The 115,400-nt window shown below is 33.5% G+C and overlaps 10 protein-coding genes and 5 non-coding genes across 20 annotated transcripts; 7 read left to right on the forward strand and 8 right to left on the reverse strand.

Annotated features, from left to right (window-relative positions):
- Positions 1-2,500: 2,500 nt before the first annotated feature.
- LOC136974656 (C-reactive protein 1.1-like) lies at positions 2,501-2,998 on the reverse strand. Its single transcript, XM_067269595.1, has one exon. It carries the CDS (start codon positions 2,996-2,998, stop codon positions 2,501-2,503), a length of 498 nt encoding a protein of 165 aa, XP_067125696.1.
- Positions 2,999-5,438: 2,440 nt separating this feature from the next.
- On the reverse strand, positions 5,439-6,110 carry LOC136974663 (C-reactive protein 1.1-like). The gene has a single exon (XM_067269608.1). The coding sequence runs from the start codon at positions 6,108-6,110 to the stop codon at positions 5,439-5,441; it is 672 nt and encodes a 223-aa protein (XP_067125709.1).
- Positions 6,111-16,956: 10,846 nt separating this feature from the next.
- On the forward strand, positions 16,957-52,964 carry LOC136974672 (clotting factor B-like). Its single transcript, XM_067269617.1, has 13 exons — positions 16,957-17,194; positions 17,895-18,001; positions 27,838-27,947; positions 28,017-28,255; positions 28,341-28,504; positions 42,977-43,127; positions 46,203-46,361; positions 46,897-47,112; positions 51,804-51,910; positions 52,033-52,142; positions 52,212-52,450; positions 52,529-52,692; positions 52,762-52,964. Exons 1-13 carry the CDS (start codon positions 17,140-17,142, stop codon positions 52,915-52,917), a joined length of 1,977 nt encoding a protein of 658 aa, XP_067125718.1. The 5' UTR covers positions 16,957-17,139; the 3' UTR covers positions 52,918-52,964.
- On the forward strand, positions 18,073-19,032 carry LOC136974370 (clotting factor B-like). The gene is made up of 4 exons (XM_067269223.1): positions 18,073-18,203; positions 18,279-18,523; positions 18,605-18,768; positions 18,847-19,032. Exons 1-4 carry the CDS (start codon positions 18,073-18,075, stop codon positions 19,003-19,005), a joined length of 699 nt encoding a protein of 232 aa, XP_067125324.1. The 3' UTR covers positions 19,006-19,032.
- Positions 20,690-22,848, reverse strand: LOC136974521 (clotting factor B-like). The gene is made up of 6 exons (XM_067269426.1): positions 22,689-22,848; positions 21,687-21,781; positions 21,466-21,575; positions 21,157-21,395; positions 20,918-21,081; positions 20,690-20,845 (listed from the first exon to the last, which is right to left on the reverse strand). Exons 1-6 carry the CDS (start codon positions 22,747-22,749, stop codon positions 20,690-20,692), a joined length of 825 nt encoding a protein of 274 aa, XP_067125527.1. The 5' UTR covers positions 22,750-22,848.
- A 970-nt stretch (positions 52,965-53,934) lies between the features above and the next one.
- Positions 53,935-56,290, forward strand: LOC136974434 (proteoglycan 4-like). 6 transcript variants are annotated; one of them, XM_067269355.1, is made up of 4 exons: positions 53,935-54,066; positions 54,505-55,326; positions 55,377-55,592; positions 55,641-56,290. In XM_067269355.1, exons 1-4 carry the CDS (start codon positions 53,985-53,987, stop codon positions 55,919-55,921), a joined length of 1,401 nt encoding a protein of 466 aa, XP_067125456.1. In that variant the 5' UTR covers positions 53,935-53,984; the 3' UTR covers positions 55,922-56,290. The 6 variants fall into 6 exon arrangements, with proteins under 6 accessions (XP_067125456.1, XP_067125446.1, XP_067125437.1 ...); XM_067269345.1 differs by having other exon boundaries at positions 55,377-55,544; positions 55,593-56,290; XM_067269336.1 differs by having other exon boundaries at positions 54,505-55,110; positions 55,159-55,326; positions 55,377-56,290.
- Positions 56,291-62,261: 5,971 nt separating this feature from the next.
- LOC136974682 (clotting factor B-like) lies at positions 62,262-63,214 on the forward strand. Its single transcript, XM_067269628.1, has 3 exons — positions 62,262-62,538; positions 62,601-62,743; positions 62,821-63,214. Exons 1-3 carry the CDS (start codon positions 62,262-62,264, stop codon positions 63,001-63,003), a joined length of 603 nt encoding a protein of 200 aa, XP_067125729.1. The 3' UTR covers positions 63,004-63,214.
- Positions 63,215-67,890: 4,676 nt separating this feature from the next.
- Positions 67,891-67,963, forward strand: TRNAA-AGC (transfer RNA alanine (anticodon AGC)). The gene has a single exon. It is a non-coding gene; the product is annotated as a tRNA-Ala (tRNA).
- A 3,335-nt stretch (positions 67,964-71,298) lies between these two features.
- TRNAA-AGC (transfer RNA alanine (anticodon AGC)) lies at positions 71,299-71,371 on the forward strand. The gene has a single exon. It is a non-coding gene; the product is annotated as a tRNA-Ala (tRNA).
- Positions 71,372-76,931: 5,560 nt separating this feature from the next.
- On the reverse strand, positions 76,932-81,705 carry LOC136974501 (venom protease-like). Its single transcript, XM_067269414.1, has 8 exons — positions 81,602-81,705; positions 81,065-81,132; positions 79,848-80,057; positions 78,348-78,487; positions 78,148-78,284; positions 77,821-78,068; positions 77,606-77,748; positions 76,932-77,529 (listed from the first exon to the last, which is right to left on the reverse strand). Exons 2-8 carry the CDS (start codon positions 81,126-81,128, stop codon positions 77,371-77,373), a joined length of 1,101 nt encoding a protein of 366 aa, XP_067125515.1. The 5' UTR covers positions 81,129-81,132; positions 81,602-81,705; the 3' UTR covers positions 76,932-77,370.
- A 1,960-nt stretch (positions 81,706-83,665) lies between these two features.
- On the reverse strand, positions 83,666-83,738 carry TRNAA-AGC (transfer RNA alanine (anticodon AGC)). The gene has a single exon. It is a non-coding gene; the product is annotated as a tRNA-Ala (tRNA).
- A 1,557-nt stretch (positions 83,739-85,295) lies between these two features.
- TRNAA-AGC (transfer RNA alanine (anticodon AGC)) lies at positions 85,296-85,368 on the reverse strand. Its single transcript has one exon. It is a non-coding gene; the product is annotated as a tRNA-Ala (tRNA).
- Positions 85,369-91,697: 6,329 nt separating this feature from the next.
- LOC136974693 (lactosylceramide 4-alpha-galactosyltransferase-like) lies at positions 91,698-92,702 on the forward strand. The gene is made up of 2 exons (XM_067269637.1): positions 91,698-91,776; positions 91,855-92,702. Exons 1-2 carry the CDS (start codon positions 91,698-91,700, stop codon positions 92,700-92,702), a joined length of 927 nt encoding a protein of 308 aa, XP_067125738.1.
- Positions 92,703-98,344: 5,642 nt separating this feature from the next.
- TRNAA-AGC (transfer RNA alanine (anticodon AGC)) lies at positions 98,345-98,417 on the reverse strand. Its single transcript has one exon. It is a non-coding gene; the product is annotated as a tRNA-Ala (tRNA).
- Positions 98,418-102,591: 4,174 nt separating this feature from the next.
- LOC136974350 (lactosylceramide 4-alpha-galactosyltransferase-like) lies at positions 102,592-103,717 on the reverse strand. The gene is made up of 2 exons (XM_067269206.1): positions 103,632-103,717; positions 102,592-103,553 (listed from the first exon to the last, which is right to left on the reverse strand). The coding sequence occupies exons 1-2, from the start codon at positions 103,708-103,710 to the stop codon at positions 102,706-102,708; spliced, it is 927 nt and encodes a 308-aa protein (XP_067125307.1). The 5' UTR covers positions 103,711-103,717; the 3' UTR covers positions 102,592-102,705.
- Between the last annotated feature and the right edge of the window lie 11,683 nt (positions 103,718-115,400).

The raw sequence follows: 115,400 nt of genomic DNA on the forward strand, positions 1-115,400 counted from the left end.
ATGCGGCGAGCGTCAGTCGCCAGAGTTCGTATTCGCGGAGGGAGAGTTTACATAAATTCGGGTCATACCTCGTGATCCGGGTCGATCTTCGTAGTCGCCAATATTTCGTTGGCTATCGGCGGGTCCCCTCGATTTCGTCCGCACGCGCACAGGCCAAACGACAAACGTAACCGACCCCCCTTTTCTCCGTCGTCGCCCTTTTATTCTCTCGGTCACGAGTTCCAGATTCGCCAACCCGCGTTTTTCGACTCTGGTTCCTCCTGATTCATTTTTTCTTTCTTTTGACTCATATCCCTTTTCCTTCTACTCGCGCGGAAAGGGATGTATCATTACCGGCTAAATTCCGGTGGGTCCGAATTCTCACATATATTACTAGAATAATTGGCATGTCTTGTTCACGTGCATTGTTAGTGATATAATTATAAATATTTTAATTATATTTAGATAGAATATATGTTTCTTTTGGACTATACATACAAATGAGTCCTACTCCTTCTGTCCTTTCACACGCTTTTGTAGAGGCAATAACAAATTTACGGCGAAACCGACCTTTTATTTGAGTCTGCCGTCCAATGTAATTAAGTTAAAAAAGGTCCTCTAGCGGTGGCAAACACAATTATAAAAATTAATAGTTACATTAAAAATTGCCAGGACGAATGTATGTGTAGTCCAAAAGAAATATATATTTCTTCTAAACGTGAATTCGTCCTGGTAATTTTTAATGTAATTAGAATTTTATCTTGAGAAAACCGTGTTTTATGTTTTCTTTCTTACGAACACACAACGCAGTGACAGTTGATTAAAATTTGCCCAGTGTTTTAAATCAACTGTCACTGCATTGTGTCTTCGCATGAAAGTAATTATAATTATAATTTACAGTACAAGCAGTCGTTTGCGAATTCAATTTGCAGAAAATAAATTGCAATTGAATATCATGTGACGTGACATAATCAAGATTGTTTCTTAAGAACGTATAATCTTTGAGAAACAATAACAGCTTAGAGAAAAATCATTAAAGCAGAAGCCGGAGTTTTCACGGGAAGACGTTTTGTGGGAAAATGCCTCCATTTATGTGTTTAACACGTAAAGAAACCCCTAAAACTTCACCTTGCTAGCCTCAACTATCAGCAGTGTTCGTTGGTATTAGACATTTGTCTATGCTGGGCTCCCACAATAATAGACAGGCACCTTGACTACTGTCTGAGAACACGTGATGTCAATGGCATTCTTTGCAATTGCTTAAATTTGTAGATATTCTCCAATACTACCAGCAGTATTATCATGGTTTAAATAACACAAATGTTTAGATTAACGTAGAATCAAGATAAAAACTCTCGCGTTATCGTATATCGTGGTCTTCTTTATATCAGTCAAAGAACTAAAAAATTTTGCCATATAACGCTTGTATAATGCAATATTCATACTTTTTAATTCAAGATTGTATCTAAAATCACATATGAATTTAAATTTAGAAGGTTGCTTCTTATATACTGTGATACATTACATTCCTTTTGTTTTGAGTAATTAATAGTAATCTACTGTTAGTATTAATTAACACGTCACTACTCCATTGTTACTTGAAAATTATGATGTACAGGAGCAAGCCACTACTAATGTGAAGATGGAGAGCATATATTTTAAATTAAACAAGTTATAAATCTGATTAAAAATTGTAGCCCGGGATTCTGACCATGTCACAATAAATGATTTCTTGTTTATATATATATAAATTTTTATCATTATTTTTACTTTTCTGGCTGTTATATATATAACAGAAGGAAAGTATGGCGATCGATCGAAGACTGAACCCATCAAGATCATTACATATTTGATTTCTGGAGACCTTGATACGTGAAGAAATGCATAAGATATCCCCCCACACACGCTAACATCCATGATAGCATGGATGTTAGCGTGTGTATGGGGTGAGTGACGATTTCATTCACCCAATTTAAAGCTTAATAACTCCTGTTTCTTTTGTCGAAAATTAAAAAAAATTGTACTAGAGGGATTAATTCTAGTCAATTTTGGTGATGAAAGTTCGAGAGGTGTTTAGATAGAAGTGTGTCGTATGTCATATCTCGACTGTGGTCGGACCCAAAGAAGATTTTACTCGTTATTAACATTTATAATTTTTTTTTTTTATTATTACAAAACTCATTTCTACCCTCAAAATTACGCTTTTTCCATTTTATAATAATTAATTACATAAATGTTTTTTTTTTAAATAAAATATCATAACAGATGGCACCCGAAGCAGTTTTAAGTCTTGTTTCCGTTAAAATTACACCACTCTTTGCTGGATTTTTTCAATATACATTTTATCGATAATATAATAAAACTAATAACAACTTACACTTAAAATCACAAAAATTATTTATTTATTATTTTATTACGAAATTAACATAAAAATACAAGCTTAGTATTAAATTTAATATCTTTATAACATAATTTTACATGTTACACTTGACTTTTTTAAACTTTATCATGTTTTATAAATCTATTTCAAGTCACATAATTTTGTTTCAGATAAAATGACACCATCAAATGCCGTCATAGGAGTTTTCATCATGGAAATTACGTTTCCATCTCCATTCTTACCATTGCATTTTCCAGCTTCCACCGTCTGCTCGTACGAAAGTACTTCGTTCCAAACACGCAGATTAGCAATTTCTCCTTCCCAGGAATGATTAGAATGGAAATTCGAATCTGGTTCATCACGATATTGCCCAATAATAAATTCTTTTCCACCTGGAATAATTTTGCCAGCAGTTAGAAATGTTTTATAATAATCGTTACAACTTCGATGATTTGCATAAATATTCGCATATCCAGTAGGTCCAAACCACGTTACACATAGATAATTCCAAGTTTCAGTATTTTGAAACCAACACGATGAATTTTTGGTTTCGTTTCCAATCATCAGTTTGATCCTTCCATTCCGTAGAGAAATATGAAATCCGTTAGTTTCAGAAGTGCCGTAGGAAATCAATGTCATGTTCTTGGAGGAATGTAGCCTTATCCACGTACATAACGTCAGTGCATTTAGCGTGGGGAATTTATTTCTTGAAACGAGTCGAGGATAATTAGAGTTATTCGATGGTAAAAAGTGAAATTTAGTCACTCCGCCCAAGCAATATCCAACCAAGATAATAGGGATTAACACCAGGCACAAAGACATCCTAAAAAATGATGATACGAAGTAAATTGTTGAGGTGTTTATGCTAGAAAAATAAACGGAAATTGGTATCCGGAGGAGATATAAATTTCCTTCACGAGAATTACAGACGAGCTTATTAATAAAAATAAAATAATATGTGTTTCTTTTGTTTTATGTGCATTAATCTATGTTATATTTCGGATTGCACATTGATAGTAAATTGGCATAGAACATTTACCTCCAAATTTAACTAGTTTTTACATTCCTGACTGTTATATATTACAGAGGCGATCGGTCAAAAAATCATCCCCTCCAAGATTTTTTTCAATTTTGGACTGAAAGCGCCTTGAATCGTCTAGAAATACAAAAAATTTGGGGGAGTTTGTATGTATGGATGTCAGTGTATGAAGAGTACGGTTTTGTTCATCCAATTTAAATCTTAGTAACTCCTCTGCTTTTTATCGAAAATTTCTGAAATTTTGCAGGGAGGTTTGTGTATTAAGAAGATTAATGCTGTTAAATTTCAGTGATTAAAAGTCAAGGGATTGGGAAAATAGAGAGGGGATCGTGTGACATATCACGAGTAGCAACGGACTTGATAACGATTTTACTCGTTATTAGCATTTACAATTTTTATACAACTCATCGCTACTCTCAAAATTAAACTTTTTTTTTCATTTTATAATAATTATTTATATAAAACGTTTACTTAAATAAAATACTATACAGCTGGCGCCATACTCAGTTTTAAATGTTACTGCCGGGAAAGTTATGCAACTCGTTGCTGGATTTTTTAGTTAATAAGAAATTTTGATTTCACATCTGTTTCCGCTCTGTGAGCACTAAGAGGTGTAGATTAATACGTTTTCACTAGCTCCCATAGTGTGGTCATAAAATTAATTTAGTACCTTCATAGGTTTCCTTGTCTTATGTTATCTGCAAGAAACTATTCTGTGTATTATGTAAGGAAAGAGCTATGTTACTAGCTTAAAGAGTTAGCTTACTTATTAACATATAGGGCTTATAGGCCTATATAAAAGATAGACAGGAAAAGGCAGTGAGTTACTCCCTAAAAGTTTAACTGCCAAGTTAGCTCAGTTTATAAGAATTAAAAGTATAAAACACTACTTAACTTATACAATAAAAAGTTCAGTGATACTTCAGTACTCGAACTTAATTCGTTCCAGAAATCTGTTCGAATAACGAACGATTTTTTTTTCATAAAGAATAATGTAAATCAGATTAATTCCAGGCTCCCAAAAGTATACTTACAGAAGCATTTTAACTAGAATTTAGCAAAAACTAACAAGTATACAAGACTAGAATCAGAGACGGATTATTCAATAGGTGCGCGCCTAAGGCCTCATCGTTTCGATGGGCCTCAAAAATTATACAGCAGAAAGCTGTAGACCATATCCACACAAGCAAAAAATATCAAAGGAACCGTGCCTCGCGAGATATGAGGCTACTTTCAGCTCGAGTGACTATGCAGGCTTTGAGTAATCTACATGACTGTTCGCAAACTACTTAATATTATATAATTTTAAGGAGGTGTGGAGACTGCTTCTCCTGCAACTGCATAAGGAGCATCGAGAATTTATAGGCAAATAGTACAGTGTCCAAAGTACCGTAAAAATGTTTGGTCGCCATTATGGAACCCAGTGCCGCATGCAAACATGCTGGGGACCGGAACTGCCGCCATTTTAAGGCGAATATCTCGCAATAAAATTATAAATTATCAATCATCTTTCTAAAGAAGATGCATAAAAGGTATTATTTAATAATTTCTACATAAAACCAAGCCTTCTGGCAAGACTTACAGAATAAGATTTATATATAATGACAGTAAAAAATAGTATAGAAATAAGCGTTAATTTTAATTGGGAAATTAAATAAGACAAAAGTTTTACAGCATTTACTATAATCAAATGAAATACTTTATTAAATTTTTATATGTCAAATAATACATACGGTATATATATATATGAGTAGAATACATATTAAGTGCTACAATATAACTATTGTAACTTAAATAATCTAACGTTATGACCAGTGGCGCGTTATAGCTTCACGGACGACCAGCCTTTATCTACTTGAATTAGAGGGCCCATATACAGTGTTGACTTCAGACACTGTACTTCGAGGTAATTTTTTTGGGAAAATATTTTTTTAACGAAAGATTAGTTTGGCTCCCTTGTTAATGGGGTCCCTAATTGCCCTTCTCGTCCATAGGATAAATCGCCTCTGGTTATGACACTAAATTATAAAGTTAAACGCATTATAATTCGCATAGATGTGTTTTCGAAAATATCACTCCATCCATTGCACTCATAGGAGTTTTCATCAGAGTAATTATATTTCCATCTTTTTGGTGTCCATTGCACTTGCCAGCTTTTACAATCTGTTCAAACGTTAACATCTCATCCCAAAGGCGAAGAACGGCGATATTACCAACCCAAGCTTGATCGGGGTCAAATTTCAGATCTTCATCATGTTGATATTGACCAATAACTAAAGTTCCACCTTCGTGAATACGTCCACCAGCCGCAATCTGAGGTCTACTCGCCACATCACATATCTTTTCGTTCATGAATATTTTCAGACGTCCATCTTGTCCGGTCCATGAGATGCAAAGATGATTCCAGTATCTTTCTTTATAATTCTCGCAGTTCAGCTTGATGGATTCTGATCCAATGGTTGTTTCTACATTTGCACCCGATATAGTTACGAGAAATCTATCAGAGGTAGATGTTCTGTACGAAATTAATGTTCCATTCTTTGGAGATTTTATCCAGGAACACAATGTAAATTCGGTCAAGGTAGGTAAAGTACCTAGTAAACGAAGTCGAGGATAATTTGAAAGATTGGGTGCTTCAAAATGCACCTTGGTGAATCTTGCGGTGCATAAACCATTCAATAAAATTATTAGTAGAATACGTAAATGCGACATGATGCTAACTAAACACAAGAGAAGGTTAACAATAGTAATGTATTTCTGAAAAATAACCTCGCGTACTTCCCCAGGAAATGTGCATATACGTTATCTAGGAAACCAGGTAAAATCTGTACGCCTATTTCCTGTAAATGTTTACGGCTTTGCGAAATTAAATCAAAAAATTATCATTTAAACTAATATAAAAATCCTAAATATACCGTAATTATTCATGTATAAAAGACCAGACGTAAAAGACCCCACGATTCGATAAAACCATTGAACACTGATGCTTTGTAGCGAGTTCACTGACTCCTAGCCAACTAGTGGAGTTTTCCTAGTTTTATTTACGTGTATAACACCTAAATAAAGACCATTTTCCCACAACTTCCCATAAAAAGTCCTCCCGAAACGCATTTACCTACGCCTCTTCCATAAACTTCAAATATACAGAGACTTTATTTAGCAGATAATATCACATTTCACATTGACTTCGAATGCATTTTGGGATTTTTATTGCCTTCTCAGCAAACTGTACATACCCTCCTTCAAATTCTGCGAATTGCAAACAGTACTTATATGTAGGGAATTGCAACAGATTATGATTACCTTATATGGCTCCCTCGGTTATTTATTCTTAATATAAGTATTGTACAAAGCAAACCATCTAAAAACAAAGTTTTTAAATAAAATTATACAATAAAACTGCCGAAAAATATCATAAAACTATTGTAACTGTAATATTTTTAAGAGATCGTTTTAATAAGAATTAAATGAATAATTATATTGTTATTTCTAACAGAGCGTGACATGACTTCCATTTTAATACCTTGCTTCTTCGCAAGAAACTCTCATATTAAATTAATTTCAAAGTAAAACAGATGATTGTATTTTAAAAGTTTAAATGTATTATTTGTATTTAATAAAAAATGATAATAATTTGCGCAGGAAATGCAGGAAACTGACACTTCCGCACAACGTAGCTAACTGATAATCTGATATATTCCAGAGGAAGAAACAGAGAGGGAGAGTATGCCATCGAGGATACTAATTAAGAAAGAAAACTAAGAACTATCTTAATAGTAAATAATATTTAAAAATTGGGTTTTTTTCCACATGTGTAACACCTAAATAGAGACTACTTTTCCACAGAAAGTCTTCCCGACAGATTAACTAAATGTTACCTTAAATCGCCTTATTTTCTCTTGCAGTGAATTAAGTTTTCAAGTAAAATAACGGCTAATCCGCAAGGAATTCGGTTGAGAAATTTTTAACTTTTATGTACCGGATACAGAACAGAAAGTTAATAGCCAATAAAAACAGAACGGCTGCCAAGCTGTGTGACATCATAACCGTTTTCATTTGATGCTTCTAATCCGTCTCATTTTCTGCAGACGTAACACAGGATATGTCCATTGTTATGTTGGAATGTAATTATCGTAACATTTTATAAAGATTGATGACGAGTGGAGGAGAAAGTAGAGGCATCGGCCTATAGAAAATTTGAGTTCGAGTTCGAATTAAAATTTTCGATGGACCCGGATATGTCAGGGCCTATCCCTCACAGCTTCACCTTCATTGTGGGCCGTGCTGAACTCATAATAGGCCTAAAACCTATTCCCTTAGCGCCTAGGAGAGGAAGCATTCAAAACCAGGGATAGAGAGTCGACGAAAAATACACGACTCTCGAGTCGGTATTTCTTAAATTTATTGAAGACTTATCTATAGCTCTATGGAAGACTTATCTCACACTATGACGCAGGCGGAGAAATCACACGGAAATGGGTGAACACTGTTTTACCTGTGTGATTTCTCCAGCTGTGCGTGTGATTTCTCTTTCAATAGCGTGTGATAAGTCTTTCATAGAGCCAAAACTTAGTGCTGACATATTCAATTATTGTATTATACTAGGGCTTCTTAAACTATGAGTCGCGACCCCATTTGGGGTCGCTTAGCGAAATCTTGGGGTCACGAGATTTTTATGCAAAATATTGAAAATAATATGTATGAGTTTGAAAATGGCATGCTTTGTGTCGTAGGTTTCGTGAGTTGCACTTTGTGTCACTTCTGGTGCAGCGAGACAACGATTCAGTAACACTGATTGTAGTGTGAACTAGTGTAGTGTTGTTGCTTTTCAGTGCATTCAGTTGTCTCTGTTCCATTGTGAACTATGGTAGTACACCATTATTGTTTTTGCAAAATTGTATATATCTTCAATATATATGTATATTTTCATTGTATTTCATATGTATATTGCAATATATTTATATATCTTTATTTTATATATATACAGCCAAACCTGTTTTTATGCGCTCTTTTTATGTGCGATTTTTATTTGTGCGATTTTTTTAATGCGAATTTTTAATTTGTGCGGTTTTTTTTGTGCGATTTTTTATTTGTGCGGTATAGTTGGCGACTAGTCTCGTGCGATTCGTCATGTCTCACGTTGACTTATTATAGCTAAATAAACTTATTATAGCATAAATGAAGTTATTGTAGTAATATTATTGCGTGAATATGCGAAAAATGAAATAATTTACTTTTTAAATCAACAAAACACCACTTGGACAAAAATATGTAAAACAGACGATAGACTAGACGATGCAGTCAAGTGCTGACATCTGTTGTCAATAAATTCTATTTCGTACGGTTTTGAGTTATTTTCTGTGAGACTTCTTTTATGCGGTCCCTATTGACCGCATAAAAAAATTTTTAAATTGTGTTGCGAAAACTATTCGTGAGGTTTCGTGCGATTTTTTTAATGCGTTTTTTTAATGCGGTCCCTATCCCCCGCTTAAAAACAGGTTTGACTGTATTTTTGGGGGGGCGAAAAAAATCACAATCATAAATGGGGTCGTGAATAAAAAAAGTTTAAGAAGCCCTGTATTATACGAACAATAAGCAAATCACTAACAACCATTCAGGTTAATGTTACCTATGGTTCCAAAATGGCGGCTCGTCTCTGATTCCAGCAAATAGAAGAAAGGAAACAGTGGAGACGCACGTCCTAACCTAACCTAACCTATTCTAATAAATAAATTCTAATAATTATTACGAACAAAATTATTAGAATAGGTTAGGTTAGGTTAGAACGTGCGTCCCCACTGTTTCCTTTCTTCTATTTGCTGGAATCAGAGGCGAGCCGCCATGTTGGAACCATAGGTAACATTAACTCCATTTATGCTTAGTTCCTATGAACTCAGCATAAAGATGATACTCTCAGGTTTCTAGTGCACCCACAGGAAAGCACTAGGAACCCAAAAGGGTGCCGAGAAAACAGGCTGTTTATGGGGGAGATGGGACTAGCGATGACACGAGCTGACTCAACACAAGTCATCAAATTTTTAAATTATCTAATCAAGACAGGAGGCGTTTGTGTCTTAGTTTTCTCCGGGTGACAAAGAGCATAGTTATACTCTTGGACATCCATATAGAAATTGAATAACCATGTGAGCAGCCAGTAAGAATACTTGAATTAGAGATTTCATAGAGGCTTCCTCCTCCATTTTCAGATGACCTCCCTTAATACATAAGCAGAAAGAATTATTAAACAATAAAAACAAAAGGTAAGATACAACCATTCAACAGTTAATTAACTAATAAATGATGCTGTTTAATAAAAGCTTATAAAACAACATCATAGCTTATTCAAATGTTTAATATATAAATATTATTATTATAAGCAATACACCTAAATTAATAACCTTTGTATAAATTTATTTATCTGTGTATAGGTTTGAATTATAAAAAGTAATCTTAAATATTCCTTCCAAAAGGAAAAACATTAAAAAGAAGTAATTAAGTGGTACAACGAACTATCAGATAATTAATACTATTAGGTGCGATTTTACTACTCTTATATGATGACCAAGGCGATTAACCCACTACAGAATACTCTAGGTTTCCTTCTGTCTGTCCTTCCTTAATCTCGAGAATGGAGTTAGATATATGACAAACGAGAAAAGATATGGACATCTTGGAAGCAGGAGGCCCCAATTAACTATATGCGAACTTCCGATGCTAACCAGAAGTCACGTTATTTCAATTTAAATATTTCTCCCTGAAAGATGTTAGATAGATGATCGCATGATTCTATTGTCAACAGGAAAAGTATGATTTACAGGTGCAAGATACTACTGAAATGAAGGCAGAGAGAGTATATTTTAAATTAAATAAATTAAAAATTGCGACGATATCACAATAAATAATTGCTTGTCTGTACATATTTTTGTTATTCTATACGATACTAAAGTTTACTACAGTCACTGTTATAAGAAAGATTAAAATCTGTAGTTGTGTGATATTAATCAAAATACAAGGTTAATAAATTAAAATATGTGCTCTCCACTTCAAATTAGTAGTGGCTTGCGCCTGTACATCATACTTTTCCTTTAATAATAGAGTCGTGCCGGTCATCTATCTAACACTTTTCGGGTGAAAAGTTTTGAATTGAAATAAGGAAACTTCCGGTCTGAATCGGAAGTTCATATACAGTTAATTTGGGCCTCATACGCCTACAATTTTACCTTGTTACTACTGTGCGGTTGTATATTGCTGTTTAAATTTTACTTTTTCAAAGTAATTTTTAAATTAAAATTGTTAAATTATATATATTTTTTTTCATCCCAAGCATCTGTCTCGCATGTAGCCAATCAAAGTAATTAATTTAAACTATTATTTGATTTATAAACACAGGGCTGCCCTAAATTACGTAACGCAATATGTGCATATAAATTAGTATGCAAATAATCGTTGTCATGCCTTACAAGTGGTAGGAGTGTTTACAAAACGTTTATATTTAAAATTCGCTTGTATATTCCCCAATTAAGAAGAGATCACCACCTGTGGCAGAGTGAATAAAACCATTGAACACTTGTCGCGAGTTCGCACCTGACCATAGACCTCCACGTGGAGTTTTCCTAGTTATTTTCATGTCAACATGTAAATAGGTGGTCAGTTTCCCATGGAAAATACTACCGGAGTCAGATCGCTCTTATATTAAGTTGCCGTCTTCCTCCAAACCACGTAAGAACTAGGCTCTGCGGTAAATTTAATCCTGGCACCACCCCTTGTTTCCTGAGGTTTGGAGCGCCATCCCCTTGTTTCTGGGGATTTGGGATCCTCTCCCGCTTACCTGGAACCCAGTTGGCTCTTACAAATAAGTAAGGGCCAACTGGGGGTATATTTAATTTTCATTAACATTTTAGATACGTGTTAATGAGAATAAATCCTTTCTCAAGACGTCGAATGGTAACGTATATTAAGAATTAATAAATCTGTACGATGAAATCTTAAGTATTCAAGTCTCGTGCTAACAATACTTTCCAGTATTTAAAAACTTTGAATTATATAAAGCCGTTTCACATACGTTAGCCATTAGTTAAGGGTTAATGATTCCCACTGATACGCCTATTACTGTGTACATTATCAGTTTCCTGTGTCGTTAGACTGGAAACAGGTTAACACAGGTGTGCTTAAAGAAAGGATAAGAGGGAGCGACTGAAATAGTTTATCATAAATACACTGGATGGAGTTTTACAATGTATAAATGCCCGCTATTTACATCACATGGTAAATTTTACTGGTGTATGCAGTATGTTAATGATTCTCCATTAAAATATCAACAGACTTAGACTTAAACTTTTCTGGTTTACTAGACACAGTTCAAGGTTATAAGGTAGCTTTCAAGTACGACTCATTCATGCACAACCCCTTTTTTCGATGGAGGGGACTGTTTATTTTTCATTTATTTATGAGGTTTTTTCTAATTATCTTACTAAAAATGATAATATAAAGCTTGATAATTCAGAATAAATCTGTTTATATGTTAATAATTATAAAGGATGGTAAGTGTCAATTGGAGATTAACAGCTTCCTGTTATTCCTTCCCATAAAAATATTATTTATTTGTTTTATGTCAAGGAATATAAAAAAATAAAGAGCCCTATTGAAAAATAGAGTGCCCAATAGAGTACTATTCGGCTCAATACGATTAGTATATAAACCGTAGTATACAACTAAGCTTAAATCGCACATTTCCTTATTTATTTTCAATAAAGTATTTTACTATAAACTTGATAAGAAATTAAATATTTTTTAAACTGGAATTTGAATTTAATAAACCCATTGTTGTCATTAGAAGGAGTGAAATTGCTAGAATGTCACGTGACCTTGACCTCGATAATCTTGACAATGAAATAAGTTATACGTGATATGCCTGATGGTATTATTTGGATTATTTTTATTATACTTATAAAGCACGTATTTATATAGTTATTATATAAAAACATTTCAGACAGTAGCAGACAGTAATTCGCTACTTTATCCAACGTTCTTTGCGCCTCAGAGCACATTCGATTCGCATGAATAACGTCTCTTGTGTACCGTACACCTACTACAAAAACAGAAAATCATTTAGTAATTAGCATATTAAATAGCTTTACACAAAAATAATGGCGTAACTAAAAATTTTAGCCCCTTAAACTAAATATGCCGAGAATGTAGCCCTTTCCAGGCATTTAAACAAAATTTTAAAATTAATTCTGTTCCGTAAATACAGTGTCTAGCGCCTATTCTGAGCCTTCTTATGTCACGAGCCTTTAAAATAGTAGTTATACAACTGGCATATACGAAAACCAAGTATTTACTTTTAATTTTAAAGGTAGAAAATTAATTATTGTAAGATAAATTTACCATATTTTCTCATATTATTTTTAAAAATTTATACTACTAATTATTATAAAATGGTAAAAAGATTAATTTTGAATATAGAGATGAGTTTTATATTTGGAAAAAAAAAAAAAAAAGTAAATGCTAATAACGAGTAAAGTCGTCATTAAGTCCGATCCCACTGGAGAGACGACACAAGTACCCCTTTATCTCTCCACCCATTCAACCTTTAACCACTAAAATTTAACAGCATCGGTGCCCCTAATACTCAAACATTCCTGCAAAATTTCATAAATTTTAGACAAAAGACACGGGAGTTATGTTATGACAAAAGGCGCGAGTTCGAAACTGGGTGAACGAAATCGATCCCCCCCACACATTAACATCCATACACACAGAAAAAAAACCCCAAAATTGTTGCATTTCTCGGCATTTCAAAGTCTCCTTTATATAAAAACGTGCGTGATTGTTGTAACATTTTGTAAATAAGGCTTTTACTCGTTTAAGAATAAAACTATTTTAATACTTTTGTGCACTTAAAAACTCTATGTTAAATGTTAAGCACGATAATATAGGCTATATAATAATATAATATGAATGTTTTCAGCGGCGTATCCAGGATTTTGTGAATATGGATGCCGTTCGAGGCAGATGCAGGGGGACCAAAACACGTACCCCTTATCATTTTCTGAAGAATGTTATCCAAATGCCTTAGAATTACTTTATTTACCCAATCTCACCTAACTCAAATAATGCGATGTTATATTTTTATTTTAATGTTTCAAAACTGATTGCTTTGTATTAAAAGGGTGTTACAGCATCTTGATCACCCCTCAATAGAAGCATCTACCTGGGTATTAATTATGTATTGAATAAATACCAAAGCGAATTTTATAATAACTCCTAGGTTATGCTGGAGATGGCATGTATAAACAATGGGGTTTTATTTGCTGCCATCTGTTGTCTATTTTAAGAAGTAATGTGAATATTTTAGCCTATTGTTTGATTCGATAAAATAAATGGTATTAAAACTATTGTTAGAAAGTACAAAAATTATGATCATAATTTTGTGAAGATTACTTAAATTTTAGAAAAAATAAATGTTTAAATAGAAGGTAAACATGTATTATATTAAAATAATTACATCTTATTAAAGCATGTATGTCTGTTTCTCGCTTGTGTGTGTGAGTGGGGAGTTAAGGATTAAGAAACGGCATTTAGCATGGTATTTTGTATATAAGAGACATTGATGTTATAAAATTGTGGAGTAAAGAACTCGTGGAAGTGGGGAGATAGACTGGTGCATGTGTCGAACTCGAGTGGGGTAGGACTTAATGAAAATTTACTTGACATTGTGCCTTTATTTAATGAGAAACACTTGTTTACATGAAAATAGTCGCCATTCTAAAAAAAGTCAAAATATTAAAAATCTAGCAACGAGTTGCTTAATATTTCCGGCCAAATTTAAAATTGTATGTGGCACCATCTGTTGTGAAATTTTATTTAAAAGTTTTTAAAAATTGTTAATTAATAAAAATGGCAAAAAGTTCAATTTTGAGGGTAGAGATGAAGTATATAAATAATTACAAATGCTGACTAATAGCGAATCAAATCTTAATTAAGTCCGACCCCACTCGAAATATGATGACGAGTGAACCCCTTATATTTCTCCACTTCCTTGACCTTTAACAACCAAAATTTAATAGAATTAATCCCCATAATACACAGATCACGTGAATTATTAACCTTATAAAGAGAGCGAACAAAAAAGTCCGTATATACAGACGAAACTCCTTCGAATTTTTTGAATTTCTGGACATTTCAAAGTCCCTTGAGTCCAAAAATGTAAAAATCTTGGAGGGTAATCTTTTTACCGATTGATATACTTTTCCTCTATTATATATAAGAACCAGTAAAGTAAAATCTATTATAATAATGGCTTATTTTACTAAAAATTTATATAAAGTTTCGTAGACAAAGGTCAATGACATACTTTAATAGTGTTATTTTTATTTTGCAACAGAGGTTCACTCTGTTGCAGCACCATTTGTAAAGTTTTTATTAAAAATTTACATTGCACGCAAATAATAATTATTTCATGTGAAATTTTATTATTTGTATGAAATTAATCTGTAAGTATCACTTTCCCGGTTGTTACGTTACGTACAGTGAGATATGACAGGAAATAAATGAGGTTGGATATGAGAATGAAAGAGGAAGTTGAGAGGCTGACGACCCGGAAGTGGTTCACTCAGAATCTAATTCAACATTAAAAAACAATCAAGTTTTATTTAACATAAAACTATCGATAAATACAAACAATAACCAATTGACAACTAAACTAAAGTCCTTTGCCACGGCAAATCGTCAATCTAGGGTCTTCAGATACGGCTCAAATGTAAATTTCGATATTCTTACTACAGTAATGAGTTTATAAATTATTAGTTTTGGACCCCTGTTGGTAGAGGCCCCATGCAATTGCCCTTTCTTTTTGCCCATAGGATAACGCTCCACTGGATCGATTCAAATACCTCTATTTGATAATGCGATCCATGGTGGCACAATCCTCATTGTTCCTTCTAAGTAATTCCCTAAGGTCGTTGTTCATTGTTTTGTAATTCTTAATGTCAGTTCACTTCGTTTGAGTAGTAAATTCTTATTCCAGTCACTGACATTGAAAAATCAGGTGAAAGATCAATATCAGAAGGAGAGGAACGTTCTTGAGAACATGCGATGACCTAACTCGAACTCTCCTCGCCGACATTTCACTTTATATTCGGTTCTTTTCCATTACATCTGTATGCCCAAATTTGGTAAAAGTCGTGCGGGCAGCTGAATCATTGTCCAATTCAAGATTTTCTGCGAAACTTCCCTCAATGAGTCCAACCCAATGGATGTTTGCGTTATATGGAATGAAAACGATGTCAAGATAAGATTTCATGAACTTCCCTGTAGACTTCCCAAAAAGTTTAGTTTAATTGCACTTTATAAAATCGTAACTATTTAGTGTTTGAATAAAATTAGCAAAAATTGCCCGGGTTCTTATGTATGTATAACGGGGAAGCGTGTCAAATTTGATCCCAGTGCTTTGCAAATGGCGGCTGTTTTCAGACACTCTGAACCCAGAGAAGTCAAAAATAGTGAGAAAATTTACTGGGTACGTGTGTGTTTGCTGCGTAGCAATCGAGACAATTAACACCTCAGTCCACCTCTCTGGAGAACCGCACCATATTTGGGCACTCGAAAAACCTCCAGTAAATTTTCCGTGGGTGATCTACTGATCTGTCTCTGTTATGTAGGGTCCCGTCCCTTACTTTTCGGTATTGTGAGCCTTAACAAACTCACTATGGGATTGAATAAAAAGGCTCTCTTTGCGTGTACAGGGCAAAATATGCAAAAAAAAAAAATTCTAAATCTTAGTTTTACATTTTCTCAAACAAATTCATGTGAAAATTTCAAATTCTAGGAGAATTTTATGTATATTTTATCAATACGTTGGTTTTCTTATCCAGCTGAATGAACAGGCAGCGTGCCCATTATTTTCGAAGAATTCCAAGTTACAAGGAATTTTATTTTAGATTTATTAATATAAAATTTAATTTATATTAATTACAACAATAAATCTATTGCTACTATCTCATCTGTATTGTGTAATAATTTCCTAAGCGCTCCTGCGGTCTAGTGATAAAACCACTAACTGCTTGGAGCGAACTCGTGCCAGTGGTTTTGTCATTCTGCCTGCCAAGCCTCATCTTTGATGAGGCCTGGCGACGTGGAGTTCACCGGGTCATCTTCCCGTGTGTTTAACACCCAAATAAAAGTTTCTTATGGACCAAGTTACCATAAAAGACTTCCCAGGAAGCATCTTTTACTTGAAAGAGTGCCCGTGATGCCTTGGGGGATTGATGCTATTAAATTTTGGAGATTAAAGGTCGAGGGAATGGGGAGATAAAGGAGATCGTGTGTTTCCCGAGTAGGGTCGAACTTAATGAAAACTTTACTTGTTATTAGCATTTAAAACGCATCTCTGTCCTCAAAATTAAGCTGTTTTCCATTTTATAATAGTCAAAAATATAAACATTTTTAAAATAAAATGTCGCCGGAAAAGTTAAGCAACTCGTTGCTAAATTTTTAAAATATGATCTGACGGAATTTCTGAAATTTCTAGAAACCTCTGAAAGAGGATTTAAAACGTTTCTTGTTATTAAAAAAAAAAAAAAAAACAAATTGGTTTTGCAATTCTTAATTCTTCTACGTAATACTCACATTTATAAAAAAGGGAATTGTCAAAACAGGTTTACAGACACGACAGATAGTTGATTGGAGACATCGACAATAATTGTATCATTGCTATCATCTAAATTATTTAAAATTTGTCATGAAATTGTTACTGATCCTACTGTTACTAACTGTGATAAATGTCGCGACAAAAGGTGAGTTTAACTGTTTTTTTCCACTTATTGTTGTAATTAAATTCTCATACACACTCAGACCAACAGACAAACTGTTCTTTGTCCTGCTGGCTGATTAATAGAACATTTATTTTTTTAACATATGTTTTCTGATTAAAATATTTCAGTAATAAAATTTATTTTAGTTTGATTTTTTAAGTAAATTTTACAGCAATTTGACGTGATTTATACGTACAGAAATATTTAAAATCTTTTCGCCTGAGGCACTACGAGCCGCATGAGTTCCTCTATTTGTTATATGATACTAGGAATAAATAGAAAAAATAATACCTCCCGGTCTTATCTTTATAAACAGTGAATCAAAAATTTCGTACAATTATTATCAAATTAATTAGTAGCGTAACAGGGAGAGCCAGGAGATCCTCGTCTCCTTACCTGTGTGAATAAATAAACAAAAATAAATCAAATAAGTACAGAAAAAATTTGAATGTGAGAAGACCCCTTTTACACATGGATGAAGTACAATACAAGTGTTCTTAGTGCACTAGTACATTCTAGTCTACTACCAGTATACACCAGTTTCACTACCAATGTGTCTTTTACAAATATACTTCAGTGAGGCTAATATTTTAATTAAATTTTTAATTAAAGTACAAAATAACTATATATATAAATTCATACGAAGGTATGTATCTGTATTGAATGTGTATACATTTTACAGGAAGTGAACGTAATATACGATATTCAAGACCTATATTAAAAAGAGAATTATCAATAACGGAAGTGGTTGGAGGGAAAACCGCAACTATATTTTCTTGGCCTTGGATGGTAAAAAATTTAAATTATTTTCATTACAATGTATTTGTATTTTAAAACTAATATTAAATATATTTTTGTACATGTTTAAATTAATTTCTAAGGTATCGCTACACAAAAGAAGTAGCAGAAGATTCAATTATATATGTGGTGCCTCCATCATTGCAGACAAATATATATTAACAGCTGCACATTGTTTTAATTCGTGGTCTAAGTAAGTTAAATACTGTATAAATTTAATCACGTTTAAACATTGAAAATAGATACTAAACCAGATTCTAACCTTTAGTATTAGAAGGCCTTCTGATTATATCGTCAGAGTTGGAAGCCATAGAAGAAACAAAGGAAAGAATTATGAAGTTTCAAAGATTACGATTCATCCTCACTTCAAAACTGGACAATATTATGATGACATTGCTATATTAAAGCTAAATTCGCCTATTCCCAACGTTACTCCCGTCTGCTTGCCTTCAAACAATGAACGTTACGATGGGAAAAGTGTAACTGTTATTGGTTGGGGAGATACCTCATACAGTAAGTCACTAAATTATATTAATTTTTCTTGAGATTTTTCAAGCATATGATAATTTGTAGTTAAGATTATAACTATTGCAGATGGACGTCCTGCTGATGCACTTCAGGAAGCTACAATCAATGTGATACCTAACCATCAATGTAATGCTTCTTACACCCGATTAAAGGACTCGTCAATACCCAGAGGAATAACGTCAGGATTTATATGTGCAGGAAACAGTTGGGGAGGAATAGATGCCTGCGTGGTACGTTAACATATTTTTATGTTCTTTAATTTAATGTCCAAAAATTTGTAGTGATGCAAATCATATGTTCTTTTATAGGGTGATTCTGGTGGTCCTCTTATGATGGATTCCCCTTCAGGTTGGAAAATCATCGGTATAGTTTCTTTCGGGTACCAATGTGCTAAGCCAGGATTTCCGGGTGTATATACAAGAGTATCAAACTATTTACAATGGATATATGATAACATTGAATCATAAATGTTTTTATTTAATTTAAAATAAATTATATATTTTATTAAGCCTGGTTTATTTCTTATTACAATAAATAAGTTATTTATCGTCATTAATTGATTTGTAATGATGACAGGGCGTACATATTAAGTATAAACTTTATTAGCCGTTAGGTGTTTCGACCGAGGTCGTGACGAACACGAGAATAGATTGATAATAGGATTCTTCTTACGGTACAGTTCATTCATAATTCACAATTACACAATCCTACACTTACTGTACTGTAGTGTACAATCATTTCGGAGCGATGTACAACTCTTTTCTCTCTTGAGTACTAATTCTAAACAAAAATCAGAAATTTTTACATTTGTTACAACTGCAATGTTGTATGGACATTAGGGAATCGGGTAAAAAATGCCGGTGGCAGAAATGACGATGCTTAAATTTAATTCATGAGCTCACGTTCGATAATAGAATTACGAATGAGCATATAAAAGTGAATAAAAGCAATAAACAGTAGCAGTTAGTCACGGGTTCACGCCGGGCTGGCCACGTGGAGATTTCCAGGTTTTCTTCATCCACATAGTCGTCAATTTCCCATAGAAGTTCTACCGAATTGATGGAGTAAGCTAACGCAACATACAAGCAATACGCTGAGAGGGAGTGCCCTGGCACTCCCTCTCAGCGTATTGCTCGTATGTTGCGTTGACCTTATCTTATCAATTCAATTATATTTAAAATGCCAATTTCATAATTTTTCGTCAAGATTCCACGTCAGGACTGACACCACTGTGACCTAGAGGGACACAGAAATCAAGGTAGCGGTTACGTTCGTTCACGCGCGAGCGGTCGTGTTTGTAGGCGGTCGGATTCGGGATGGAGGATGTCCTAGAGACAGTGCATCCGGAGGAATGCACTCAACTACAGATTTAACATAGACAACTACCCGTTTATTTATGTAAACTATTTACACGTATATACATAGGATAATACGTAGCTTTCAATTATAGCTCCTTTAGCGTAAAATAATCGATGAGTTTTATATAGCGTACAAGTACTATCGTAGCTAGCCTATAGGCACGAGAGAAAGAGTTACATTCAATCGTGCAGTAGGTCGAATCGGCTTGATGACGGGGTGGTGAGGTTTCAGCTGGTTTGGTAGGGTGGACTCCTTGATGATGCAGTTCGTTGTTAAGGGCGTCTAAGGTAAACGGAGGGCAGTCGAAGGGATCGGCAACAGAGCACGGTTAGAATACACTCACACGAAAGTGAGATCAGTCGATCGTCGAACTCCCGTTATCGTCATCGATCCTGATCTTTTATTTTTGGGGTTCCTCTCCTTTTTCCCATGCCCATCTTTGGAAATGTTAGGTTTTGCTACCAATAGATGAATTTCGGTAGTAAAGTTCCTGCTAGAAGTTGAAAGGAAGCGAATCCAGAGAAAGATGCAATCATACCCTTTAACATTTTTTTGTGTTGGGAAGAATTTTTAACGTTATTCTTTTGGGTTTTGTCACAATATTATAAAAGAAGACATGCTTTATTACATTTATTTATTTTTTGTATTATAGACTAAAATATAATTTAACATTTCGCAAATATCTCATCACTCGTATATACATTATACATCATTGTATAATTACAGATAATATTTACTTTAACAATAAATAAAATTGTATCGAAACAAGCTTAAACCATTATTTATACAAAGCTATTTAGTGTTTTGAGATATCCACTTCAAATAGTTTGATACTCTTGTATATACACCAGGAAATCCAGGTTTAGCACACTGATAACCGAAAGAAACTATACCGATGATTTTCCACCCAGAAGATGAAGACGTTACAAGAGGTCCACCAGAATCACCCTGTAAGATGATATAGCATTATGAAAATTTTGATTTATTACTATTTTAGAATATAGAAATTAGTCAAGATACCTGACAGGCATCTTTCCCTCCCGAACTCATCCCTGCACACACAAATCCTGATGTGATCCCTTTAGGTAATGAAGATATCTTTAATCGGGAGTAAGAAGTATTGCATTGATTATTTGGTATCACTCTTATCACAGCTTGCTGAAGTGATTCGGCAGGACGTCCCCCTACAATAATTGAAATTTATTTAAATTTTTATTGTTATACTCTTGAAAAATAACAAACATAATTCGATGACTTGCCGTATGAAGTATCTCCCCAACCAATAACAGTTGCAGTTTTTCCGTTGTATCGATTTTTTCTTGAAGGCATGAGAACGGGAGTAACGTTGGGAATAGATGAGTTTAACTTTAATATAGCTATGTCATTGTAATATTGCCCACTTCTATATCGAGGATGTATACTAATCCTCGAAATTCTGTAATTTCTACCTTCATTTCTTTTACGTCCTCCAACTTTGACAATATAGTCAGAATGTTTCCTGTAAACATTGGCACTGTTAGAGTTTATTTTCCAGATTTAAAATGTGAATAAATTTGTGTTTAACTTACTTTGATCCCGAATCGAAACAGTGTGCAGCTGTTAAGATATATCTGTCTTTAATGATGGAAGCACCACATTGATAATTGAAGCTTCTGCTACCTCCTTTGTGTAGTGATGCCTAAATTTTTTTTATTTATTTAAATTAAGTGTAATATATTTTTATATAGGAAGATACTATTTAATACTAGTTTGCGAAAAATATCAAATTATTGTAATTTGAATTGTTTACCATCCAAGGCCAAGAGAATAAATCTGCTGTTTCCCCTCCAACAACGGATGGAGCATTTGCTGGAATCGTTAAAAATCGTGTAAGATTTTTATTTTCTGTAAAATAAAAAGTTTTAATGTATTTTCTTTTTATTATATTTTTAAAATATTTGATATTGAGAGTTGGTAGTGACTCCCCACTAAGTACAAAATGACACTGACTGACTATAAGTCTATATACAGGAATCAGTTGTTGATTTTCGGGGTCGATTTCTTTGCCCCAAAACGTCTAAATATATTTCGAATATCTCGTTCGGAAGACAGTTGTTTTCTTAGGTAGCTTGCAAAATTTCAAAATTTTCTATAAAGCGGTTGCCGATATATAAGCAACTGAAAAGCGCAAAAATCGCCAAAAAAGCTGTATTTTCTTCTTCTCCTTCTGTTTGTTCATACGGCACTGCAGAAGTTCGTTGATTGGCAGCAAATATAATGGTCTTTTCCAAACAATTTACTTACCTAGGACGAGATACACGACATACTGTTCGTCAAAAAGCAGCAACCACCTACTCACGAACAACTCTTCTATCAGATCCATGAGATTATAGCACTCCGCACTACCGAGGACTACCGAGTTATATAGCAAATACAAATACTTCACTTTTCAAGGATGCTGAGCCTTAAATATTTGATCTATTTTCCTCTAAATCTGATTGATTTGTCGATTACCAATTGAATTCATCTGCAGAAACCAGCTAAATAATCATACTTTAATTCATCATTTAACCCTTTAACCCTATATATGCATACATCGTCTTAAATCTGTAACTCCTACTTACTATGCAGTTGTGTTATCCTACCCTACCCTAGTGGTCTATCATTTGATTGCTATAACTTCAGGTGGGGATAACCTACGGGTTATCTGTGTTAGGTCAATAGATCATTGTGAAAAGTATAGAAGACAAAGTGTGCTCTATAACGACCCATTAAACGTATTTAATGATAAAAACGAAACAAATAAACTCACCGTTCGTCTCAATACTCTTTGCCACCACTACTAAAATTACTACAGATAATAATTTCATCATCAATCGCTTCAACTTGTGTAATATTAACAATACAAACAAGACTTTAAGTAGACGATAGAAGTACAAATGAACACTTCAATCGAGTGACTCTCGACTCTAAACCTGTATTAGACGATTCCTATTTTATACACGTAGCTCATCTTTAATTGTCCGAATTAACTATTTCAAAATTTCATTTTTTTCAGAAACGGCCGAGTCGATAAAACCCCGAACACTGGTAGTTTGACGTAGGTTTGATCCTGACTAACGCACTGGCAGTGTGGAGTTCTCCTAATTTTCTTCCCCTATGTAACGTCTAAGTTTGCCATAGAAACTTCTCACGACAGGTAAATGGCCCATGTGTTGTCTTATCCCATTAATACTCGAATTCTTTATCGAATTTGTAAAATAGCTAAATATACTGTATAAATAAATAGGAATTAAGAAAATTTCTCAGAGAAAGCAAACAATGAAGTTAATTCATTAAATTAAAATTATTAAATTATTACAAATTATAATAAAGTATTGTAATTTTAGCTATTAAATTAGCAATACGTGTTGTAATTAGTATAAATTCGAGTTTATCAAATAAATGTAAGATAAAAATAGAAATTCTAATGTGATGAAATCCGCGAAAATGACGAGTAATATTTGCTCTAAGAATTTAATTCAGAACTTTAAATGCAGGTTAAAATAATAAATCACTAGCATCTGTGTTCGAGCCTAAAAGGCTGTGGACTCGGGATCGAATACCACCGGAAATACAACACCAGGATTTTTCATGGTGTTGTACTTCCGGATATTTGAGGCGGATATTTTGACAGACTTCATGATGAGTATTTCAAGAGAAAAGCCCTTCCTGGTGTTCAGAAAAGTCAAAAAGAAAGAACAAAGCACGTTCGTATTTATAAACAAGGATCGAGGGTTATAGTTAGAAGATAATTAGCAAGCATTCACTAGTGGTCGAGTGGATAAAACCACTGAAAACTGGTAGTCGGTTGTGGATTTGAGCCTGACCAACGTGGACTTTCCGGAGGTTTTTCGTCGTATCTAACGCCTAAAGGGGGCAAATTTCTCATAGAAAAGCATTCTTTCCTCCTGTCAGATCGCCTATGTATTAAGTTGCATTTGTCTATCCAATTCTGGATCCTTTTTTTATGTTAGAATGAATACGAACGTAGCAGTTTAATTGCGATAAACACTGCGTTATTGCAGCGATAGTGATGAATGTTTGTGTTTAATGACATTGAACTTACGAAATCGACACAAAAAACAACCGTTTTACCAATTAAACCAGTTTAATTGTGACACAATTATAAGCTTTGCGTGATTCTTTCAATATCTGTAGGTGTTTACTAGTAGAATTACTTACTTTTCACAGTAAAATAAATAAAAAAAAATAGTGATTTGTCTTGCCTACTTTTTCAATTTTCAAAGAAAATCTCTGTTACACAATTATAAATGAAATGAAAGAAATAGATTTCTTTACAATAAATGTCTACAAAATATTGCAAAATTAATAAATCGTTGACCAGTAGCGTAATTAGAACCGAAATTAGGGAGCCGAATTAAAACATGCAAATTACATTTAACCTGTCGTTGTACTGCACCTATAACCACTAGTGCTTTCAGATAAAGCCCATTTCAGGAGTTCCTATGTTATGCACGACTTTAGAGGGACCACGGTAACACTTTCTATACTGTTAATATTCTCGTCATTGCTGATTTCTTAACATTTATTCATAAAAAGTTAGAATTTTATACGAAATTTTATTCGTCTTCGTTCATTAAGGACACACCAGTGGCCAAGCGGTTCCGTTCCCTGAACACCGGGAGTTCGATCGTGGGTTCGCGCCTCGCCAGGACGTGGAGTTTTTCGGGTTTTCTCCACGTCCGTAACGCCTGAATAGGGGCCAGTTACCCTTAAAAAGACCTCCGGAAGGCATCTCCCTTAGGCAGATCGTCCAAGTGTCGCGTTGCCGTAACTTAATACAACTACCAACAATCGTTCATTAAGATAACAAAATTCTGTAAATTTTCAATAATGGCAGCGATAATAGGAATAAAAGAACACTCACACTACTCTGCATAGGAAGATTAGTTCTTCTTTCTCCATCTTTGAGAAAAGGAGAAAAAATCGTGCAGGTAACAAGGTCAGTTAATAACTTAGCTGATCAAGTAAGTGTTGCAAATAATAATAATAAGGAAAAACAGGTAGAGTGAATTATTCTTAGAATTCCTTCCTTTTTTTTAATTCCTAAATGTGGTTATTAAGGCGCCAGTCTGTTGTACCCGGGATCGATCCAGGCGGGTCGAATAATTCTAGAAATTTCGTGTCTCGTAACTAAGTTTTCCTATTGTGGGCCTGGACGAACCCACAATGGATCTGACAGAAAAGCCCTACAAGCGAAAAAAGTCTCCCAAAAAACCTTTCTAAATGATCTCTAGCAGAGACATATTTTAGTTGAGACCGTTTAGAAAATATATATTTAGCAAATAAACATACAAAAAATTGTAATCTATACAGAAACAAAGAAGAATGATAGATGAATGAGGTGCTTTGTTCCTTCGTTTTATGTCAATATACTTAAATGAATCATTGATCAACTTCTCATCAATGATTCACTAGACAGGCCTTATAAACTCTTATGCCTAATTATGAAACATGAGAAATTAATAAATTAGAAACAAAAACGTCGATTTGAATCACAATTTAGCATCTTATCGAACTTGTCGCTCACTCTCTCTTTAAACCAAGATCTTAAAGATTTCAGACCAAGTTCTAGTATAAGTTAAGAGCATGAGGACCAAATTCTCATATCATTTACTGAAGAATATTTGAAATTTTGTATAATTAATTGTATAAATTGTATATTTATCACGTAAAAGATTATCTGTAATTCGATAATTATTGTGAATGAGGTATCAGGTGATAAGCTATTGTATTTACTAAAACAAGCATCTTTTATAAGTTACACGACACATGCTTACAATACTCTAATGTGAAATAGAAATTGCAACCACTATTATAATATTTACACTAATTTACTAGCTACTTGTTGTTTAACTGTTGAAATAAAATTATAAATTAAATTCAAGAGGAAGTATTATTCATCATTACCAAGAATTTCATGGTACTGGTATTTCTACTTTTCTTAGATTTACTTGGATGAACTTGAGTTTTACAAATTACAATTGCAGATCTATTGCTGTTTTAACAAGGAAAACTTGCAATAATTCGTTAGAATTTATATTATCAATTTAATTTAATGACGTTTTCTTTGTTTCCTGTGTTAAATAATCTTACAATGAATTCCATACCCCACTATTAACTTCCCGTTTATTTTTTCCGAATATAAAAAATAATTAAAATATAATCTCATTTATTAATAACTTTACAAATTTAATAGTGATTTTATGACAGGAGAAAATTCTTGAAATGTTTCTTACTCGTGGAAAAAAGGTTTTGCTTAGTAAAAAATTAATTCTTCTACGTATATATTTATATTTATATTTATAAGAAGATTGTTAAAACAGGTTTAGAGGGCCGTCGGTTACTCAAATTGATGTGTTCTTTAATAGGGCCTAGCAGTTCATCCACCTAACATCTTTCCTTTGTTGTAAATATTATCTGAGTTATAGAAAATTTGTCATGGAGGTGTTATTTATATTATTATTCCTGGCTGTGATAAGGAATGTCGAGATGAACAGTAGTTCAATTGCTTTGTTTTCTTCTTTTTTTACTTTTTCAGGCTGTACTCAAGCTACTGATAGAGTACAGGTCGTTCTCGTGTACTCTGTAGGATGAGTCAGACTAGTCATTTCGTATTTATATGTAATTTTTATAACTTTAGTCTGTCAGCAAGGACAGGCATTATATATTACATATATAATCATTGTCTTTATTGACAGAAACTAGTCAGTAGGATAGAGTGCAGGTCATTAGCCTGTACTCTACAGGATAAGTCAGATATTCAAAGGTCAGAGGTCAAATTGTCAAAGTATATGCAGCACATATTACTAAAGTTAATATTTATGTACAGAATGTATTGTGTTTAATATGAATAACATAAAACAGATACTAAAATATCTTCATTTCCGTTCTTTCCAACACCTTCACAGGAAGTAACAGCTTCCTTAGCAGAGACATCCTTTTATTGTAGGTTACGACTCTGTTACAATATGCAAAACAGTTAAAAATCTTAATAATAAACCAAAAAAAAAACTTGTAAAAATTGTATACGTAATTTAAAATTTGCATATTGTAACAGAGTCGTAGCCTACAATTAAAGGTCGCCTTTGCTAAGGAAGATTGTTAGTTCCTGGTGTTGGAAAGAATAGAAATGAAAACATTTCAGTATCTTCTGTATTTTATATATATTGTAAATTTACCGTCTGCCATTTTTAAATCTTATTAATAGTTTATATACTTTATTCCTCTCCCTCATTGTCCCAAGTTTGTTCAAGTTTCCGTAACTCCTTTCTTCTTCGCACGTTCAACAAAACTAAACTCCCTTGAAAATCTTTATCACTTCATAAAGTAATAAAATGTATAAACTGTTTAAAGTTTAATGAAATAAAACAGACGTCCATTGAAGTTTTTGAAGAAAGGAAGAGAGACTTGTCGTAACTTTCTTCCTTCCTTCCACTACGGAAGTCATTTGTAGACAGCTGCATTTTTCCTTAAATGAGGTTTCTGTAAGGTTTTAATACAAAACAGTCCTGATTGATATTACGTAAAGTCTATAAAAAAATGAAATTTTAAGAAGCTAAATGGTATAAAACAGGAGAGAATTTAGGAGGTGAGGAGGGCGTAGCTTTACCCCACTTCCTGAGGATTTTCCCGGGTAAAGCCGGGTACCTCATGTAGTAAAATATTAAGTCTTACTTTATTGTTCAGGATGTGGTTGAGACCCTTTCACACAATCTTTAAGACCTGTTGGAGTTGTTGGAGGACAAACCACGACACCATTCTCTTGGCCTTGGATGGTGAGTAATCTATTTTACATTGATTTCAATATCATTTGTAAACTAATATTAAAGACTTTGTTCTACATGTTTACGAGCATTCATCAAAATATATTAACGCTAACTTCAATACATTTTCAGGTATCGCTTCACAAAAGAGGTAGCAGAAGCTTTAATTATCAATGTGGTGCATCCATTATTAAAGATAAATATATCTTAACAGCTGCTCATTGTTTCGATTCGGAATCTAAGTAAGATAAATACAAATTTATCCACGTTTAAGCTTTGAAAACAAGTACTAACAGAACCATTATTATTAGGAGGCCTCCTGATTATATTATTAAAGTTGGAGGTCATAAAAGAACAGAAGGAAAGAATTATGGAGTTTCAAAGATTACAATTCATCCTAGATATAGGAGTGGGCAACATTATAATGATATCGCTGTATTAAAGTTAAACTCGTCTATTCCCGACGTTACTCCAATCTGTATGCCTTCAAACAATGAACGTTACGATGGGGAAAGTGTAACAGTTATTGGTTGGGGAGATACTTCTTTCGGTACGTCACCAAATTATGTTAATTATTGTTTAAATTTATCAAGCGTATAAATAATAATTTATACCTAAAATTATAATTATCGTAGCTGGACGTCCTGCTGATGCACTTCAGGAAGCTGTAATAAATGTGATACCTAATCGTCAATGTAATACTTCGTACTCTCAGTTAAGGGTATCGTCATTACCTAGAGGAATTACATCAGAATTTGTGTGTGCAGGGATCAATTCCGGAGGGAAAGATTCGTGTCAGGTATCTTCACACACTTTTTACATTCAATAATTTAATTTAAAAAATTTCATAATGTTATGTTTTTTTATAGGGTGATTCTGGTGGTCCTCTTATGATGACTTCTCTTTTTACTTGGAAAATCATCGGTATAGTTTCTTTCGGTTACCAATGTGCTAAGCCAGGATTTCCGGGTGTATACACAAGAGTATCCAACTATTTACAATGGATATCTGATAACACTAAATAACGTATTCGTGAATGTTTTTATTTAAAATAAATTTTAAGTTTATATCTTATAAAATAAACGTTGTCTTCTCTAAAATTCATTGTAATAATATCAATACGTATAATAAGCGATAAGTATGTACTGTATTTGCTAAGGTTTTAATGTGTTTTTATATAAAATATGAAAAGATAAAAAATAAATATATGGTCTTTTATGGTTTTATACATTTTAGTTTTGCTATTTAATTTCTTATAAATGAATGATACTATAATACTATAGTCATATCTTTACGTTTATTTCATAGAAGGGGTAGGCAGTAGGCAAGTAGGATCGCATACCTACCCTCATTTATTTATCAGATTTCACCTTTTTATAACTCTTTCCTCCTCGTGGGCACTAAGAGGGCTTCTTTTTAGCAAGCCCATTATGGGTTTGACCAGGTCCACAATGGGGCAGCCGGGTGGTGAGGGACGTCCCGACATATTAACCAGATTCCACCAGACACTGGGAGATCATAGAATGGGCTTGTGTGCTGCTACGACTCAGCATGAGTAACGTTCTGGCAGCAAGCAGAATGTTACTGAAGATGGCCAGGACCAGGCCTAGAAACAGGTCCCAGGGGCGAAAAATCCGGAGGGCGCAATCAGCGAAGTGATTCTTAGTATTTCAATACATTTAGAAAGAATTTTTGAGGGCAACGCGACTTAAAGTGCTTGTAGCGCCATCTTTTATGACATTTCATTAAAAAACTTTTATATTATTAATTATTATAAAATAGAAAAAAACTTAATTCTGAGGATAGGGATGAATTTTATTTTTTAAAAAATTGTAAATGTTAATAACAAGTAAAATCGACATTAACTCCGTCCCTACTCGAGATATGACACACGACCCCATTTATTTCCCCACTCCCACGATCTTTAATCACCAAAATTTAATCGCATCAAACTCCCTAATACACAAACCCCCCTGCAAAATCTCAGAAATTTTCTACCAAAATCACAGCAGTTATTAAGCTTCAAACAGGGTGAACAAACTCGTGCCCCCATACACATAGAAAAAAAAAACCGAATTTTTTTGTATTAGTGATTGCTCTCAGGGCCGGATCATCGAATAGACAAATGAGGCAAATGTCTAGGGCCCGGTGTTTTGAAGGGCCCGGTCGAACTGTCTACTGTATTTTGAAAAGATTTGTAAATAAGATAGTTTACTTTTCTGTTGGACAACTGTATATAATAAACAAATAAATAAAAACATATTGCTTTTTATATCGTTATTATGAATTCTAAAATCTAAAGAAAATATGTTCTTATGTTTCTTCTTATTGAAAGTAATTCTTCCGATAATTTCGAATTTTTTTATAGCGATAAGAATAATATTAACTATACGTATTCTAACATCCTGCGAAATATTGTTAAACTAGCTGCCCGGGACGCCCCCTAGTGGGCATTTATAAATAATAAATTCCTATTGCAAATAAAAATAATAATATACTGAATTATACTGAATAAAAGCTGAAAATCATCGCTGGGGTGACCTTGTGGACGATTTTGGCAATGTCTGTAAATCTAGTAGCAGCAGAGTCATTCTGTAACAATAATATTTATATTGTTAATTTAAATAGTAGCTAGGAGCGCCCCTAGTATTGAACAGTGTGAAGTTCGTTGCAAGTGTGAATTTTGAATTCTTTACTTTTCTACTGTAAAGCAAGTTGAGGTTCAGAGGTAGGTCATTTACCATTATTATAATACAGTAGACAACCGTATAACACGGTAGATACGTTCCGTGTTATATGAATTCAGTGTTGTACGAGTCACTTAGATTTTACAAATTTATGAGCCGGGCACTCGTGCAGTTTAGTAGGTACGGCTGTTTGAAAGATTTTCTTCCATAAAATTAATCGATTCTAGACTAATTTGACTCGAACATTTCCAAACCACGTATAATTTTTTGGAAATAATCCATATAAACTATTTTATAAACAAAAAATTGTAGGAATACTTACCGAGTGCGCACCGTTTGAACACGCCCATGCTTAAGCTTGTTTTCGTCGCGGAGCGGCTTATCGAACGGCGGACGCGTGTTTCCCGATAAGTTATTCTGCGAAAAATTCACTGAACTTTGGAGACGTCATTAATAGAAATTTAATTTTTATGACTGTTGAATAATAAATGTTTTTTAGTAGGTCCGCCGCTTGTTTAAACTCAACGGTTTGTACAATGCCCACTATTGGTCCAGATTCGACCAATCCTGTTGAGACAGGAGTCGGCCATGACAATCTGACTCATTCTTTTACCGTGTTATACTGGTACGAGCCTCTTTTAGCGTGTTATACGAATCCGTCTTATATGAACCCGTGTTATAGGGGGTCTACTGTAATTTTATAATTTTTATTATTTGAGCTTGTTAAATTATAAATTTTAATATATTAGAGAAAATGAATTATCATCAAGCTTCGGGTTCTGAGAAAAGAAAGTGTAAGAAGAAGTTGGAGGAAGAAGCAAATAAACATAGAAACGCTCTGCTAAAATATTTTATTCATACAAAAGTAGACAATATCAATGTGGAAGTTGAGCCTGAAGAAAAGGACGTTGGTGAATATTCTGGAAACAGTGAAAATCAAGAAGTACAAATAGAAAAGATAGAAAACAATGAAAATATAATTGAAGTAGTTGAAATGAAAAATATAGAAGCCAAAAACATACCAGAGGTTGAGAAGAAAAACGAAAATGCAATTAATGAAGTAGAAATACAAAATATAGAAGGTAGATCAAATACCGTTAATAATATTTTAGTTTTTGACAATTTGGACATTTCATTATGGCCTTTAAATTTAACAACAGACATGCAACATTATTTGCTTAAAAATAAACCATCGTCAAATATTTCTCTTGTACACACCGCTAAAAAAGTAGTGACAGAAGGTGGAAAAACTGTAACTCGGACATTAAAGAAATATATTTTTACTCGTAACAAGGCAAACGGTGAAAAAATTAAGCGAGAATGGTTAGTGTATAGCCCAAGAAGTAAAGCAATTTACTGCTATGTTTGCAAGATATTTGCGATCAAAAGAACCATTTTTACAGAAGGCTTCTCGGACTGGAAAAATGTAAGTGTAAGAGTAAAAAAACATGAACGTTCTACTGATCATAGGCATTCTATTGAAATTTTGATAGGAAGAAATTCAGTTGAGGGACGTATAGATACTATAGTTGAAAAAAGGTATTTAGAAAAAAAAAATACTGGAGAAAAGTACTGCTGCGGGTGGTAGCAACAATAAAATTTTTAGCTAAAAATTCTCTGGCATTTCGTGGCTCTAATGAACTTTTTTCTGAATGTCAAAGCGGGAATTACATTGGAGCTCTAGAATATTTGGCAGAATTTGATGAGTTTTTAGCATCGCATATAAAACAATATGGATCAGCTGGAAAAGGCAACGTGAGTTATCTTTCTTCGACTATTTGTGATGAATTTATTGAAATATTGAACAAGAAAATGTTAGAAACATTTGTGACAGAAGTTAAAGCTGCCAAATATTTTTCTATAATAATTGACTCTACTCCTGATATAACACATGTAGACCAATTAACTTTTATATTGCGCTATTTATTAGAAGATGGAACCCCAATCGAGAAATTTTTTGGATTTATTCCCATTTATTCTCACTCGGGGGAATCATTAGAAAATGAACTTTTACAGAATATTGCAAAATTCGGACTTGATATTAGCAATTGTAAAGGACAAAGCTACGATAATGCAGCAAATATGTCCGGCAAATACAATGGGCTCCAAAATCGCATTAAAAGACATAGTGAAACAGCCCATTACGTTTCTTGTGCTTCGCATTCATTAAATCTAGTAATAAATAGTGCTAGTGAATCATGCTTGCAGGCAATAACATATTTTAATTTACTGGAAATCATTTATACCTTTTTTTCGGCTTCTACGTATAGGTGGAACATTTTAGAAAAAGCTTTTGCCACAAATAATAAACATTTCACAGTAAAAAAGTTATGTATTACGAGATGGTCTTGTAGAGCTGATGCAGTTAAGGCAATTCGCTTTGGGTTCGACCAAATAAAAAGGGCTCTTCTTGAAATATCTTTAGAGGAATCTCAGAAATGTTCTGTTAAAGAAGAATCACGAAAAATAGCAAACAAAATGAATACTTTAGAATTCATTTTGTTAACAGTTATTTGGGATAAAATTCTTTCCAGAATAAATGCAAGCAGTCAATCCTTACAAAATCCTACTTTGCCACTATCTTTTGCAGTAAATATTTTTGACAATTTATATGATTACGTTAATAGTTTAAGAAGTTCATTTCTGGAAATAGAAGCAGAGGCATTAAGCACGTCAGAAATAAAAGTGTATTGTGATTTTGGAATAAGGTCCCAAAAAAGAAAACGTTTCTTTGATGATGCTTATAATGATGAGGGAAATGTAAGTTTTTGTCAGAGCCAAGAAATGTTTAAGCGAAATTGTTTCTACGTAATTTGTGATAAAATATCTCTTGAATATGAAAGTTAGAAGCAAAAGTTACAAAGATATTGATGAAATTTTTAAAACTCTTCATACAAACATAGCTGACGACGAGGACGTATCAATTAATACCGCATTGCTAAAAAAATGGTACAGTGGCGACATTGATACTGAAGAATTGGACGAGGAATTGTTGCAATTTAAATTAATTTGCAAAAGCCAAAATTTAACGTTGCCATCTGATATGCTGCAATTTATAAAGAGCACAAAAATAGTGTCAACATTTCCAAATACAGAGATATTATTACGAATATATTTAACCTTGCCTATATCAAATGCATCTGGTGAAAGGTCATTCTCAGTATTAAAACGTGTAAAAAATTATTTACGAAACTCACTGAATGAATCAAAATTAAATTCTTTAGCTGTTTTATACATCGAACAAAATGCTTTGGATAATATTAATTATGATGAAATAATTGATAATTTTGCTGAATTAAAGACTAGAAAACAGAATTTTTAAATAAAGTTTATTTAAACAGTAATACCTCGGTTTTTGTTGACTTCGGTTATCGTCGATTTTTTCGCGAAAAATTTCTGTTTTCGTCGATTGCCTCGGATTTCGTCAGCGTGCTCAAGTGACCTCGCTGCTAATTTTGCGAATACAAAGGGCGACCCACGCGTTTTCCGGCGCAGTGTGGCGTTATTTCTCGTGTGAATATTACCCCGCGACGGCCCACCATTGGCCAACGGTTCCGTCTGCTGAACACTGGGAGTTCAGTCATGGGTTCGCGCTTTGCCAGGGCGGGCTGACCACGTGAAGTTTTCCGGGTTTTCTTCACGTCTGTAACGCCTGAATAGGGGCCAGTAACCCTTAAACAGAATTCCCGGAAGGCATTATTTCCTCGATAAGATCATCATAAGCGCATACAACTACTATTACATGACAATTACGTCACACTTTACTACAGGGCGATGTAGGCTAGAAGCTCGTGTTCAACTACCTTCTACAAGATAAGACCACGCGTGTCTAGCCGAACAATTCCATTGCTTTTATCTTTATGCTAATTATCTTATCTTTAATCTTAATGCTTTTATACAATAACAATATTACCTTAACATATCAGTTGTTTAATTTAACCTTTTTTGTTAATATTTAAATAATATAATATTTTACCCATGAGAGGTAAATTGAATAATGAAAAAAATAATTTAAATAAAAGCCAAGATAGTTTAAAAAAGTAAGTATATAAATACAGTGATACCTCGGTTTTCGTCGATAATCCGTCAGAAAACAATCGGCGAAATTCGAAACCAATGAAAACCGAGGCAATTATTTCCATATGAATCAATGTAAATCCAATTAATTCGTTCTAGACACTCCAAAATACATACCAAAAACACATTTTATAAAGAATTAATATAGCGTTAAATACTAAAAGCAATAAGAAATTAATATAAAAGACTAATTAGCATAAAGATAACTTTTGTTAGACATTTAATAAAATAATTTCAATTTTTATTAAATGTCTAAACAAATTGCTTTATCTTTATGCTAATTAGTATTCAATTTTTTTAAATTTATAAACAAACTGTTCAAACTTTTCTAGAAAACTAAAATTTTTTGCTTTATCTTTATGCTAATTAGTATTCAATTTTTTTAAATTTATAAACAAACTGTTCAAACTTTTCTAGAAAACTAAAATTTTTTGCTTTATCTTTATGCTAATTAGTATTCAATTTTTTTAAATTTATAAACAAACTGTTCAAACTTTTCTAGAAAACTAAAATTTTTTGCTTTATCTTTATGCTAATTAGTATTCAATTTTTTAAATTTATAAACAAACTGTTCAAACTTTTCTAGAAAACTAAAATTTTTTGCTTTATCTTTATGCTAATTAGTATTCAATTTTTTTAAATTTATAAACAAACTGTTCAAACTTTTCTAGAAAACTAAAATTTTTTGCTTTATCTTTATGCTAATTAGTATTCAATTTTTTAAATTTATAAACAAACTGTTCAAACTTTTCTAGAAAACTAAAATTTTTTGCTTTATCTTTATGCTAATTAGTATTCAATTTTTTTAAATTTATAAACAAACTGTTCAAACTTTTCTAGAAAACTAAAATTTTTTGCGTTATCTTTATGCTAATTAGTATTCAATTTTTTTAAATTTATAAACAAACTGTTCAAACTTTTCTAGAAAACTAAAATTTTTTGCTGTATATTAAATACTTTTTATTAATAAAAATTTTAATATTTGTTTTAGTTTTTCACATTACAGTAGTACCTCAGAATACGAAATTAATCCGTTCCTAAACTATCATGAAAATGTCATAAGGTGAATCATTTTTCCTCATATGATTACATGTAAAACCAAATAATCCGTTCCAACACGAAAAAAACACTCAAATTAATGCTAAGTAGTACATTGAAAAAATAACTTTAGTAAAGAAAACACTGAAAAATGCGTTTTGTAGTTGTAAATGTATAAATAACCATAATGGAATAACAATTGATGAAAAAAAAATGTAGCTTTATTTGCACTTTACCTTTGAGGATAGACGACGATGGAGGTGTAAACTGGTGGCGGAAAAGAGGGAGAAGGGAAATGATACTAAAACTTAACTTACATAACATAATGTATCAATAACTAAAAATAACTTAACACTAATTTTTTTTAATATTTTCTGTTTTATATATTTTTTAAATTTTTTATTCACCTCTTTTTGCTTTCTTTCCTTCACTAGATACAGGTCGCTTGGTAAAATATCTATCCAAAGAGGTTTGGCTTTGCCTACTTTTTAAAATGTTTCTAAAATGACTTAGGCAAATGTCATTAAACTGAGCAGCAATGCGGCCAGTGTGAACCTTTTCGGGATGTTTCTTTTCAATAAAATCAGTCACAGTCACAATCAGAAAGAACACGTGATCATGACAGTGGCGCTGCGAACTAATGTAACGTCGTATGGTGAGCTTTTGTTCGTACCGTGGAGCAAAAATATGTTCGAATTTCATGTCGTATACTGAAAATTTCGTATGCTGAAACGTTCGTATGTGAGGTATTACTGTATTTAGTTTTGTTTTATATTTTTTGTGTGCATTATTTCTTGTGGGAGAGGGAGGGGGCCCGGTAGGAAAAAATGTCTTAGGCCCCAAAGTGGGTTAATCCGGCCCTGATTGCTCTATAAGTATTGTTTACGATAAATGATTATATTTCGGTGTCATAAGCACAAATATTTATAATAATTTTAATGCTTTTAAAAATTAAATAATAATCATAAAAAACTCTTTTATTAGTCGTGTTTCTTCGAGATTGGGTGTGAGGATGTTGAGAATGGTTATGACCTCACACTTACAACTTCACGTGCATATTATACTACAGTGTATTTACACACATCAAGATTAAAATTCTACGTTTGGTTATGTTCATTGGCATTCCATTTGGAGTGGTGAAGTGAAGCCATCCCCTAAAGCCAGTGGTGCTTCATGGCGCCCTTTGAATTAGTGGGCCCCACGTACAGTGCATTTTAATACGGATTAATTTATTAATTATTTTATAATTAGTTTGTAAAAGAGGAAAACTTTTCAAATATTTCTCTCGCTTGTAAAAAACCCACTTGATTTGCAACAATTAAATATGCTACGTAAAGGTTATTTACATTTATAAGAAGGGAATTTTCAAAACAGGTTTTCTAGAGTCGTCAGTTACTCGACTCGATTCATTTTCAATAGTTCTGGTCTTTTTCCATTGTATATATTATAGAAAATCTGTCATGAAGTTGCTATTCGTGTTGTTATTTGTTACAGTAATAGAAAACGTTGAAAATGGTGAGTTTTTTCTTTTATTTTTAATTTTTTTCCGTGTGTGTTCACCATCTTTCTGTGCGTATTAAGCTACGATGAGCGAACATACGTTAATTGCATTGGGTGTTCTTTCAATAGAATACAAAGGGGGTCATGTAAAACTAGAAAAAAGCCCTTTCAAATAGCACTGTATGATGTTAATTACTGAAGATTGCGGAATTTCCATATTCGAATTTTTAGCAGACTTGCTTTATTTAATACTAACACTTCTATATCTTAGAGGAATTATACAAAAACTCATATTAATAAATGTAACAGTTGTATTGACAGTCGTGGGCTAAAGACCTTTCTGCAAGTCTCATCCTTTGTTCTGGAAGGTGGGGGTAGAGTTTGGTCTGATTTCATGAGATATACGCACGAGGGGTGATGCCGTCTGAGAGAAATTCTTTAGTACACTGACCCTTATTTAAGTGTGAACCCACATCTTGGGGCGTTTGTATCCAGCAGATATGTGGCTTTATGTTATTGAATTTTTCAAAAATAAATAACTAATTTTCATAAAAATTATTTTTCAGGTAATATAGCATTCGTTTTAGATGATAAAAAAGAAAATCGCACCTGTTCCATCTCACCTAACGTTCGTGGAATTTGCAAACAGATTACGGATTGTAAAACTATGGGAAATTTATCTAAATCTCATCCAAATATCTGTACCTGGAGAAACAAATTGCCAATCGTTTGTTGCCCAATTTTAAACAATCAAAATTCGAGTAGCTACGTTCTTCATACAGGTAACATTTCCTTATTATTAACATAACATAGTACACACAAGGCCGGATTATCCAGTAGACAAATTAGACAAATGTCTAGGGCCCGTAATTCGGAGGGGCCCAGCTTCAATGCAGAATCTTTCTCTGTTTTGAAACGAGTTAAAAATTATTTAAGGAATTCGACAGGATAGGAAAGGCTGTCTTTAACAATGCTTACTAAAGAAAGAGACACTCTGAAACGGCTAGATTGATCAATTTTCTGAAATGAAAGTCCAAAACGAAAAATTTATGTTTTGCTAACGATCGTACACCCGGGTTTGAATCCTATGGTGACCTGTACCTAAAAACAAAAAAAGAAAAAGAAAAAAAAGCTTAACGGCTCGCTTCACATGACAGTTTCTTCGCTATGAGGAGACGCCACGAGAGCTCGCACCAGCTGAAAATCTTACTATGATTTATTCTATAAATCTAAACTCATACGTCGCGACATCGCATATTCAATGTAGCGTTCAAGTTGCTCGAGTGCGAAGATATACAATCCAACAGTGTTTTATAAAAAAGTTAAAAAGGGTGACCACAATATCCGCACCGGGTGTCACCCATGCTAGCTACGCCACTGGTACAATTATTATTGTATTAGCGTTTGTATTCTCTATTATTAATAAAAATTTTAAGTGACATTATTTAAGATTTGTTTAGAAGCAACTTATTTAAATGGGGCCCCAATTTAAATTTTGTCTAAGGCCCGCTAAAGGCTTAATCCGACGCTGAGTACACAAATACAGGTTGGGTGCAAAGTAACTAGGCATGGAGAAATCTCTATAATTTCTATATTTCTAAAACAAACTGTAGGGTAGGGAATCGCCAAATCGCGCGATTTCCACCCTGTTTTGCTATAACGAACTCTCGTAACGGAAAAACCGTTAGAATCGGCCGTTAGAAACGACCGTTAGAAGAACCGTTGAGTTTCAAGTCGACGACAGACGGACGAATGGCTGGCGGAAAATGACCGTTGGCCAGACGTTGTGGAAACATTCAAATTTGATTGGCGGACGATTCAAACGCTGGACACTATTTAAGCAGTAGTTTCGGCGGGAACAGCAGTTCGTATCGGGAAGATTGGATCGGATCGGATTAGGATCGCTGTTACCGAAGTTCTAACTGTCTCGCTCGTTGGACGCTACGGAAATCTGGGAAAAGTAACTCCAGTAGTTTAGTACGAACTTGTTCCTGACTTGGAGGTTTTGTTTATTACAAGTCTGTTTGATCGTAAGGAGTTCTTTCGACGAATTTGTACGGGAATAGTCGGTTGTCGTTGGATTAGTGTTTGTGCATATTTAATTGTGACTCTAATTTGTAGTATTTTGTACATTTATATTGTAAATATAAAATTTGTGTTTCGTCAAACCGACTGAGTGGTTATTTTGAACATTACTCAAACGAATGAAAATTATTTATCATATACATTATTAAATGGAAGTACGGATGCATGTTTAAAATTCAATACCGGTACCGCTGTTATTCACCAACGATACGTTTTCTTCGAATCGTAATGTGGATAGATTGCCCGTCCGATACCAAACTTCTGGTGATTTTACTTTTGAATGACAATTCTTGATTGCTGGATTATGTCATGACGTTCATTCGCCGTACACCACTATCTCCGTTCAGCAACCACTGATTTCCATACATCATAACATGCAGCAATTTACACTCGCTCCTGAACAGACAAGCTGTCGGCCATCTTTCTTTCCACTGCAGGTGCAGCTTCTCCTGGTTAATATACGCGATAAAAGTGTTACTATTATAAAATTTTATTATCTGTTGTAAATGGAAATATAAATTTTATTACGATTGTATTAATATTACGAAAATTATATACAGTTTTTAATGCCCAGTTACTTTCCACCCGTCAAGTACAATAAGTTATAAAATTTTTACTGTAATTAAAAACACGGATACTAAAAAATTTTATTGTTTTTTAATTGATGCAATTTTAGTATTTTTGTCATTTATTTCGACTGAAGCAATACCTATTTATATTAAATAGTTTCTCTAAAAAATTTTTTTTTAAAAGTTACGTAACAACCAGTTGCCGAACATACCTCGCAGAAAGTTAAAATTGTGTGTGACATTATCTACGAAATTTTATTTTTAAAAGTTTTATATTATTAATTATTATAAAATAACAAAAAGCTTAATTTTGAGGGTAGAGATGAAAAAACTGTAAATGATAAAAGCTAGAAGAGCCTTCATTATGTCAGTTCCGCTCGAGATACGAAATTCGATACCCCTTATTTCCCCACCCTCTCAACCTTCAACTACCAAAATTTAACAGTATCAATCCTCCTAATATGCAAACCTCCCTGCATAATTTCAAAAATTTACGAAAAAAGACAAAGCTTTAAAATGTGTGAAAAATCATGCTAACCCACACACACAAACATCCATACATACAAAAAAAAAGTCCAATTTTTTGCATTCCTAGACGTTTCAAGGTTTTCCGAGTCCAAAAAATGTAAAAATTATGCGGTTCATCTTTTGACCTAACTGTAAAAAATTAAAGATCAACATCAATTGTGTGGCTCCAGATTTCGAGTACACCCTGTATTAATTAGATATAGAGTATACTGTAAGTCTTGTGTGACACCCGAATGTTCTACAGCAGGGGTGGCCAACTTTTGTGTACGTAAGATATACTTTTTATCTTAAAAATGTGTCGCGATCGACTTGTTGTCATAGGCCTAGTCTAAGTGAAAAGGGGGAGGTGTGAAATACATACTATGTTTATACACTGTGTTTCAGTACGAGGTGCACTGCTTATGAGTCGAGTCATAACTGCATGCATACTGTTGCGTTCGGTTAAAAATATACTACATTAAGTCACGACATCGCGAGCGATCGACCAAAATTGGCTTGGCGATCCGCGATCGACTTGTTGGCCACCCCTGTTCTAGAGGGTATTTTTCGCCTGAAATTGGTTGGTTCGTTGATGTTGCCGGAGCAAAGTACATCTTTACATTAACACTAACTCGTAAGATGGCGGACATGCACTTTGCTATGGAACATCGAACGGAAACGAGCAACCCCGGTGCGGTGTGAACGGTTCCCAAACAGATGCGTGCCCCAACGAAGTAAAAAATAGCCATTGTGGTCAGACCGAATGACGTGCCACGTGTCATAGAAGAAGCGGTCGTACACTAAATTCAATGAAATCCGTATACAAGTACACGTGCTATTTCTCAGCACATTCGTGTATCTCAAGTGGCACACTGGTGTGGTGTTTGCAGCTACATGTTTCTAGGTTAAAATGGTTTGTTTTTACTTTCCTGGCTCTGTTATATACGTGCATCAGAGGAAAGTATGGCAATCGGTCAAAAAATTACCCTCCCAAGGATTTTTTCAATTTTGGACTCAGGATTTTGCAAGGTCGAGAAATGCTAACATTTTGGGGGAGAAGGGTTCTGTATGTATGGATGTTTGAAACTTAATAACTCCTGTGCTTTTTGTTGAAAATTTCTGAAATTTTGCTGGGAGGTTGATAAATTAGGGGAATTGATGCTATTAAATTTTGGTGGTTAAAGGTCAAGGGGTTGGGAGATACAGAGAGGTCGTATGTCATATTTCGAGTAATGACAATTTTTATTCGTTATTAGCATTTACTGCTTTTTACAAAACCCGTCCCTCCCTCAAATTAAGCTATTTGTCGTTTTATAATGATACAAAAATATAAAAAGGATTTTTTATTATATTCCTGACCTATCTGTAAAGTTCGTCAAAGACCTTTTGAATCATCCTGAAGAGGAATAAACATTACATTCTGCATTTTAATTCCTAAAATTTTGTTTTATCAAATTAACAGTAGGCTAAACAAGTTTAATCTTTGATAAATCAAGTTTGATTTTGTCGAAATTTTTGTAAATCAATCTAAAATCTTAAATTAATAATGAAAATTAAAAGTTAAAGTTAAATCTTCAATCTCATCATATTGTTAATTAACAGTTGAATATATTTATTTTAAAATATTGCTAGCCTTTATTTATAATTATTATATTTAACAAAAGATGCAGCCCAACCCTGCCTTTTGCCGAATTGCTTAGTGATTATTTATCTTTGGTAGAACAAGAAATGAATCCACCTGTTAGTTTGGTATTGTATTTTAAATATGTATCACGTATACAAAGTATTTTTTTTTTTTTTAAATTACATAGAAATCTTAAATCTTACTTTACAGAATGTGGACGACAGCTTACACAATCTTCAAGACACCTGGTCAAAGGGGCCATAACCCTACTGTTGTTGGAGGGAAATTTGCAATACCATTCTCTTGGCCTTGGATGGTAAACAATTTACATGGCTTTATTTTCATGTGTTTGTTTATTTATATTTTAATTATATTAAACAATTTGAATATATGTTTAGGACATACAATCCTATAATATTAAAGCTGATTAATTATTTTTAGGTGTCGCTACATATGAGAGGCACCAATAATTTCAATTATCACTGTGGTGCTTCCATTATTAAAGATAAATATATCTTAACAGCTGCACATTGTTTCGATTCGGGATCTAAGTAAGTTAAATACAAATTTATCCACGTTTAATCTTTGAAAACAAGTACAAACAGAACCTTTATTATTAGGAGACCTCCTGATTATATTGTTAAAATTGGAAGCCATAAAAGAAACCAAGGAAGGAATTACGGAGTTTCAAATATTACAATTCATCCTAGATATAGAAGTGGGCAACATTATAATGATATCGCTGTATTAAAGTTAAACTCGTCTATTCCTAATGTTACTCCCATCTGCTTGCCTTCAGACAGAGAACTCTATGACGGAAAAAATGTCACTGTTCTTGGTTGGGGCCAAACTTCATACGGTTTGTATTATATTAACTATTGTGAGATTTATTAAAGATATACCTATTAAAAAGTTAATAAATTTTTAATTATTATAGCTGGACGTCCTTCCGAAACACTTCAGAAAGCTGTAATAAGTGTGATACCTAACCACCAATGTAATGCTTCTTACAGTCAATTAAGGGCATCTTCATTACCTAGAGGAATTACATCAGAATTTGTGTGTGCAGGAATCAGTTCCGGAGGGAAAGACTCCTGTCAGGTATCTTGACACTTTTTTTTATGTTCACTAATTTAATATATAGAATTTTATAATGGTTCAAATCATGTTATGTTCTTTTGTAGGGTGATTCTGGTGGTCCTCTTATGATGGCTTCTTCTTCAACTTGGAAAATCATCGGTATAGTTTCTTTCGGATACCAATGTGCTAAGCCAGGATTTCCGGGTGTATATACAAGAGTATCAAACTATTTACAATGGATATCTGATAACACTAAATAACGTATTCATAAATGTTTTTATTTAAAATAAATTTTAAGTTTATATCTTATAAAATAAACGTTGTCTTCTCTAACATTCATTGTAATAATATCAATACGTATAATAAGTGATATTTGCAAAAGTTTTAATGTTGCTTTATATAAAACATGAAAAGATAAATAATAAATATAAGGCCTGTTATGGTTTTATACATTTTAGTCTTGCTATTTAATTTCTTATAAATAAAAAATTTTAATTTTATATATCCCATCAAGTATATTATAATACTATAGTCATATTTGTACTCTCATTTCATAGAAGGGGTAGGCAGCAGGCAAGTAGGATCGCATACCTACCCTCATTTATTTATCAGATTCCAGCTTTTTTAAACTCTTTCCTCCTGTGGGTACTAAAGGACCTGTTTTTAGCAAGCCCATTATGGGTTTGCTAAAAAGAGCCCACAATGGGGCGAGAGACGCAGTGGCGTAGCGAACATAACTGGCGCCCGGGGCACGACACTTTATTGGGGCCCCTTCCCCCTTCCAGAAACACATATAGTTTGTCTTGGAGACCATTTGCGCGCCCTTTGCGAGTGGCTCCCGGAGCATGATACACCCCCTTGCGCCCCCTCGCTACGCTACTGGAGAGACGGGGCCCAATATATTAACCAGATTTTATCACACACTGGGTTGCCGTGGTGAATGGACTTGTGTGCTCTTATGACTCAGCATGGGTAACGTTCTGGCAGCAAGCAGAATGGCCAGGGGCAGGACACAGGGGCGCAAACTCCGGAAGGCGCAATCGGTATTTCAATATATCTAGAAAGAATTTTTGAGGGCGCGAGATCAGAATCGTGCCCTGGGCGCCAACAACTCTAGCTACCACACTGCATGCTGAACATGTTGCTGGAGAGAAGCCAGCCTGTAGAATCAACAAATCACTGCTTTAAAAAAAGCAGTAATTTGTTGATTCTACAAGTTAGAAATTTGGCACGGAGCCACACGCGTTAATTCGTTTGAGACATCGGGACATATCTCCCCCAATATTACTGAAATTAATCGATATTTATCAATATTCGCGACATCATGATGTGACACTTAATTAGAAAACACGGTTCTACATTATACAGGGTGGCCCACGGAAAAGTAGTCCGCTTCCTATATCCAGCAGGCGCCTCACTCTGAATTGGAGGATATGTAAATCCTTTTCCATCCCGTTTATATCATTTCTATATAAAAAATTCAGCAACGAGATGCTTATTTTTCCCTGCAACGAGACTTAAAGCTGCTTGTAGCACCATCTTTTATGACATTTCATTAAAAAATTTTTTATATTATTAATTATTATAAAATAGAAAAAAAACTTAATTCTGAGGATAGGAATGAATTATTTTTTTAAATTGTAAATGTTAATAAAAAGTAAAATTGTCATTAACTCCGTCCCTACTCGAGATATGACACACGACCCCATTTATCTCCCCACTCCCACGATTTTTAATTACCAAAATTTAATCGCATCAGGCCCTTTAATACACAAACCCCCCTGCAGAATCTCAGAAATTTTCTACCAAAATTACAGGAGTTATTAAGCTTCAAACAGGGTGAACAAACTCGTGCCCCCATACACATACCGAAAAAACCATTTTGTTTTTGTATTAGTGTTACTTTATAAGTATTGTTTATGATAAATTAGTACATTTCGGTGTCATAAGCACAAAGATCTATAATAATTTTAATGTTTTTAAGAATTAAATAACAAAAAAACTCTTTTATTAGTCGTGTTTCTTCGAGATTGAGTTTGAGGATGTTGAAGATGGTTACGACCTCACACTTACAACTTCAAGTGCATACTACACTACAGTGCATTTACACACATCGCGATCAAAATTCTACGTTTGGTTATGTTTATTGGCATTCCGTTTGGGGTGGTGAGGTAAAGCCATCCTCTAAAGCCAGTGGTGCTTCATGGCGCTCTTTGAATTAGTGGGCCCCACATACAGTGTTGACTTGAGGGTCCCTTGTTGTTGGAAGACCCTGGCAATTTCTCTTTTTGCCCGTAGGATAATGTACTGTACCACTGCCCTAAAACATTGTTAAAATGCAATTTCATTTGAGTTCGTTTCAACGTTTCGGCCTTCTATCTTAATTAGTTGTGTGGGAACGCCGGGAGGTAGGACGGTGTCGTACCTCCTTCTTGTCGGCGTTCAGGTCGGTAAGACCCACCCCACTGTCAAGGATGGCTAAATTTGTATGATATCCCGACTTGTCGGGATCGGGTAATTAATTGTCAGGTCGAGTGGAGGAAGTGTGTGGGATCGTCGATAAGAAAAGGCAATATCCGTAATAACAGGACAACACAGACAATGATTTATTTGAATAAAGAACCTACTACAGAGAAGCTACGCATCCCGTCCCTAATCGCGAGAGAGAGAGTTCACAACGGTTGGGGGAATCACACCTCGTCTTATGAAGTAGTGACAATAATCGTATGACGGATCGTCGCTGGGAAGGCGGATCGGTCGTTCTTCGGCTCTGGCGGTGGGCGGAAGGATCGGGCTTGGCGGCTTGTAATCGGCGGCTCCGGCGTCCTCGGGTTTGACCTTCGATACCGTTTCGGTTTCACCGAGACGTTCGTCCTCTTCGTACGTTCAGCCACCCCGTTCTTAGATATCTCCCCCCTATTTATACTCCCGGTCTCATCCGCTACGATCACCAATCGCGACGGAGGGTGATGAGTCGAGCTCCGTGACTCAGAGATGGGAAGCGTGTTTGACGGCGGAAGGCTGCACATCCTTTGAATCTTGATCGCTATCTCCGATTTTGATCGCTATCTCCCGAGGGGTTTGAACAATAAAATTTAAAACTGACTGGCCGGTTTTACCCGGTTGTCACATTTGGATGGAATTTGAATTGCACAGATAATATATTTTAATACTGATTAATTTATTAATTATTTTATAATTAGTTTGTAAAAGAGGAAAACTTTTCAAATATTTCTCTCGCTTGTAAAAAACCCACTTGATTTTGCAATAGTTGATTTTGCAATAGTTGATTTGCAATGCTAAGTAAAGGTTGTTTACATTTATAAGAAGGGAATTTTCAAAACAGGTTTTGTAGAGTCGTCAGTTACTCGACTCGATTCATTTTCAATAGTTCTGAAGTCTTTTTCCATTGTAAATATTATAGAAAATCTGTCATGAAGTTGTTATTCGTGTTGTTATTTGTTACAGTAATAGAAAACGTTGTAAATGGTGAGTTTTTTCTTTTATTTTTAATTGTGTTCTTCATCTTTCTGTGTAAATTAAGCCACGATGAGCGAACATACGTTAATTGCATTAAGTGTTCTTTCAATAAAATATAAAGGGGGTCATGTAAAGCTAGAAAAAAGCCCTTTCAAATAGCACTGTATGATGTTAATTACTGAAGATTGCAGAAATTTCCATATTCGAATTTTTAGCAGACTTGCTTTATTTAATACTAACACTTCTATATCTTAGAGGAATTATACAAAATCTCATATTAATAAGTTGTATTCATGGGCTAAAGACCTTTCTGCAAGTCTCATTCTTTGTTCTGGAAGGTGGGTTGGAGAGGGTAGAGTTTGGTCTGATTTCATGGGATATATGCACGAGGGGTAATGCCGTTTGAGAGAAATTCTTTGATACACTGGCCCCTATTTAAGTGTGAACCCGCATCTTGGGGCGTTTGTATCCAGCAGATACGTGGCTTTATTTTATTGAATTTTTCAAAAATAAATAACTAATTTACATGAAAATTATTTTTCAGATGGTATAGCATTCCTTTTAGATGATAAAAGAGAAAATCGCACCTGTTCCATCTCACCTAACGTTCGTGGAATTTGCAAACAGATTACAGATTGTAAAACTATGGAAAATTTATCTAAATTTCATCCAAATATCTGTACCTGGAGAAACAAATTACCAATCGTTTGTTGCCCAATTTTAAACAATCTAAATTTGAATAGTTTCGTTCTTCATACAGGTAACCTTTTCTTATTACTAACATATGGTACACATAAATACAGTTTGGGTGGAAAGTAACTAGTCAAGGAGAAATCTATATAATTTCTATACTTCTAAAACAAAAAAAGTAAAAATTATTATTTATCATATACATTATTAAATGGAAGTACGGATGCATGTTTAAAATTCAATACCGGTACCGCTGTTATTCACCAACGATACGTTTTCTTCGAATCGTAATGTGGATAGATTGCCCGTCCGATACCAAACTTCTGGTGATTTTACTTTTGAATAACAATTCTTGATAGCTGGATTATGTCATGACGTTCATTCGCCGTACGCCATTATTTCTGTTCAGCAACCACTAATTTCCACATTTCATAACATGCAGCAATTTACTCTCGCTCCTGAACAGACAAGCGGTCGGCCATCTTTCATTCCACTACAGTGGAAAGAAAGATCCTTGTTAATATACGCAATAAAAGTGTTGCTATTATAAAATTTTATTATCTGTTGTAAATGGAAATATAAATTTTATTACGATTGTATTAATATTACGAAAATTATATACAGTTTTTAATGCCCAGTTACTTTCCACCCGACAAGTACAATAAACGTTATAAAATTTTTACTATAATTAAAAACACAGATACTAAAAAATTTTATTGTTTTTTAATTGATGCAATTTTAGTATTTTTGTCATTTATTTCGACTGAAGCAATACCTATTTATATTAAATAGTTTCTCTAAAAAAATTTTTAAAAAGTTACGTAACAACCTGTTGTCGAACTTCCTCGCAGAAAGTTAAAATTGTGTGTGACATCATCTGTTACGTGATTTTATTTTTAAAAGTTTTATATTATTAATTATTATAAAATGGCAAAAAGCTTAATTTTGAGGGTAGAAATGAAAAAACTGTAAATGATAATAGCTAGAAAAACCTTCATTATGTCCGTTCCAGATACGAAATACGATACCCCTTATTTCCCCACCTTCTCGGCCTTCAACTACCAAAATTTAACAGTATCAGCCCTCCTCACATGCAAGCCTCCCTGCGAAATTTCAAAAATTTTCGACAAAAGACAAAGCTTTAAAATTGGTGCGAACCGTGCTAACCCGCACACACACAAATATCTATAGATACAGAAAAAAGGTCCAATTTTTTGCATTTCTCGACGTTTCAAAGTCCCCCGAGTCCGAAAAATGTAAAAATTATGGGGTTCATCTTTTGATCTAACAGTAAAGAATTAAAGATCAACATAAATCCTGTGGCTCCAGTCGAGAACACCCTGTATTAATTAGATACAGGGTATACTACGTCTGGAGTGACACCCGAGTGTTCTAGAGAGCATTTTTCGCCTGAAATTGGGTGGTTACAGGAGTAAAGTACATCTTTACAGTAACACTAACTCGTAAGATGGCGGACATTTACTTTGCTCATGGGACATCGAACGGAAACGGGCAACCTCAGTGAGGTGTGAATGGTTCCCAAACAGATGCGTGCCCCATCTGGACAGCCATCGTAGTCAGACCGACCGACGTGCCACGTGTCATACAAAAAACGGTCGTACACTAAATTCAACGCAAGCACACCAATGTGCTGCGAAATAGCACATTGGTGTACTTGGATTGAATTTAGTGTACGACCGTTTTTTGTATGGCACGTGGCACGTCGGTCGGTCCGACCACGATGGCTGTCCAGATGAAGCACGCATCTGTTTGGGAACCATTCACACCTCACTGGGGTTGCCTGTTTCCGTTCGATATCCCCCTTAGAATCATGCAGCCGCAAACACCACAACAGTGTGTTTTGTTGTGATGTTTGCGGCTGCAGGATTCTAAGTTAAAATGGTTTGTTTTTACTTTTCCGGCTCTGTTATATATATCAGAGGAAAAGTACGACAATCGGTCAAAAAATTACTCCCCACGATTTTTTCAATTTTGGACTCGGGATTTTGAAACGTTGAGAAATGCTAAAATATTGGGGAGGAGGTTTCTGTGTGTATGGACGTTTGAAGCTTAATAACTCCTGTGCTTTTCATCGAAAAATTCTGAAATTTTGCTGGGAGGTTGATGAATTAGGGTAATTGATGCTATTAAATTTTGACGGTTAAAGGTCAAGGGGTCGGGAGATACAGAGAGGTCGTGTGTCATATCTCGAGTAATGACAATTTTACTCGTTATTAGCATTTACTGCTTTGTAAAAAACAGTAAATACTAATAAAGGGCCGTCCATAAATTACTTAAGGTATTTTGGAGTCGGTGGGGGTCAAGGATTTCTTACGATTTCTTACTCAGGGGTAAGGGGTAATAGATCTCGTCTTAAGTAATATTCTTGTTTTTATTTTTTGATCCGTTGACTGGCGGAGTTTTTAATTTGGCTTCGATTTGGCAGTTTTTATTAAGAACTCTCGTAGTACTAAAGCCATCTCGTGTGACGTGATAGAATAATATCGCTAGCAGAATCGCGCTCTACACGTTTTTTATCGTGGGAGAAAGGACGTTTAGGGGTTTCTCTCTGTTTTTTATATTAGAATAAGTGCACCACTCCTATGGGTGTATAACACTAAGAATACATAAACCAAAATACATGATACAAAGTAAACATAAAATTAGTATTCGGTTTTAGTAAAAACTAAAATGAAAAACTAGAAATTATAAATTATAAATAGTCTTTTCTTTTATACTTTTTGAACATAATTGTAAAAAGCATCAAACAGTGGCTTTTGAACAAGCTTATCGAGTGGCCATGACCACCTGAAACCTAGCGTAAAGATTTCCAATTTCAGAACAAGTCTATCTTGATCGTAAATTGGACAATGATTTATCATATGGCCGACGGTGTCTAGGTTTTCTGTACAGCAAAAGCAAGCGGCAGTTTCTGCCTGGTTATACTAAAATTACCATGCACAGTAAGTAGTTGAGCAGTAGCAAACGATAAAACTCTAAGTGGTGATGAGAACCTGCATTCAACACTAGGAAAATAAAGTCTTGTTATTCTACCAGTTTTACTGCTCAACTATTGTTGATTCCACTTTTGCATAGCGTTGTCACGAATATAATTTTTGAGGCTGCTGCGTGAGAGAGGGATGTGAGTGTAGTCCAAGTCAGTGTCCTTTGCAGCTGACTTAGCCTCAATGTCGGCTTTTTCATTTCCTAGGATGCCAGTATGGCCACGAACAAACAAAAGATATCTTATTTACAAGATTTTCAATATGGTGCTGGATATATGCAATTTTATTGCTATTGCAATTGGGATTTAATACAGCTTTTAGAACAGACTAAAAATCATTGTAAATGTTGATAGACAGAGTTTTGTTTGGAAGTAAAGTGGCCCACTGAACAGCTTGATAAACAGCATCTTCAGCTTCATAGATGAGGGTATCTGTACCTTCTAACATACTTTGGGCAAAATATGTCAGTTTGGAGGAAGATACAGATACACGAGCCGACATAAAGGGGGCTTTTGGACCCATCTGTGTAGAAATTAATGTCCGCATGGTTATCCATGGAGGAAGCAGATGACACCAAATGTACCCTGGAGATAACCTTGTTTACAGAGTGATGATCGAGATAGTAGGGTAATTGCATATGAACAGCCGTAGATAGGAGTGAAGACTTGTTGAGCCTTGATTTTTGTAGTTCTGATGTAGTAGTTTAGAATCTTTTCTACAATACATAGTGGCAAAGGAAGGAGCTCTGCTAGAATCAGAGGCATTAGTAGAAACAGTTCGCAGCACTTTGAAATTCTGATGGCAAACTGTTTTTCAGAACAGAGTAATTTACTTGCTACTGAATTTTTACTAGTTACGTGGCCCCTGCTAGAGGCCGCGTAAAGTAGCATTAGTTGTATTACTCCATTATATAGAGTTTTATAAGCTTTATGATTTAGTCTCCAGGTGCATCTAGCACATTTTATTAGCATGTAGTTTATTTTTTTTTGGCTTTAGCCAATATGTAATCAATATGGCAACGGAATGTGGTTTTTCTCTATTCTGTCTTGTTTTATTTTGTATGGCGTTTCTGTTTAAACGTGCACTAGCTAGTCGATCTGTCAAAGTTTTTTGCGTTCTTTTGTGAAAATTAAAATTAATATAAAAATGAATATTATGACGTTGATTAATGATAATAATAATAATAATAATAAAAAGTTTGTTAATAATTAAAAAATAAAGTTCTTAAAATAAATTGTTGATTTGAATTCATTGAACTTTTATTTTTTTTATTTGTTCACATAGCCTTTTGTAAATAATAGTACACATTAATAAACTAATTAATAATTATATATTTTGGATCTAAGATTTTTAGTTTTTCATAAAAACAAGTTTTTTGTTAAAAGTCTTTTTTTATAAAATCATGCTTAAATATTACGAAAGACAGGGAAGGGGAAGGGGAAGGGGGATCAAAGAAAATATTACGGTTTCTTGCACAAGGGTGGGTGGAAGTCTAGAATGGCTGAAATCGCCTTTAAGTAATTTATGGACGGCCCCTAACGAGTAACTTTTTGCTAGCCTTTATTTATAATTATTATATTTAACAAGAGATGACGACCCGACCCTGCCTTTTGCCGAATTGCTTAGTAATTATTTATCTTTGATAGCCCAAGAAATGAATCCGGCTGTTGGATTGGTATTGTATTTTAAATATGTATCACGTATACAAAATATTTTTTTAAAAAATTACGTAGCAATCTTAAATCTTACTTTGCAGAATGTGGACGACAGCCTACACAATCTTCAAGACATCTGGTCAAGAGGGACTTTAAAATTTCAGTTGCTGGAGGGGAAGATGCAGAACCATTCTCTTGGCCATGGATGGTAAACAATTTACATGGCTTCATTTTCATGTGTTTATTTATTTATATTTTAATTATACTAAACAATTTGAATATACGTTTAGGACATACAATACTATAATATTAAAGCTGATTAATTTTTAGGTGTCTCTACATATGAGAGGCACCAATAGTTTCAATTATCATTGTGGTGCATCCATTATTAAAGATAAATATATCTTAACAGCTGCACATTGTTTCGATTCGGGATCTAAGTAAGTTAAATACAAATTTATCCACGTTAAAGTTTTGAAAACAGATACTAACAGAACCTTTATTATTAGGAGACATTCTGATTATATTGTTAAAGGAGGAGGCAATAAAAGAAACGAAGGAAGGAATTATGGAGTTTCAAAGATTACAATTCATCCTAGATATAGAAGTGGGCAACATTATAATGATATTGCTGTATTAAAGTTAAACTCGTCTATTCCCGGCCTTACTCCCATCTGCTTGCCTTCAGACAGAGAACTCTATGACGGAAAAAATGTCACTGTTCTTGGTTGGGGCCAAACTTCATACGGTTTGTATTATATTAACTATTGTGGGATTTATTAAGGATATACCTATTAAAAAGTTAATAAAATTTTAATTATTATAGCTGGACGTCCTTCCGAAACACTTCAGAAAGCTGTAATAAGTGTGATACCTAACCACCAATGTAATGCTTCTTACAGTCAATTAAGGGCATCTTCATTACCTAGAGGAATTACATCAGGATTTGTGTGTGCAGGAATCAGTTCGGGAGGGAAAGATGCGTGTCAGGTATCTTCACACACTTTTTACATTTAATAATTTAATATAAAAATTTCATAATGTTATATTCTTTTATAGGGTGATTCTGGTGGTCCTCTTATGATGGCTTCTTCTTCAACTTGGAAAATCATCGGAATAGTTTCTTTCGGGTACCAATGTGCTAGGCAAGGATTTCCGGGTGTATACACAAGAGTATCCAACTATTTGCAATGGATATCTGATAACACTAAATAATGTTATTGTAATTGTCTTTTCTTAAATTAAAGCTTATGTTTATATCAGTTTTAGCTTTTTTTCTTATTAAAATAAATGTTATTATTAGTATTTAAATAACTTATAAGAATGTATATAGACATTTCTTTTGACACGAAAAAAGTATATATGAAGTACAACCTTTGCGAATTCGCACACAGCAGTAGCTTTGTTAAGAATAAGTTTAAGTACAGTACATGATTGATAAATTTTCTACAACGTTAATTTGTATAAAATTAACCAATTCAATTTCCAAAATTCTGAACCGTACGTTAAGTTAAAGAGAATTAATAGAAGAATTAAAAAATCCAGCAACGAGTTGCGTAACTTTCCCGGTAACATTTAAAACCGCTTATGGCGCCATCTGTTATGAAATTTTATTTAAAACTTTTTATATTATTAATTATTATAAAATGTCAAAAAACTTAATTTTCGGTTTGTGGCCAAGTGGTTCCGTTTCCTGAACACTGATCGATCGGTCGTGGGTTCGACCCTTTCCTGGACAAGCTAACCACATGAAATTTTCCGGGTTTTCTCTACGTCTGTAACGCCTGAATAGGGTCCAGTTACCTTTAAAAATACCTCCCGGAAGGCATTTCCTTAGGCAGATTGTCGTTGCGTTGCCGTAATTTAACAAAACAAAAAGACAGAGGAGTTAAGCTTCAAAGTGGGTGAACAAAATTGTGTTCTCACCCATACTAACATTTATACATACAGAAAAAATCCCCAACTTTTATTTGCATGCGTCAAGGTCCTCTGAGTTCAAATGTTTTATGTTGGGGGGGGGGTCATTTTTTGACCTTTCGCCATGCTTTTCCTCTGTTACAGCCGGGATAGTAAAATACAGTACTTTAAAAACTATTATTTTATATTCTAAATGTTTATAAAACTTATTTCTGAAGTGAATTCCGAAAATTTAACTTTATATTTAATGATTTAGTTCCAGCTGAATAGTGAGTCACAAGTACGATGTATTGACAGATGTAATAAAGCCACATTTTAACTTCTTTATATTAATCAAATAGAAATCGGGTGGAGCTGATTAAAAAATGAATAAAAAATATTTTTTACTTTCTGTGCCAGTTTTATTAATTGCAGCTATTGGTATAAAGTTATCTTTATCTCCAACCAGTAAGTACTTTTAAATTTTCCATAGATAATGGTTTGGTTTGATGAAATCACTGCAATCAGCCAAAGGGGAATACTTTCCAAAAGGAGTTTTTAAGGTAAACTGTCCCCATTTAGGTTTTAAACACATGAAGAAAACCCGAAAAACTCCGTGTGGCTAGTCCATTAAGGAGGTACGAACCCACGAGCAAATACTAGTGTTTAGTGATCTTATCCACTCGGCAACTGTTGTGCTTGTGGATGATGTCATGAGATAGAATTGTTTTTTTATTATTTTTAATTTTTTGAAATTTATTTTATCGCTTCATTTTTTGATAATTATTTTGTTTCGCTTGTAGGATATTATGTTACACATAAAATAACAATATATCATAAAAATTAAAGACATTTTCTTTCTGAATTTATTGTTTAACGTATTGAAAATTTATTTTTCAAAATTAGACGGAGCTTTCAAGTATTTCTTGTTTCTGAAAGACGAAAAGAGTATTGATGAAGCGGCTAACACGACTCAGAGTAATTTTTCGACAGAAAATGGAAGTGTTACAATTACTCCATCTACTAAGGAACCAACCGAAACAACTAACACATCAGTTGAGATAACTAACACGAGTGTTGAACCTACTTTAACTACTAAACATACCACAACTATCACGAGTGCTGAACCTACAACTATCGCGACTACTGAACCAACAACTATTACGACTGCTGAACCTACAACTACCACGACTGCTGAACCTACAACTATCGCGACTACTGAACCAACAACTATTACGACTGCTGAACCTACAACTACCACGACTGCTGAACCTACAACTATCGCGACTACTGAACCAACAACTATTACGACTGCTGAACCTACAACTACCACGACTGCTGAACCTACAACTATCGCGACTACTGAACCAACAACTATTACGACTGCTGAACCTACAACTACCACGACTGCTGAACCTACAACTATCGCGACTACTGAACCAACAACTATTACGACTGCTGAACCTACAACTATCGCGACTACTGAACCAACAACTATTACGACTGCTGAACCTACAACTACCACGACTGCTGAACCTACAACTACCACGACTGCTGAACCTACAACTACCACGACTGCTGAACCTACAACTATCGCGACTACTGAACCAACAACTATTACGACTGCTGAACCTACAACTACCACGACTGCTGAACCTACAACTATCGCGACTACTGAACCAACAACTATTACGACTGCTGAACCTACAACTACCACGACTGCTGAACCTACAACTATCGCGACTACTGAACCAACAACTACTCTACGACTGCTGAACCTACAACTACCACGACTGCTGAACCTACAACTATCGCGACTACTGAACCAACAACTATTACGACTGCTGAACCTACAACTACCACGACTGCTGAACCTACAACTATCGCGACTACTGAACCAACAACTATTACGACTGCTGAACCTACAACTACCACGACTGCTGAACCTACAACTATCGCGACTACTGAACCAACAACTATTACGACTGCTGAACCTACAACTACCACGACTGCTGAACCTACAACTACCACGACTGCTGAACCTACAACTATCGCGACTACTGAACCAACAACTATTACGACTGCTGAACCTACAACTACCACGACTGCTGAACCCACAACTACCACGACTGCTGAACCTACAACTACCACGACTGCTGAACCCACAACTATCACGAGTGCTGAACCCACAACTACCACGACTACTATTGCCACGACTGTTAAACCCGAGACTACTACCACAACTGATATAGATTCAGAACCAGACAGCGCAAGAGACCTAATAGGAAACGAATGCTTTAACAAATGGACTAAGGGGAAGTGATAAATTTTCAGTATTCATTGTATAAGTGTATACATGAATACCGAAGTTAAGATGTAAATAATTATTTTGTATAGAGTATAGATGAACATTTAGCCTACCATGCCCTATATAACATTATTATGGAGTAGAATACGCTTCAGTAAATATTATTAATTACCATAAAATGATATTTAAACACTTCAAAACAAAACTTTTATGTTTTAATGTTTCATATTAAAACAGTAAAAAGTCTTTAAATTATGTATTAGCATGTAAAAATGGTGAGTGTTGAAGCCAGACATTGTTACCAATTACTTACAGTAAATGGTAACAATGTCTGGCTTTAATTCTAATCATATTTTAATAAAAGGTAGGTTCGTATACGGTTAATTCGGACTCTAAGCTTTACATATCTGGACTTGGGTTTTATCTATCTAACCACGTTATCGCGATTAAAGGAAGACCGACAACCTTCGTTTTCGAAATACATGGGGTCAAAACGACGATGTCCACCGTCCTGACGTCACTGAGCGCTTCTAATATAATTTAGGGGCAAAAATAAAACAAACATTATGTGCTCCTAACGAAAAATTGGGGCCTAAAACTGACTAAACACAAGAACGAAGCATTCGACGCCAAGCGAATGTAATGATGTCTGTCCGTATCCGACAATGGTAAGGGTTGCCTTCTCGTATTCACTAAAAGTAACTATGTAAGTAGTTACTTTAAGATATAGTAAGCAGCTTCAACTAATAATAAAACAAACTATTAGCAGCTATTTTAACGAATAGTAAGCAGTTTCTACAATTAGCAGGGCCGTTGAGAGCCTGTAAGGGGACTCAGGGATAGAGAGGATCTTTTCTGCGTTTTTTTTAAACAAATAAAATACTTAGAGTATGTTTATATATTAATAAAAATCAGACTTACCTTACTTTCTATCAATAAAAATGACATTAATTTAATAGAAGTATGAAACCATAATCTCTAACTTTTCTCCGAAGCGGGGAAAAATCCGCAATCATTTCAATTCACATATATATGTTACTTAGTCCAATATAAGTCCTAAAATTTAATTATTTAGTAAACATTTATAATTTTTAATTAATATTATTTAGGCGGGTAACAGTTTCACTTGGCGTAATACGAATTAAAAAACTTTCAACAATAGAAAAACACGTAAAAAAATGGATTCAATTCTTTCATACTAGAGAATTATGTATACATAAAGCTGCACGTCAATAAACCTAACAATAAAAGTCATAAAAGATCTTTGACGTCAAACACCAATGTTTGGTTTTGATCTTTGTTCGAAGACAAAGAGAAAAATCGACGTAAATTCACATTTTATAGGCATATTTAATAGACATGAAGGCACAAAAGCGTTCATTATTCGGTGACCTTTCATTGTTCTTTAGGTTCTGAGCCTAAATTCTTAATTAAAATTCGTGAGTGCCTTCGACTTCAATTATACTTTGCAGCCTAAAAAAGTACTCAATTATTTTAAATTTGCGTGCATTAAGTATTCATACAGCTACGTCACGTGTTGACGTAGTAATTATATTAATCCTTGAACTGCATATGGCATGAATGTATGAGATCAGATAAGGGAAATGCTTTACATTTTGTAACGTTGGTTTAGTTTATAAAAGGATTGCATAAATGCTTACAAGCATTCTAACATGTCCCTTTCCTCTGTTTAAGGTTAAAGTTACGGTTTAAATTACAATTAAAATTTCACAAATATGATAGCGATTTCATTCATTATTTTAATACTATCTTCTACTACGATTCTTCAATACATACCACATAATAGTAAGTATTTGTTTAAAATTTTATTTAGCTTATAATTCTTATATAAACTTCATATTCTCTTTATATAATCTATAATATAATAATATTAACTTTATAATAAGTTTATTTATATTATTTTTTCACTCCTTAGTCTCGTTAGGGCAACTATTAGCGTAACTAGTAGCGTAACTAGTAGAGTAACTAATACCAGGGCCTGCTGAGACGTTGGTTTTTCGCTTAGAGGGCCCCACAAATCCAAATTTCTAAGAAAATTTGATTAAAATATTTTGGGGCCTCTAAAAACGTTTCCAGAGGCCCCGCAAAATCTCTAGCCGGTCCTGACTACAACCGATGTTAGGAGAGGTCCAAGTTTCACAGCCGGGAATAAATTAGTGGGGTCTAGAGAGAAAAATTCTGACTGGCTACTGTGTGTTTACCCCTTTCGCTTGTACTGTGTGTATAACCCTTTCGCTTTTATCACGTAAACTTACTGCTAGACTACGTTTATAAGATGAAGGCAAAAGAATCTGAGGTGGTTAAAGCCTTCAACTTACTTATCTCATAGCTACAGGTCTGGGAAAGAAGAATGAAAGGCCCGTATTAAAATGTGCAAACTGGCACTTACCTCTGTACTGCTATGAATATGCCACTACTATAGCTATAGATAAAGAGAAAACTCTGATTTTTCTTTGTTTACTTATTTACAAAAGGAGCCGTCCATAAATTACATAAAGGCGATTTCGGCCATTCTAGACCCCCACCCACCCCTGTGTAAGAAGCCGTAATATTTCCTTTGATCCCCCCTTTCCTATCTTTCGTAATATTTAGACATGATTTTATAGAAATATTTTAACAAAAAATTTTTTAAACGATACCCTAAAAATCTTAGGTCCAAAATATATAGGCCTAATTATTAATTAGTTAATTAATGTGTACTATTATTTATAAAAGGCTATGTGAACAAATTTAAAAATATAAAAATTTAATGAATTCGAATAAACAATTTATTTTAAGAACTTTATTTTTTAATTATTAACAAATTTTTTATTATTATTATCATTAATCAACGTCATAATATTCATTTTTATATTAATTTTAATTTTCACAAAAGAACGCAAAAAACTTTGACAGATCGACTAGCTAGTGCACGTTTAAACAGAAACGCCATACAAAATAAAACAAGACAGAATAGAGAAAAACCACATTCCGTTGCCATATTGATTACCTATTGGCTAAAGCCAAAAAAAATAAACTACATGCTAATAAAATGTGCTAGATGCACCTGGAGACTAAATCATAAAGCTTATAAAACTCTATATAATGGGGCAATACAACCGATGCTACTTTACGCGGCCTCTAGCAGGGGCCACGTAACTAGTAAAAATTCAGTAGCAAGTAAATTACTCTCTCCTGAAAGTTTGCCATCAGAATTTCAGTGCTGCAGAACTGTTTCTACTAATGCCTCTGATTCTAGCAGAGCTCCTTCCTTTGCCACTATGTATTGTAGAAAAGGTTCTAAACAACTACATCAGAACTACAAACATCAAGGCTCAACAAGTCTTCACTCTTATCTACGGCTGTTCATATGCAATTACCCTACTATCTCCGATCATCACCCTGTAAACAAGGTAATATCTACATCTCTGATTCTAGCAGAGCCCCAGGGTACATTTGGTGTCATCTGCTTCCTTCATGGATATCCATGCAGACATTAATATCTACACAGATAGATATATTTATACGCATATTTATTTGTACTAACTGCAGATGTCAAACTACAGTTAAACTTCGCTTAAAATTATAATTAAATATTTATTTAAGATAAATTGGATTTAATTATTTTTGTATTTCTAAATCTAAAAACGATTAAATTCTTTGCTTATTTTGTCAAAAATGAGTGCGGAGTAACGTCCAAACGACATCCACTTCGAAAAACGGCCGTTATAGCTTCATGGGACCCAGGTGAATTTAAATTAGGTGCTCCGTGTACAGTGTTAACTTCAGACATTTTTCTTCGGGGAATTTTTTGAAGAAAATATTTATTTTTTATACAATATTGGTTTGAGGACCCTTTTGTTGCGGGCCGCAGGCAATTATTTATTTCGTCCGTAAGATAACCCTTTTATATGTTCCCATCAGTGGCCTTTGTTCACAGGTTTTTGATCTTATTAGCTAACTTCCAGTGTAAGAATGCATTATATTCCCTTTGACTTTTGCTGACAGGCGCACTTGAAGCCAACAGCATTAATTAATTACTGTTTGCCCACAGAGAAGGGACTACTACTAATTAATTATAACTAGTTGATTTAATATAATAATACTCGATTATTATACACTTTCCTTCCATTTTAATTATTTAAATTAATTCAAATGGTTTTAATACTTGTAGTATTAGTTATAATTTACATGAATACAGTTGTTATTGAAAATATATTATTATTGTTATTAAAATGTCATGTCAAAGTATCATAATCATAGAAAATTCTACTGCACTAAAGTTGTGTTTCGTCATTTCCTATTTATTCGGAACTTCCTGTTAATTCTTTGTAATAGACATGAAAACTGATGCCTTTATTGAATAGTGATGATCACGAAATGTTTGTATTTTATTTAATTTTCATGAATTAAAGTAAGCCTTTTATATTCAATTATAATTATTCCCCTTTATTATTGTTTGCTCCTTTCAGGATAACTGTTATTTAATAATTAAATAGTATAATAATAAAATAAGTTATGCCTGTAAACAGATGTTGAATTTCTTAAAATGTCGAAAAGATGTTCTTTGTTGAAGTGATAGGACAACATAACAAATGAGGATTCCTCCTGGAGGACTTTTTACAGGAAATTGCCCCTATTTAGCGTGTATTCACGTGTTATGCTAAGCGAATAAGAGCCAGTTTCCCATACAGTGGCACCCCCTGACAAATCTCAAGTGTTTCCTTGCCTCATTCCATCAAACCCATCTGATTCTTCTTCTACATCCTTTCTCTTTTATCTTCAGGGTGTTCTTCGTCATCCTTTGTCTATTTTTCACCACGTCATTTTTTATCTCCCTTTAGACATTTCACCTTTAGCTATTATACTTCCAGTTTAGTCCTCCCAAAAATTAGTTAACGCAGAATATTTGATAAGAAAATTTTACATAAATTAAATATTTCTTAGTGTGTGGAAGAAGATATTCTTCAAGAAGGTACAGAGATGTGAATGAAGAAGAATTTAATTTAACGACTGAAATGATCGTTGGAGGCCAAATTACTGATATCTCTTCTTTTCCCTGGGTCGTGAGTATTATTAAGCTATTAAAAATATTTAATTTACATTCTAAGTGTTGTACTTTTAAACATTTTTATTTATAGTGTAAACTTTGTGATAAATCTCGGTGTATCTGTGGAGGAACCATAATTTCTCCATTTTTTGTACTGACTGCTAGTCACTGTTTGCAAACGTAAGCTCCATTTATATTTATATTATATGTATTACATATACAGAGTTATTCAAAAAGATGATGCGTACAGTAGACCCCCCTGTAACACGATAGATACGTTCCGTGTTATATGAATCCGTGTTGTACGATCACTTAAATACATGAGCCAATCACAGCCCGGCACGTGTGCAGTTTAGAGGCTATGGCTGTTTGAAAGGTTTTCTTCCATAAAATTAATCGATTCTAGACGAATTTGACTCAACATTTCCAAATCACGTATAATTTTTTTGGGAATAATCCATATAAACTATGCTATAAACAAAAAATTGTAGGATTACTTACCGAGTGTGCACCGTTCGACGACACCATTACTTAAGCTTGTTTTCGTCGCGGAGCGGCTCATCGAACGGCAGACACGTGTTTCCTAATCAGCGAATTTTTCGCAGGAAAATAACTTAACTTTGGAGACATCATTAATAAAAAATATAATTTTTATGGCCGTTGAATAACAAATGTTTTTTAGTAGGTCCAGTGTTCGTTTAAACACAACGGTTTGCACAATATCCGCTATTGGTCCAGATCCGACCAATCCTGTCGCGACACGAGTCGGCCATGACGTTTTACCGTGTTATACGAGTCTCTTTTTTAGCGTGTTATACGAATACGATCGCAATTTTTTCGCCGTGTTATACGAATCCGTGTTATGTGAACCCGTGTTATAGAGGGTTCTACTGTATTTTAAATAAACTGTAAAAGATGGAAACACATTTTGCACATTCTATTGAGTAGAGGAAGATTTAAAATTTTAAATGTTCGAAGTAGATTATTCAAAATACTAACTGATGAACTTGACGCTGAGTATATAACTTTATTATTGCATTCCGAAGTTAGATAGCCTAGTAAGGGAAAAGTCCTACATCGATTTGTAGAGCTTCCAGAGATAAAACTATCTGTAGAGTTCAGAAATGAAACTTTACTATAATTTAAGAAAATTACTTGTTTTAAGCCTTTATTATTATTTAAATTTATTATTGTTATATAATTAAAAATATCGGGTTTACTTCTTGGTCCCATTAAACTCCTGTTTGAGTGCTAGGGAAAGTAGGGGAAGAGCCTTTTCCATCTTTGTATTTAACATTTTCAAATATGCTTTTAAAATTTTGCAGCGTTTCGAGTGCAAAATACTTGAAAATTAAAGTTGGACATGCCAATATAAACAAAGGAACAACCCATTCAGTAAAGAGAGCGTACCATTATGTTAATAAATGGTCAACAAATTACGACATATGTCTTCTTAAAGTCAGAACTCCATTTACATTCAACCTACGTGTTCAACCGGCTTGTCTCCCTACAATAAATATGTGCGGGAAAAGTTACGAATATCATCAAGCCTTTATAATGGGTTGGGGTTCAACCAAACCAGGTACGTCGTAACATTTTAAGTAATATTTAAAAACATAATTTAAAATACTAAAAATAAAACAGGTGGGAAACAATCGCAATCCTTAAGGCAAACTCCAGTAACAATCAAAAACCGAGAGAAGTGTGCAAAGAACTATAAATTAATGGGATCAAACATCCATTCGTGTCAAATTTGCGCTGGAGGACATAACAGAGATTCTTGTCAGGTAAATGAAGTGTTCAAGCATATCTTTCATAGATAAGATCGTTCAATGTATAATTTATTTTATTTTATTTTTTCCAGGGTGATTCTGGTGGCCCATTGTTTATTTATGAAAACAATAGATGGTATCAACTAGGAATTGTGTCATTTGGAATAAGTTGTGCAATTGAAAGCTATCCGGGAGTATATACAGCTACTTGCTGTTATTTACAATGGATAAATTCTACTATCTACCAAGATTATCGCAAATATCGAAATAATTAATTGATTTTTAATGAATTTTTTGATGGAGAATATCCGTCGGAATATAATTTAAGAAAATTCCATGAATTATTAATTTTTTTTTTTTAAATTTCTGTAAAACAGAAATATTATATACGATATTCAGATTAGCATATAATGTAGTAAAATCTCATTAAGAGGTGACAAATCCCGACTTCGAGTTAACGAGCTTAATATGCTATTTCCTCGAATTTTTTATGAAATTTCTCGTTATCAAGGAGTTTCTCAAGAATCTCCAAAATGATTTTACAAAATTGTGTACAGTTTATGTCGCTTTTGAAGACGTTGAGATGCCGCTCCCTGTCCCAATCAGAATGCCACGCCGGCAACAATACAAGGATCGACATCCTTCTACTGATATCCTACAGTACAAGAATGTCGACGTTTGTATTGTAATGGTGTATGTACTCGATCCTTCTACTGTAGTGTTATAAGTACATGATTCTTCTACTGTAATGTTGCATGTACCTATACAAGAATCAGGTACTGTACATAATGTAGTAAAATCTCATTAAGAGGTGACAAATCCCGACTTCCGACCTGTAATGTTGCATGTACCTGATTCTTGTATTGTAATCGTGATGTATGTATCCTATCCTTCCACTGTAGTGTTGTATGTACTTGATCCTTGTAATGTAATGATGAAAACTACCCGAGGTGCGGTGTTGTATTCAACATAGAACATTGTGTTTGTTTATCGTCTGTATTCATACGTGAATATAACAAAAAATAGAGATTCCCGATCAAAGGTAAAAGACAAAAGTACTAAAAATTTCGACTTAGCGAGGTTTTACTGTATTTTAATTGTTAAAACATATTATTATCTTAAATTTATACTTGAATACAATTGTGGCATGTTTAATATATACCTTCAAAATAAAATATATTCTAGAATCTAGATATATTATAAAGTTTATATTAAATGTAATTTTATTCTGTGCAATATTTAGTGAAATTTATACTTGCTTTTCTAAAAACGAAGCATAACAAAAATTAAATTTTCTCTCGTATAATAGTGTGGTATGAGAACCATTGTTATTGGTACTACGTTAATAAGATAAACCCGAAACACTTTGCATATATACAGATTTTCCACTAGTGGGAGTAAAGAGGAATTTTGGAAAGGTCCGAAGGAGGTTAAAAAGATGAATTATCACCATAATTTTAAGGAAAAAACTGTCATACCATCTAGGATAGAGATGGCAAACCACGTGCCACAGTGAGCAATAGTACCTTTAAAAATGTTTCCTTGCAAGAACAATATTTAAATAAATGAAATGAATATACTATTATAAGAATAACTGTAAAGAAGTTAATTGTGAAAGGGAATTTCATGTGATAACCCAACAGGATAATTGAAAAAAAATAGAGATAAACCGAAATCCTATGATACGTTACGTGCCAGATAATTTCTCCAAGCGTGCCCGAAATGACAAGGTGAGAGAAATCCCTGGAATGTAAATCCCAAATATTCGCCATCCCAGCTCTAGGATAATATCGTAATAGCAAGAAATAAAAAATGAGTGTGCAATTTTGTATTGGATTGGAAGAATGAACAACAAAACAAAATTCAACTGTGTCATTTAGCTTTTTCCTCCACTCTTCCGCCCTATGAGCAATATTCTGGCCATTTTTCTATCTCCATAGTGGGTTCTACAAGACATTCGATGAAAGCAGCCTAGTGGTAACGAACTGGACCTAACTTGTATGGGACAGAAAGCTCATGAAAATTTTCTTGGGGTTTTGTCTATTTGAATACGTGTTTTCCAGAAATCAGGTTAATCCTCAATAGCCTCGGCCATAGAAGATTTGTAATCTATGCCTTATCAGAATATACAATACAGGAACTTCGAAAAGGCACAAAAAATAGCAAATATTAGATTTTTAAAAATTAAATACAAAATTAAATTGAAAGTTTCGACGCCATTTTAAAAGATTCCGCAATTTATTGGAAATAGCCTTCCATTTCGTATAAAGTGTATAGGCACATAGGACAACGATTGTGTCGTTCTATGGATCATTATGTAATCGCGCTAAGTGTAGAGCCAGCATAAACGCATAAAATAATGGATTAAACAGGAAATCGAAATTAATTTTCACAAGTGACTTCGACGTTACAGAAAAATGCCATTCATGATTCTTTTAAATTTTTCTTTGTGGGCTGAAAATGTGTGAAAAAGCTAATTCGGTAAAAATAATTCACGGACATACTTTGACATTTTCTTTACTTTTTCTGGTATAAAATTGTTACATATTTACAATAGAAAATTTTAAAATTAATATATAAATGAATCTATTTTAAAGGAAAATTTATATAATTAACATTCGTTACTAGCGACAGATAGAAGTACTATGGGATAGACTTTGCTATTGAAAATTTTTTAAAATAAATCTTAAATTATTTATATTATAGCCGATAAATGAATATCTACGTAATTACAAAGAAATTAAAATTAATTATAATTATATTGTATAAAAATTAAAACATTTATTCGTATAATATCATAGATATATATCAAAATTTATGACCTCCGATAACCAATTAATGAAATAAACAACTGAAGTAGAATATGGAATTTTATCTTCTAAAGTACTCTTCCAGTTTGTTATTCCAATAAGTATCCATCTTGAATTTTCGAATAACATTTCCGGTGATCCATCGTCACTCTAAGAGTAATAATAATAATAATAGTTTAATAAAATATCAAAATGTTGAAATTTCTGAAGTATCATTTAAATGCTTTACCTGTATTTTAATCTCTGATTCGTTTATACACAATAAATGTGTAACTATTACAGAATACAGGTATAGTGTATTTATACACGTATTCCGTATAAATACACTACATATGTACAGTACGTACCACTCCAATGGCCGAGCAGTTAAGGTAACAGTCTACCTCAATGGGGGATCCGGAATCGAATCTGGACGGGATGAAATTACGTCCAGATCGAATTAGTTACCGGGTCCTCAAAGCGGTAGTCTGACATCATAACCCAGATGTTTCAAGGGGGACAAACGGATACTAGGGTAACACAACAATACTATAGTGGTGCTGCAAACTATAGTTCTGAACAGCGCCATTACATTTACTTAACTGTACTTTTAACTATTTTGTGAACCCTTTTTAACTTGTGTCTTACCACCGGTTTTTTTCCCTCTAAACATCTGTTATTTAAGAGGAAAATAGTTGTTTTTGAATCTGGTCTCTGACTCATCACATGACCTACAAGGTGTGATAAGTCTGAAAATTAGCCAAATTTAGGCTACATCAAGATACATTAATCATAGACAAGAAACAAAGAAGGGAGTATGGGGAACCCAAGAAAATATTACCAAGTTGAGGGAGCCATTATTTTAAAAAGGATGAAAAATACTGTCTTAATCGCTCATCGGGTAGGTGGAGTAAGAATTGAGGCAAGCTCTCATCTGGAGAGGCCTAATTCGCTGTACTGAAGGAACTACATACTAAGGCATTTTAGTACACAGTCAAAATAGTACTAATAAAAATTGATTACTTACTATTCGTACGTTATTATCTGTCACAGTACATATTAAACTATCCTGGATTCCTCGATTATAATACAATAACTTCTTTTCAGGAGCACATTCTGAATTTGGGATAACAATTTTTCTGCTCGCCGTTAATTCGACGAGTAATAACTTCTCCTATTAAAAATAAATAATAATAATTTATTTGTAGATTAACTTTTGTTCCTATTAAATCAACGTATAAATGTCTTACCATATTCGTCAGTACCCCAACCAATGCTAAATAAGTCACGATATTCTAAATCTCGAGATACATATGGCAAACATATTGGCATAGGATCGAAAATACGCTGAGAGAGTTTTAATACGGCTACGTCGTTATAAATGTTGAAAAGCCGAAAGTTTGGATGTATCCAATAGTTTTCTACTTTAAGAATTCTCCCTTTATTAATAACTGAAGAACCCACGATTACTTCAAGTTCATTTAAGTCACTAAAGCGAAATTATCGACAATATTAAATAATGCCAATGTAGGATTAAAGAACCTGTAGCATCTGTATACAACATTCAATTATTTACTTACCTCCTAAAAATACCTTTAAAGATGGTCATGCAAACAGCTGATGTTATGATATGGCTGGAAGTAATGAGTGTTCCTGCACAAAGATATTTTCTGTCGACATTAGTTTTCTTGAAAATTTGTGCCTAAAAACATTCAACATAAACATTTATTTTAAATTTCTGTATCTTTGAATTTCAGTTCTAACCGGAGGATCTTCGTAAACACGTTGGAAATTGCCTCCAATAAAATTTAATTTACTCTGTTAATGTTGGTGAGAGTATCATGACACTCTCCTAGGGACATTCCAGATGATGTCTAGACTTTTGTTTATATAACTACATTCTTGTACTTCATACCTTATCTCCCTTGGTTTTTTGGTATGTGTAGTATATACAGCTTAGATTAAATTCTATGTTCAAACCAAGCAGTTCGCTTTTCACTTTACTCCGCTGTCACACCCTGCATTTATCACAACAGTTAACCTACTATCAACACGTTAACGGAATTGAATTGGATAAGACACGCAACACATGGAAAATATGCCAAGTGAGATATCTCTCTGGAAGACTTTTATGAAAAACTGAGCCATATTTAGGTGTTGAACACGTGAAAAAACGCGGAAAATCCACACGACAAACCTGTTGTTGAGGGTCGAACTCACGACAAGCTATGAAAGCTTTCAACATGTGAAATAAAATTAGCACGCCTACAGAACCCGTTTAAAGTAAGTTGCCATTAAATTAATATAAATTATTCATAATAAAATTACAAGTTTGTCAGTATAAAGTAGGTTAAATGAATCTTGTTTGTATCAGGGGGCGTAGCTCAGATGGTAGAGCGCTCGCTTAGCATGCGAGAGGTACCGGGATCGATACCCGGCGCCTCCAAATTTTTACTTTTGTACACCCTATAAAGCAGTGTTTCCCAACGTGGTGCCCACACCCCCACAGAGGAGCAATTCGAAACTCGTCCAGAGTTTAAGTTAACCCTTTTCCCGTGGAGTGGGATTAACAATTCTGGTAACCACTGAGAACAAAGAGATGAACGAGGCCCTGAGGCCGGTGAAAGAGGAGAAAGAACATTCTTTGCCTAGACCTCGAGGTGGGCAGACGTGAGTTATGGTGTTCCAGGCCGTGTTTGGCAATGACTGGAAAGTGCAAGAGACTTTGATGAAAGGATTGGGTTTTCTCGTGGTTATGATAAAACAGTGTGGCAATTAAGTGCAAGAAAAAACATTAACGAACACGACAACGAGAGACTTTCCAAAAGAGTTCAACATATATGTTGAGGGAGGAATAAGAATTTTAGAAAGGCTTAGGTGGGGCATAGCACAAAAAAGGTTGGGAAACACTGCTATAGGGTGTACAAAAGATGTCTGTTGTAGGTAGATATTATACAAAAATAACCTTTACGTGACATCCAGACAAATTTCCTAGTATTTTATAGTAATCAATGTAGGTTATACAAAAAATTTATTTTGTATACTAGTACTTTCTATATATTAACAGGACTTATTATACTGGAAATTATGGATGCAATGATTAAATTGTTTTTAACACAAAATAATTTAGAAATACTTCAAGGGGATAAAACCAAACAAATAATAATTATGGAAAAAGAAAAGAAAAATAAAGTCATTAAGGAATTAATCCAAGAAGGAAGTTATAAACAGCTTAACAAAGATCCAGTAAATGGTCTAATAAAATCGTTAGAAAAGGAATTAAAAAATTTAAAAATACAACAGCGTGTAACAGAAGAAGACATCAACTACATAAAAAGAGAAGACGACAGAACACCGAAATTTAACATAAGGGTAAAAACACGTAAAAATCCTATTACCTATCCTACTATCTATCCTATAGACCTTTAATAGATGTTAAAAATTACGTATATTTAAAGGATAAATTAAATTTATTAGAAGTTTCTCAGTATAGTATAAAAAATGTGAATGACTTATTAAATAGATTAAAAAATATAACAATTAATGAAAATATGAAGTTAATATCACTCGATGTTGTAAACATGTATCCTAGCATAACAATAGAAGATATAGAAAATTCTTTAAGAAAAATAAATACACCAGAATGGATAATTAAATTGTGCCTAATTGTAATTAAAAATAACTACTTTCAGCTCGATAAGAAATTCTACACCCGAACAGAAGGAATGCCTATGGGTACATGTATAGGTCCAAAATTGGCCGAAATAACAATGATACAAATAGATGAAAAGATCAAAAATATAGAAGGTATTGAATTTTACAGCAGGTATGTGGATGATTGCATAATAATTTTTGATAAAACGAAAACAAATGAAAATATAATTATAAATAAGACCAATAAGATGAAAGAGAATATCAAATTTGAATTAGAAAAATAAAAACAGAATAGTATAAATTATTTAGATATAACAATAGAAAGAAAAAATAATAGATTAATTTACAAGAAATATGTTAAACCAATACAAATACCCAAAATAATTAATTATAAATCTGTGATTCCGGTCAGTATGAAATATAATATATTTAAAATGTATATGAATAAAATAAGGCAAAGAACAAGCGAAATAGAAACACAAAAACAACAAGAAAAAATAATTAAAATGTTTATTTTAAACGATTACCCAAAATGTATAATAAAAAAATGGCTTGAAAAACTAGATAATGACAAACAACCAAAATCAATAGATAAAGAGAAAAAAATTATTTGAAAGAATTAAAAATGTAATTAAAAATAGAATCAACTTAATACCGGAAAAAATAAATTCAACTAAAAAACAATTATGTTACAGAAAAGAAGAAAAATACGATATAACAGAGAAGAAAGGGATAGTATATTCATTTGATTGTAATTGTAATTCAAAGAAAACATATATAGGAGAAACTAAAAGAAAATTAAAAATAAGATTAAGTGAACATATCAGAGCAATCGAAGGAAACTATGCAAATTCAGCAGTAGCTGACCATTGTAACACAGAAGGTTGTGCAATTGATCTAAATACGGTAAAAATCAGAAAAAAGGAAAAAAAAAACAATTATAAAAGACAACTGTATGAGCATTTAAATATAATTAGGCAAACTAATAAAATGAATAACGACAATGGTAGAGAGATCCACCAATCATGGTTAAGCATTATAAAAAGGGGTGAGGAAGAGGTATAAAAGATGAGATGGGACGTATTAGAATCGAAATTAAGTAGAAACGAATAAACAAAAAGAAGTAAGTTAATTGAAATAATAATATTTTAGATAATAATTAAATTTATCGTTTTAAAGTATAAAAATTAGAAATGTGTAAAATTGTATGGTTGCTGTGGATCGTGAGTTTAAGTGGAAATGTAGAGAAGATCGGAAATACAAAAATTGTAAAAATTTTTACATTTATTGTCGGGAAATGTTTGTGTTTTTAACTAATTTTAGTTATAATTGTACCGTAATTGTTAATTGTAGAAAGTGTCGTTTAAGGGCCTGCTGAGGAGGGACGAACAAGTCCGAAACACATGTTTAAAGTGTATGTGTTCGGGTGAACTAAATAAAGAACATTATTTTTGATCTGTAAGACTAAATATCTGCATCCATAATTTCCAGTATAATAAGTCCTGTTAATATATAGAAAGTACTAGTATACAAAATAAATTTTAGAGTTAAAAAGGACAAAAAGGCATAATAATTAAATGTAGGTTATACATTAAATTAATCAATAATTGACATAGAAAGTAACTTATACGTAACAATATCGAGTATATTGTATATACCTGCGCTGGACTTAGACTCGTGAGTCTGAAATATAACATATAAATAATGATGGCCCTTCTACTAAATAATGATACATGTAAAAGTATGAGGCCCTATGCTTCGGGAGGCCTTAGGCATCAGTTTCAGCTTATGTACAAATCCAGCCATGCTCATCTCAACTGATCGATCTAAGGAATGGAAATTATAGGTTCTTCAGCTAAATTTTCCGGAATTTCTAAACTTTTTATATTATTAATTCTAAGATTTAAGATTTTTTATTTTGGCGTAAATAATTGAAAATGTTTGAAGAATTATTAATTTATTTAAATTAAGAATAAGAATATCGTAAACGTCGCGTCGCTTTGCGCCTCTAAAGTCAGCACGAAGCGATGCGAAACAAGCCACACAATAGCGTTAGAAAGTAGGTCAAATTTTTAAAATAACCTTTATTTTCGTATAAAGGTAGTTTAAAGTGTACTATATTAACAAGGGGGCGTAGCTCAGATGGTAGAGCGCTCGCTTAGCATGCGAGAGGTACCGGGATCGATACCCGGCGCCTCCAAATTTTTAAAACGTGATTAAATATCCTCCGATGTCCCCGAAGATTATTTGTTTTACTAATTTCTACCGATAACGTTAAACAGCTTTAACCAGCATTTTATTAAAATATATTTATATGCATAGACCTGCATACATATGTATCAGTGGAATAACTACTGTTAATCGAGGTTAAGCTTAACGGCTCGAGGTTAAGCTTAACGGCTCGTGGTAAAGGCCCCAAATCAGGTCCTGTCACCGTTTTTCTACTTCCCCGGGCCCGTGAAAATTTGTAGATCCTCTATATAAAGTTAATACTATTTTCATTAATAGAAAAAGAAATCTGTAAGACCGTTTTATATAAATAAATAAATACTCTATGTATTTTATGTTCAAAATACATCGGCAAAAGGGGCCCTCTCTACCCAAGGCCTCGTACAAGTAAAATTAATTACGTTTTCGAGTGACTGAAACTTTACTTACTCAAATCGGAGTTACGAAAGTGAAATAAAACTTGTTTCCCATGTAAAACACGTGTAGAAATAAGGAAAACTTACTATAAAATACTACCAACAGGGGTGAATGGAATTAAGTAAGAATACACGAGGAAATATTATTATATTTCCTCTTACTATACACAATATTATATAATAATTATATATTGCTATATTCGTCTACGTTACACATATAATTAAATTACATTTAATTTCATTATATTTATTATATTAATTTATCTGTATTTGTTTTATTTATATATATTGTAATAAACTGTGCAGTGCAAGCTTAAAAATATTACAGACAGCGCCATGATCTCCCCAATATTTTAAGTGTTGTCGGGCGTTCCAAAGTTGAAAGATGATAATTTTTATCCTTCTACTTTGTTGGACCTGCAAAACTTAAAATGTTATCGAGGGACCGAACGTATTCTGATCCCTTAGAATTCGCACCTGTGGATGTTTATTACAATAAATACAGTATTAATAAAAAATATATTTATATATAAAGGAAAACTTACAATCCAAGGCCAAATAATATTACCTCCGCTATCAGTTCTCACAATGCCACAGTCTAAATATTAATTTTTTAATTAAGATATTAATATAATTCAAATTTATATAAGAAAAAATATTAATTAAAAGTCATACTTGATACGAAATTGTTATATTTATTTACTTGTTTAATAAAATTAGGCCAAACTTCGCTTTCTGCTCCTGAAAAGACGGTGAATTTTCTACTGTTTATGGTAAGAATTAATTAAAATTATTTAATCTTATAGCAAATTTTTAAACCATGTCTTACCTTTAAGCAGCGTGACTATCAATAGACCTAACTGTACCGTATTCATATCTACTAAACTGTATCTTTTCTCAACTGATTGCCCGGTCTTAAATATTCCAGTTAATCCTGGAACCACATGAGTCAGGGTTCAAGTTCATTTTCCGAAACTTTACGCATGAAATATTTCGTTAATATAATAACCATAGGGCAATAACTCATAAAATACAAACGGGATTCCTGCAGCTACCTTCGTGATAATTCTTTCTACAGTTCAAAATGATCTGGCTAATTATTTTAACATATTATCTGGAAGGGAACCAAATGATTTCACTTGTAAAACGTTTCCAAGAAAACTTAGTCATAAATATTTTAAATATTTCCGTTCGTTTGTTGCTGAAAAGTGTTCAAATTATTTTTAATTACGTGTCCATACTTCAGTGAGAATGTTTAGAATGGCTTCTAAAGTTAAAAAGAAAATATATGGTTTGTCTAAGGTCTACTATTGTATAAATTACACCTATTTTGTATTTTACTGTATAATACAAGAATCGCATTAATTCATTTCGTAACACCCACAGAATGGCAGCTTGATGGGCAGGTACTACACAAACAAAAGATACCACCCTTAGCTATGCATATAAAGAATTTCTTCCGATTTAACGTTCTTTTTTTATATTTAATATTAATCAAAAGTCAAAATCAGTATAATATAATAATATTAATATGTATCTAGCAGTTACATGAAGCAAACTTCGATTTAGCGCCACTATTTGTTCGCTTATGAAATTGACGCTAACTCGAACTTGGCGCTAAACGTAGGGGAAACTTGCTTAATTCGTACTTGCGCCTAATTCGTACTTCGCTTATATCTCGACTCCGGTAATAGCTATTAGTGCCTTTAGTGACAAAAAAAGTAAATAACAGTCGGCCATATTACCATCTGACAGACAACACGCTGTTACGCTGCTTCCGACAAAAATATTGAAAAGGTAAGTTTTTTTCAACTTTTTCTGTAATATTTTTGCACATTTCGTAAGAACGTTCTTCAAATTGGATCGTGTATAATTTTTTTAACTATCTGTGACGTATTAATGCGTATTTTTGTGATTTCACCTGATGTGATGATATATGAGTATTTGCTGTCAAATTTCTTGGAGGCAAATGTAAAACTTATTCGACTCTTGCGCCTATTTCGTACTCCAGGCAAGTTCTTAAAACGTACTGGTACGATTTAGGAAAACCATTTTAGATGAATGTCACAATAAGCTATTACCGATTCGTAAACTGTTATTTTTTACTAAGTTACTGATTTCAAAAATAACCGCAAAAGTTCAAAACAAATTAAAACTAAATTGTCTTTAATTTTAGAACATGTCAAAAAGAAAATATAATTCTTGGAATAAAGAAAATATGGAAGAAGCGATTAAAAATATATAATGACGGTTTATAAGCTTTCTAAAATTTTGGCTCAAAAAGGGAAACACCAGGTTTGAGCTGTCACTAGTAGCGAACGTGGTATCAACACCACATGCATCTGCTGTATGAATGCTGCTGGAGAATTCGTGCCACCCATGCTCATATGTAAACGTAAAAGAATGACAGATGACTTAAAGCGTGGAGGGCCACCGAATATGTTGTACAGTTGTTCAGAAATCGAATGGATTCTGAGTACATTATTTGTCGAATGGCTTAAACATTTTATAAAGTGTCTGAGACTGCAAACATCACAAGACAGTCAAGTTCTTCTCATCTTAGACGGTCATTCGACGCACACGAAGAACATTGATGCCATTTATCTTGCAAGGGACTATGGAATAATCATGCTCTCTCTGCCAGCACATACCACACATAAGTTGCGTTCTTGTTCTTATAGAAAGTCCTTATAAAAAAGAGCTCGAGAATAAAATAGAAGAATTCAAGAACAAAAACGTATCAAAGAATCTTGGTGCAAAGAAAAGTAAAACTAATAAAATATCACAAAAGGAGAATAAAAAAAGAAATAAGAAAAAAATGAAAATAACAGTTGGTACTGTAAATTATGCCAAGAAGACGTAAAAGAAAGTATGATCAAATGCACACGATGTGAGATATGGGTATATGAACTTTGCGCAGGAACCAATAAAAAGCAACGGATTACAACTGCAATGACTGCCAAGAATTGGCGAAGACCATCAGCCGAATCTACACACGTATTAATACATTATTGATTAAGATTTTGATTCTTAAGATGCAAACCAATGATAGGATCTCAAAGTACGATTTAAGATGAATGGTTCTAAATCGTACTTTTTTAGTGTTTTTTTTAAATGTTTATTTCTCAGAAGTTTATAAGATTTATGCTAAATTTGATTATGGTAGTAATAAAATATTTCTCAAATAAATTATTTTTCATTTTGAGTAATTTTTTTGTTTATTAATTTCGATAATATGATGGTTTTTCCTTAAGGGGTACGAATTAGGCAAGTTTACCCTAAGTATCATAAACAATAAGAATTATGTGTAATAATGAGGTTATAATAGGGCCTTCTTCAGCATACCCTTCGTGAGTCTAATCAGACCCGTAATGGAGTAGTAAGTGGTGAGAAATAGGCCGCCCATAGCGAATTCAATCTAGGGTTCGCCAGAACGGTAAAATGACGTCATATCTGACTCGACTATACATTAATGAGATTTTACATGAGGCATGAGTGTTTGGGCTATATGATTTAATCATAAGATTTGCAATGTAAAATTACGTTTAATAATTCACAAATACTGATATGTCCTGTATTTAATATTTATGTAAAGAACAGTTTACGTATATATATTGACGCTTTATGCGGGTGACGCTATTTAGAGGAGCGCTTTATCAATGGACTAACTGCAGAGTTTATTCTATTATTATAAAACGTACGTTTGAAGTAACGTAGCGATACATAAGCCTTAGTTAATTTTACAATATTTTAATAAATTATAAATTAATAAATAAATTAAATAATTATCATTCATATTAATTGATTTATGGTTGACTGAACTTTGAAGCTTCATTTTAAAGGCACGCAAAAAATATTCAAGCATTCAGTTACATGGCCGAAAAAGCTTGAATAATTTCAATTTTATAATAGTTTCAGATAAAACAATTCAATTTTAAAAGTCAACTTTATAAAGGAAATAATAATGACAGTTAAAATTATTGATTATGCTTCAGTGTCATGCGACTCCGCTTATTATGCCGTACAAAGGAAAGGTCATCTGAGTGAATGCAAGTATGCACGGTTCAGCTATTCAGTTAAAGACTTGTTTAAATGTTTCTTCTGTACAAAAGTCAAAAACCGCGAATATGTACAGAATAAATTTGTAAATTCACAATAAAAATGATAGCTTCCTTGTTAACCATTGTATTTTTTTTACTCTTTTTGCCTGCAGGAACTGAAAGGATCTTATTCCCGGCAATCTCACGATGAGCCTGGAAAAAGATTCTGTTTTTTAGTTCACGGAGCGTACTGGACGGGAAACGACTTCTCCACGAAAGATTTTCCATTTCCCAAAAATTCTTTGGTTTGTTTACCCTCTTGAATTTTATCCCAGGTTCATAGCGTGATAGGCCTTAAATGCCGAGCCATCTGTCAACAAGTCTATCATGAATCTGGCCAGGCTAACAATGAAAATGACTGGGTGGTGTGGAGTGGGGCACGACTTATCCAATTGCCCATTGCTCAAACATTGCTATATTTGATCCCGATTTTCCAGAATGATAGGCTGACGCTTTAAACGCCTTGGCAATTCGGATGACCATCCCCTGGATCCGGCCTGGCTCACAATGTGGCAACTGCGTGGTAAAGAATGGGGCATGACTTATCCAGGACAGGTTGCCATTGCCCAAAAATTCCAGGGTTTATTCGCCTAGATTTGATCCCAAGTCTCTCAGAGCGACCGATTGGCCGTCAAAATTCTCGGAAAAAAATTTTAAGTGAGGTTTTCATTAGAAATAATTATATCGAAATAAACTCAAAGTATTATCTTTATAAACATTTATTTATTAGCAAAATAATACACATTAAATCCCAGAATTTACATAAAAAGAAGAAAGAATAACCATTAAAATTAAATTAATAGAAACGATCGGCACGCAAAGGAAACTGGAAAATTTATTATACAAAGGTTAACAAGCCTATTCATTCTAGTTGTTGACCTCGCATTTATCATCAGATAATGTTTTCAATGGTTTGCACTAGAAATGAAATTTGAACATAATTATGAAATCAATTTAATACGTCTGACTCACTCATGAATAACTAAGAACTTCCTTTATTATAATACAATTTTTAAATTTCAATTATTATTCCACTTGTGTGACGTCTGAAATGTATGTAAACTTGTTTAATATAAACAACATTTAATACACCTTAACGTTAATAATACAATTTAATCAGCAATACCATTGTGCATCAGAAATTTAGCTGCAAACTTAGATCAATTTCAGAAACAAAGTCTAAGACATAAGCTGGATCTTCTGTGCCATGTAATTCTCGTCTTTGGATACTACATAGAAATGTATTATAGATCTTGGAAGATCAATCTAAGCTGTGGTTTATACAAAACTGTGGCCTTAAGATATGAAATACAAGAAGGCCTCCATCAAATAATAACGTGTAATTTAAATTAATTAATTTTTTGAAGATGGAAAGAGCATGAGACTGTTGCTTGTTTACCTTATTTATAAATCCAGAGTTATATTTGTGTTAGAATTTGTTTCTGCAACGGGCTTTACGAAACAGTATCTATCCAACTTCTATATGCTTTAACTGATGTATAAACACCAGGATATCTGCGATTTCCACAACCATTTCCAAAGGATGTAATTCCAACTAAAATCCAGCGCTTCTTAGTCTCGCTGTACATAACCATAGGTCCTCCCGAATCTCCCTATTAACAGGATTTAATTAAATTTCTAATTTTTATTTATCGAATATTCTTATTTATTTTTTTTTTCTTCTATTACCTGACATGTATCCGCTTCACCACGGCCAGCACATACTTGTTTATCAGTAATTTTCAAATTTATACGTGAATAATTTATTTTGCACGTACTCAGAGGTACCATTTTCACTTTAGCTTCTCTTAATGTGCTGCTGGCAGAACCACCTGAAAGCAAATTAAATATTTATCTCAGAATACCGTTTAAATATTAGAAGAAATTTCTGTTATTTTACAAACCAGAACGTGTAGTGCCCCAGCCTGTGATGTAAAATGTGTCGGAATAAGATTCTGTTGACGTCGGTAGACAAATAGGACGAACGTGCGCATTGAAAATAATATCTTTTGAAAGTTTAACGTATCCGATATCATTTGCATAATTTCGCCCATAGCTTTTATGATAATTCATTTGAGATATGTCGTGAGATATTCCATCAGATTTCGTGTGCGCCCCAACTCGAACTTTCATATTCTTCATGTTTCTACTTCTGTAAATTTTTTATGATGGATTCATGATTATACAACATTTTCTTGCGGTATTAAAGTATTATAGGCTACATTACTTACATTTGTCTCCGGTTACGCATGTAAGGATATAAACAATGGGCTGCTGTGAGAACAATTCTAGATGTGATGATACTTCCACCACAGAAGAACGAGGCACTTTGTCCAAATGATGTTGTTCTTATACTTAGGAGAGCAGCCTGTCAACAACATAATATAATTATTTAATAAAGATTTAAGTAAATGCAATTTGTAAAACTCACCATCCAAGGCCAAGATCCCTTTACGGCTGTTCGTCCATTTACGATCGCATCAGTTGTTAAATTAAAAGATTCTTCTTCTTCTTCCTCCAAGTCTACTCCACGATTAGATCTTCTTTTCGGTGCTGATCTTTGACCACAAACTTTAAAAGAAACGAATTAAATTGCTAAATCTCATCTGAATTCCTTAAAAAATCAATTTTTAGTAAATTTGTATGAGGTCCTTGAAGTTGACACCCCTAATTGCGTTTTTTCAAAGTAATTGGTGCCATTCGTTCGTCCCATCGTTTTTTTTTTGTCTACTTTTGTCCAACAAAAAGTTTCGTTAACCCACATTTCAAACAAAGTTTTAGCGAATACAAATTTTCACCCGTTTTATAATGTAGCACCCCAAATAACATTATTTTTGCAAGCAACTTGTGCCATTTGTTTGCTTAGATTATAAGAAAAATGTATGAAAATAGTTTTCTCTTACATAACTTTGGATGGGCTATAACTTTTTTTGAAGGGTGGGCAAACGAATGGCACCAATTACTTTGGAAAAAACGTAATTAGGGATGCCCACTTCACGGACCTATTTGTATGCTGTTATATGTAACAGAGGAAAAGTATGGTAAACGATCAAAAAATGACCCCCCCCAACATTTTTACATTTGAATTCAAAGGACTTTGAGTCGTCGATAAATGCAAAAAAGTTGGGTTTTTTTTCTATATGTATGGATGTCTGTATGTGTGTGTGTATTTCGCAACTCAACACACACACACAATCCAACATATGGGCACGGACACACGGACAGCAAATGCAACCAAACACATGGGCGATTTGCCAAAGTGGGATGCCTCCCAAGCAGAGGATTTGTGAGGTTATAAGCATTAAAAGAGCGATGGATGCAGAGGAAACATTTATTCAGACGCACAATAATACAAAAATTTTATTATAAAAACAGACCGCAAAACATACAACAAAGTAATAAAAATGAGCACAATAGGCTTACAATGAATTGTAAACTTCAATAGACGTACAGAAATTTGCCTATAAAGTTGCTCTTCTGCACAGTTGAATTAATCAGTTACAGAGAAATGTCCATTTGTGCAGCAATATTTCAATGAACAAGATCGAAAGTGAAGAAATCTTGGCACTGTTGACTGCAGTTAGTTCCTGATCAATTTTAACTTTGAAAATAATCTACCTGCAGATGCAACAGACTACAATAATTACCAATTTGATGATTTAAGTAATAAACTATACTACCAAATTCGAGAGGCCCGCGAAAGCTCGAGGCCTAGGCTCTTTTGCCTATATATAGGGTCGCTTCTGTTCCCCAGAAGAGTTTAAAAAGTAGCCCCTATTTAGGTGTTAGATACGCGAAGAAATCCCATGAAACTCCGCGTAACTAGCCCGTTAGTTAGACTATTATTCTTCGATTATTCTTCCCATAACAAATAGAGGAAGATGTGTGTAATGAATAACATAAAATTTAATTTAAATTAATACATATTCACCATTTTCAGTCCTAGGTATAGCAGTTGTCTTTGACTGCGCCCTTGTTTTTTTAGTGGTTTGGACTGGCCAACTTGTTTTTCTCCATAAAGGGCAGCAAATCAAATCACGTCTTTCGGGACAGGATTTAACAGCAGAACCTCTTCGTAGAGTCGAACAATCCGATCTCCTTCTACACATTCCAGACACATCCGACGATACTTCACAAGTATCTGAAAATGGTCACGCCATTAAAATTTTACTATAATTTATAAAGCAGGAAGTGCGAACTGAAAGCATTATAAAAAAAATTGCACTGAAATGTCTTTCAGATAAATTTTTATTATAGAAATAACCGGATTTATGCCTCCTGCCCAACAATATTATATCGTGTTAATATTATGTTATTGGGCCAATTTATAAATAAGAAGAATGTAATATCGTTCTAAGTAATTTTTATGTTAGAATTTGAATATATTTTTAAATTTCTTAAAAGTACCACGCAAGTTATTGTCTTCAGTTTCATCTCCAAGGGTTCTTTTATAGATCTACAAGATGCTGACGTGGCTCGGGATTTTGGGATATTGATGCGGTTGGATTGGGAGATGATGATCGAAACAGTGATCTTAGTAACTAAAGTCTACATTTATTTTACAACAATGAAACTACAAAACACAGAAGAATTGCTCAGGTTTAAGAAGGTTAAGGATGATTGGAGGACCCACACGGTATTTATTTTTAGGAAATCAAAGAATTTGGATGCCAAATTCGATGCGGATACATTAAACGGTATGGAACCCTTTACCTAACAAATATACATAATAAGTTTAAAGGAGTGGGCTTTAAGGATTGTTGGGGGAACCCTCATAATATTTTTTATAATGTCGAAGAATATTCATGCCAGATTTTGGCACGTTCAACTGTATAGAAACCTTTACCTAACGTACATACCTACTCTTTTATATATACAGATGTTATTTGGGACACAGAATATTTCACAGGAAGCATAAAAATAGAATTTAAAATAATATAAAATGTATCAAAACTCTTCTCTGAGTTTAAAATCGGTGCTAACCACGAAAATACATTCAATTTTTGGAAATTCTTTCCGTTAAAAAATATATTTTTTGACATAAATTTATTTTAAAACGTTTATGAACGTATCGAAAATGTAAATAATTTCGAAATTGAGTATAAAATATATAAATTTATATTTTAAAAAAATATTATAATATCTTACCTAGACTAAGACTTGTCTTCAGAACAGATGATAAGCATAGAATACATAGCAAAAGTTCTACCATATTTCTGAATTAAATAAAAATTTACCATTGAATAATTATTAATGAATCAAATAATGATAATGATAATAATTAACTTAGTTAAACTAATTTATAATAATGTATAATATAGAAAGCCGGGAGAGATTACTGTCAAATTAGTAACAGGATTCGAATCCGCGCGAGCATTTCCACAGGAATTTCTTGAATATGTCGGAGCTTTCCTCACAATTTTGTGTCTGGCCAAACTCTCGACGGGCCCGAAAAACGCCCTCTTAATGCCCGCAGTGCGGAGATCAAAATCCATAAAAAACACGTATAACACGATAATAAGCATAAATATATTAGAATTTCTACCATTAATGCATTAACTTAAGCTACTACAATGGTAATGGTGTTAATTATAATAGCAGTGTTTAAATTAGTGTGAATGAACACGAATAAAAATAACATTAAACCAATTCAAAAACGTAAATAAAATACATTTTTTGGCTTACCTTTTCCCTTTTTTTTCTGCGATGAGTCCATGTAGACCTCTCGTTTTTGTAGCATACGGCCATGTGACCAATGACGTAGCTTATGAGGTAGATGTAACAGAACAGTCGCCATTATGACCTTAAAAACGGTTTAATAAATCTTCTAACGAATTCATAAGATTATAGTTAATGATAATTAAATTTTTATTTAATTAAGATTACTTTAATTATGTTTTAAACATAATTTTAATACCCGAAATTTTCAAAAATATGGTGATTGCATTTATAAATGTCGCTTGTAGATATAAAAGAATTATTGATGCAAACTATTCTATTGACTTCGGCCCCTATTTAGATTATCGGTAACATTTTTTTATATATTAAAAATCAATAAAAGAATAAAGGAAATGGCATCCTTTCTTTATATAATTATCGTATATGTATATACATTTCGCATGTATTGACGTGTGTAAGTGTATAATATAACTCTTTTAAACATCAGTTCTGCTGGAAATTCGACATTCATCTACATTATACATTGACAGCCGAGCTGTCGCATGATTATCTGAAAGAATTTCCTATAAAATACAGTTAGAGTATGGTAAATAATTAATTTCTAAGATGTGTATTATAATATTTTATCGCGTTTGAAGGGAAAATGCTTTGTCTTATGAGAAATATATCGTAGATTTTGAATAGAATCAAGTTTGGGTATAATTTTTCAGCACTTAGCATGAGTATTTTCTTCACCCAGCCGTCCCAATTGTGGGCATGGCCGAACCTATGATTGATATGATTAAAAAAGACCTTCTTAGTACTCACATGGTAAAAAGAGCGGATAAAGTACTTTCAGATTGTATAATTTTAATATTCCCCACTCTTTCCTTCCGACTAACTACTTGTGTTCAGGAGCAAAGTGTACAAAACTACTGAACACTAGTACTTAGTCGCAGGTTTGCACCTCACCAACGGACTAGTCTTCACGTGTCTAACATCTAAATAGGGGCAAGTTTCTCATAGAAACTACTCCTCCTTGACAAATCTCTCATGTGTGACTGTCTTATTCCATCAATTCAATCAAATCCTTTCCAAACATTATTATCTCAAGTTAAAAATTCCGTAGTATACGGTGGCATAGATCCACACATCTTACAGGATAATAATGGATAATCCAGGATCTTCACGATGATAAATACAATTAAAGCTCATAAAAATAGAAGAAACGCGTGTTGCTGTGTATAAACACGTATCTTCTCACCCTCCTTTACACACCTCAGGAACATAGTCTTTTGGAACAGATCTTCAGCCTCTCAATACGCAAAACCAGTTTAAAAAATTCGGAAGGAATTTTTTAAACGAGTTTTCTTCATAATGAGACGGATGAGAGGCTCATGATAAAGACTGACTTTGCCAAAAGACCATTGATCCTTATACTGTATAGAGCCTCTTTCCATCTTCAAAAAATGAATTAATTTAAATTATACGTTATTATTTTGATGGAGGCCCTCTTGTATTTCATAGATTAGGGCCACAGTTTTGTATAAACTGGCCAGTTTAGATTGATCTTTCAATGTACTGTACCTAAAGATGAGAATTTCGTAGCACAGAAGATCCTATTGATACAGTCTTAGACTTTGTTTCTAAAGATCCTTGAGGATTAATTGGATCCCTAAGAAATTGAAAGCAAAAACTGACTTAAAAAAATAATTTTTTTTTTAAACTCCAATAGGATTTTTATATCCCGAGATAAACTGTTATAAAGCACGCCATACTTTACAATTCGATCACATTTATTCTAGATTGAGTCAACTCGTATTCAGCTTTTATTGATACTAATGCATGTACTAGAAAAATTCACGTTTACCATCCGCAATTACGAGTAATTGTCCTTTAAACGTGATTGTTGATAAGGAAAGTGTCCTTTCGATTATAGACTCCAGATAATAACAACGAGTATTTGTAGGAAGTAAACGTGATAAAATATATTTTCAACGTTTCAAAATGATAACGACATCAATTTGAATTGCTCTAGTTACACTTCAAGCGGGCCAAGGATCATATTGTTCGGTAAAATTTTAAAAAATTTGGAGGCGCCGGGTATCGATCCCGGTACCTCTCGCATGCTAAGCGAGCGCTCTACCATCTGAGCTACGCCCCCTTGTTAACACAAATATACTTTAAACTTCATTTGTACGAAAGTAAAAGTTATTTTTAAAATTTGCATGCTAAGCGAGCGCTCTACCATTTGAGCTACGCCCCCTTGTTAACACAAATATACTTTAAACTTCATTTGTACGAAAGTAAAAGTTATTTTTAAAATTTGACCTAATTTCTGACATTGTTGTGTGTCCGGTTTGGCGTCGCGCCGAGTGTAGCGACGTGACGCGACGCGCTCTCTAAGTACGGGTTCGAACGTCACAAACGGACTGTCCACGTGCAGTTTTCCGTGTTTCTTCACGTGTTTAACACCTATATAGGGCCAGTTTAGCATAAAAATCTTCCTTGGTTCATCTTCCTTGCTTATAAATTTATTTTTATTCTGTTTAATTTTAATCCTCAAAAACAACATTAAATAATGATCTATTAGGCCTATATAAATATTTTTTTACATCATAATTTACGTATTAACGAAAACATAACTTATATTTTTAAAATAAATTAAAATATATTTAATAAATTTCATGGTTATTATTCATTGGTGTAAGAAAGAGTTAATCAAGTTTAAAGGTAGAATCAGGAAAAGGTAGTGTCTATATACTGATTTTCACTTAAAGTAATTAAATCGAGTGACTAATAATTTCTATTATTTACAAGAACCTATTATTATTTTATTAGAAAACTAATAAATAAATAGAAATAAATAATAATAGAAAACACAAGGCCCTAAAAATAATAAAAGACAGGATTTTTAATTAATAGAAAATATAGGGCCTTAAAAATAATAGAAGATAGAATGCAGGGCTTGTAAATAAAGAAAAGTAGGATCCTAGACACTACTTTTATATTACTTATAGGCCCTATATACTGATTTTAAAATCATATAAATTTTAAATTATAATTTTTTTCCTAAAACTCTACAAGATTTTATTGAATTTATAAGTTATTGTGTGTTCAATCAATCGTGCTTTAACTTTCAATCTCGTTGCTGCTTTGGACCACCAGTGTCTGAGTGATTAACACTACCGAAAATTTGTCGTGGGTTCAGAATCAGTCGTGTGCAGTTTTCTTTCTTTTTTTTTCTTTTCCACGTGTTTAACACGTAAATAAAGGCCAGTTTCCCATAGAAAGTTACCTCCAGAGTCACCCCCTATTTGACTTGTGTGGTTTAATGCGACATGGCAATTGCAATAATCTATTTCTTTACTAAAAAAAATAACGTTTAATTTCAAAATTTAAATTAAAAAGAAAAGCGGGTTATGTAAAATTAATTAATAGAATTCATTTTAAAGTAACACGTCTATAGCCAAGAACATTACTTGCATGTATGCTTCGTTAATATTATACAAAGTAGTTGTATCAATCATTGGCTAAATTAGTAATCACTCTTCAATTTCTATTCTAAATTCGAGGGGTTCCGCGAAATTAACACAAGTAAACAAGCTGTTAAAAACTGCTCCGGATGGCACAGAGCCCATTTTTACGTAATATATGAATTAAATTCGTACCAAGTAATGCAAGACGGGTATATTTTCTGACGTACAAAACATTAAAATTTTGGAGGCGCCGGGTATCGATCCCGGTACCTCTCGCATGCTAAGCGAGCGCTCTACCATCTGAGCTACGCCCCCTGTTATATATACAATCCCATTTAATTTCTTTTATTGTTAATCAAAGGTCGTTTCTGGTGTTACTTGATCTGTTTTCAAAAGTTATTTTAAAATCGTGACCGAATTTCTCACTAGCAACCTGTTGCATAAAACTCTTAGAGTTGTTACAAGTTACAAATTACAAGAAAAATGCGTCGAATACATAGTTACAAGCTACTATTAGTAAGAAATTTTGATTGCTGAAAGCTTCAAGGTTGCATGCTTGCTAGTGTTGTATTGCTAATTATTCCATTAACTGAACTTTCATATTAATTAGCTTAAAATATATACATAATTAGAGTGTTGAGTAAGTATTAATACATAAACTTTTATGCAAGTACAATTAACTCTTTTGAATATATTTACTTGTAGTTTTCCTACTTTCTGTCTTCAAAAAGTAATGTATTTTTTGTGTTTCAATTAATTTATGTCTATGTAATTTTTTAAATAAAAATGTTAACTTTTTTATACCTGTATTATATTTAAAAGTATTTAAATTATAAATAAATATTGTAAAGAACAAGATGCAGGTATACAAGATGTATTTATATTTTGTGGCACGATATTGTTCGCTCCATTTGAGAATTAATAACTCCCGTGCTTTTAGTCAAAATTTTCTGAAATTTTGCAGGGCAATTTGTATATTAGCGAAATTGATGATTTTAATTTTAGTTGTTAAAGTTTGAAGGGATGGGGAGATAAATGTTTTAAATGGACTACGAAGTTTTTCCTGCTTATATTATTATATTTTTTCTGACATATTTGCTTCGAACAGATAATAATATTTTCTATAATTTACATTTACGTAAGAAATCCGTGAACATTTTGTCCATAGATGATTTTGGAATTTTTATCCATTGTTATGTATAAACTTAGGAAGTTCAGCTGAAAATTTTTTTTAGAAAGTGATACTGAAAATGTGATGAATTTTCATGGCAAAAGTACTCTTAAAAATACATAAAAGTACATTTTTAAGCGTACTTTTACGTACCGGTGCATACAATACGTAAAATTCGAGAAAATAACAGAAAATTCGAATCAGTCACTTTCGAAATCTGATCCATTAGATTCATAGTTTACAATCATAAAAAAATTATGCTTGCAAACACAGAACATTCCTCATGGACAGCCTCAGACGGCACGAAGAAAGTAAATCTTTGAATTACGAAAACGATCTCTCAACATCAATAGGTCTGAAAAGGGCATATTTGGTTTTCACTAAATACTCCAGGTTTTACAAATGAAGATACTTAAAAATCACTGTTTCTCAGCAGATATATCGGTATCCTCGAGCTTAGAAACAGTGTACAGTTTCTTTAACGTCTTCTTGTTTCAACAGATTCTTTATTGTGGTCGCTGAAGTCTTTCGTCTAGTTTATCAATGTATGTTCCCGTGGTTGAGATATTTTAGGGATTAAAGCCACATGAATCCACGTGTCCCATCTGGTTATTACAGGCTGTTTGAGTCATGTCTTTATATAAATGTACAGTACAGTACATTTTGAAAGACATTTAATCAAAATATTTTTACCCCCAAATTTTCTCATTTCGGAAATGAAATGGTTGGCTTGAAAAAATTCAGCTCTGTTAATGCAATGGGTACAGCATATCTGTCGTCGGAAGAAAAGGCGACTGTGATATTACCGTAATGATTCAACCACAGCTTTTCCTCTTTCTTATTTTCAATGAAAAGGTTATTTTCTAAACTCTTCGACTCTAAATACTCTTCGTAAAATGAAGAATTATTATATGATTTATGTCTTGAATCAATTATCATCTATATACTTTATATACAGGTTCAGGAAGTGCATATGAAATTGCAATGGCACAAAATTGCCCTCTTGTTTACTCAGAAGCAATTAAAGTTGAAAAAATATAATCATTCAACTAACTAAATGATTCTCTTTTTTAATGGTAATTCTCAGCCTCTATTCCCTCAATGTTTTATATATAGATTTTCATTAAATTTTTAATATACTTTAAATAAGTATTCTAATTTTTCGATATAACGATTTTTTTCTAACGAAAATGTGTAAAAGTTGTTATTGTTGTATGGTTTTGTGTACCAACATTAAGAATATCGATGCAAAAAAGTATTGTTTACTTGAATTCATAAGCAGATAACAAATTTATTTGTGTAATACCGTATCTATGATACTGAACAAACACGAAAATAGCACTAAGAAAGCATAAGAGCACAAAATAGGAGATGCTTTTATAGCCACAGCGAGAGACGACTTTTGGCACCCAATAAATGCAGCGAGCGAACCTTTTACTGCCCGTGCAGTTCGTACTCTAGAACGTTCGAAGTATGAAGTACTCCTGTATTTGAAAACCCGTGTATAGACGTGACGAAAACTTGGAAAACTCCACGTGGCCAGACTATTGGTCAAGCGGTCAGAGGTGACCAACTATCAATATTTACTGAATTTATCCAATTGACCACTAATGGGCCGAAGTTTGATTACTAAATTTGATATGTAATTTTTATTATTATAATTAAAATACAGTTTAACACACTAATATTTTTTCTGCAAGATATTTTTCCAGAAATGCACTTGTTTTACGATGATATTCAACATCATATAATGTTATATCAGTTGTTCATATCTCTGAACAGGTAATGCCTAAAAGATAATTAGGGTCAAAGCTCTGAACTTTTTAAATATGATCACCCTGTTTAATATGTAAAATACAAGCCTAGTATTTATTAATCGGGTGAATACTCTCCATTTTACATATCAATACAGTATTAGATATTAGATTAAGAAATTGTGGGAAGAGCGCGCTGCGTTGAGTCGCTACACTCAACGTAACGCTAAACCAGACAAACAGCCATGTTAAAAATTAGTTCAAATTTTAAGAATAACTTTCACTTTCGTACAAATGAAGTTTAAAGTGTATTCGTGTAGGGGGCGTAGCTCAGATGGTAGAGCGCTCGCTTAGCATGCGAGAGGTACCAGAATCAATACCCGGCGCCTCCAAGTTTTCTGTTCTTTTATTATAATAAAAAGAACAAACTCGTATGCCATTAATACTTCTTAATCCCTCTTTCCGTTAATATAGCTTACACGTCATTAATAGATAGTGTCTGTCTCGCTATATATTTAAAAAAACAAAAAAAAATATGTAAACAAACAATTTCAGCTGAAAACTCAATTACTGTATTGTATAAGCTGAACGAAGCATAACCTAATTACAGATGTTACAATATGCGACTTTAATATAAAAATTAGGTTACTATTATTCTTCACATAAAAGACGTCTTCCGAAGTGCAGAATAATGTTTGTATATCCTTTAATTTAAAATTTGTTTTAATTTATTATAGAGCTGTGTATATAAGAAATACATTGTGTCGTGCCTTACCTGTATGACAAATAATTCAAAAAGTTAATTTTAGAGCATTAAAGTTAATTAAAATTGATTTATTAGTGGATTTACTAATAAAGAATGAAATATATTATTTTTTATTAATATATATTAATAATAATAAACTCATTATGTAATTGCCGGACATACCTGTACCTTTCATATGTTGCTAATAACCACATGTCATCAGCAGACATTTAAATAGAGAAGTTATTTTCTCCCTAAAATTCGACCTAATTAAAATTTTAACTGTTTATTCATCATCTTAATAAATTTTGAACTTTTGCCTTAATTTGTACTATTCTCTTCCAAAATGGCTACTAAAATCCAACGAAAAGAACAATTTTCTCGAGATGGAGACATAAGCCACGTGCAGTTTGCTTCTGTCGCCATCTTGTTTTGGCTCTTACTTTGTTACTTTGACAGTCATTATAAAATTCGTCACGGATAAAAGAAAGTGTTTAACTTGTAATAGAGCTGCAAATGAAGCTAGAGTGTTTAGAAAACAAATAACAAATATGACATTAAAAAGTGAATAAATATGACCTAATTTATAAAATGTTACGCGATTCCATTTTACTAGCCTATAAAGCAACGTAAGGCTGTTTTTAAAGGCCTTAAGTTGCTTATAATCAATCGGTGAATATTTCTCGAAAATAAAACACACTCCCAACCAAAATCTAACGTAATACACAGAAAACAGAATATACATATTTCGTTTTCGACAATTAAATGTAATAAATACAAAATTCATTTATTAATATCATAAATTAAATGTTAACCAATTACCATTCATTTTTACTTTAATTACGTGAACTCTTATTGGTTGATTTCATACACTGTCTTATAAATCTCCGTTGCGGATATGCGCGTATCACCCAACCATATACCACAATACATCAGTTTTCGTTTTTTAATTTTTCATATATAAAGGGACAATTTACTTTCATAGCGGTTTCATAAACACTTCCGGTGCCAATCCGTATGGTTTCATTTTTACTTAAATAATTCCACACGTGAATTGCGTAACTTTCATTCAATATGTATTTGTTTTCAGAGGTAGGTGGACGAAAATATTGTTTCCACTTAGTATAAGGAATGGCATAACCAGCATTTTCGGATAGAACGTTTATATCACAATTCAAAGCTGATAGATTTCTAAAAGAACGGATATTACAGTAGTCCTTTACAGTTTCCGTAAAAAGTTTCAGGCCTATAGATCCCCAAACATTCTTCCTGTAACTTTTCTCGACATTCTGTAAACATTTGTAGAGGAAGTTATGCCCTTGATCGAATCGAAAAATTGCATTATTTACGGTCGATTTATCTTGAATTATCGCAAAATTATTTATATTGTAGAGAGGTTTTAGGACTACCACATCCAAATCCAGATATATTCCTCCGAATTTCCAAATTAATACTATTCGTAACGCATTGCTGATATCGTTTGTTCTAAATTTACTCGTAGCCCACTGATTGTTTCTAAACCATGTTTTCAAAGGGGTTCCTTCGAAGGTATCATTTAAATCGATTCGATTTACTTTAATATTCGGATACATTTTCGTTAAACCGTAAGCATCGTCGGCATCCTTTAAAATCATCACTTTAATTGATGATTGACTGTGATGAATGGCGGCCGATTCGATGGAACACGCTTGACGAAGATTTAAAAAATTTCCCGCAGTTTCCACGAAAAATACATCGTCGGTTGCTTTAAATAACGCATGTATTTTCCACTCTAAAAAAACTAAAACATATTTTATATAAAAATTATATTAATTCAGCTTATTATTATTATTATATTTTAAATATGAATTTTACTAACTTGAAAGTCTCCAGTAGATGAGACCAGCGATGCCGATCACGGAAAAGAAACGAAAGTATATATTTATGTTCTTCATCATATTCTACTTAAAAACTGTTAAAATTGCAAAATATATATAAAAAATAAAAAGATTTGCTTTTCTTTTCTTCTCGCCATAGCGTTTGGAAAGTCAGCGGAATCACGCTCGACACTCTAAACGCCATTGTCAAACTTCTTGGCTCACAGGAAAGTAGCGCTGAACGTCCGACGTACACGTTTTCGCATTTAAAACTTTTTTTATCAACCTCACTATTTGTTCTAATGCGCGTGACGTGGCAAACATCATTAAACAAAACCACAGCTGTGATCAATATGAAATTTTTTTTCTGGACCTATATGAGAGTACGTAGCGATTTAATCTTTCCATTAAACTGCGTTAGCATAAATTGGCTCTAATTGCAACGTGGCGCTGAAGCAAGATTGATGTGTCCGAAGTAAGCCATATAAATTACGTAATTGTTCGAAATTGCAGAAAACGGCGGTCTAAAATCAGGTAAAATACCGAATTTAAAGGGGGAAACAAGATTAATTAAATACTTTTTTCAGCATTAATGGCCGTAAAGTTTCTCGATCGGAAGCTAGAATAGCGCAATAATTTTGAAAGTGTTAACCGATTACTGGCCATTAATTAGAAGATTCGACGAATTTAATGAGGGAGATTCGTGATAGATAGTTGACCAATTAGTGACCAATATCGATAATATGTTTGAATGCGATTCGTACAGTTTGACATTGTGTCGCTTCAGAGTAACGAAGGACACCACTGGGTTACTTTAAAACAAAATTACCGGCTTGACCTCTTCAAACTTTGTTTAAAAAGATCAAGCCGAATTAAAAATTAAAAACGGAATAAAAGCGGAAAAATATTTTTACAGATATAATTAAAAGCATTCTAAGCTATATCAGCACCTGCACCCTCACCTGTTAATTACAGTCAACAGTTAACATCACTTAATACCTCTTTTTAAAATCCGATAATTTTTTTCAAATAATAAATAATTCAATTTAAATATATTTACATTTTATATATTTATTTTTTATATATATTTTGAAATTTTAACAGTTTATAAGTAGAATATGATGAAAAACTTAAATAGATACTTTCGTTTCTTTGCCTTAATCGGCATCGCTGGTCTCATCTACTGGACACTTTCAAGTTAGTAAAATTCATATTTAAAATATAATAATAATAATAAGCTGAATTAATATAATTTTTATATAAAATATGTTTTAGTTTTTTTAGAGTGGAAAATACATGCGTTATTTAAAGCAACCGACGATGTATTTTTCGTGGAAACTGCGGGAAATTTTTTAAATCTTCGTCAAGCGTGTTCCATCGAATCGGCCGCCATTCATCACAGTCAATCATCAATTAAAGTGATGATTTTAAAGGATGCCGACGATGCTTACGGTTTAACGAAAATATATCCAAATATTAAAGTAAATCGAATCGATTTAAATGATACCTTCGAAGGAACCCCTTTGAAAACATGGTTTAGAAGCAACCCGTGGGCTACGAGTAAATTTAAAACATACGATATCAGCGATGCGTTACGAACAGTATTAATTTGGAAATTCGGAGGAATATATCTGGATTTGGATGTGGTAGTCCTAAAACCTCTCTACAATATAAATAATTTTGCGATAATTCAAGATAAATCGACCGTAAATAATGCAATTTTTCGATTCGATCAAGGGCATAACTTCCTCTACAAATGTTTACAGAATGTCGAGAAAAGTTACAGGAAGAATGTTTGGGGATCTATAGGCCTGAAACTTTTTACGGAAACTGTAAAGGACTACTGTAATATCCGTTCTTTTAGAAATCTATCAGCTTTGAATTGTGATATAAACGTTCTATCCGAAAATGCTGGTTATGCCATTCCTTATACTAAGTGGAAACAATATTTTCGTCCACCTACCTCTGAAAACAAATACATATTGAATGAAAGTTACGCAATTCACGTGTGGAATTATTTAAGTAAAAATGAAACCATACGGATTGGCACCGGAAGTGTTTATGAAACCGCTATGAAAGTAAATTGTCCCTTTATATATGAAAAATTAAAAAACGAAAACTGATGTATTGTGGTATATGGTTGGATGATACGCGCATATTCGCAACGGAGATTTATAAGACAGTGTATGAAATCAACCAATAAGAGTTCACGTAATTAAAGTAAAAATAAATGGTAATTGGTTAACATTTAATTTATGATATCAATAAATGACTTTTGTATTTATTATATTTAATTGTCGAAAATGAAATATGTATATTATGTTTTCTGTTTATTACGTTAGATCTTAGATGGGAGTGTGTTTTATTTTCGAGAAATATTCACCGATTGAGTATAAGCAACTTAAGGCCTTTAAAAAAAGCCTTACGTTGCTTTATAGGTTAGTAAAATGGAATCGCCTGACATTTTATAAATTAGGTCATATTTATTTACTTTTTAAAGTCATATTTGTTATTTGTTTTGTAAACAATCTAGCTTCATTTGCAGCTCTATTACAAATTAAACACTTTTTTTATCCGTGACGAATTACATAATGACTGTCAAAGTAACAAAGTAAGTGCCAAAACAAGATGGCGACAGAAGCCAACTGCACGTGGCTTATGTCTCCATCTCGAGAAAATTGTTCTTTTCGTTGGATTTTAGTAGCCATTTTGGAAGAGAATAGTACAAATTAAGGCAAATGTTCAACATTTATTAAAATGATGAATAAACTGTTAAAATTTTAAAACAATTAAAAAAGACACAGTCGTTCCGGAAAAAAATTCTCCTAGACGATCACTATTTTTTATTCTTGTTCTAGAACAAAGTTCTTAGATGACCAGACCTTCCTTTTTAGGTTACTTAGCCATCTAATGTTAAAACGTTTTTTAAAAACAAAATTAGTCCAATTAAAATTTTTAAAAATTCTTAAAAATGGATGTATTTGATGATTGTAATCATGATTTTCTTAAAATTCTTAAAAATTCTGGATGTTCACCAGGAGACGTCGTAAGATCCCATTTCCAATTTTTAAGATTTTTTAAAAATTTTAATTGAACTAATTTTGCTTTTAAAAAACGTTTTAACATTAGATGGCTAAGTAGCCTAAAAAGGAAGGTCTGGTCATCTAAGAACTTTGTTCTAGAACAAGAATAAAAAATAGTGATCGTCTAGGAGAATTTTTTTCGGAACGTCCGTGTCTGTTTTAATTGTTTTAAAAAAATTTTAACATCCGATGGAACTTCAAAATGTTAAAATTTTAATTAGGTCGAATTTTTGGGAGAAAATAATTCCTCTATTTAAATGTCTTCTGATGACACCTGGTTATTAGCAACGTATGAAAGGTACAGGTATGTCTGGCAATTACATAATGAGTTTATTATTATTAATATATATTAATAAAAAATAATATTTTTTTTTTTTTCCGAAGTTCGTCGGATGTTAAATTTTTATTTAATAAAATAAGACACAGTCGCTCTGGAAACATTTTTTACTTTCCTAGATGATCTCCATTTTTTCTTTTGTTCTAGAACAATTTTTTCTTATAGATGACCGGACCTTTCTTTAGAGGCTACTCAGCCATTAAATATTGGATGGCTGAGTAGCCTCTAAAGAAAGGTTTTTCCAGTTATCCAGTTTCTACATTTTCCAGCGCATTTTTGAGTGGATAAAGGCCCGAACTCCCGAATGGACATGGATGTAAGAAAGGACGTCGTAAGATCCCATTTCCCAATTTTTAAGAAATTATTTTTTATAATTTTAATTGGATTAACCTTGTTTTTAAAGAACTTTTTTTAAATATTGGATGGCTGAGTAGCCTCTAAAGAAAGGTCCGGTCATCTATAAGAAAAAATTGTTCTAGAACAAAAGAAAAAATGGAGATCATCTAGGAAAGTAAAAAATGTTTCCAGAGCGACTATGTCTTATTTTATTAAAAAAAAAAAAAAAAAATAATATATTTCATTCTTTATTAGTAAATCCACTAATAAATGAATTTTAATTACCTTTAATGCTCTAAAATTAACTTTTTGAATTACTTTTCATACAGGTAAGGCACTACACAAGTTTTCTTATATATACAGTTAAGATTCTATAATAAATTAAGGCAAACAATATATCAAATTATTTTGCACTTCGGAAGACGTCTCTGATGTTAAGAGTAATCTAATTTTTATATTAAAGTCGCATATTGTAACGTATGTAATTAGGTTATGCACCGTTCAGTTTATTATTGATATATAAGCTTATATAATAATTGACTTTGTAGCTGAAATTGTTTGTTTACATATTCCTTTTTTTAAATATAAAGCGAAACAGAGACTATCTACTAATGACGTGTAAGCTATGTTGAGGGAAAGGAGGATTAAGTAGTATTAATGGCATACGAATTTGTTCTTATAACAAAAAACATATAAAAATTGGAGGCGCCAGGTAACGATCCCGGTACCAAGGTCTGTATAAGAAGGTCAGGACACGCGTGACCTACTTCTCGAGCCGCCATTTTGGGGTATTTTGAGTCGCACATTTTAAGCAAACTTGTACGAGCAGTCAGTTTTATACGACATTAATTAAACTAAAATTGCATAAATCCAGTGATTTCCAGTCAAAATTATAATAATGATTTCGGATGATTACGCATCCCCAATTTTATGTAACTTTTCGATCAAATAGTTTAAAAGAAACAATCATCAGCATCACTCACTGTCGTGAATGAAACTAATTAAATAGGTGCTAAAACTGATGCAATTACGTATATAAGCACTTGGTAAAGTAATGCAATAACATAAGTTATCCAAAATTTTATTTTAAAGCATTTACCAATACAATATTAATGCATTAAAAAATAAATACTGGACTAACGTTTAATTAACGAACATTTTTGGCTTTACAAAGGCTTAAACGTCATATTTTCCTAATTACATAAAATTTAATCAAAAAGGATAATATTAAATACAATTTGATGATATTTTTAACAGAGCTTATCTGAGACATAACTTCTTTCTCTGTAAACACACAAGATACAAATATAATAAAACACCATTTTCGAAAGTCAGCAGAAGTACCCAGAAATGAGTTTTTGCTTCCATACAGATTTTTACATTCAAAGTACTGTTCATATCTCTGGCAAAAATATGTAATCTCACTGACAGAAAAGTTAAGATTAACAGTTCTAACTGAGATTCTTCGAAATGAAGCTGAACAACAAATAATTTAATGTGAGCTCACATATACACTCAAACCTGTTTTTGTGCAATTTGTTTTGTGCGGTATATGAAAATTTCAATCAAATTGGCTCCTGTAAAATTTTTTAAAACTCTATTGGATGTTTTCTATGACATCAGCAGGTTTTTCATTTTTTATTCAGTAAAATTTTTTTCTCATACGTTTTTCCCGGTCCCCTCTCATTTTAATAGCATAAAAATCATAAATATTATGTTATATTTGAACAGATGCGGTAAGTTAGCTCCCCTTCAGCTTTAGACTGCGGGTGTGAAATTTCACGCCTTGTTAAATGAAATAACACTTTCTGCAGCTATATTTATCAAATAAAATCATTTTTTAACGATTATTTTTAACTTTTTAATGTTAGATTGGTATTTAAGTGTAAATAATTAATTAATATAAAAAATAAAATTCTTAGAGGATTTTTCCCCATTAGGGATTGCAGAAAAAGGCCCAAAGAGTTAAAAAAGCATTTCCTAGTTATTTCGAACGGTTTTGAGTTATTTTCTACGCGAGACTTTTTTATGCGGTCCCTAACCACCGCATAAAAAATACTTTTTAATTGTGTTGCCAAAACTATTTTTTTAATAGCTACTCGTGAAGTTTTGTGCGATTTTTTTTATGCGTTTTCTTTTATGCGGTCCCTATCCACCGCATAAAAACAGGTGTTGAGTGTACATCTCAAAGACAGCACCTATAGAAAAATACATAATATACACTACTCTCGCATAGTTTAGAATGTTCAGTTGGCTGCCACTTATCCTGTCTGCAGTTTTGCACCCATTTCGCTTTCCTCCGCTTATCTGCAGAAAATCTAAACAATCGAAAGTCGGTAGACTTACTTTTACAATTAGGTGCCACAGAATAACCCATTAACGTTCTGAGTACGTATATACGTAACAATAGTCGACTCATGCAGGGACCACGTATGGTGATCTCTATCGATATGCCCCAACATGGCCGCCGCCGCATAGAATCATGGGAGTGTGTCCTGACCTTCTTATACAGACCTGGCCCGGTACCTCTCGTATGCTAAGCGAGCGCTCTACCATGTGAGCTACGCCCCCTTGTTAACACAAATACACTTTACACTTTATTTGTACGAAAGTAAAAGTCATTTTTAAAATTTGACCTAATTTCTGACATTGCCATGTGTACGGTTTTGCGTCGAGCCGAGTGTAGCGACGCGCTCTCTAAGTACCGGTTTCGAACCTTACAAACGGACTGTCCACGTGCAGTTTTCCGTGTTTCTTCACGTGATTAACACCTAAATAGGGCCAGTTTAGCATAAAAATCTTCCTTGGTTCATCTTCCTTGCTTATAAATTTATTTTTATTCTGTTTAATTTTAATTCTCAAAAACAACATTAAAAAATGATCTATTATATAAATGTCTTTTTACATCATAATTTACATAATGATAAGAACATAACTTATATTTTTAAGATAAATTAAAATATATTTAATAAATTTCATGGTTATTATTCATTGGTGTAAGAAAGAGTTAATCAAGTTTAAAAATAGAATCAGAAAAAGGTAGGGCCTATATACTGATTTTCACTTAAAGTAATTAAATCGAGTGACTAATAGGTTCTTGTAAATAATAGAAATTATTATTATTTTATTAGAAAAGTAATAAATAAATAGAAAGAAATAATAATAGAAAACACAGGGCCATAAAAATAATAAAAGACAGGATTTTTAATTAATAGAAAATGTAGGGCCTTAAAAATAAGATAGAATGCAGGGCTTGTAAATAAAATCAAGTAAATTCCTAGACACTACTTTTATATAACTTATAGGCCCTATATACTGATTTTATTTAAAATAATTAAAATCACATAAATAATAAAAACTCTAAAAGATTTTATTGAATTTATAAATTATTGTGTGTGTCAATCAATCTTGCTTTAACTTTCAATCCCGTTGCTGCTTTGGACCACCAGTGTCTGAGTGATTAACACTACGGAAAATTTGTCGTGGGTTCAGCATCAGTCGCGTGCAGTTTTCTGTTTTTTTTTTTTCTTTTTCTTTTTTCACGTGTTTAACACGTAAATAGAGGTCAGTTTCCCATAGAAAGTTACCTCCAGAGTCACCCCCTATTTGACTTGTGTGGTTTAATGCAACATGGCAATTGCAATAATCTATTTCTTTACTAAAAAGATAACGTTTAATTTTAAGATTTAATTTAAAAAGAAAGTCGGGTTATGTAAAATTAATTAATAGAATTCATTTTAAAGTAACACGCTTCTAGCCAAGAACATCACTTGCATATATGCTTCGTTAATATTATACAAAGTAGTTATATCAATCATTGGCTAAATTAGTAATCACTCTTCAATTTCTATTTTAAATTCGAGGGGTTCCGCGAAGTTAACACAACTAAACAAGCTGTTAAAAACTGCTCCGGATGGCACAGAGCCCATTTTTACGTAATATATGAATTAAATTCATACCAAGTAATGCAGGACGGATATATTTTGTGACGTACAAAACATTAAAATTGTGGAGGAGCCGGGTATCGATCCCGGTACCTCTCGCATGCTAAGCGAGCGCTCTACCATCTGAGCTACGCCCCCTGTTATATATACAATCCCATTTAATTTCTTTTATTGTTAATCAAAGGTCGTTTCTGGTGTTACTGCATCTGTTTTCAAAAGTTATTTTAAAATCGTGACCGAATTTCTCACTAGCAACCTGTTGCATAAAACTCTTAGAGTTGTTACAAGTTACAAATTACAAGAAAAATGCGTCGAATACATAGTTACAAGCTACTATTAGTAAGAAATTTTGATTGCTGAAAGCTTCAAGGTTGCATGCTTGCTAGTGTTGTATTGCTAATTATTCCATTAACTGAACTTTCATATTAATTAGCTTAAAATATATACATAATTAGAGTGTTGAGTAAGTATTAATACATAAACTTTTATGCAACTACAATTAACTCTTTTGAATATATTTACTTGTAGTTTTCCTACTTTCTGTCTTCAAAAAGTAATGTATTTTTTGTGTTTCAATTAATTTATGTCTATGTAATTTTTTAAATAAAAATGTTAACTTTTTTATACCTGTATTATATTTAAAAGTATTTAAATTATAAATAAATATTGTAAAGAACAAGATGCAGGTATACAAGATGTATTTATATGTTGTGGCACAATATTGTTCGCTCCATTTGAGAATTAATAACTCCCGTGCTTTTAGTCAAAATTTTCTGAAATTTTGCAGGGCAATTTGTATATTAGCGAAATTGATGATTTTAATTTTAGTTGTTAAAGTTTGAAGGGATGGGGAGATAAATGTTTTAAATGGACTACGAAGTTTTTCCTGCTTATATTATTATATTTTTTCTGACATATTTGCTTCGAACAGATAATAATATTTTCTATAATTTACATTTACGTAAGAAATCCGTGAACATTTTGTCCATAGATGATTTTGGAATTTTTATCCATTGTTATGTATAAACTTAGGAAGTTCAGCTGAAAATTTTTTTTAGAAAGTGATACTGAAAATGTGATGAATTTTCATGGCAAAAGTACTCTTAAAAATACATAAAAGTACATTTTTAAGCGTACTTTTACGTACCGGTGCATACAATACGTAAAATTCGAGAAAATAACAGAAAATTCGAATCAGTCACTTTCGAAATCTGATCCATTAGATTCATAGTTTACAATCATAAAAAAATTATGCTTGCAAACACAGAACATTCCTCATGGACAGCCTCAGACGGCACGAAGAAAGTAAATCTTTGAATTACGAAAACGATCTCTCAACATCAATAGGTCTGAAAAGGGCATATTTGGTTTTCACTAAATACTCCAGGTTTTACAAATGAAGATACTTAAAAATCACTGTTTCTCAGCAGATATATCGGTATCCTCGAGCTTAGAAACAGTGTACAGTTTCTTTAACGTCTTCTTGTTTCAACAGATTCTTTATTGTGGTCGCTGAAGTCTTTCGTCTAGTTTATCAATGTATGTTCTTGTGGTTGAGATATTTTAGGGATTAAAGCCACATGAATCCACGTGTCCCATCTGGTTATTACAGGCTGTTTGAGTCATGTCTTTATATAAATGTACAGTACAGTACATTTTGAAAGACATTTAATCAAAATATTTTTACCCCCAAATTTTCTCATTTCGGAAATGAAATGGATGGCTTGAAAAAATTCAGCACTGTTAATGCAATGGGTACAGCATATCTGTCGTCGGAAGAAAAGGCGACTGTGATATTACCGTAATGATTCAACCACAGCTTTTCCTCTTTCTTATTTTCAATGGAAAGGTTATTTTCTAAACTCTTCGACTCTAAATACTCTTCGTAAAATGAAGAATTATTATATGATTTATGTCTTGAATCAATTATCATCTATATACTTTATATACAGGTTCAGGAAGTGCATATGAAATTGCAATGGCACAAAATTGCCCTCTTGTTTACTCAGAAGCAATTAAAGTTGAAAAAATATAATCATTCAACTAACTAAATGATTCTCTTTTTTAATGGTAATTCTCAGCCTCTATTCCCTCAATGTTTTATATATAGATTTTCATTAAATTTTTAATATACTTTAAATAAGTATTCTAATTTTTCGATATAACGATTTTTTTTCTAACGAAAATGTGTAAAAGTTGTTATTGTTGTATGGTTTTGTGTACCAACATTAAGAATATCGATGCAAAAAAGTATTGTTTACTTGAATTCATAAGCAGATAACAAATTTATTTGTGTAATACCGTATCTATGATACTGAACAAACACGAAAATAGCACTAAGAAAGCATAAGAGCACAAAATAGGAGATGCTTTTATAGCCACAGCGAGAGACGACTTTTGGCACCCAATAAATGCAGCGAGCGAACCTTTTACTGCCCGTGCAGTTCGTACTCTAGAACGTTCGAAGTATGAAGTACTCCTGTATTTGAAAACCCGTGTATAGACGTGACGAAAACTTGGAAAACTCCACGTGGCCAGACTATTGGTCAAGCGGTCAGAAATGTCCAACTATCAATATTTACTGAATTTATCCAATTGACCACTAATGGGCCGAAGTTTGATTACTAAATTTGATATGTAATTTTTATTATTATAATTAAAATACAGTTTAACACACTAATATTTTTTCTGCAAGATATTTTTCCAGAAATGCACTTGTTTTACGATGATATTCAACATCATATAATGTTATATCAGTTGTTCATATCTCTGAACAGGTAATGCCTAAAAGATAATTAGGGTCAAAGCTCTGAACTTTTTAAATATGATCACCCTGTTTAATATGTAAAATACAAGCCTAGTATTTACTAATCGGGTGAATACTCTCCATTTTACATATCAATACAGTATTAGATATTAGATTAAGAAATTGTGGGAAGAGCGCGCTGCGTTGAGTCGCTACACTCAACGTAACGCTAAACCAGACAAACAGCCATGTTAAAAATTAGTTCAAATTTTAAGAATAACTTTCACTTTCGTACAAATGAAGTTTAAAGTGTATTCGTGTAGGGGGCGTAGCTCAGATGGTAGAGCGCTCGCTTAGCATGCGAGAGGTACCAGAATCAATACCCGGCGCCTCCAAGTTTTCTGTTCTTTTATTATAATAAAAAGAACAAACTCGTATGCCATTAATACTTCTTAATCCCTCTTTCCGTTAATATAGCTTACACGTCATTAATAGATAGTGTCTGTCTCGCTATATATTTAAAAAAACAAAAAAAAATATGTAAACAAACAATTTCAGCTGAAAACTCAATTACTGTATTGTATAAGCTGAACGAAGCATAACCTAATTACAGATGTTACAATATGCGACTTTAATATAAAAATTAGGTTACTATTATTCTTCACATAAAAGACGTCTTCCGAAGTGCAGAATAATGTTTGTATATCCTTTAATTTAAAATTTGTTTTAATTTATTATAGAGCTGTGTATATAAGAAATACATTGTGTCGTGCTTTACCTGTATGACAAATAATTCAAAAAGTTAATTTTAGAGTATTAAAGTTAATTAAAATTGATTTATTAGTGGATTTACTAATAAAGAATGAAATATATTATTTTTTATTAATATATATTAATAATAATAAACTCATTATGTAATTGCCGGACATACCTGTACCTTTCATATGTTGCTAATAACCACATGTCATCAGCAGACATTTAAATAGAGAAGTTATTTTCTCCCTAAAATTCGACCTAATTAAAATTTTAACTGTTTATTCATCATCTTAATAAATTTTGAACTTTTGCCTTAATTTGTACTATTCTCTTCCAAAATGGCTACTAAAATCCAACGAAAAGAACAATTTTCTCGAGATGGAGACATAAGCCACGTGCAGTTTGCTTCTGTCGCCATCTTGTTTTGGCTCTTACTTTGTTACTTTGACAGTCATTATAAAATTCGTCACGGATAAAAGAAAGTGTTTAACTTGTAATAGAGCTGCAAATGAAGCTAGAGTGTTTAGAAAACAAATAACAAATATGACATTAAAAAGTGAATAAATATGACCTAATTTATAAAATGTTACGCGATTCCATTTTACTAGCCTATAAAGCAACGTAAGGCTGTTTTTAAAAGCCTTAAGTTGCTTATAATCAATCGGTGAATATTTCTCGAAAATAAAACACACTCCCAACCAAAATCTAACGTAATACACAGAAAACAGAATATACATATTTCGTTTTCGACAATTAAATGTAATAAATACAAAATTCATTTATTAATATCATAAATTAAATGTTAACCAATTACCATTCATTTTTACTTTAATTACGTGAACTCTTATTGGTTGATTTCATACACTGTCTTATAAATCTCCGTTGCGGATATGCGCGTATCACCCAACCATATACCACAATACATCAGTTTTCGTTTTTTAATTTTTCATATATAAAGGGACAATTTACTTTCATAGCGGTTTCATAAACACTTCCGGTGCCAATCCGTATGGTTTCATTTTTACTTAAATAATTCCACACGTGAATTGCGTAACTTTCATTCAATATGTATTTGTTTTCAGAGGTAGGTGGACGAAAATATTGTTTCCACTTAGTATAAGGAATGGCATAACCAGCATTTTCGGATAGAACGTTTATATCACAATTCAAAGCTGATAGATTTCTAAAAGAACGGATATTACAGTAGTCCTTTACAGTTTCCGTAAAAAGTTTCAGGCCTATAGATCCCCAAACATTCTTCCTGTAACTTTTCTCGACATTCTGTAAACATTTGTAGAGGAAGTTATGCCCTTGATCGAATCGAAAAATTGCATTATTTACGGTCGATTTATCTTGAATTATCGCAAAATTATTTATATTGTAGAGAGGTTTTAGGACTACCACATCCAAATCCAGATATATTCCTCCGAATTTCCAAATTAATACTATTCGTAACGCATTGCTGATATCGTTTGTTCTAAATTTACTCGTAGCCCACTGATTGTTTCTAAACCATGTTTTCAAAGGGGTTCCTTCGAAGGTATCATTTAAATCGATTCGATTTACTTTAATATTCGGATACATTTTCGTTAAACCGTAAGCATCGTCGGCATCCTTTAAAATCATCACTTTAATTGATGATTGACTGTGATGAATGGCGGCCGATTCGATGGAACACGCTTGACGAAGATTTAAAAAATTTCCCGCAGTTTCCACGAAAAATACATCGTCGGTTGCTTTAAATAACGCATGTATTTTCCACTCTAAAAAAACTAAAACATATTTTATATAAAAATTATATTAATTTAGCTTATTATTATTATTATATTTTAAATATGAATTTTACTAACTTGAAAGTCTCCAGTAGATGAGACCAGCGATGCCGATTAAGGCAAAGAAACGAAAGTATCTATTTAAGTTTTTCATCATATTCTACTTAAAAACTGTTAAAATTTCAAAATATATATAAAAAATAAATATATAAAATGTAAATATATTTAAATTGAATTATTTATTATTTGAAAAAAATTATCGGATTTTAAAAAGAGGTATTAAGTGATGTTAACTGTTGACTGTAATTAACAGGTGAGGGTGCAGGTGCTGATATAGCTTAGAATGCTTTTAATTATATCTGTAAAAATATTTTTCCGCTTTTATTCCGTTTTTAATTTTTAAGTTTAAAGAGGTCAAGCCGGTAATTTTGTTTTAAAGTAACCCAGTGGTGTCCTTCGTTACTCTGAAGCGACACAATGTCAAACTGTACGAGTCGCATTCAAACATATTATCGATATTGGTCACTAATTGGTCAACTATCTATCACGAATCTCCCTCATTAAATTCGTCGAATCTTCTAATTAATGGCCAGTAATCGGTTAACACTTTCAAAATTATTGCGCTATTCTAGCTTCCGATCGAGAAACTTTACGGCTATTAATGCTGAAAAAAGTATTTAATTAATCTTGTTTCCCCCTTTAAATTCGGTATTTTACCTGATTTTGGGCTTCCGTTTTCTGCGATGTTTCGAACAATTACGTAATTTATATGGCTTACTGCGGACACATCAATCTTGCTTAAGCGCCACGTTGCAATTAGAGCCAATTTATGCTAACGCAGTTTAATGGAGAGATTAAATCGCTACGTACTCTCATATAAGTCCAGATAGAAAATTTTAACTGATTATAGCTGTGGTTTTGTTCAATGATGTTTGGCACGTCGCGCGCATTAGAACAAATGTCTGCCACGTCGCTCGCATTAGAACAAATGTCTGCCATGTCGCCAGTAACCTGTCAAGCTGTGATGTTGTTTAAGATGACGATGATGGCTTCCATGTCATTGAATATTTGTTAAATTATTTAATTTGTCGGTGACTTTTACTTATATACAAGGCAGACGCATAATGTGAAGATAGATAAACAGATATTGAAGAGCAATCATGGATATCAGGTAGTGTCGTTTAACTCTTTTCTTATGGTCACCAAGCCCATGATGGGTTAGGCCAGGCCCACAATCGGTGATAAGGGATGGGTCCCGACATATCCCATTCTTGGAGTTTTATGAATTTATGTCCCGTTCGGGTTCGGATTCGATTCCGGGTCCCCAGAGCGGTAAGCTGCTACCTTAACGGCTTCACCATCCGGCCGTCGGCGGTATGTTTTCTATTTTTTAAGTGTAAATTATAAAAAATTACTTAAATATTTCTGAAGCATATTGAATAGCGTAAATAATGAGAAAACAAAAAGTTTCAGAATCGTCGTGTAACGGAGAAAATAAATAAGATACTGGACTCCTCTGAATGTTGCTTATACCAGTCTGTTTATAACGGAACCCCAAGAGACCGAACAACTCTTCCGTAGTAGACAGGTTTTTGCTTTGTACAGATTACCTACTATAGGTATACCTTGATTACAAAGCATGTATAATATGCTCGATGTGCATTTTATCTGCAGACATTTCGACTTGATTTTAATAACTTTTCCGTTAATGACAGGTTTTCGTTATATACAGTTTCCGTTATAGACCTGTTTGACTGTATAATATTTTGGATGAATTAATGAAAAACGTGTTGCTGGAAGAAAGTAAGAGTAAGCCAAACGTCAGTTAACTAGTTAAACCGCCTTGTCAAAGATAACAACGTGTAGTTATTCTAGAACCAAAATTCTATTGTACTTCTCTCAAGTGACTTGTGTAAGATTTGCCGACTTTCATGGGGGTTACAATTAATCCCGCGTCAGAATGAATCCGTGTATGTAGGCGGTTGCGAAGGAGTCAAATGAAAACAAGTTTTTACATGCGAAAAACCATTTATTTGGACGAATTCATGTTTACATCGAGTAGACTATTCCAAACCTCGGCGATCTTCGGAAGATCATCTTCCGAAACGTGAGAGTTCGGTTGGTTGATCGTAATCCAGTCCCGGGCGGACAAGAAGGGCCGTTGGGCGATGAAGGCGATCGGAGACACCCAGAGATGTCTCGAGCGATGGGGACGAGCGGAGATACACTGAGATGTTCCGGGCGATGGCACTATACACACCGTCGGCTTAATCCATAGAAGACAATTCTTAATTCGGAAGAGACTCTCTCTTCGACCTTGAAGTCTTAGTTTTTATACGTTTTTCTCGTGTACTATCCATCTTTCGGATTGGTCCCTCGTCCCTTTGCTCGCTTCCCGATTGGTCTCCCATTTGTTTTCAAGCGCAAAACGAGACCATGTCGGGTCGCGGGAGAGGTCCGATTCGAAGTGTCTATTTGACACCTTTTGTCGACTATGCTCGGAGATTGTTGATAGAACCACAACACCTGCAATCATAATTTAATCCGTTGTTTATGATTAATGTCATTTTGGAATTCTAACGATCACGCGATATTTTTCTATCTCTCCAATTTTTCCCCTTCTCTGAAATTGTTTTTCTAAGTTGAAATTTTTTCTTTGGGTACTTGTGTCAGACTTATACCTCTTTATGAGCGCGTGTGTCAGAGTTCTACCTTTGGATTGAACATTAACAGGTCGTTTGACACGCGTTGGCGTCGTCCCGAGACTTGTTGTTTACATTTTTCGTCACGTTATTTTGATCAAATGTTTCTCTTTCTCTCTCTCTCTCATATAATTTATAGTTATTTTTTCCACAACAGAATTCTGCATTTTTGCGATTTCGGATCTCGTCTGGGTCCTGACACTTGTGACTTCATGTGCACTGATCTCAATGCAAGTTAGGAGACGCTGATTCCTGGGAGATCTACCTGTAAGGTTTACAGGTATGTTTTTTGGCGATTAAAACGTAATACATTACATTTAATTGTGATTGTTAGTTAATTATTGATTGGAAATAAATCATCCATTGCTTTAGTAAACACATTTCTCTTAGTAACAAACACAAATAGTATACTTTTGCTAACTTTCCTTGCCCACCAGTGGTCAATCGGTTCCGTTCTCTGAACACTTGGAGTTTGGTCGTGGGTTCGCGCTTCGCTAGGACGGGCTGACCGCTTGAAGTTTTCCGAGTTTTCTCCACGTCTGTAATACCTGAATAGGAGCCAGTTACACTTAAGGGTTGAGTTACACACAACAGTGACGTACCAGCACAGTGCAGTAAGCATCGATAAATATCACACATAGCCAATCAGAGTTTCATCTACGACACGTGATCTGTATTCTGTCAATCATGCAAGTGTTCTAGATATTTATCGATATTACTGCACCAAACTGTTATTGTGCCGGCACGTCACTGTTGTGTGTAACTGGATCCTAAAAAGATCTCCCGGAAAGTATTCCCCTTAGGCAGATCGCCCAAGTATAGCGTTGCCGTAACTTAACTAAACAAGCTGACGTCTATAACCCTTTGTTTAACATTAGTCATTTGTTTCGTATAGTACGAATTCGCGTAACACCGCACTTTTTCGGAACATAACTACCGTGTTATGTAGTAAAAGTTATATTTTAATTATTAATTACATATTTAAATGGAAGCCATAATTCAGTGTAGACCGTAGTACATAAAAACTTGTATAATTATGTTACAATGCATTTACGTGTTGTGCATGTGCTTCACATGTAAGAACATAATTAACAACTTCAACTAAATTTTTGAAGTCCATTATAACCTGACCAATTTTGATAATACTGTATATATAACAAAATCGGTAGAATCATGTCGGCACCCGATATAAATTAGGTTCGGCACAACACCGACGAACGGTTGACGACCCCTGCTGTAGATAATTGATTTTCTCTTCTAATCAGTGCGCACTCAAAATTTAATCTTGGGGAGCCGAGTTAAACAGATTAAAAAAAAAGTTTTTAATGCGAATTCAATAAAATGCTCACCTCGTGATCATAAGGAATTTTATAAAATCATAAAATTCCCAACTCGCTGATTCATAAGGAATACAAAATACGATAAAATATAAATGAAAAATAAATTTTATTTAAGAAAAAAGCTTTTGGAAAATTTACTAGTTTGTTTTCTTTTTACTTTTTCGGGGTTCCAGGGTACCTTTTCTCCTCCTCTGGGGAGGGCCACTGCTAACTGTAAAGTATAAATATCCGTTAAAGAAACTGTACACTGTACACTGTTTCTAAGGATTTTTCTATATGAATTTCGAGCCTTTTAATAAATTTTGATTCTTTAATGGAACCTCCACCATTTGTTTTTCTTTTTACTTTTTCCCTGTGGACAGCAACAGAACCTTTTCTTCCATGCCTAACGTGGATTTTGTCAGGTCCACAATGGGGCGGTCGAGAAGTCTGGAAGGATGCCCAATATATCCGAAACGGACCACTCCCAAAAAATGTCCCGTAGTTGTTCACCCTGATTCGATCACGAGTCCTTTAATAGGATGATACTTTAACTGCTTCTGCTGTAGGTTAGAGGGGCGAGTCTGGATATTTCTTCTTGGGACATTGCTCCTTATTTTTCATTCTTGCTGTCTGAGCGATTGATGATCATTTATAGAGACACATAAGAAAATCATAACTACTGTCAGGGGATTGAAGACTGAGCTAGTCGAGCTTTCACTTTTATTTATTTATTTATTTATTTTTTGTCCGAGCCGAAGTTAGTTGAAGGTTTTATTTTTTGCTGTATTAGGTTTCGTTTGATTTTATTCGATTACGGTAATGCGACACATGGGCAATCTGCCCAGGGAGAATTCCTCCCGGGAGGCGCCGAAACTGGTCCCTATTTAGGTGTTACTAACGTGAAGGAAACCAGGAAAACTCCACAAAACCAGCCGGAGGCCAGGCGAGAACCCACGACTAACTACCAGTGTCCAGTGTTTTATCTACTCGGCCAAAGTCGGCGTTTTGGATGGGACCAGAGTCAAATGAAGCTTTCATTTTTTTTGAAACAGGAGCAGTTGCAGCTTTCATTTTTTCTCTGGCGCTGGGGCTCGAAGTCGTATATTATTTTAAAAATACTTGGTTTCAGTCCAGATCTCCAGACCAAGTTTTTTCATCTTCGTTTTTTAGGCATTGGTATTAATTTCTTCAACTATTTTCTAGAAAATTTTGAGCTTTTCACTTTGCAAATGTCGTATTTACTCGCATATAAGACGATCTCGCATATAGGACGAGGTGTGACTTCAAAGATCAAAATAAAGAAAATTAGATTTATTAATACAATTCTAGGACGACCTAGGTTTTTGAAGCGGTGAAAAATGAATAAAATCCTCGTCTTATATAAGAGTAAATACGGTATTTAAAACACCCTAAATCTAACTAAACATTTTCAAACAACTTACAATTTCCAATATAGTCCCCTCCTCCCAGAGATTCGGAGATCTATTGTACCGACTAAGAAAACTTGAATAGGGATCTAAAACATAAATTAGTAGAAAATTTTCTATGATCTATTATTTTTCGTATAATATTATAAAATGCTCATTTCAATTAACAATTAACAATTAATTATTCTTTAATAAACTCTCATAACAGATGGCGCCACACGCTTTAATGCATGCCGTATTTTAAACAGAGAAATCACCCATAATCGTTTCAAACTTTTATCATCATTATTTAAATTTTGGATAATGTGCTGTTATTTTGGGTCGTGCGGTTTCTCAATCGGCGTTCATTCTGAAATTTTGGATATAAATGTCTCGCATATTAAAAAGTTATAACACAACATTTAGATCTGTTGTACAGAGAATATAGAAATTATTTAATTTATATATACTTGGTTTCTTCGATTAAACCATAGACAACGAGACAACATAGATTACGGCGTCACTGCACGAGTGGAGGTGACGTACAGTACATCTGAACGAGTGAGCTAGTTGTTTAGTGTCGAATATAAGTGACTTTAAAATATAAAACTCAAATATAACTTAATTTAGTGTTCGGCAATGAAACAGATTATATCATCAGTTGTCGTGCAAACATCAAAGTTAGTACAGCTATTTTGCATCTGAAAACTTACAAGCGCAAGCAACAGGTGATGAGGGATTTATCCGTTGAACTAAATTAATTACAAAAGAAAATAAAAAAAAGCTCCGTTTTAGAAGGATTACATATTATATATTACTTTGTATATGTGAGGCCGGAATCTCGCCCTTCCAACGGGAAACTGTCGAGCTAAAGCTTATAAATCGGTAACTTATTTCGTATACAGGCCGAGACTACAGAGGAATGGGGTGTGATACGATTTAATTGTCGCATTCCCGGACCAAATTGACACGTCTCCGGTCGTAGATCGTGGAAGTGAGAGAGATCCACCGAAGGGGAGAATTCGACGGTTATCTTACACAGTGTTCAAAGCGGGAATTTGCAGACGCCCCTTCAGAGGGGGCGGAAGCTGGGACCGATTGGAGTCAGCTGCGCCTCCTCTGAGTCAGAAAAACACATTGGACCAAAATTTAATTAAGGGACCGTCACTCGGGGAAGGACATGACCCGACTTCGGAGGGAAGCGGCCCGGACGAGGGTGTTTGGCCACCGCTCGGCCCGAATCGCATCCCTCGCAACAGGGCAGGGACCAATAGAGTTACAGGGGATCACCATTCGGACCAACCAAAAAGCGGGAACATAAAAGCCCGAAATCCCAAGGACACGAGAAGATTGGGAGTCGAATAGTAGAGAGGTTGAAACCGAAGTTTTCAACGCGAAAACGTGTACGTCGGACGTTCAGCGCCGTCTTCCTGTAAGCGTAGAAGTTTGACAATGGCGTTTGGAACGTCAGTGGAATGATGCTCGCCATTGTCAAACTTCTAGGCTTACAGGAAGAAGGCGCTGAACGTCCGACGTACACGTTTTCGCATTGAAAACTACGGCCTCAACCTCGCTAGTGTGTCCTCCAGACCGGGATCATATCGGAAGTACCAGAGACGAATCTTCTCCAGTTGGGATTCTTACTCTCGGAGACGACCCCCCCTTCCATATTGTGACATACTTCAACCAGACTGCGTATCTCATCAATTGTAAGCATGTGTTTACCTAAATAAACGCGTTAACTTTTATCAATTCGGCGTCTGTGTCAGTCTCTCTTTGCGTCCACAAACACTACCCCCATACGCTAGACGACTTCTCGCGTCATCCTGGAAAAGCGAGGGTCACCCAAAGCCTCTAACCATAAAACACACCATAGTCGGGCGGCGGCATTCTTCCAGTGTTGTCGCGTTTTCTTACATATATTATTAATAAAACTCCTCCAATGCCGGTCCCAAGCCCGGAACTCCATCGCGCAAGGGATGGAGTTCCGGGCTTTAACTATTAAATGTGCAAACAAGTCATACACGTTGATCAACTGTCATGCACCAATCAATGAAGATAACAGGAAAAATCCCACTAAAGTGGAGCAGTTCTGGGAACAATTGGAGGATGAAATAAGCAAAATCCCTCGTGAAAATGTCAAAATTCTTATGGGTGACTTCAATGCGCAGATAGGGAAAGAAAAATCAGTTTGGAATATTGTAGGCAAGTATCCTGCACACAAGAGAACAAACCAAAATGGCCTAAGATTAATTGAGCTCTGTAAGGCTTTCAACCTCAAACTAATGTCAACAAATTTCAAAAAACTTCCACGGAAGGAGGAGGGGGAGGAGTAACACCTCGTAAAAAAACCTGGGTTCATCTGGCTCCGGATGATAGCACTCTGTAAGGGCCCCTGTCAAGGGTTACAGACGAAGAGGACCAACGACATTGGTGACGGACGAGGACAATAGTCCCAACGGCAGTGATGGCGGAAGAGTACTCTTCCAAGATGAGTTTAAATCCAGACACGACGGTTCTCGTATCGAGCGGTACTCTGGTCAGCGTCGGTTCTCCATGTTAGGAGCGGCTGATTACAATCCTCTAGGACTTACAATCTTAGTTGTAACATTGAAACAAAACATCTGCTTTTGTTTCCCCAAACTTAAACTCTAAACAATTATGCATGATGAAAAAGTTCAAAAATAAAACTACTCCAGGTGGTAACCCTAAAGGAAAATCCACCGTTGTCATAGGCAACGCAACTGGGCCTGGGGATTCTGGAGAGCCCAAAACACCATGCAAAAACAAATTGGAGCATATTAAAAACCCTAAAATCAAACCCAAGGTGACATACTTCTTTGGAACACTAAATGTTAACTCGATGCTTAAAGTGGGTAAATTAAAGCAACTAAACCAAATGTTGAGAGAGGAAAACATCCTAATTTTGGCAATACAAGAGACTAGATTCATAGATATCAACACAACCGATTCAGAGGATTACAGGTATTTCAAAGGGAAACCCGGTAAAAGAATAATGAGGAACACACCTCATCTTGGTACAGCATTCTGCGTACATAGAACAATAGTGAACTCGATTACGAAATTTCAATCCCCATCGGGCAGACTATCACTTTTAACTATTAAATGTGCAAACAAATCATACACGTTGATCAACTGTCATGCACCAATCAATGAAGATAACAGGAAAAATCCCACTAAAGTGGAGCAGTTCTGGGAACAATTGGAGGATGAAATAAGCAAAATCCCTCGTGAAAATGTCAAAATTCTTATGGGTGACTTCAATGCGCAGATAGGGAAAGAAAAATCAGTTCGGAATATTGTAGGCAAGTATCCTGCACACAAGAGAACAAACCAAAATGGCCTAAGATTAATTGAGCTCTGTAAGGCTTTCAACCTCAAACTAATGTCAACAAATTTCAAAAAACTTCCACGGAAACAGAAAACATGGAGATCCCCGAATCCGGAACTTGGAGAATTTCAAATAGATCATGTGGCAATATCCAAACAGAACCAAAAAGAAATTTTGAATGTCAAGGTCAAAAAAGGCATTAACTTTGAAACAGATCACTATTTGACAAAAATAAAAACCAAATTGATTCCCCGAAGGAAAATACCGAGAAAAACTCAAAAAATCAAAACAATTGATAGAACAAAACTTCAGGAAGAGTCTTCCAGATTCAGGCAAATGACCGAGGACATTGACAGTGAAAATTGGGAACAAATATTAACAAACATCACAAATGCCACTGAGAAACTTGCTCCTCTAAAAAGATCCCGTAAACACAGATGGTGGAACGCAGAGTGTGATGAAGCTTTAGATAATAGAATCCATACCTGGAGAAAATGGTACTCAAATAAAACCCAGGAAAACTATAATACCTTCAAAGAAACTAGGAAGTCCACAGCTAAAATACTAAGGAATGCCAAAAGGATGTACAACAGGAAACAATTAGAACTCATTGAAGAATCCTTTCAAAAGAATAACACAACAGACTTTTATAAAACTTTTAAAAAAGAATTACAAAAATACCAATCTCCCAGTCTGTGTTTTAAAAAGGAGAATGGAGAACTAGCGCTAAGCAACTCCGAGAACTGCAAACTGTTGGCGAATTATTTTCAAAAACTTCTGAATTGTGAGGAGCCCCAAGAAAGGCTAAGTTTCCAACGACCAAAAACCCAAAATGTTAGCTCTCCACCACCTGACTTAGAAGAGATACAAAAAACAATCCAGAAATTAAAAAAGCATAAAGCGTCTGGAGAAGACGGTATTGTAGCCGAAATGTGGAAGATTGCTGGTCCAAACTTAAGAAAGTCTCTGCACAACGTAATTCAAAAAATTTGGGAAACGGAAGAAATACCTGTTGAGTGGAAATGTGCATTAATCCATCCACTACACAAGAAAGGAGACAAAACAGATACAAATAACTATCGTGGAATATCACTTCTCCCAGTAACGTACAAAATTCTATCAGATGTAATAAGAACCAGGCTAGAAAAGCAAGTTGACGCTCACATAGGGGAATATCAGGGAGGTTTCCGTAAAGGAAGGTCATGCATGGAACAAATCTTCAATCTGAAATCTATAATTAGGCATTATACCAGGACAAAATGCAACTATGTTGTCACTTTTGTTGATTTTAAAAAAGCATATGATTCCATTGATAGACCAACCTTGTTCGCTACACTTAGTGAATTTGGTGTAGATGATAAGCTGATAAATTTAATTAAACAGTCCCTTACAAATACGAAATCTAAAGTAAAATTCCTTGGAGAAATTTCTGAGCCATTCGAAATCAAAACTGGAGTTCGGCAAGGAGATGGTCTCTCACCCATACTATTTAACTGTGTGCTAGAAAAGATCATTCGAGAATGGGAAAAAGCATTACAAAAAGCTGGGATAAATAATCAAATTAAATTAGGAACCAAACACAAAGGAGTAAAAATCAACGGCTTGGCCTTTGCAGATGATTTCGCGGCCTTGGCTAAGGATGTGAACTCAGCCATCACCCAAATTAACCTCCTAGGAAAAATTGCGAAGAAAGCAGGTTTACAAATCTCTACATCCAAAACAGAGTATATAACAAATATTTCAGGTGCCCCAAAATCACTAAAAACGGATTTTGGAGAAATTAACAAAGTATCAAAATTTAAATATCTTGGAGAAATTATTGAAACAAATGGGTTGTCTAAGGCAGCAAATTGTGCCAGGACACGGAAGTTGGAAATTGCCTATCAACTTTCCAAAGACATTTACAACAAAAAATCAATCTCCATTAATGCAAAAATTAGACATTATAACGCCGTGATAAAACCGCAAGCACTTTATGCAGCAGAAGGTATTGCTACTCTTAAAATGGGGGAAATAGAAAATATGGAGAAAAAAGAGAGGAAGATCCTTCGAAAAATTCTGGGGCCAAAAATAGATGAACATGGTAATTACGTGCTAAGGAGCAATAAAGAGCTTTATCAAAAAATCCCAAGAATCTCGGATACAATTCGGAGAAGGCGAGTAAGCTTCTTTGGACATATAAAGAGAATGGGGGAAAATAGGCTAACGAAACAAATTTTTACATATTTCAACAACCTAAAGAATAAGAATCAATGGATCAATGACACTCAAAAAGACATGGCAGAAATGGGCATATTGGAAGAAGATATTCAGAACAGGGAAAGGTTTAGGAACAAAATAAGGAACTTCAAGGGTTTTCAGGAAAAGGAAAATAACAGACGTGGAAGACTCTTCACTCAGGAGCAAAGACAACAGCAGAGCGAGAGAATGAAGAGGTATTGGAAAGAAAGGAAGAAAAACAAAGGGAAGGGAAGAGGGAAAAGCAAGTCATAATTAGTTGTTTGTACGTGGTCCAAAGATGGCCGGAATCGACACAAGAAGAAGAAAACATGCCAAAATAATTTTTACCTTTTTAATTTAAAATTTCACTTTAAAAAGTATCCAACTAATGAAATAAGGACGCACTTGTAAACTTTGCCTAAGGCCCAAAACAACCTAGCACCGGCACTGATGATTAAGTTTAAGATTGCCCATACGTAACTCATAATGAATGGGTCTTTATTCCCGTACCGTTAATCTTAAAGCGTTATTGTTTTAATTGTTGACGGAACCAAAGGAAAATTAAATAAAGAGTGTACTGGGTCTATAAATCTTACAGGTATAGTACAATAAATCACATATTTCCATTGGACGTCTGAGTCTATGTTTCATTTAAAGGAACCAATTATACTAATTATAATTTGATATATCTAGGAATAACGTTGAAATATTGTCATGTAACCAAAGGATTTATTTCTCTTGTTTATATAAAATGTATATAAAAACATATTATAAATAAATTAACAATGTTTTGAATAATTTACTCCTATCTCGAACAATTGCACTTAAAAGTTAAATATTTGGCT

The sequence above is a fragment of the Centruroides vittatus genome, unplaced genomic scaffold, assembly GCF_030686945.1.
Source record: "Centruroides vittatus isolate TY-2023 unplaced genomic scaffold, ASM3068694v2 contig_1079, whole genome shotgun sequence".
Lineage (NCBI taxonomy): Eukaryota > Metazoa > Arthropoda > Arachnida > Scorpiones > Buthidae > Centruroides > Centruroides vittatus.

Coding starts and splice junctions, on each gene's coding strand:
- LOC136974672 (XM_067269617.1), top strand. CDS start 17,140: ATGAAATTGTTACTGATCCTACTGTTACTAACTGTGATAAATGTCGCG. Junction 27,948..28,016: donor TGTTTCGATTCGGAATCTAA/GTAAGATAAATA, acceptor CATTATTATTAG/GAGGCCTCCTGATTATATTA. Junction 28,505..42,976: donor GAGGGAAAGATTCGTGTCAG/GTATCTTCACAC, acceptor GTTCTTTTGTAG/GGTGATTCTGGTGGTCCTCT.
- LOC136974656 (XM_067269595.1), bottom strand. CDS start 2,998: ATGACATTGATTTCCTACGGCACTTCTGAAACTAACGGATTTCATATT.
- LOC136974682 (XM_067269628.1), top strand. CDS start 62,262: ATGCTTTTAAAATTTTGCAGCGTTTCGAGTGCAAAATACTTGAAAATT. Junction 62,539..62,600: donor TTGGGGTTCAACCAAACCAG/GTACGTCGTAAC, acceptor AAAATAAAACAG/GTGGGAAACAATCGCAATCC. Junction 62,744..62,820: donor ATAACAGAGATTCTTGTCAG/GTAAATGAAGTG, acceptor TATTTTTTCCAG/GGTGATTCTGGTGGCCCATT.
- LOC136974501 (XM_067269414.1), bottom strand. CDS start 81,128: ATGGTAGAACTTTTGCTATGTATTCTATGCTTATCATCTGTTCTGAAG. Junction 80,058..81,064: donor GAAGACAAGTCTTAGTCTAG/GTAAGATATTAT, acceptor GACCATTTTCAG/ATACTTGTGAAGTATCGTCG. Junction 78,488..79,847: donor TATACCTAGGACTGAAAATG/GTGAATATGTAT, acceptor TTTCTTTTAAAG/TTTGTGGTCAAAGATCAGCA.
- LOC136974693 (XM_067269637.1), top strand. CDS start 91,698: ATGATGAAAAACTTAAATAGATACTTTCGTTTCTTTGCCTTAATCGGC. Junction 91,777..91,854: donor CATCTACTGGACACTTTCAA/GTTAGTAAAATT, acceptor AATATGTTTTAG/TTTTTTTAGAGTGGAAAATA.
- LOC136974370 (XM_067269223.1), top strand. CDS start 18,073: ATGTTTAAATTAATTTCTAAGGTATCGCTACACAAAAGAAGTAGCAGA. Junction 18,204..18,278: donor TGTTTTAATTCGTGGTCTAA/GTAAGTTAAATA, acceptor TCTAACCTTTAG/TATTAGAAGGCCTTCTGATT. Junction 18,769..18,846: donor GAGGAATAGATGCCTGCGTG/GTACGTTAACAT, acceptor GTTCTTTTATAG/GGTGATTCTGGTGGTCCTCT.
- LOC136974521 (XM_067269426.1), bottom strand. CDS start 22,749: ATGATGAAATTATTATCTGTAGTAATTTTAGTAGTGGTGGCAAAGAGT. Junction 21,576..21,686: donor TATTCTCTTGGCCTTGGATG/GTAAACAATTCA, acceptor AAAAAAATTTAG/GCATCACTACACAAAGGAGG. Junction 20,846..20,917: donor GAGGGAAAGATGCCTGTCAG/GTATCTTGACTA, acceptor ATCATCTTACAG/GGTGATTCTGGTGGACCTCT.
- LOC136974434 (XM_067269318.1), top strand. CDS start 53,985: ATGAATAAAAAATATTTTTTACTTTCTGTGCCAGTTTTATTAATTGCA. Junction 54,067..54,504: donor GTTATCTTTATCTCCAACCA/GTAAGTACTTTT, acceptor TTTCAAAATTAG/ACGGAGCTTTCAAGTATTTC. Junction 55,327..55,376: donor AACTACCACGACTGCTGAAC/CTACAACTATCG, acceptor CGACTGCTGAAC/CTACAACTACCACGACTGCT.
- LOC136974663 (XM_067269608.1), bottom strand. CDS start 6,110: ATGTCGCATTTACGTATTCTACTAATAATTTTATTGAATGGTTTATGC.
- LOC136974350 (XM_067269206.1), bottom strand. CDS start 103,710: ATGATGAAAAACTTAAATAGATACTTTCGTTTCTTTGCCTTAATCGGC. Junction 103,554..103,631: donor CATCTACTGGAGACTTTCAA/GTTAGTAAAATT, acceptor AATATGTTTTAG/TTTTTTTAGAGTGGAAAATA.